General features: G+C 39.4%; 2 protein-coding genes across 5 annotated transcripts; one reads left to right on the forward strand and one right to left on the reverse strand.

Annotated features, from left to right (window-relative positions):
* Positions 1-4,410: 4,410 nt before the first annotated feature.
* LOC126263734 (N(6)-adenine-specific methyltransferase METTL4) lies at positions 4,411-111,333 on the forward strand. Of its 3 annotated transcripts, XM_049960905.1 has the most exons (6): positions 4,411-4,784; positions 21,701-22,077; positions 22,181-22,355; positions 22,542-22,719; positions 80,787-80,946; positions 111,224-111,333. In XM_049960905.1, coding segments are annotated over exons 1-6 (1,170 nt in total). In that variant the 5' UTR covers positions 4,411-4,505; the 3' UTR covers positions 111,225-111,333. The 3 variants fall into 3 exon arrangements, with proteins under 3 accessions (XP_049816862.1, XP_049816860.1, XP_049816863.1); XM_049960903.1 differs by lacking the exon at positions 111,224-111,333 and having other exon boundaries at positions 80,787-81,163; XM_049960906.1 differs by lacking the exons at positions 80,787-80,946; positions 111,224-111,333 and adding an exon at positions 31,016-36,066.
* Positions 81,333-118,983, reverse strand: LOC126263735 (UDP-glucose 4-epimerase-like). 2 transcript variants are annotated; one of them, XM_049960907.1, is made up of 8 exons: positions 118,854-118,983; positions 113,631-113,881; positions 111,415-111,528; positions 96,820-96,996; positions 95,974-96,154; positions 94,166-94,254; positions 88,312-88,504; positions 81,333-82,078 (listed from the first exon to the last, which is right to left on the reverse strand). In XM_049960907.1, the coding sequence occupies exons 2-8, from the start codon at positions 113,871-113,873 to the stop codon at positions 81,957-81,959; spliced, it is 1,119 nt and encodes a 372-aa protein (XP_049816864.1). In that variant the 5' UTR covers positions 113,874-113,881; positions 118,854-118,983; the 3' UTR covers positions 81,333-81,956. The 2 variants fall into 2 exon arrangements, with proteins under 2 accessions (XP_049816864.1, XP_049816865.1); XM_049960908.1 differs by lacking the exon at positions 88,312-88,504 and adding an exon at positions 88,540-88,732.
* Between the last annotated feature and the right edge of the window lie 25,196 nt (positions 118,984-144,179).

Consider the following 144,179-nt stretch of genomic DNA (forward strand, 5'->3'; position numbering starts at 1 on the left):
CAACGCATAATTGTTTTTGTGAGGTGAGTTAAAAGTGATTGTTTGCTTGGGGAATGTACTCAGCTTTCCTGAGGGAGCTCTATAAACAGTTACACAATATTTATTTAGGATACTGAAGGCAGAGGAATTTAATATTATACACTGTATTAGTGCAGAATTTTTCAAGTGAGTGTAAATAATAGTTGTCTGGTCCTGAAAGAATGTACTTTATTACAGTGCATTTTTCACAAATATACCTTGTTTTATCATGTATATCGCAATATTATTTACATCCCGCACTCGTACGTTTTCACTGGCTATTGATAAGTCTTATGCAATTACATTACCGGTAAAAAAAAATTATGAACTATAGTTTCTGCTATATCGCGATTGATAAAGTTACTTATTTTAACCATTTGGCAAAGTACTCTCCTCTTTGCGTGGTATCATTTGCCAAGATCTCGTTTCGTTATCTCCAGCGGTTTACGAGATATGACAGGCGTTATGAATATTTCATTCCCGCGCGTTGCGATCGGAAGTGAAGTTGCTGCAGACGCTCAATTTTTTCGAGATTGGAAGCAGATATTGATCCAAAGTTTTACGAAAATTTCAAAACCTCATCTGTATTTCATACTCAGCAATAGAGTGTGTAATATGCATCAAACACAAATTCATTGCGACCCCTATTTTTGATGGCAACGTTCTCAAATTTGATACTCATCTGTGAAATACCACAATAGTTATGACCATTATCGAAATGATTGGCACTTCATCATGAAGCTGCCATATAAAGCTAAAAGTATTTCAGAAATTAATTATTTTTTACGGAATAGGTTCTGTAAAACCGTTTGACAAAGATTTGCAGGCCGTGCGTCTCGATTCTTTAAGCGCAGCGCCAAGCCAACCCTGGCCCGCTTTGCGTGACGTCACAAGAGCGCGCCGCGGCCTTCTCTTTAGGTGGTGGTGGTTGTATCCCCTGCTGCACTAGACCCGACTTAAGTCAGGGAATTTAAAATCACGACTCAGAAACAAACTGGGTCCAGCGGAATGTTCGATATGTCCCGTCGGCTTTGGCCACTGACGTAGGGTAATGGCTGCTGTCAAGTCACCTTTTCGTGCATTTATTCACAGTTTTCTTGTTAATTGACGAAACAAACTAATATGAAAGCAGAAAAACTGGATGTGGTAACAGATTGATCTGTAACTTAGCCCATATTATTTCTCAAAATGTATTGAAGTTTTCCATCAGAACAGCGTAAATAGTTTTTCATGTGTACGATATTATTTCACACTGCGCTTGTTTCGCAATTGCAGTGCGAAATTCTATATCCTTGTAGCTTCTTTCTGTTGCCAGGCAGCCGCTAGTGTAGAGAGATTGCTCTCCTCGTACAAGTATCTTTTCCGTAACACACGAGGGTATATGAGTGTCAGAATATAATTGTTTCCAAACCCATTCGCAAATAATTACGCCAGTCGACGGGTTCACCCTGCAACTCGCGAAGTAAATTTATGTGTGAAAACAGCCTTCGCATAAGCAGTCACTGTCTAGACCACTTTGATAGGTCTTTCTGTTTGCATTTTTTTTCAACACAAATTGCAAACACAGACCATAATAGAATTTTCTCCAATACGGATTTCTGGATAAATGAAATTAACTTCGATGTTGCGAGAAATTTGACGGTGAATTTCTTTCCTAGACCGGCAGATGGCGGGCGAGCCAAAGAATAGTGTCGTGTGAATACACCACATTTACGTGCACAGAATTTTTCGCAGACAGTTAGTGATGGGCTAAACTGCGATTTTCCGATATCAGTGATTTCTGTGAATGCTACTTTTCAGTATCTGTTATTCTTAACTGCGATTTGTCGCAGTTAAGAGTCGCAGTTAAGGAACATAGGTCGTGTATCCCTCCGCCACTGCTATTTCTGCGATTTCTGCTACTTCCGCGATTTCTGCTACTTCTGTGACTTCTGCTACTTCTGCGATTTCTGCTACTTCTGCGATTTCTGTGACTTCTGCTACTTCTGCGATTTCTGTGACTCCTGCTACTTCTGCGATTTCTGTGACTCCTGCTACTTCTGCGATTTCTGTGACTCCTGCGATTTCTGCGACTTACTACTGTATGAAAAAGTTACATCTGTCAACACGGAAAATTGCATCGCAACAAACCTGTCATTGGCAAGTATGTTCTACGTGTTTTCTTCCGTTGGCGTTAATTTTGTATTAAAGAAACAACTGTGAAAATATTAATAGTGTAATTAATATGTAAGTAGCCGTACAGTACCGTAATAGTTCGTATTTAGAAAATGAATTCTAACATATTGTTATGTTCACAGGTACCTGAACTACATTTCAGTCACTCAGTAAAGTGATAACTGAAAATATCATTGTCAACAGATCTGAAGAAATTGCCACTGCATCTTTAGACCGTTTTCGTCAGACGAGAGGTTAGTTTCTAAGCGTTTCGATGGACTTAATTACTTCAGTGAGATCGTTCTTGCAAATGTGATATTCATTATAGCAAATATTAGCAATCTACTCTGTCAATTATACTTCTAGTAATTAATGACAGCAAAAATTGTTTAATAATCCTTGTGTTTTTGCAGACACAGTTCTGACTCTGATTACTGGTTGCTGTACGCATCTATCCACATCAAGGCTGTTGGGAGGGACTCGTGAAGATTCAAGACAGCTCTTAGAGGATTTGCAGTTTAAAAGTGAAACAATTGTGAAATAAGTGTGTGAATGATTAAGCTGTGTTTTATCGAAGTTGTTGTGCGATTTTAAAGGAATAATAAATGTCAAATACAGTGAGTGAATAATAAAAATCTCATTTTCCACATGTTTAAGTCGTCCTATACCCATAATTTTCCGCCACTTACTTATTGGTAAACACTTGTTGGAGAGCGACATGCCCCCCCCCCCCCGACCCCTTTCTCCACAATCTTGGTGTGACACTGACCTGTAACATATCCCGAAGTCTACAATATGGAGGCTGTTGATATGAAAGTGGGAAGTACAGATCTTCCAGTTAAATCAGGAATAGCTTAAGTGCATTACTTGAAAGTAACACAGGAAAAGCTTACTTATGTAGGTAGTAGTAGTGTCGGCAAAAAGTTCTTGTGTGTGAAGTTGCCATGTAGAACACCAGGTGTAAAACTTTTCTCCCGAGTCTTGAACTGTGTCGTAACAAAAGTGAGGCATTCATATGACTGTTTTCATTTCTCTACACTTATACAGATGTCTGAGTTCTGCTGTGTTAACATTGCAAAGTCCTGTAGGCATGTGGAGTATTAACCAAAACTGTCATATTGGAAGCAGAATCAAACACATTTGTTACGTTACTTGATATTTTCAGGAGAAAACGGCAATGTTGCTTCTTATTAATATAATACATTCAGAGTCACAGCAGTATTTGACCAACCATAACTGATGCTGAATGTGCATGTCGTCATATAATATGAAAGGCTTATTTCAATAGTGGTACAAGTCCATTACCTCCACTTTTCTGTCTATAATGCTTCTGAAATTAGTGATCCAAACAAACATAAATAAAGGTTCATCTCTAGCAAGAAGCCATATGCTTGAATATTTCTGGTATCTCAACTGCAGATTTTTCAGCGCTCATTTAACTTTAAGACTCTATATCTCAAAATTAACAAAAATGGACTTGTACCACTATTGAAATAAGCCCTTCATATGCACACACAGCACATCGATCTCGTGAGGCACAAGGCTCTCATAACGAAGTACGTACGTCGGTCAACAGATGACACTAGGAAAAGTATGTTAACTGCGCTTTTTAGTTGCTACTTGCAACTCTTAGTTGCGATTTGTCACAGAAATCGCAGTTTGACTCGGTAGCGAATAGCGTAGTATGAACTGTGCTCAACAGATGGCAGTGCTAACTGCGCTTTTTAGTTGCTACTTGCGACTCTTAGTTGCGACTTGTCACGGAAATCGCAGTTAGACTCCATAGCGTACCGCAGAGATGGGCGTAGTACGAACTTTGACCCACAGATGGCACTGTTAACCGCGCTTTTTAGCTGCTACTTGCGACTCTTAGTTGCGACTTGTCACGGAAATCGCAGTTAGACTCCATAGCGTACTGCAGAGATGGACGTAGTACGAACTTCGGCCAACAGATGCCACTGTTAACCGCGCTTTTTAGTTGCTACTTGCGACTCTTAGTTGCGACTTGTCACTGAAATCGCAGGAAGCAGTGCAAAATTCGACCAATAGATGGCTCACGTCTTTGAATGTGAAATACTACTTGCGACTGCTAACTGTGACTGAAATCGCAGTTAGATTTTGTAAAGTTGCTACTGTGATATCTGTGACTTCTCAGTCACTGCGATTTCTAACAGATACGCGATTTCCTGCCCACCACTACAGACAGTGGTTCATGTCTTTGACGTGTACACGTCAGGAATGCGTATGCCGGTAGTTTTGAATGTTGTCAATAGTAAACAATTATTTTTAGTGTGTTTATTTTCGTGTCGTAATTGGAATAAAAATACGTTAAAATGAGTGTTGTGTTTCAAGACAATATCGGTTGGGTTTTATCTCACGACATGTTCGTGAAAAGTATTTATAGTGAAGTCCATGACAATAACGTTACGTGTAGGTTAGAGTTCGACCCAGCGCTGTTTAAGATTGAAACTCCATTTATAAATAAAGCACCTATCGACTCAGACAATTCGTTGGCTTCAGATAATTCCGGTAATTTGTGGTTTTCACCCAAGAAGAAAAGAAGAACTAACAGAAACGGCGCCGAAAGTACGAATAGCAGTGCAGAGCAAGTAGTGAGTATCTTTGTGAAATTTTAAGAGATTGAGGAAGCTAATATAAATAATTGTATGTAGATTTTTTCAATTACTACGCAGATAATTCGACATCAATAACCCATATCATTATTTTGACTTTTCTTATGGCTTTTATATTATTAAAAATTGTAGTTACACTACATTTTTCAGACTTATTTTTAACAATGTTTTAGATGCTACTATTTCACATCACAAACAAAAAACAGTTTTGCACGATGTGGAGGCAAAATTTGTGGTATGTAGTCCTACATAAAAGTAATAGGCTTCTATATAAAGCCAAACATTCAGCTTTACCACAAAGAACTCCGTGGCAAAATAAAATGAGCATGGCAAAAGACAGCTTATCAACTTAGCTTTGTAAGTCTCTGTCTAATATTCAAATTTTTCAGTTGTGCTGATTTGAAATCAGTGTCTGTACAATAGTTAAAGAGTACATGTGAGGGTGCGCATGCACAGTGCTGTGCTGGAAGTTGATGGACACCATGTATTCTGCTGAATACTTGACTCATTTTCTGCTATTGCAGGCTGTCCTTGACAATGGGATTTGCAAAACACAGAGTGTGAAGGGTCATTCCATGTCAAATCACCCAGGCCTTGACACCAACCATGTCAGATTTTGATGAAACTTGATACAATTACTTCTTTTATCATCCTGAAAGCACTTGTAAAATGTTTTTGCTCTATCTCTTATAGTTTTTCTTATATAAATTTTTAAAGTTTTTAGATTTGGCGTTGTTTCAGCAGTCGGAAACTGTAACTTAAACGTGTCCTCACAACTAAAAAAATTTGTATATTAAAGAATACTCAAGATATCAGTACGAAATTTTGGAATAAGTTTTTGTATTATATCTAAATGTTTAAAAAAAATTACCATAAAGATATATTAAATTCTTCCAAATGAAAAAAAATTTTCAAGATTTTTATTTTTTTTTAGCTAACGGATGTTTAGTTTTACAAAAACTGCAATATCTAGAGTCTCAGACCTGATAGAAAGCTCAAATTTGTTTTAAAATACTCTTAATTGTATAGGCTATTAGATAAAAGAAAAATTATGTTGGCTTTTTAACCTGTTTAATAGTTATCTAATTTTTAAAATAATATTAATTATATTTTAAAAATAAAAAATACCAAGTGACTTAGACACCGAAAATAAGTTTTTGTCTTCTTGGAGTAACAATGTACACTTGGATTTTGTATTGTTACTCCTGTGTTTTGAAGTAAACAATTATTACAGTGTTAAATAGTGCTTGGATAGTATTTTATTAAGTTTATTCGAACTCTCATTAAGTACTGTTACTTAGTTTACAGAGATTCTTTTCCAATATCCTATAAAAGTAACCAGAACAGTAATCAGACCAAAAGTGAAATCAGTATGTCAGATATTCAAACCTGTAGTGTAGGGTTATTTAAAAAATCTGACTGTTTCCAAACAACCTACACACCTTCATAAAAATTACAACCGGTATCAGAATTGAGTGAGGAAGAAAAAGATTTGATCCACTTACGATCTGGAATTAATCTGTGTGAATTTAAGAATATATGTTCACACCACAGCTACTACTTTTTAAATGTTTTTTAAAAGTATCAAACAACATGTGTAGACCCACTAAAAAAACACGAAAAGCCCATCAAAAAATCGTTGAGAAGTGTAGGCTTGGATCTTTCTAAACAATTACTGACAAAAAATATTAGCATAAAACCTGGACAAAAGCTTTGCTCAACATGCCGTAACTTTTGTGAGGAAAAATTAAGAGTTGAAGTCAATGAAAGTGAAACAGATGATGAAGTCATGGTTGAATTAGAATCATTGGAATCCAGAAATGAATCCCTCGTACAAACAAACATTGCTCTTGATTATTTAGGTTTAACACCGATAAAGCTTCATGGCTTGTCAGAACAAAGTAAAGGGTCTTATTTTAAAAGGAAGGTTAGCAGTATTGAAAAGACTGCAAAAAAGGCGGTTTCAAAAGCATTAAAATATGATGCACCAAGTTCTGATGATGACGAAGAAGATAAAAGTGTGGTTGAGAAAGCAAAGGATTTTGATGTAATGATTTCTCTTATGAAAGAGAAGATTTCATCTGTTGGGAGGTCTAGAAAAATCCAGATTCTGACCTTGGCTCCAGATTCTTGGACTCGAAATAAAGTGATGAAAGAATTTAATGTGAGTACATGGTGCGACAAGCTAGAAAGCTAAAATCTGAAAAGGGTATTTTGGAAACTCCTGGTCCAAAAAAAGGTAAAACTCTTTCTGAAAATACAGTAAGACTTGTAACAGATTTTTATGAAAAGGATGAAAGTTCCAGAGTGCTACCTGGAACAAAAGACAAAGTAAGTGTTCAAAAAAATGTGTACATGCAAAAAAGACTCATTTTGTGTAACTTGAGAGAACTCTATTATTCTTTCAAATGGGAGAATCCCGAGGTAGAAGTAGGATTTTCAAAATTTTGTTTCTTGAGACCTAAATGGTGTATCCTTGCTGGTGCTGCAGGCACACACACTGTATGTGTATGCAGTATCCACCAGAATGTTAAACTATTACTGGATGCTGTGAAAATTGAAGAATCTTATAAAGACCTAATTAAGATGCTTGTGTGCAACACGGAAAACCAAAACTGCATGCTACATCATTGCGACAGCTGTCCTGCAAATACTGCACTAACTGAGTACTTAACTGAAAAACTAAGTGAAGATTATGATTTAGAAGAAGAAATTGTAATCAGTCAGTGGGTTAACACAGACAGAGCAGAAATGATCAAACAGTCTATCAGTGTTGAAGACTACATTTCTTTATTGGTTAGGTCATTGGAAAAGCTCACCCCACACTCGTTTATAGCAAAATCCCAATCAGCAGCCTTTAAAAGATTGAAAGAAGACCCACCACCCAAAACAGCAATTATTGTGATGGATTTCAGTGAAAATTATTCCTTTGTTATACAAAGTGAGATCCAAAGTTACCACTGGAATAGAGGTGGTTGTACTCTACACCCAGTTGTAGTTTTTCTAAGAAATGAGGAAAACAATGTTTTTGTTTCCAACCACTGTTTTATTAGTGATGACCAAGAACATGACACTGGTTTTGTTAACTTTGTACAAAAAGAAATTACAAAGTGGCTGTCATTACATCATACTGACATTGACTCAGTTCACTACTTTACATATGGTTGTGCTGGGCAGTACAAAAATAGAAACAGTTTTAAAAATTTGACTGAACACTTGAGAGACTTTAATTTGAAGGCCCAACACTCTTTTTTTGCAACAAGTCATGGGAAGTCAATTTGTGATGGCCTAGGAGGAACTATTAAAAGAATTTTAAGGAAAGCCAGTCTACAGCTTTCAGACAAAGAACAAATAATGACAGCAATCGATGTGTATAAGTTTTGTGAAAAAAATATTGAGAACATTCATTTTCACTTTATTGACAAAAAAGAAGCTGATTTGCTACGGTTAAAACTAGAAAAACGTTTTTCAGCAACCCGAACCGTTCCTGGAACTAGAAGTTTTCATAACTTCAAACCACTTCCAACAAACAACCTTGAAATTAGGACTACAGATAGTGTAAAACCCTCCTTAGTCTTTTCTTTCCATTCTTCTTCTGATTGGGTTCGTGTTGAACCATCCATAAATTGCTATGTGGCTGCAAATTATGATGGTAACTGGTACTTTGGACTGGTAAAAACAATATTCAATGATGAAGAAGATGCAGAAATTCTATTTCTACATCCTTCAGGACCCGCTGCATCATTTTATTGGCCTGAAAGAGAAGATTCCTGCATAGTGCCTTTGGAGCACATAGTCTGTGTAGTAGACGCACCTCAATCAAGCGGCACTGGGAGAATGTATTACTTCAAAAAAGACTGTATCAAAAGAACTGAAAGCTCTTGGATGAAGTGGAAAAACAGTTTGAATCAGCATTAATGTTTATTAAAAAGACAAAATTACTCAAAAAATTCAAGGTTTCAAGCAATCAGTTGGGTTATACATAAGTGTCATAAGTAAACTATCTTCGTACATAATTCTAATGTAATCTACTATAATTAATAAATATGTTAAAAAGCCATCATTATTTTTGTCTTATCAAGTAGCCTATATGTTTAAGAGTAAATTAAAACAAATTTGAGCATTCTATCAGGTCTGAGACTCTAGATATTGCAATTCTTATAAAACAAAACATCCGTTAAAAAAAAAGAAAAAAATACATATATATATATTTTTTTTCATAGAAAATATTAATATATTTTAATAGCATCATTTTTATCTTCAAATACGTATAATAAATAAACTTGCTGGAAAAATTCATGATGTTATCTAAAAGAGTTTTTAAGATAAGCAAATTTAAAGTTTTGAATACAAATTAAATTGACCATTTCCGAAGGTTCAGAAAACACAAAACATAAAAACTTTAAAAATTTATATAAAAAAACTGTAAGAGATATAGCAAAAAAAAAAAAATTGCAGGTGTTGTCAGGATGGTATTAGAACCATTTGAGCCAAATTTCATGAAAATCTAAGGAGGTGGGTGTAAAATTTATTTTTTATTGGGTGATTTGATATGGAATGACCCTGAAGGAATAAATGAATTCTCATAGGCTACTTCTGCCCTAAGAATTATTTTTTATTATTTTTATTTTATTGTACCATTATACACTCATATATCCAAACATATACGTGTGCCCACTTCCAGGACATGGGAAGGCATGCTAACCACGGATTGAATGTGCCTTGTGGCTTAAAGATGGGACCAGCATTCCAGCCAGCCAGGACTTGGTTATTAGGTGGTTTTCCTTGTCCATCTAGATAAATGCCAAGGTGGTTCCCAAGTTACAACTCAGTTATGCGATGGACAAATGCTTTGAAAAACAATTCTACATTTGACCATACAGTGATACCAGGCTCAAACAAAAGGGGTAGTTACATGGATTTCTCCGGGGGAGGGAGCTGGCTATCAATAGCTTTAAAATGCCATTGTGTGTAATGAGCCCAATGTTGTAATAGCCCGTATATGGGCATGATACCGTTCTCCATGAAATTGGAGCTGTACTACTGTACTAGTCCTGGCCTAGCATTGGCTAGATGAAAGGCATCAGAAAGGGAGGCATGCACTGTTGTTCTAAGATGTTATGTTGCAGAAGACAATTAAGTGAAAATAAACCAAGTAAACAATCTTTTATGTTTTTGTCAGGGATATTAATCGTGTGAAGCAGCAACACGCAGTTTCTGCACTAGATAGTAAACGTGTCACTTCCTAAAGTTTTGTTTCGCCTACAGTTCAAAAAATTAAAGATGTCCTCCCTTCCTGTTTATTATATCATTTTGTGACAATAAAACTTTCGTTCTGTAAGAGAGTGTGTCAGAAATTGTGCGGACAGCATTTTGTTGCAATTAAGTGATATGAGTCTTCAGAACATACATTGCAGTATGACCATTAACCTGACTGTATTACAGAGGCAGTAGTAGAATGTAAGTATTGTAAGGCTGATAGAAAGAACTTACAGATGAACCAAATATTGTGTTTGTAAAATTCTACATTTCTAGATCTGTATCATGGCATTACAGAAGCGTCCGTTTTCAACCGTCTGCTTTGCACACGTTGTCCTCGATATGGCGGGACAACGGCAGAAAATTCGGGCTTTAGAGTGGGGACAAGCTAAATGTACAATAATAAAAAAACACTGCACCATCCTAAGACAAATAATATCTAAAAAAAGAATTGCATTACAGCATATTGCTACACCAATGAAATCACAGGAATCGGACATTTTCCTTGACCTATATAGCTCAACTGCAACTATCTATACCAAAAGCCAACACCTACAACTCTGAAATGTGGAACCAAAATACCAACAGCTCAAAAACCTAAATACCCCCTATTCACTACATGAATTAAAATGCCACTGACCTGCCATAAATATACAACAGACGAAACATCACTCAAAAAATACCATGCCATAGTGATGTCACACACAATATGACCAATACGTCACAGGTCAAAGCAGACAGGTGCAATCACACGCTTCTGTTGATAATAATAATGGAAATGGAAGCAATGTGTGTTTTATTTCAAATATGCCCCACTAAGCAACAAAGCCAGGAGGAAATGGCTGGAGTTTAACTTTTGTTTCCTTCTCATTGTGATCTGTCTTTTGCTTGCCTTTCATGTAACCATACACCACTGTCCCTCCCTTTACATACTCATCACTTGTCATGCTGTTTCAAAGGGGGGGGGGGGGGGGAACTGGCATTGTAAAAGTTTAATTTAAAATTTTAGTTATCTTTGCTGTAGGTCTGCATGCCTATTCCAGAAAGAAGAATAGGCCTATTTGTTGCATAGATAGATTGCTACAACCATGCTGTAAAAGACACTGTAACAAAACTCGTTGAGAAAACTGAATGGCAATTATTGCACCCACAATAAAGGCAAGAAGCTTGTGACAATTTCAGTTGTCACATGCTGACAAAATAGCTACTAGAAAATTCTAGAAAGTTCTGATCTTATTTAAAGTCAAAGAATGGATCAGACTGTCCAGTAAATCTTTTGTGTATCAATACTGTGAAGAAAATGCAGTGAACTGACAGGAAACCAAACTATTATGTTCCACATTTAACCCTAGGACGCATGGTGCCGAAAACACACATGAATGCATATGCAGGGCCTCCAAGGCCCTGCCCAAATTTAAAATTTTCCTCTTTTCATATAATCATTCTTTGAAATTAAATTTATTTCTGTCAAATTGATTGTCATATTGAAAGATTCCTAAGATACAGTAACAGGATCTGGTGGGCCTGATTAACATTTTATTAATTTTTTTAAAAAACTCTAAGAGTGAATTTTTATTAGTTACATCCATTTACATACAACATATACAATTAATTTTATTAATTCACTTATAAGTTGCACTTTACATTTTCTAATATTTATTACAACCAATTTCTTCAGTTAAAACATACTCATTATTCACAATATTATGAATATAGGCAATATTTTGACAAAAAGTTACTATTCATTGTTCACATAAAATTGCATTTTTCTTACTTTTCAACATGTGACAAACAAGAAGCACACAGAACGCCACTATGTTCCTTACAAATGTTGGTTTTACACTTAATGCATGTCGTAGCACTTTTCCTGTGTTTATTATATGGACAATAATTGCATCTTCTTCTTTTTCCTGAAACAGGTAGTTGGTTTGGCAATATGACATCTTTTTGAACTCCACATCTCGGCATGGCATCAACGATTTTCTTTGGAAGATTAGGGATCCGAATACGAAGTTCTATTAGTGGTCTTACCATTTCCTCTGCTAAGTCTCTTAGAAACAAACGCCTTTTATCACTTCTTCCACTGTGGTGTCAGATGTTGGGCAGAAAATAAAATTTCACTGTTCATTGCTGCAACGTTCATCATATTCATCCATAATGCAAATGGCCATCTTCTTGTTTGTCTCTTGCAAGTGTAATAACGAATTTCCTGATCCATTTTATCTACTCCACCCTTCATAGAGTTATAGAACTTTATTATATCTGGTTTCTTTTTTGCATCAGTTTCATCAATGTTTCTGTCAAGATGCATTCTGCTAGTGAGAACTACAGACTTTTTCTTTTTAGGAACATAACTCACCATTGTAATGTCACCTCTAAATGCAAACAAAGAGGAATGAATCGCTCTTGAGGCAGATGGTTTCATCTCATTAGGAATATCTGGTTTATTTTGTTTGATTGTTCCCACCACTAGAATTTGCTTCTGAAGCATCTCTTCTGCCAGCTGCACACTAGTAAAGAAGTTGTCAACAGTAATACTTTTTGATGATCCTTCAATGCTTTTAGCAAGATCTTTCGACACATTCAGTCCAAGATTTTTCTGAATAGGTTCATGCGGCTTCCTTCCCGTGCAAACAATTCCATCTACAGCATATGCAGATGTAGCATCACATAACCAAAATATTTTTATGCCATACTTGGCTGGTTTAGAGGGCATATACTGGGTGAAGCTGTATCTTCCACGGAATGGGACTAGCTATTCGTCAACTGTGAGCGAATCATTGGGAATCACTCTATTTCTACACTTGTCAAGAAATAGTTCCTGATGTGTTGGCAGAAGAGCCAACACCGTGTTGCCAGAGGAGGCCGAAATGCACGCGTTTAAGCTCACGCAGACTGGCGTGAGATCTGGAACAGTTAAAGGAGTTGAGTCGAGTAAATAAAGTACGGAGCTCGTGGAATACTTAACTTTAATCCATAATTGGAGAACATCGCTCTTGTTGATACATGAATTACAATCTCAATATAAACTGGTAATGGCACCTTGCTAGGTCGTAGCAAATGACGTAGCTGAAGGCTATGCTAACTATCGTCTTGGCAAATAAGAGCATAGTTTGTCAGTATAGCATCGCTAGCAAAGTCGTCTGTACAACTGGGGTGAGTGCTAGGACATCTCTCTAGACCTGCCGTGTGGCGGCGCTCGGTCTGCAATCACTGACAGTGGCGACACGCGGGTCCGACGTATACTACCGGACCGTGGCCGATTTAAAGGCTACCACCTAGCAAGTGTGGTGTCTGGCGGTGACACCACAGTTCCCATACATAGCGAACAGCTGCAAGTTTGTCATCTGCAGATCGAGCTTCACAGGTACGCCTGTCATCAAATCTAATCATGCTCCTTATATCCTCGAATCTATTTACTAACATGGTGGCTTTATATGTAGGATTTGCCTTTTCATCCAAGAATAATTCTCTAATAGGGACATCCCAACTCTTGTCAACACCAGAAAGCAGTAAAAGGCCAAGAAAACCCTCCATTTCAGCAAGCGAAACGTTTTTCCACGTTTTACCATGTAAAGCAGCCACTCTTCTGCCTTCAATATTTGTGTAGTTGATGATTTCCTCTAGTATTTCCTTCAAGATGAAATAGTCCCAGGAATCCTTAAGTTTACAGGTTTTCAAACCACGGGCTGGACCAGGTGCATTATTGGCGATATTATGGACAGGCATACGAAAAGTTGCAGGAGGATCTAATTTCCAAATCGTTCCATTCCGACTAATGTATGTGTGGTCTTCTATACCTTTTTGTGGTGGTTCTTCATTTTCAGACTCTGATGAAGTAATATTATCGGAAGGACTGTCATCTCGCCTCAATATTCACATCTTCAGGTTCATTGGCAGATTCTTCACTACTTGCATCTTCAAAAATATTTCCTTCCTCGCAAGAATCATCTTCTTCAAACCACTGAGCCACAACACTTTCAAAATTAGCTGCATTTGCGCGTACTGACTGTCTTGCTTTGCGTGTCGAAGCCATAGCAAAAGGCGTGTCTCTCGAACAGCAGCTTGTGCAGCACTAAACGAGTCATACTCGTAACAATATGGGCCTTGCCGCAACAAACAAACTACAGTAACAATGAGGCTGACAAGAGCAGCACAGGATAACAATACTACGCAATAATAAAACATTCGATAGCAAAAAGATCAATAATACACCGACATCGCCAATATGTGAAAGTAGTGTGTATTATTTTTTAGTTATACTATTACTACAACAGCTGCTGCTGCTGTTGGCACTCCTGTTGCTGGAAATAACACTACAATTATTGTTGAATTAATAACTGCTCCCAAACAAATGTTGAAGGCAATATAGGTTAAAGAACATCTGAACAACTTCTGAAGCCCTGCTTATGCATTCACGGTGTATGGGTAAACATATTGAATTATACAAAAAACTTAAAAAGGTATCTCGTTCAGACTTGATAGGAGGAATGTCACAGTGTTAGTGAAGGAGTACTGGAAAGCAGTTTGAAATCAAACAAAAAATTAAAGAATTTTTTAAAAAATGAAGACATACAAGGGCCTCGGAGGCCCTGTATATGCATCCTAGGGTTAAATATATATTCACATCTGAAGATTCTACCATACCAACAGTTGATCACTTAAACAACAACAAATGAGAGACATAGATAAAAGCATCTATTGTACTGTAAAGACAGTTAAGGTGAAGTCAAAGAGAACAAGGGTCTAGGCCCTAATGGAATCTGTTAGTGTGGCAGAATGAATGGGAAAAGGGTGCAGTTAATTATGGTTTACAAAAATGGTGAAATAACAGATGCACAGAATTACAAACCGAGGTCATTAATATCTACCTGTGGTAGGAACCTAGAATGTATTGTAAGCCTCAACATTATAATGTTCCTGGAAGAAAATATACTTATGTGAAATAATTAGCCTGAGTTGAGGAAAATCACAGTTCACTTTAAATACATACAATTTCTTGCAGATAGTTGATGCAGATTTCTGGAAGACATTAAACACTGGATCTCATTGTTGGCTAATAATTAATGTACCCACAATCTAAAAAAATAATAATGCGGTTCGGCAAACCTAACTCGAGAATCATTGTTTGCATAGACTTTAATGATTATTTTCTGTCAAAAAGGCTGACTGAGAGCACCTAAAGTTGCTGATGCCCAACTTTGGGTTATTTCCACAGCAAAATTCCCTACAAGAATTGATAGACACAATGCAACAGATATTGGTAAGTTGTTTTTAGACTCAACAACCTGCAATAACTTAGTTGTAAAACCAATATTCAAGGGTTTATCCAACCATAATAATAATAATAATAATAATAATAATAATAATAATAATAATTGTTGTCACTCAACGGTTTGGTGCTGTTCTTTCAATTGGACACCATTTTGGTGACTTGCATGACCCTAATCTACCCTAGTTACCCAACTGACAGACCAAGTGAGGTTGTGCAATGTTTAGCACACTAGACTTACATTTGGCATGATGGCAGTTCAAATCTGTCTCCAGGTGTCGAGATTTCCCTAAATCATTTAGGACAAATTCTGGGATGGCTCCTTTTGAAAGAGCACAGCCAATTTCATTTCCAACCCTTCCTTAATCCAAGCTTCTGCTCCATCTCTAATGACCTTCCAACCAAGGGAGGGTGGCCTATAGTTCAATGTGGAATATGAATGGTGTGTAATTCCTGGCAACTCCTCACATCATGGAGAGGTGAAGGCTAGGTTAAAGGCAGACTGAAAATTTCTGTGGCCCAACCATGGTTCAGTCCCACGACCTCTCACTTTCCAGGCAAGCTAGACCACCAGGCCTGACATCCAACTGTGATGGTCAAATGTTAACAATACAATATACTGACCATTGAGGTACAAATAAAAGAAATATGTTGTCACAGGATCATGAACAATAATGTCTCAGTCATAATGATTACAGTGAAAATATGCGAAGAACACAGAGGAGAAAGAGTAGGCAGTGCTGGCAGAAAAGTTTAGCCTAACTTTTTCTTTAACATATTCCTACAATATTTTGTTTCTTGTTTTTACCTAAAACACAAGCAATCAAAAATAAGGGTAAAATTAAACAGAAGCAAGGATAAGGATAAGAGATTGATAACTCCTGGGATTAAAAAATCTTGTGCTGGGAAGAGAGATCTATACCTCATTCACAGAACAAGCTTAGTCAAGATTTGAAACTCTGTTACCATGAGTTCTGTAAAATCCTCCAGTCTGATGTTAACAAATGAAAATTCATGTGTTGTGCTCAGAAAAGTAAAGTGCCTAAAGCATGAGGCAAAAATTTTTTGAAACATTATTGTACAATAAACAAACAAAAGTAGGGACCCAATGAAATTAGTCCCCAGCAAATAGCTCTGGGAAGAATGGTGACACTTTCAAACCATTGTCCACAAAATTCAATGATTACTTCATTAAGTGGCAGCAAACATTGCACCCAGTAATAAAATCCAAATACGGATGCATTAGATTTACTTGTGCAGATGCTACATCACCAAAAGACATTAGTTTCAAACGTACAGTCCCTGAGGAGATTTACAAAATTCATCAAATCATTAAATTCTGCTGGCCATGATGATGTTTCTGGCAGAATATTAAAAACATGTTCTGACTTCATAAGATTTCTCCTAAGCTATCTTTGTTATCAACCAGTGAACTAGGGCGTATTTCCCGCCAGATTTAGTTCTGTTGTAGTATTGCCCTGACCTACAAAGTTGGAGACAAGCAAACAGCCTTAGAAGTACAGACCTGTATCACTCCTTCCATTCTATTCATTTCAGAAAGACAGATACTAATTCCCTTAACTGAGCAGAATTTATTAACTGCTTCTTAGTTTGGCTTTCGTAAAAAATTATCCACAGAGAAGGCAATACAACATCTCACAAATGATTATCCTGTTGAGCTATTCTGTGTTCACAAAATTATATTCTACAAACTAAAATGTTCTGGCATTAATTGCATCGCTCTTACATGGATGGTTTCAGATCTGCTTGATAAAAAGCAGAGGGGTCTCATTAACAGACCTTGTTGCAGGCATGAAACTAACCTCAGAGTGGGGGAACATAATATGAGGAGTTCCAAAAGGATTAGAACTGGGCCCATTCTTGTGTCTTATCTCCATAAATGATTTTTCAATAACTTTAAAGGGTAGTTCAAAGTCTAATTTCTGCTGCTGCAAACATAATCATGCTAGTCAAGGGCCCAAACTCAACCATAGCTGACAGCCAATAGTTTAAGTCTTAATCTCAAAAGGTTCACTTGACACCATTCCAAACTAGCAATAAGGACATACACCATGTGATCAAAAGTATCGGACAGTTGACTGAAAATGACTTACTATTTTGTGTCACATCAGTAATGCTGGAATTCAATATGGTGTTGGCCCACCCATAGCCTTGATGACAGCTTCCACTCTCACAGGCGCTGGAAGGTGCTGGAAGGTTTCTTGGGGAATGGTAGCCCATTCTTCATGGAGTGCTGCACTGAGGAGAGGTATCGATGTCAGTCAGTGAGGCCTGGCATGAAGTCGGCATTCTAAAACATCCCAAATGTGTTCTATAGGATTCAGGTCAGGACTCTGTGCAGGCCAGTCCATTACAGGGATGTTATTGTCATGTAACCACTCCGCCCCAGGCTGTGCTTTATGAACAGGTGCTCAATTGTTTTGAAAGATGCAATTGCCATACCTGAATTGCTCTTCAACAGTGGGAAGTAAGAAGGTGCTTAAAACATCAATGTAAGCCTGTGCTGTGATAGTGCCACGCAAAACAACAAGGGGTGCAAGCCCCCTTCATGAAAAACACGGCCACACCATAACACCATCGCCTCCAAATTTTACTGTTGGCACTAGACACACTGGGAGATGATGTTCACCAGGCATTTGCCATACCCACACCCTGCTGTCAGATCACCACATTGTGTACCATGATACGTCACTCCACACAGCGTTTTTCCACTGTTCAGTCGTCCAGTGTTTACGTTCCTTATACCAAGCGAGGCGTCGTTTGGCATTTACTGGTGTGGTGTGTGGCTTATGAGCAGCCGCTCGACCATGAAATCCAAGTTTTCTCACCTCCCGCCTAACTGTCATAGTGCTTGTAGTAGATCCTGAAGCAGTTCGGAATTCCTATGGGGTGGTCTGGATAGATGTCTGCCTATTACACATTATGACCCTCTTCAACTGTCGGCGATCTGTGTCATTTGACAGATGAGGTCGGCCTGTTTGCTCTTGTGCTGTATATGTCCCTTCATGTTTCCACTTCACTGTCACATCAGAAACAGTGGGCCTAGGGATGTTTAGTGGTGTGGAAATCTCGCATGCAGACATATGACACAAGTGACACCCAATCACCTGACCATGTTCGAAGTCGTTGAGTTCTGCAGAGCGTCGCATTCTGCTCTCTCATGTGTAATGACTGTTGAGGTCGCTGATATGGAGTACGTGTCAGTAGGTGGCAGCACAATGCACCTAATATGGAAAATGTATGTTTTTGTGGGTGTCCGGATACTTTTGATCACATAGTGTATTAACACCATAAGTAGACATTGATGGCCATATAATAAATGAAAAAGTCTGTAAAATTCATTGGCGTTGAGTTAAAACAAATTGAAATGGGGTCAACAGAAAGCTAAACTAATGAAGAAGCTCTGTCCATTGTTTTATGCTCTCAGAAGCAACTGTCATTTTGACACTCACTTTACAATATATTTGCTCCACACACATGAACAAAAATAAGTTTCAGCATAACTATGTTTTACACAGTTAACTAATCAACACCCAAAAATAATTCTGATGTAGACTCAGTCTCCCTGCGTAGGGTTCAGAATGGAGACTGGTAGGGAGATATTCAACAAGCTCTTGCCTAACACAAGGGAAGAAATAGGGACTCCCTGCCATTTAAAAGAAATGAAAAACATGCCCCATTAGCTATTCTTTCCACAAATTATTAAGAATACTGAGACTCAGGGACTGAAAAGTTCTGTTAGATGCATGACAAGTAGCAGGTGTCACTAAAGCTTCATGACAAGTAGTAATGTACTGTAAATAGGACTCTGTATTTTCAAATGAAGGTACATTTTTCTTTGAGAATTATCATCGTAACAAAGTAAATGTTGCGCTACTAAAAGCAGATAAAAAGCAGCTTCGTAATATAACTGAAGAGACAGCAGCTTTTTTCAAAGTAGCAGATATTTTTTTAATTTACTCAATTTTTAACCAAAAAGTATTTTATTGTTATTAAAGCTGTAGAAGTCGGTGGTGAATGACTTCTGTGGTGGGTAATAGAGCTGGGCTTCTAGTGGTCAGGAAGGCCTGCTGTTCACCACCCTAGGCAAGGTTCCAAGAGTGTGGTGAGTAGGTACCTGGTGGATGCTCGACGTGCCATCATATAAACAGCATTTACATATAGTACTTTCTTCTTTGCCACAATATATTGATGATGGTGCTAGATGGTGGTCAGTGAGCCCAAGGTTAGGCTGCTTGGTCAGTTGGATTAGCAGGCAGCCCCTTGACACAGCCAAAGAGCAACATCACCCACGGCAGCGAGCGTTTCAGTAATGTCGTACAGACTCAGGTCCTGATGCAGGGTAGGTATGTGGCAGCTAGAGTAAGCAGCAGCACTGACTGGTACAAATACACAGTTCATTGTGGGACACATCAGAGTGTGCTGAATCAAACTGTGGACTGCAGTGCTGACACAGTGGTGACATGTGCCTGGACAGTTATCAGCAGACGGCAGCAAGGTTTGTCCATACAGGGCAACGAACGACTACAGAGTTTTCCCACATAGGTGGTGGCAGACAGCATGTGGTCCCTGCACAAGCCATAGACACCCAGAGTAGGTGGCCTGTGGTGGATGGAAGTTAACCAGCAGGCAGCCTGCTGTTTGGAAAGTACCAGGTCAGCAGCATTCAGACTTAGTGCCCACAGCTGGTGCAGACAGTATCAGTCAGAAGCAGCTTGTTGACCCATTTCTGGTTGTAGACTTCCCCTTGCAGGTGGCTGCTGGCAGTGACTGATGATGCCTGCCTAGGATGAGTAGTATTTATACGCACTCAGTCCACTGTTGTTTCTGAAATGGTAGGGCCTCTCTCCCATAAGTCATAACAGATGTTGATGTGGCATTTTCACCTTTTAGGACTGGTTTCTGTGGCCTCGGCATAATCCACTTACAGCATCTTCCGCAAAAACATCTAACCGACTGCTGTACTGTGATTTCTTGCATCAGCCTGATATGAGGTCTCGTGCTAAGCCTGTCATAGAATTCTTCTGCTGGGAGAGGTGGAGCTGTGGCACAATATGGTATAGGGAGTAATTTTCTATCATTGCCTTTGGTTTTTTGATACTGTATATTGTGATGTGTACCACATCCACTAATGTTCTCTTCCTCAATGGGACATGCAGAACATGATGAATGAATGAGTGAGCAACAGTCTCAGTTTTCTTGATGTGCCTGTTGACAACTCGGCATCTCAGTTATTCAGTGAGTTACCTTTTGTCCTTAAATTATTCCACCAAGGACTTTCCATTTAAATGGTTTATCAGATGTGGTCAGTAACATCATCAGATTATTGCCTAACAGTGTTGTTGTCTGCAGTAAAGTTGGGTCATTGGACAGTCATGGGAAATGCAGTGCAACTTTTACAGAATTTCCACTTGATGCAGTGAGTGGTAAGTCTCTTTGAATGTGCATAAATGAAAGATAATGCTCATAACAGAGAAAGAGAACTTGGTAGCATCGAATTACAAGGTTAATGATAAAATTTTGAGATCCCATAAGATCGATTAATTATTTATAGTCAATATTAAGAAGTGATATGATATGAAATAAGATAAACACTTTCAGTCAGTTGTGTGGAAGGCAAATGAAAGACTTGGATTTGTTGGATTGTTACTAGGAAACTGCAGCATTTTAATCCCACTGCTCCAGAATTTGCAGCCTTTACAATGTAGACATTGCAACAGACATTGAACAAATTTAGAGAGACACAGTGCCAGGATCACAACTGCTCAGTATTATCCACATGAAAGAGTAACAGAACTGATAGGGAACTGAAATGGGTATTTGTGCAAGAAAGATGAGCTTGTTCTTTCATATCAGTATAGGTTACATTTAGAGAACTGTTGTTCAAGGAAGACAGTTCAGTAAGTCTGCTGCCTCCCTCACATACTTCATGCAGGTATCATGAGATTAGGGAGTGTACCAAGGCACTTAGCCATTTGTCCTGTTTCAATACACAAATGGAACTGGGCAATAATTCAGAGGAATTATTGTGAGGTGGAGGGAAGAGTGGAATTTGAGATAGTATGAGCCATAAAGTAGCTTATAAATATCACACAGAATAAGTAATATACAGAATATGAAGTTGCAGGGTGCACCATAAATTTGTGCATAGGTGTTCATTGACTAATTCCACATTGTTAAATTTAATTTTAATTGCCATCATCCAACTGTTGTGTACCCATTTATATGATTATGTTTTCTCGAGTGTATTTCTTGCAGCCTGTAACATGAAGTGTAAATAAACTTTAAGATACAATATTTGACATGCAGGGCACTTTTGATTTCTATCAATTCACGTTTTCAGGTTAATCTTGTGGCAAATAAATCATCAGTTTTACTTAACAATGCAAAGAAACAGGGTGTGTTCAATTGTGAGCCATCATCATCAGATACCTTGAGAAGAAACGAAGATGCTAGAAACCTATCAGTTATATTTTACAAAGAAAACTCTGATGAACAAAATAAGACATTTCATGGAGTCAACAATCAGGAATTTCCCATAATAGTGTCATATGGAGAGAAAAAGTATGTTTTCCCACCAAGGTGTATGTTCTTTAATAATGATATAAGCAACTTGAACCAGAAATTGGATGTCCTTGGAAAGTTCGATCTGCTGCTCTTGGATCCACCTTGGTGGAATAAATATATACGAAGGAAGAAACAAAAGTCTCGTGAATCAAGGTAAGTTATGGATAATGAGAATAAGAAATTATGTTTTCACAGATGAGATAATTCTGTTAGTTTGGTCCCTGTATGATACTTTTACTTCCTTTGTTGTCTTCAGTTACAGTATGATGTATGATGAGGACCTGTTAAAATTGCCAGTTGCATCCTTAATAGCTCCTGGTGCACTTGTTGCAGTATGGTGCACAAATTCTGAAACACACATAAATACGATGAAAAATAAAATATTTCCTTCTTGGGGAATTGAGTGTGTCAGCAAATGGTACTGGCTGAAGGTACGGTTTCTCCATAATGCTTCACATCTGGGAGATTGGGGTTTTAAGTCTAGGTGCTCAGTGCATACATATAAATTGCTGTGTTTACAAGTACGTTATGTTGTTTTTGCCAGACATTTGCTATCATCATCTGTGGAAGAAACTTTCATGTGAAAGTAGTGAAACCTATAATTTATTTTCTCTTAGGTCACTCGGAGTGGTATACCAGTTTGCAATTTCTCTGAACCTCCTAACAAGCAGCCATTTGAGCAAATACTCTTTGCACATCAACTGTGTACACAAAGAAGTTTTCCATTACCAGAAGATGGAAAAATAGTTATTAGCGTCCCAAGTGCTATTCATTCACACAAACCTCCTCTGACAGGTAAGATTAGTTAATTACATTGGCTTTTTCATATGTACAAGATGCATGGGATAATTTAAGATGTTTGAAAAGAAAAAGGATATGTCTTAAAATTGAAATACATTGCACAGCGCTATCGTTGGCTCTCTCGTCAATCACTAGATATCCTCAGAGAAACACAGTGCTTCAAAATATGAGTAGTTAATTCCATTTATACTAGCACTGCTGTACTGCACACCCTATATAAGTGACATTTGACTTAAAATTTGATAACACCTGAGTAATGAACTTAGTGAGGGTGCGTGTGAGGCAGTCGCATTTAATGAAACAAAAGCTCAGAAGCGCTGAGGGGGCAGTCTGCAGATGGCACACATCTGTGATCTGAACTCACGAAATTGTATTAATTTAAAAAAATAAATAAATGAAATAAAAGTGGTAAGTCGATGTCTGCCCCCACTCAGGAGTCATTGCAGGAATCAGTGGATATCGATATTCATACTGTTTTATCATCATATTTGCCATTGTGTGCAGGCCAGAGCAGACTTTTCATTGAAGGGTGAATGATGGATAAGCCATTATTCCTACAAGTCGACATGGGGGCTGCAGTGTCCTGACTTAACTAATTGATGTACACAAGGCTACAGACCCTAATATTGGCAGGCGTCAAGCATCGATTAATAAGCTCCTATTCTTGGAAAATTCACAGCCAGCACAGCTTAAAGTCGATTGTCCATTCCATCACATAATTGGTGGTTAACAATGTGAGTACTGAAAATTTGTTTGCAATTTTTTTTTATTGTGCATGTGGTGCATCTTGTGTCAGACCAAGTGCCTTATCACGAATTGGATTCTTTGTGTTCTGAGTTTTCGGATGTTTGCCCCAGGTTTAGGTTGTAAAAACAATTTCATGGCTCATGTCACCCTTAAACACTGCATGCCCTTGCTTTTTTGGGCAATGGCGGTGCCAGTAGCTTTATGTGAGCAGGTTGAGGCAGGGCTGGATCACTTAATGTCACTGAGAGTGATTACACCGATTACCTCAAGATCACTTAGTGATCATAAAGAAGCCGTCCAGTGTGCTTCTACTCCGTTTCGAATTCAAGGCAGTAATAGACACGTATCCCATGCCTCACCAGAAGGAGGTGCTCACAAAGTTGCCCAGGGTCTATTCTTTTTGAAAATCGACTTGGTCAAACCCTTCCATGATGCATGAGTCTTGAAAACAGTTGCTTGTAATTAATACATGTTTCAGCATTTGTCAGTATCAGTGACTAATGCTTAGGATTGGGGTGCACCTGCCATCTTACAGCATTTCTGAGAACAGGTTGTGATGGTTGTCCCTCATTGTATTAACTATCTTGATGATATCTTCTTAACAGATGCTAACATGGAGGATCGCCTATGTAGCCTCCATTCTTTGTTTGCTTTTCTGTAGGCCATGGGCTATAATGTAATCATGATACGTCTCACTTTTTCCAGGCCTCCATTGTTTGTTTGGGTCATGAAACTACACAGCAGGCATGTCTCATAGAACAACATGTTGACACCCTTCTGGCTTCATGCTGTCTGTCTAATCTATAAGAACGTCAGGCATTCCTTGGCTAATTGGTGTTGTATCACAACATTATTCCCAGTGTGGCTCCAATTGCCCACCCCTTGCTTCTGTTGCTTTGGAAAAGTGCTCCTTTCATTGTTCTGCAGCCTGTGAGCATGCTTTTGTGCAGCTTAAGGATAGTCTTTGCTCCATGCTGTGTCTTGCCACATTCCAACCCAGCAAGCATCTGGTCCTGACCACAGACGCATCCCATTACAGGGTGGAGTTGGTCGTGGCCTATCGTCATTCAGATGGCTCCGACAACCTGGTGCTTTTGTGTCAAAAACACTCAATGTGACTCAGCAACATTATTCTCAGGTGGAAAAAGAAGCTCTTCCTATTGTGTAAGCTTTAAAAAAATTAATGTTCTATTATGTAGTACAAAATTTCATTTAATTACTGGCCATAAGCTCTTGGTGTTCCTGTTTACCCAATCCCTGTCCTGTCCGGACAAAGTCGCTCATCATCTTCAGCATTGGGCTCTGTTTGTGTCCTGGTACAATTATGAGCTCCATTTTCACCTCACATCACAACATGTGAACACAGATCCTCTTTGCCATTTCCCCATGAGCCCTGACCCCTCATTCAACCAGGAGGAATTGGTTTGTTTTCAGCTGGATATGAAGATGAGGCACATGACAGATGGCTTCCCCATCACCATTTCATGTATCGCCTTTGCTGTGGCAGCAGATCCAGTGCTCCAGCAGGCTATACACATAATAGAACATGGATGATCTGACCGTCAGTTGGGCCAGGCATCGGACCTACTTCAGAATTTTTATGCATTGCGCCATTGCCTTTCCCTCTCAGACGGTGTTATCCTCCCATCAACGGAAGGGTTTACTTCCACATCGTGTTTCCAGTGGCTCTGCAATGGGTGGTTCTCAGCTTATATCAGGTTCACTGGGGAATCTCTCACACAAAACTATTGACATGCCACCACGAGTTTTGGTCAAGCATCGATCAGGAGGTGGGACACCAAGTCATGGACTGCCGCAAGTATCCGGGACAGCAGCATGCACTGTTTTCTCACCATAGCTGGCCCCTACACAGCCATGGGAAAGAGAGCACAATGATTTTGATGTCCATTTGTAGACGCTTTCTTTTTATTGGCAATTGATGGTTCTCCTTATTTTTCTTATGTTGTTCATCATCCATCTGTGACAACAGATGTGACTATCAAGGCCCTCTTGAAGATACTCTCCATAGAAGGCTTGCCTTTCATCCTGGCTGTGAGCTAGGGTTACTCAGTTTGTGGCATAACTTTTCAAGGACTTTTGTACACACAATGACACTTGCCATGTCATGCCACTTACCTTCCATCCACAATCAATTAGTGAGGCAAAATGCCTTGTACGGATATTTACTATGCAGATGTGCAAGTACATATAAGATTTCCCAGCATAGGAAACCCTTACATTTTTGTAAGCTCTTAACAGAATTGTGCCAATTGGGGCAAAGGATCCCACCACCAAGATTCTGCACAGCCATTAGGCATGGACACTACTTAACCTCTTGGTGCCAGTTTTGTCGACATTTGCAGCCGACACATCAGTCTGGGCCAGCGCGTTTGGACAGTGCCCTCACTGGATTCTGGCCATCATACGCAGCCAGCATAGTTGCCGCACCTTCATAGTTTGCAGCACAGGAAACAGTTGCACCCAAGGATGATTACAGGACCCCCTCCTTGGGCTGTGGGGCCCATGTCTCATTCTTTGGTGCCCCTGGCCACTCCAGAGGATGCACAGGCCTGGTCGCGCCAGTCTCCCCCGGTGGTAGGGGCTTCATCAGCACCAGTGGCGGGTTTGCTTCTTGCAGCTGGTGCCAGCACCTCTCACTGTGCTGAGCAGGTGCTGCTGCCACCAGAAGCAAGATCTCCATTGCCAGATCCTCTCCTCTCCAGTCCACTATCATTGCTTCCTGTCTCAACCCTCCTCATCATGGACTCATAGGTCCAGATAGCACCTGCCACCCTGTTGCTGATTCTGTTCACCATCGCCCTGGGGTGCATGGGTGGTGAGGGTACCCTCATCCCACTCACTTCCACACACCAGTCCAGGTGTATCGGGAAATTCTCATGTATTTGACTGCCGCCACTGATACTGTCGCTGATGCCAAGCTCAACTCTTTAGTCATGGCATTGAGGATGGTGAGGGCTGGTCCCCCCACCCTTCCCCTCCCCTCCCCCCATGCAAGGGCATGTCCAAAAGAACAGACACCACTTATATACTTAAGGCAATGACGGCCAATGATCCCTTTAGTGCAGGTGCACACTGAGTTGAAACTCTTACAGGAATTGATGAGATGCCACGAATAACAAGGCTAATGAGCAGGGGCACTAAATCGGTAGTGTGTGGTATAAGTTGAAAATTTGGGTCTGATGGAAGGTGAGCTAGGGTAATCTGTGCAGTTGCGGTGACCGTGTCCGGATGGCATGCATACTTATAAGCAGGAGACCCAGGTTCATATCCCAGTCCAGTAGGACTACTGGCATCATACAATTTAATGGGGAGAAAGATTATTTGTAACTATGCAAATGTAAAAGGATGCAGAAACATTAATATGATTATTGAAAATCACACTTAATTGCTTTAACATGTAGAAATTGTTTACCAAAAACCTTTGAACACAGTTGTGCGGAAAAGTAGTAGTTATGGTAGTGAAGACAAGTATTCCATTTGTGAGGTGCTACCAGAAGTTGACAATACTGTTATTGCTTCTCTGAGAGTAAGAGAAATCCACTATTCTTACTCTTTGTAAGCAACAGTTGATTTAAAGTTCAAGAAGGTGCCTCTAAAGTTGTTACATGAGCAGGTGCATGTTGTCAAATTTACAACATGGACATCTTTAAATAAAAGCAGGCCCAGTGCAATGGCTTAAGGTTAAGGCATTGATAAGGCACAAAAACAGCTGCTTTTGTACTTTTTATAACAGTGACCATGCTAGATGGTTAAAATGGGGGTACATCAGGGCTATCCTTCCCTTCTTCACAAGGTAGGGTAGGTCCGCAAGAGGGAAACAAGGACAAATTAAAAATTTTGCCAAAGAAATAAAAGTACTTCACTATAAGGCGAATGGTCAAAGTCATTCCCGTGAAATCTTCATAATGAAGTTGACACTGTCCTGAGATGTTATCTTACCTCACTTCATAAGTCTTCAATGTTGTTCACTGAAGTTTTAAACTTAGTGAAACATTTTACATATTTAGTACTGAGTCATGGGAATTAGTGGTCACAGTCAACATTGAGCAATCCAAACATGTAAGTAATGACAGTTGTGTGGAGCGTATTCAGATATTCCTTTCAGTGGTTGGATCAGCAATATCACACAAAAATTCCTTTACTGCACAGGACCACATGCGACCAGTAGCAGGGCATGGCTGTGTGATAGCTTGCATTATCTGACACATTCTGTTTGTGTGGCACCAGTCAAGCCACACTTAGCATGATGAAGGCACACAGCTGAGCAAAATCCACATGTTTTGGACTATTGTGTATATGTGGTTGACAGTGCATTCATACTCTTATGAAGCAAAATATACCAGGCCCCATCCAATTTTCATCTGACCTTACACATTTTCCCAGCAACAGAATACACAGTGCAAACTGCATTTGTACCACTTTGTCATAGCCATTCACAAAGTGAAATTGCTGCACTCCTTAATAGTACTTAGCTTTATTAACACATTTTCCTTTGCCAAGACAAGCTGTGGTATATTAACAGCTGGATTCAATTATTTCAGCTATGGATTACAGCAATTACTGTATTAGGCCTATTTTAAAATTTGAAAATGACTGTTGTTTGCTCACAGATCCAACCTAGAACTAGCACCATTTCTAGCAGTGACTTTTCCGAGTCCACAGAATCAGCAACACAAGTCCATTCCTTGCTGTGTCTTAATTACTCACAACCACAGTGTGGCATGTGCTGTTATTGAACTAACAGTGCAGTGCAGGCACTTACTACACACTGACCAAGGGATAAGCGAAAGCACTCAATAATAATAATAAATTGTTGTGTTGTTTGAGATTTAAGCTGCAGTCCGTTGTTTGCTTCACTGTGCTGAAAGCTGTAAATCTACTAGCTACAACAAATGTATATGGTGTTTAATAGCAAAAATGCAGTGCACAGCAAAGACAAAAAAATTTGCTAGAAAGTGTAATTATCATGTCCATTCGTCCAGAACAAGTGTATCCATTTACGATAGCAAATATAAAACATCTTATTTGCTTGGAGTCAGTTGATGATGCCACATGTAATTCACGCTGTACTTTAAGATGCCAATAAAATGTGGACGTGTTGATGTCTGTGATAGTTTAATTTGAGCCATTATGGCTAACTATAAAACTTACATCAGTTCTGACTTCTAGTGCATAAATTATCAGTTGTGTAATTTAGGTCTAGACTTGCAGAGGGAAGTAATCACTGAACTATGCCACATGAGTAAGCACTTGGAAATTTTGAATCATCAAAATCAACTGATAGTGTGAACTGTGATTGTAATGCAGGCAAGGAGGAAAAGGAATTTTAACTGAATGAAATCTTGGGGTGAATGAAACTGTGTCCCAGTCTGCGTATCTGCCATCGATCTGCACATCTCTTTCATCTGAGCTCTCCTATTGCAGCTCATCTGTTCTTCAATCATTACTAATCTTTCTTGTTACCATATTAAATGAGGTTAAACAGTTTACACTATGAGTACATGATTAAACTAAGTCAAAACTTCAGCATAGTGAATACCAATTAAGATGTAATAAATTCTTTGTCCAGTTTGTATTTACTGCTCTCTACCATACCATTTTTCTCTGTCAGCCCACATTTTAAATGCCTACTAGCATGTAAAATGCGGAAGGTCTAACAGTAGGGTGATGAAATATGAAGTAATACTACATCACCTCACAAGGTTGGTCTGAATAGAGTAGTTGATAGACAATCGGCTAAGAACACCAAGCATCCGTGGCTAGTTATGGGAACAGAGACTTTTATTTTTCACTAATGTACTTTTTTGTGTAGCAGCAGTCAGGTTAACACACGTGGCTAAGGCTGGTATGACACTATAATATTTCTTTGTCAAAGTTGATGTGTCAAATGTTTGTGTCAAAGAAATTTGATGGTGTAATAGGGAACTTTGCCAAATTTTGCCTATCATCAAGTAAATATGATCAAATCTAGAGCTTCACCATACATTGTCTTCTGTTTACTGCAATGTGAAATGTTACCACTTGGAGCACTAGCATCGGTGCAGCTGTGCAGTAGTGTGTTTGTAAACATGGCTGCAGAATTTAGTTGGTTTGTGCCATCAACTAAAATATTAATAGAAATGTATGAAGCTGATAAGGTGCTTTACAACATGAGGTTTCCTGAGTACAAAAACGGCTTAAGAAGACTGGAGAGCTGCAAAAAAATTGCAGAGATCATTAGTCATGAGATATGACCAGGGTGTACCAGGCTGCATAAAAATGAAATTTAATGGCCTCTGCTCAAGTTAATCTCACGAGAAGGCAAAAGTACGTATCAACACATGTATTTAATTTTATTTATGCAAGTAATTTTTGCATGACACACAAATGTTTTACATAATTTTGTTCACTAAAGATACTTGAAGCACACATAATGTTTACATAACATACAAGTAGTTTACATTATTATTATTATTGCAGATGCTTAAAAGCAAATGTAGAGCCAGTGCACAGACTGTTTATAGTCCACAAGTGTACTGGTCCCACTTGCTGAAGTTCCTGGACCAGGCCACAGTAGTAGATGAAAGTGTCTCTAATTTAGAGGACATGAAAAGTGGCAGTGAAATGGAACACCCACGTTTGAAGAAATTTTTGAGGGAGGTGCATTTGTTTACATTTTACATTATGAAATGTGATTGTCTTGTCAAGGCACTGTCCCAGCACCATTTTAAAATGTTTTAAAGTCTTTTCTAACTGCTCTCTCATGTACTGGATGTGCAACAGCAGCTTGGCAAACTGTTGGTTCCATTTTCTGTGGGTCCTCAGTGCTCTCTGACTAAAGATAAGTGCAGTTTCCTACTACTGTAGACACTGTTTCCTGACGAGTCTACATGTGTTTTCTTCTCTTGGTTAACAAGTTATGCAATATGCAGGCAGCTAGTGTAATTGTAGTAACTGTTTCTGGAGGTAGATTAATGGCATAAAGAAAAATCCTGAAACTACTGGCAAGAATGCCAAACCTGCTTTTCACAAGTCTTCTTCTTCGTGACAACCTGTAATTGGAAACTTTTTCGTCCTTAGTGATTCCCTTCAAGGGATACGGCTTCATGATGATGTAACTCAGAGGAAAAGCATCTTCTGCCAGCACAACCATTGAAGTTGTGTTCCCTAGCTTTTGGCCTTCAGGAATGTTCAGAATAAATGGTCAATGAGACATTCCTGTAGTCTGCTTTTTGAAAACACTCCAGCATCACCAAAATGCCCATTAGTTCCTACATCAACATACAAGAATTTGTAGGTAGCATCTACCATGACAAATAAAATTATACTGTAAAAAAGGATTTATAATTGAAAAAGTGAGAGCCACTAGCTTGTGAACATTTGCTTTCCACCCATTGTTCCTGTAGTGTTATAACAGTTCCACTTTTCCTCTAAATCATATGCAATTTGCTCCCACTCTTCATTGCTTGTGGGTATCCGTAAATAAAATTTATGTATGTGTAAGATAATGTGTAACTAATGGTTTCCATTTCTTTATTCATAGCATGAAGCAGAGGCACAGTATTCATCACAAGAAGAGACTGATGTCACCTGCAGTGAGCCACAGCCCCAGCAGCATGAACGGCCTCCCACAAAGAGAAGAAAAGTGACAACAGACATTCTTTTGGAGGCCACCAAAATGTTGAAGCCTGTGACTGATATGAGCAAAAACCAGTCCCAGCCTGCCCGGTCCCCCTGCAGGTCCGGGGGTAAGAACAGGCCAGAGGTATTCCTGACTGTCGTAAGAGGCGACTAAAAGGAGTCTCATACATTTCGGCCTTTACGTGATGGTCCCCTTTAGGGTTTGACCTCCATTTTTCCAAAGACCAAGCCAATTGGGGAAGGGCGCCTTACATGGTGCATTGTATCCATCGTGCATTGAGATCTTTAGCCCACTTTCTTGTCGAGGCATTGCAGTCGCGCTCATCCTCCATCTCTTGGGCAAAGACACCTTCCTGGTTGAATTTTCCTCTACCCACTGTGCAGTGTCATTTTCTGCGCCAACGATGACCAAGGAATTCTTAGTACCTCATATCCAGCATGGTAGCCAGTCTGTTGTGGTGGGGCCGCCATGTACCCTGTTGGTTGTAGCCCCCAGACTACACAGGGATCGCCCTGCTGATGGCCTGCATCGTTAACTCCCCACGTATGCCAAGGAGTAGATGCCCATCACCCTGGGGCATTGGGAGTCCTGGCAATGGACATCGTGCCAGGTGGCCTTTGCTGCAGCTGGGTGGTGACCGTGGGGATGGCCCCTGGTCAGAGTTGGTGTCATCAGGGCAGATGACACCATGAAGTGTAGTATGTCATCTTTTGCTGGTGGTCTGATGCCAGCAGTCTCTAAGTGGGCAAAGTCTAAGTCAGTGAAGTCTCAGTTTTTTGTGGAGCATTTAGAGGACAAGTTTGGGGAAGTGGAGGGATTGTCCAAAATGCGATCGTGAGCAAAACAGTGTCCTCTGCCCAGTTCAGGGCACCACTCGCCTATGACAAGCTGGAGCATGTTTCTGTTTCCATCACACCCCATAAGGGCTTAAATGTGGTCCAGGGTATTTTACAGGGATCTTCTTTTGCAGTCTGATGACAAGCTGCGCGCCAACTTAGAGTGACGAGGTGTTCATTTCGTCCGGCGCTTACATAGGGGTCCAAAGGATAATCGGGTTGCCACTGGTGACTTCATCTTGGCGTTCAAGGGTGACGCATAACCCGAGAAGGTCAAGGTGATGATATACCGGTGTGGTGTCAAGCCATATATCCCTCCCCCGATGCAGCGCTTCAAGTGCTGGAAGTTTGGGCATATGTCTTCACGTTGTACTTCCAGCATCACCTGTCAAGATTGTGGATGTCCTTCGCATCCCAATGCTCCATGAGCCTCGCCGCCTATCTGTTCAACTGCAGAGAGCACCATTTCCCTTGCTTGCCAGACTGCAGGATTTTACAGAAAGAAAGGAAAATCATGGAATACAAGATGCTGGACCAACTGACCTTCACTGAGGCTAAGATGAAATTTGAATGCCTACATCCTGTGCGTATGACATCCTCTCACGCCGCCGCTATGGCAACAGTTCTAGCCCCATCAGTTCCGCCAATTCCAGCTTGTTCTCAGAACCGTAAGACTACACCTGCCCCCTTGATGGTGGGGGCACTTCCCTACCTGTTGCTCCCGCACCACCTACCTCGGGAACACTGCCACCCCAACCATTGGGGCCATCAGTCCCCACTTCTCAGCCGGAGAAGCATCAGTCTTCTTCGCCTTCTCTCACTAGGAAGAGGTCCCTTGAGTCACTCCTTTCCCAGGTTCCTACCAGTGGCAAAGCAGACACCCACCAGTGGCTTAAGCACCCACAGGTAGCTGGTCATAGGGCTTCACGGTCCTCCTCAGTCCTTGAGACTGAATCAGTGGAGCCCTCCCTGCCACTGGAGAGCCCACGATGACTTGTGTGGTTGTGACCACTTTCCCATCTTCCTGTCACTCCCCTGACATCATCCCCACAGACGCCTACCCAGATGGGCTTTAAACAAGCCGGAATGGGAAGCTTTCACCTCTGTCATCACCATTGAATCTTCCTCATATGGTAACATTGATGTGATGGTTGAGCGAGTCACCAGGATGATCATTTCTGTGGCGGAAAATGTGATCCCTTGTTCCTTAGGGTGCCTCCGGCGAAAGACAGTACTTTGGTGGTCACCTGAAATTGCTGAGGCCGTTAAGGAGTATAGGCAGGCTCTGCAGCAACGTAAGCAGCACCCTTCCCTGGAGCACCTAATAGCTTTTAAATGGCTCTGTGCCTGCGTTCACCAACTTATAAAAAGATGGAAACAGGAGTGGTGGGAGAGGTATGTCTCGACCATTGGGTGCCGTATGTCACCTTCCCAAGTCTGGGTAAAGATCAAATGTGTTTTTGTGTACCAGACCACAACAGGTGTCCCTGGCATTAACATACATGGTGTGTTATCTACCGACTCAAACGCGATTGCAGCACTATGCTCGAGCCTTTGCGTCAGAGAATTACGCCCCCCCCCTTCCCCCCCCCCCCCAGCCTTTCACATGGTCAAATGGCAGATGGAAGAGAAGGACCTCTTGTTCACTACATGCCGCAGTGAACCCTGTAACACTCCATTTACTGAGAGGGAGCTCCTCAGCACCCTTGCACATTACCCCAACATAGCCCCTGGGCCAGATTGTATCCACACTCAGATGATTAAACATGTCTCGTCCCACTACAAGTGACATCTTGTCATCTTCGACCGGATGTGGTACAATGGCGTCTTTCCATCACAATGGCAGGAGAGCACCGCCGTTCCTGTGCTTAAACCCGGTAAAAACCCGCTTGATGAGGATAGCTATTGGCCCATCAGCCTCACCAACATACTTTGTAAGCTACTAGAACCTATGGTGAGTTGGCGGCTATGTTGGGTCCTGTAGTCACGTGGCCTACTGGCTCCATGCGAGGGTGGTTTCTGCCAGGGTCACTCTACCACTGATAATCTCATGTCCCTTGAGTCTGCCATACGAACATCCTTTTCCGGATGCCAACATCTGGTTGAATCTTTTTTGATTTACAAAAAGCTTACAACACAACCTGGCGACATCGTATCCTTGCCACATTATATGAGTGGGGTCTCCGGGGCCCACTCCCAATTTTTATCCAAAATTTCCTGTCGCTCCGTACTTTCCCTGTCCCAGTTGGTGCCTCCCACATTTCCCCCCATATCCAGGAGAATGGGGTCCCACAGGGCTCTGTATTGAGTGTATCTCTATTTCTATTGGACATTAATGGTTTAGCAGCACTGTAGGGCTGCCTGTCTCACCTTCTCTGTATGCAGACGACTTCTGCATTTCGTACTGCTTCTCCAGTACTGGTGTTGCTGAGCGGCACCTACAGATAGCCATCCACAAGGCCCAGTCATGGGCTCTAGCCCACAACTTCCAGTTTTCAACTGCAAAGTCGTGTGTCATGTACTTCTGTCGGTGTTGTACTATTCATCTGGAACCAGAACTTTACCTTAATAACAATGCACTCACTGTAGTGGAGACATCAATTCCTAGGGCTGGTTTTTGATGCCCAATTGACTTGGCTTCCTCACCTTCATCAGCTTAAGTGGAAGTGTTGGCGGCACCTCAATGCCCTCTGCTGAGTAACACCAGCTGGGCTGCAGATCGCCCTACGCTGCTGCGGCTCTACAGTGCCTTTTTCAATCCCGCCTTGACTATGGGAGTCTGGTTTATGATTGGGCGACACCCTCAGCATTGCATTTACTCAACCCAGTGCACCACTGTGGCATTTGACTAGCGACGAGAGCTTTTAGGATGAGCTCAGTGACCAGCGTACTGGTGGAGGCTGGAGTCCCTCCATTGCAGATCAGACGTGCACAACTCCTCACCAGTTATGTTGCACGCATTCATAGTTCTCCTGAGCATCCGAATTACCGTCTCCTTTTCCCACCCACGGCGGTTCATCTCCCGCATATGCGGCCTAGGTCAGAGCTTACGATCACAGTTCATACTCGATACCTCCTGTGTGAACTAGAGTCCTTGCCTTTACCACCTCCCCTCCAGGTCCATCCGCATACACCCCCATGGTGTATAACTAGGCCGCAGCTTCGTTTCAACCTTTCGCATGGCCCCGCAGGACTCAGTTACCGTATTTACTCGAATCTAAGCCGCACTTTATTTCCGGTTTTTGTAATCCAAAAACCCGCCTGCGGCTTAGAATCGAGTGCAAAGCAAGCGGAAGTTCTGAAAAATGTTGATAGGTGCCGCCACAACTAACTTCTGCCGTCGAATATATGTAGCGCTACACAAGCATGCTTTGTGGGCACAAAGATAAATACTGACGCCAAAACCTCTGCATCAGTAAATAAATTAAAAAAAAAGGTAGAAGACGAGCTTTTTTTTTCTCCGCCCTGAGTTTCGACCACTGCGTTTTCATACATTATCCAATGAAGTAAATACAAATTCTGTATTGTTCATCTTCGAATGTAGCAGAATTTCAATGTACTATGAAAATCCGACTGGCAAGACTGTTAGGGATGTTTGTCAATATGGCCAACTCTACGTTCAGAGTTTTTTCCTACCTGTGAGAAGAGATGGTTGCTAATAGGAACCTGATGAAATGTGAATCACATGCAGTATTCTCTTCACCATAAGAATAATACGAATATAAACATTTTGCCATGTATTCTTTCGTGTTTGCTGCTATCTCATTTAAATCCTGTCTGCGTAATAAACCACGAAACTAGAGTGAGACAACAGCAAACGCGGAAGAATATACGTATCGTGTCATGTTTATATTCGTATTATTCTTATGCCTAATAGTGGTACAGTCAGAAATGAAGCACGGCAACTGACTAGATTTTAAATGTAAGATGACTAATTTCTGTGCAGAATTTGACGTACTAAAGAAGCGGCCGCAAAGAATTTCAAACGGTGAAAAATTTTTGCAAAACTCTCGTTCAGAACATGTTCTATCATACGCATGTTCTATCATACGCATTTGGTTCTTTTTGATCATTATCAAAGAAAGCAGCAGTGTAAGTAACAACAAATAGCAGTCTCTTGCCATTGTTTCGCTAATGAGACAATTTCTCTTTTTTTTTTTTTTTAAGCGGCGGTAGCGCGCACAAAAGCAAGTCATGCCGCGGGCGGCGACAGGCCGTAAACACGCACTATCAAAATGCGACAAACAATGCATTACACAGTACAGTAAAGCATTTTCAGCTTAGAGTGACGTAAACACCTATAACAAAGAAAACGGCACTTACCAGATCAAAGCAAAATAAGCAATCGATTCAAACCAGACGAAGCACGTGAAAAAGGAAGGGTACCCGTATAAATACGGACGGAGCGCCTGACGCATAGCAATGGTTACCTGGCAAAGCTTAACTGCTAAGCTTACGACTCGAACCAAACTACTGTAGCTGTATCGTCTTTCATTCGACCTAAATTGTGTCTCATATTACAATGGACCAACTTTGTTTCGATTTGGAGGTGCGACCTAAAACTTTTCTCTCCCCTTGAATTTCAAGTCTCAAATTTCAGGTGCGGCTTAGATTCGAGTGCGGCTTAGATTCGAGTAAATACGGTACTCCCGCGCGTCTCCGTTGTCACTTCCTCTCAATTCTTGACATGTTCCTGGACTCTGAAGTGGTTTACACTGACGGCTCGATGACTGATGGTCACGTTGGCTTCGCCTACGTCCACAGAGGCCATATTGAACAGCATTCCTTGCCCGATGGCTGCAGTGTATTCACCACAGATCTTGTGGCCATATGTTGTGCGCTTGAGTACATCCGCTCATGATCTGGCGAGTCATTTCTTCTCTGTACTGACTTCCTGAGCAGTTTACAAGCTATCGACCAAAGCTACCCTTGCCATCCTTTGGTAGTGACCATCCAGGAGTTCATCTATGCCCTGGAACGATCCAGTCGTTCCGTGGTGTTTGTGTGGACCCCAGGACGTGTCGAAATTCCAGGTAATGAACTTGCCGACAGGCTGGCCAAACAGGCTACCTGGAAACTGTTTCTGGAGATCAGCATCTCTGAAACTGACCTGCATTCAATATTATGGTGGAAGGCTTTTTGGCTTTGGGAGACGGAATGGCTTAACTTTGGTATGCACAACAAACTGTGTGCCATTAAGGAGACTATGAATGTGCGCAAGTCCTCTATGCGGACCTCTCGCCGGGAGTCTGTGGTTCTATGCCGGCTCCAAATTGGTCACACTTGGTTGCCCCATGGCTATCTCCTGCTCCCTGAGGACCCCCCTCAGTGTCAGTGCAGCGCCTAGTTGACAGTGGTCCACATTCTATTGTGCTGTCCTGCTTTCTTTGCCCTGCGACAAAATCTTCGGTTACCGGACTTGTCATAAATTTTAGCAGACAACACCTCATTGGCTGATTTAGTTTTACGTTTTATATGAGAGAGTGGGTTTTATTGTTCTACCTAAGTTTTAGCACCTCTGTGTTCTCTAGCCTAGTGCTTTTAGGCAGGAGGTTTTAATGTGTCACAGAGTGGCTGGCTTATCCTTTTTATTCTCGTGATCAGCCAGCCACAGTCATCTGCTGTCTTGTTTTAATCCCTTCAACCTGTTTCTTGCATCTCTGTGGTTTTCTAGTACTATTCTGTCCATCGTAGTGTTTGTTATCCTTTTGTCGTTCTTGTGGTTTTTCCTTTTTCTTGGTATTGTGCTGCATGTCTCCTTTGTTTTCTTCTTTCCCTTGTGGAATTGTTTTAATGGGAACAAGGGCCCGATGACCAAGCAGTTTGGCCCCTTCCCTATCCTTTTGGAACCAACCAACCAACCAGCCTGCGCGGAAAGATTGGTACAGTGCCTTTGCCAACCATATCGCTGCTGAGCTGTGGAAGATGGAAAATGTGGGTGGTAAAGTATTTGCAGCGGACATTATGCATGGATTAAATCGTTTTCTGATGGAAAGTTGGGATAAGCTGCAGCTGACAATACCACAGTCATAGCCACACCCATCCCCCTCTGGATACATCCAGGCAATTTTCCAGCTAGCTTGTATATAGGAGGAGGAGGACGCTATAATGTATATAAATTTTCTGAGCTCTTCAGTCTTCTTAATCTAGTTTTGTACTCAGGATGCCTCATGTTGTAAAGCACCTCATCAGCTTCATACATTTATTAATTTTGTAGTTGTTGGGACACAAAATGTATTTATTACTTTGTTCAGCAATAAAATAGTTCTTAATGCACATAAAGAGTCTTGAACATTTATTTACCTTCAGATATTAGTTCTTTAGTGCTTTATAAATTGCTTCACATGTTTCTGGGATTATTTTAGTTAATGTGGACTGTGGTATCAAAGTGCTGTTCTGTAAGCCAGAGTAACTCTCTCCTGTAGCAAGAAATCAGACACAGTTCTTGAGTGAGTATTGTGTTTTGTGATATGAGGAGACACTTTACTGAGCTCACACTGAAATGTATTCTCATCTGTTCTTAAGTAATTTATGTACAACTTGACGCCCTCCACTTGCAGGTCACATAACAAATTTTGTTGAGTGCTTTTATCATCTTGTTGTAAAACCCATGGCTTCACCCAGGTACGTTTCCTTTTATTCCCCTGCTTCTCTTCCAAATGCACACAGTGCATTTGTGGTACAGACAACTCTAGAATATTTTTCTCACCAAGAACCAAGTGAGCACCACATGATACAGATATTGTACTTGCTTCAACTCAGCTGGCAGCATAAAAACGATTCTTGCTCTATAGCAGGTATATCATTGTAATCAAATATTGTCATAGCAGGTGAATCATGATAAGATGCATGTGTCACCAGCAAAACAGACGTCACAGTGGCCAACCAGGAACAAGGACTAAATGTTTTTTAAGGTAAATAGAAGTGGCAGCAGCAAGGAAACAAGGGCAATGCTCTATTCGAAATTTGTTTAGCAGTAAACTGTGAATTTCATTACTTAACTACATAAAACTTATATGTTAGTAAAGCAGAGCTCAAATAACATTGCCGTGCCAATCTGTGATTCATTGGGTACCAAGTGAAATTTACAGTTTATTCTTTTCATGACAGTACAGTTGAGAAGAATTGCAGCGTTACTTTACTGATAAGGATCAGCCAGTTCTAAGGGACGGTTCTGACCCGCTGAGTTGCAGAATATTGAAATGTCTTGTATTTGGGATTTTTACTGCATTGGCACTGATAATTCTACATTTGGTCTGTTCGTGAAGCTGTAATGTGAACTGAAATTGTGTGGTTCATTCAAGGCTTTTTTTAAAAAAAAAGAAAAGAAAAAAAAAAAGAAAGAAGGGGGTGTAAGTGCATTTATGTTGTTTTGGAACTGTGTTTCACCAATGATGAGAAGTGCAATTTCCAAGGAGATATTGACAAGAGTATATGTAGTAATGATTTGTCACCAGTTTGTTTGCTCAAGCCACACTATGGACAAAATTTGTCAAATTTGATTTTTAAACACTTTCTTGTTACTTTTGTGTTTCTCCTGGGATGACTGCAGTGGTCATTTGGTTGGTTTCCTTTTTGGAGCAGTTGGCAGAGAAATAGTTGGGGAGCACAGAATGATGATGTCTGGAATCTGTTGCGTATTACTTAGGGAATCTTGCTCTTCATCAAGCTCCCATCAGATAAGCTACTACTTCCACAGAAATCGCTACATGGCACTTTGTTCTGCTCATGTTTCACTGTTCCTGTTGCGACCAGGAGCTGTCACTTGTTCCCATTTTTTCTGCAGCTGTCCTGAACTGAGATTAAAATGCACACCCCCACACCACATGCAGCTGCAGCGCAATCAGAGAATCAACGCCTCAGCAGACCAAAACTGTGCATGCTGCAGTCTACTGACACAACCAGAGAAATGTCGAGTCAGTATGAATCCTCTCGGTATCAGTGAAGGCTGAGAGAACTGATGAGTCAGGAGAGACCGTCCAGCTATCAACCAGGCTCACACACATGTTGCTGACCACCAGCTTCGTATCTCTGTGTACTTAGCCAGCTCTCCGAGAAGTTTCAGGAGTCACAATGTGTGTAATCACTGCAAAATGCTGAACTCGTGAAGGCAAGCATAAGATGAAACAAGAGCATGTAGAGTTAGAAATCTTACATTTGCAGATCATGCAACAGAAAAGCGCTGTCCATAATGCGTAGTTGCTGTCTTGGCGACAGTAGTACAGTGTCCTTGTAATGGGAGTTCCTACTGCTTGCCTTTGCAGAACCTGTGCCACAAAGGCTGTACGCTATGATGTCCATGCCACATGTGCTGTGACTTCTCTTTGTCCTGACCAATACTGTCAAGCTTGCTTGGATGTAGGTGTTTTCATTTGTCTTTTGGGGCTGCATGTCTGTGTATTATTTGAGTTGAATTGAACTGTATCTCAGTAATGATGAAGCGATGTGAGATGAGTGCCTGTGGAAAGGACTCTGGGGCACGAGGCAAGTGCTCACATCTAGACCAAATGGGTAAGCAATGTGGGCTGAATCTCTCTCTCTCTCTCTCTCTCTCTCTCTCTCTCTCTCTCTCTCTCTCTCTCTCTCTCTCTCTCTCTCTGTATGTGTGTGTGTGGGGGGGGGGGGTGCCTTGATGTGGTAATGTGGTAGAATGCTATGTCAGGAGGTCTCCTCATGTCCCATTCATCTACATGACTACTCTACAGTTCACACTTAAGTGCCTGCCAGAGGGTTCTTCGAACAACGTTCAGATTATTTCTCTACCATTACATCCTCTAAGAGCACATGGAAAAAATGAACACTTAAATCTTTCTGTGTGAGCTCTGATTTATTTTATTACAATGATCATTCCTTGCTGTGTAGGTTGTTGACAGTAAAATTTTTTCACATTCGAGGAGAAGGTTGGTCACTAAAATTTTCTGAAAAGATCTCATTGCAATAAAGAAACAATCATTTGTTTTGATGATGGCCACCCCAACTCACTCACTGTAACCATGACACCCTCACCCCTATTTCATGATAATACAAAAGGAATCACCTTCTTTGAACATTTTTCAATGTCCTCTGTCAATCCTATGTTGTAAGGATCCCTTGCCTCACAGCAGTAATCTAGCAGAGGATGAACAAGTGTAGTGTGGGTAGTCTCTTTTAGTAGACCTGTTACATCTCCTAAGTGTTCTGTAAATAAAATACAGTCCTTGGTTTGCCTTCCCCACAACATTATCTATGTGATCATTCCAATTTAAGTTGTTTGTAGATATAATTCCTAAATATCTAATCAAATTGTGACACCCTTTAAATTTGTGTGATTTATGATCCAGCTGAACTTTAACGGATTTTGTTCATATTCGTGGGGACGTCTGCACACTTTCCATTAATCAGAGATAATTACCACTTTTTCACACCATACAGATATCTTATCCATATCATTTTGAAATTGGTTTTAATATTCCAATGACTATTAGGTGGTGAATGGCAGCATCATCTGCAAACTATCTAAGAGGGCTGCTCAGATTGTCTCCTAAATCATGTATATAGATCAGGTACAGCAAAGAGCCTATAACACTTCCTTCCTTATGCCAGATATCACTTCTATTTTACTCGATGATTTTTCATCAGTTATTACATGCTGTGGTCTTCCTGAGAGTAAATCATTAATGCACTCGCACAACTGAAGTGATACTCAGCAGACACGCAAACTGATTAGAAGTCTCTTGTGCGGAATGGTGTCAGAAGCTTTCTGGAGATCTAGAAACATGGAATCAAAGCTGTCATGCTTTTTGCATTATTGTTATAATGTTGCTGGATGGACAACTGCCTTACCACCAGCTGTCAGAAACATGGTTGCAGGGCTCCCACCACCGTCACCACCACCACCACCACCACCACCACCACCAGTCTTTCCATTATTGCTGGCGGGCAACTGTCCACCTATGGTGCCAGGAACATGATTATTATGGCTCCCTCTGCCTCCTACTTCACCACCATCTGTGGAATTCCACTGTGTGGAGCCACCGCCACGTGTGCCATCATCACCTGTGGAATTGCCCACTGTAGTTGATGATGGTGATGACAGTGACAGGATTGTAATAATCAGTGAAGTCATTACAATTTCTGATCATGATACAGAATAAAATGTTAGAAAATATTGTCAAGACATACATGAAGCTGTGCATGGAAATTTAAAACCTAGAGCAGGCCTCGTCTGTGTAAAAATTTGCTTCTGCGATGAGGGGGTGCAATATTCTATCCATATGGACACATTAATACTTGTGTGAAATGTGCACCCTTCATTTCTTCATGTGTTAGTTGGGAGCCAGTAGCATCTATAGTTGGAGTAATTTTTTGTGTCATTAAGATAGTATCAGCAAATAGCTTTTTTCCTTTGCAGCAAGTAAACTCCACAGTTTACAATTTTAATATGTATCTGTTGCAAAGCACAAGAATGTCTTTTTTTTAAATTCATATATACAAATACAATCAATTTGAATTCGAATAACTTGATGATTCATGTGGTTCCTGCTGGGAATGGCATTGCCCGCACTGTCTAGCACTTCGCCTTTTTGATGGAAAAGTCAATTACATGTGCAACTGCTCAAGAAAGCACTTCACAAGTTTTTTGAAGGATAATTATACTTATTGCCATTGTTACTGCATAATATGTAATCTTTGAAAGAACTAAAATAAATATAAAAAGCTAATCTTGAAACTTTGTTTTTAGCGTATGTCACCCTTTAAGATATAAAACATACATGTGCCAGAAAAATTTTAAATAGTGGGATAAATGGCTGGTCTTGTGGGCCTGAAATTTTTGTAAGTGGCTGGTCCTCGGTGTTAAGTTTCAAATGAGAGTCTAACACTTCATGATTTAAGAAATTCATCACACATTGTCAAATGTAATGTAATTCATTTTGCATAAGAGGCATTTACTTTGCAGGTAACACTTCTCAAATCACCATTACAACTGTAAACAGTGGCAATGTCACACAAATCGAAACAGGGCCCACAAGAAAGACGTGTTGAAAGCAGTTTGTTGTTATGAAGAATTGTATAGTCTTTGACACATTTTGCAGCAGCAGACGTTTGTGTGTGCACTGTGTTTTGTTGTTGTAAATGGCACATTTTCTTTGCAACTAAAGTTTTATTTTGGTGTTATTCTCTTTTTGTTTTATTTCTGCAGTAGTGGACTAAAGTAAAATTCTTTGTCTGGGTATCAGTTCTTACCAATTTAAATTACAGTAATGTAACTGAAAACTAAAACAATGAAAAATTTCTAGAATTATAAAAAATTTCCAGGTTTTCCCCTGATTTTTCCTGGATGAAAAAAATTCCTGGGTTTTTTCCCAGTTGCCCTGGGGCATATAGACCCTGAAGTTTACAGCTCATCAGGTTAAAAGATAATCAGTGGGCTTAATTTAAAGTTATATGTTCAATGCCCTGTAATACATTGCACAAGCTAAAATACAGCCCCACTGTGAATGCTGTTCTCGAACATGGGATGAGTTGGCTGGTATTCATAAGCAGCTGGAAATCTGTGAAACAATTGGCAGCTGCTGTGAATCGGTGTGTTGGAAGAGCTCCTGAGAGTGTATCTGTGATAACGGTACCAGAGGTACCCTAAGTACTATCCTCTCCTGTGTATCCTATCTCCTCTGCAGTAAGTACATGATCTGTCATTACTCATCCACTTGACTGCGAGTGACGCTTCAACGGTAGATTTAGACATCCAGTACAGGGTGGACAGGTACCAGGGTGTTGTACCAACCTCCCTGACCAACAAGGTTGTGGTGCTGTCTTTGACTGAAACTGAGCCAGTGGGATTCACTTCATCTATTTAGGGGAAGCCTGTTCTGTCCAGTTGCAAATGCAAATGGGTAGGGGTCTATTACTCATCTGCAGTTCAAACATGCAGTGATGGTACAGGAAAGGTACACCAGGTGCACTCATTTTGTATGCCTGGGGCGTTCATTCAACGTGTTGAAGAGGGTATTCCAGGAGCCATTGAGGGAACAGGGTGCAAGAACTGCAGATTGTGGCGCACATTGAAACAAATGATGCCTGTTGTCTGGGCTCCAAGGTCATATTTGTGACCTTCCAGTGACTGTGAGGGAAGGTTGAGAAGACCAGCCTTGTGCATGGACTTGCAGCGAAGCTTACAGTTGGCAGCATTGCCCCCAGAACTGATTGTGGACCTTTGGTTCTGAGTTGAGTGGAACCATAGACTTTCAAGGTTATGGGACAAGTTAGACTGTGACTTCCTGGACTTGCGCCATAGAGTTGAGATCTGTAGGGTCCTCCTATAGGGGGAGATGTGCGTCAAGCGTCAGAGGCTGTTACTCAGGTAGCAAACTGTGTGTGTGTGGCGCACACACTGGTTTTTTAGATTAGACGGCTCTCCATCCAATCTTGATTATGGTAGATTTAGGAAACCCAGAAGTATCAATGTGAGACTGAAAGAAATACTTCCAACAGGTGTGAATATTAAAATATTTCCAAAACATTCGCAACAAAGTGCCAGAGTTTGAAGCACTCCAGAAAAGCAGTGAAGCTCACATGATACTAGGTACAGAAAGCTGGTTGAAACCTGAAATCGACAGTAGTGATATTTCTGAGGAAAATTTTAAGTGCATATTGGAAGGATGGGCAAATGGGAAATGGAGGTGGTAGTAACGGTCGCAGTAGACAAGAAACTCAAATCGACCAAGATAGAAACCGAAGCTGCATGTGAGACTGTTAGGGCAAGACTCAGTATCAGGGGTGGACACAAAAGGACAATGGGATCCTTCTATTCCCCATGAGACTCATCTCCTGATGTAACTGAAAACTTTAGAGAAAACCTCTGTTCACCTGTACATAAGTTCCCCCGTCATACTGTAATCATCAGTGTAGACTTTTTAATCATCCAACAATTAATTTGCAAAATTACAGTTTTGTTAGTGATGGGTGTGATAAGGCATCCCATGAAACATTGTGTCTGGAAATAAAATTTGACAAATTTTGTCCATAGTGTTGCTTGAACAAACGAACAGTGGTGACGAGTCATTACTAGATTTAATCTTGTCGATATCTTCTCGGATATTGCACTTCTCATCATTGGCGAAACACAGTTCCAGTGCAACAGAAATGCACTTACAGAACTTTTTTTTTAAAACCTTGTATGAACCACCCAATTTCACTTCATATTACAGCTTTACGAGACAGACCAGATGCTGAAATTATCAGTGCCAATGCAGTAAAAATCCCAAATACAAGACTTATGGATGTTCTGCAACTCAGAGGATCAGAAATGTCCCATAGACCTGGGTGGTTCTTGTCGGTAAAGTAACAGTGCAGTTCTTCTCAACTGTACTGTCAAGAAAAGAATAAACTGTAAATTGCATTTAGTACTGAATGACTTACAGATTGGCGAGGTAGTGTTATTTGAACTTGCTTTACTAACATCTAAGTCTGTATGTAGTTAAGTAATGAAATTCACGGTTTAATGCTAAGCAAATTTCAGGTATAGCATTGCCCTCATTTCCTTGCTGGTGCCATTTCTACTTACCTTATAAAAGACATTTTATTCTTGTTTCTGGTTGGCCACTGTGACGTCTGTTTTGCTGGTGACACAGGCATCTTATCATGATTCACCTGCTATGACAATATTTGATTACAATGCTATGCCTGCTATAGAGCAAGAATCATTTTTATGCTGCCAGCTGAGTTGCAGCAAGTACAATATCAATATCATGTGGTGCTCACTTGGTTTTTGGTGAGAAAACAATTCTAGAGCCTATTAATCTTAACTTCAAGTACTGTTGTGCACTTAAAATATGGTGTTCATAGATGAAGTTATATGGTAGATGACTAGCATGGCCATTTCATTGGAGATTGTGATTGTTACAGATGTATAAAGTCTTCATAATGTGTGAGAATTTCTTAAACTTCTAGAAGTGGCACAGAACTCCTAAATGAGCCACAAGGAACAACCGCTGAGGCTAGCTGGTCGGACAGTTACACTGATTCACCTACCTGGTTAGCCGTATGTGTTAACATGACTGCTCCTTACAAAAAAAAAGAACATCAGTGGAAAATAAAAAGTTCTGTTCCCATAACCAGCCACGGATGCTTGGTGTTCTTAGCTGGTCATCTACCAGCTATACTATTCAGAGCAACCTTGCGAGGTGACACAGTATTGCTTCATATTTCATCATCCTGCTGTCAGCCTGTCCACAGTTTATATTCTAGTAGACATTTAGAATGTGGACTGACTGATAAAAATGGTATGGTAGGGAGCAGCAAATACAAACTGGACAAAGAATTTATTACATCTTAGTGTGGTATTCACTATGCTGCAGTTTTGACTTAGTTTAATCATGTATTCATAGTGTAAATTGTTTAACCTCATTTAATATTGTAAAAAGACAGATTATTAATGATTGAAGAACAGGTGAGCTGCAATAGGAGAGCTCAGGTGAAAGAAATGTGCAGATGGATGGCAGCAATGCAGGTTGGGACACAGTTTCATTCACCGCAAGATTTGATTCAGTTAATAGGATAATTTCTTTTCCCCCTTGTCTGTATTACAATTACAGTTCACACTATCAGTTGATTTTGATGATGTGACATTCCCAAGTGCTTACTCTCATGGCATAGTTCAGTGATCACTTGCCTCTGGGCGACTTCATGTAAATTACACAGTTGATAATTTATGCACTAGGACTCAGAATTGATATTAGTTGAACAGTTAGCCATAATGGTCCAAATTAAAGTATCACATACATCAACAGGACCATATTTTCTCCACATCTTAGAAGTACAATGTGTATTATACATGCAGCCGTCAACCAACTCTGTGCGAATAAGATATTTTATATTTGCTATCGTAAATGGATAGACTTGTTCTGGACGAAAGGCACATGATAATTACACTTTCTAGCAAGTTGTTTTCTCTTTGCTATATACTGTGTTTTTGATAGTATATATTTGTCATAGCTAGTAAGTTTACTGCTTCCAACACAGTAAAGCAAAAAATGTACTGCAGCTCAAATCTCAAGCAATAGAGCAATTTCTTATTCTTGAGTGCTTTAGCTTTCCCCTTGTCAGTGTGTAGTAAGTGCTTGCAATGCACTGCTTTTTCAGTAATACCACACACCACACTAGGGCCGTGAGTAATTAGAACATAGCAAGGAATGAACTTACTGTGTTGCTGATTCTGTGGACTCAGAAAAGTCATTGCATAGTTGTGAGAATACCACAGTCATTTTTTAATTTTAAAATAATACAACTGCTATAATGCAAAACTTAAATAATTGAAATCAGCTATTAATATACCACAGCTTTTCTTAGTAATGGAAAATGTGTTACAGCTAAGTATTGTTAAGAAATGCAACAATTTCACTTCGTGAATGGCTATGTCATAGGGAGACAAATGCAGTCTGTGCTGTGTACCCTGTTGCTTGGAAAGTGTTTAAGGTCAGATGAAAGTTGGATGGGGGTTGGTATCTTTTACGTCATATGAATATGAATGCGCTGTCAACCAGAGTACTTCACCTCCGGTCTTATATTAAAATAATTGATGGTTGTAACATCAGCAAAAAAATGATTACTCAAACCTCCATTGTTGCTTATAATTATTATATCAACTTATTGTTAGGTGCATGTGAAAAACCTCTGTACTTTACAATACACTGGAAATATTTAATTTTGTTAACAATCATCCTACTAGTTAGCGAATTTTTGTAGTACTAATCTAAGTATTTAAAAGTTTTTATTGACCAACACGGATGTAAGACGGTTATATCGCAACAGAACTTGTCTCATATTTTATGACGTTTATCTTTCCCTAGGCAAAGTCTGGCTTCCGACTGTACCTTATTTCACAGAAATTTTGTTAAAAAATCAACAGTTGTAATTTATTACTTCACAGACCAAACACAAACCTGTGTAATCTGCAAGACCATATGAATCATTCAGTAAAAGCCTTACAGTTTGGGAAATCTGTCTAAATTCCAGTCAAATTGAATTCTTCAACATCCTTCACAATTTTGTAGTAGAAATTCATCTTACTTCGGACGGAAATGTCATGAATAAAATTAAGGGACATGGGAAAATTTCAAACACTATTTCCCTGCTCTGTCTAGTAATAACAATTGGATTCGCAGTCTCTTGTAAAAGACAATAATTTTGGAATCCACATGAAGTGTAAATTGGAAGAAGCAGTTACTCGAAACTTCCGGTGACTAAGTTACAGAAAATAAATATTAGTCACCGATAAGTTTCTCACTACGCTTAAAGGCAGAGTTTCCAATGCTATCAGATAAAGTGGTAACAAGTTTATTATCTGTCTCATCTACATATCAGTGTGTCAGTGTGAAAAAGCTTTTTCTTCTTACATGTGTATAAAAAATAAATCCAGACACAAACTTCACAGCAAAAGTAATTGAAAACTCTCTTTATTTTCTGTGGTTCCTGATTTCAGAGTTATCTCACATGCAAAGCAAATGCATACTGCTTAATGAATTCCGAGGAAGGGTTGAGCCAGTCTGTTTCATAATGAAAACTCTGATTAACAGAGAGGTGTGAAATACTTTAATATTGCATACCAGAACTATCTATTGTGCAAAATCTTCATCAGCCCATTTGATGTGGTACAGGTGGAATGTAAAGCATTATAAAAGGATAAGGGCTATTAAACCATTTGCTTTGAATTAAATTACTTCTATGTTACAGTAAGTTCTTTTTTGTGTCACATCAATCATTTTACATTACGTGTTATTTTTTCTTGTAAGGATCCTAGCACATCACACCTTTGCGATTCTCAAAGGAGTGCAGACAATTCAGAAAGCAATTCTGCATTCCGCATGTGTGTGGCAGTCCCTGTTGCACAGAGCCTTGTTGACACCCGGGCTCGGCCGGGTATCTGATGAGCCGTAGGTGTCGACGGCGCATCGCGGCTTGTGCACTCAGTTGCCAGTACAGTTGAAGTCGACTGCCTGTGGTGCAGGAAAGAGGAAGGACCAGTCAGCTGCAGCTGGGTTCGGGCGGGTAAATGTGCTGTGATGCATGGCTCTGCCGTCAATCACGTATACATGACAGTCGAAAACATGGACATTTTGCTCAGCTGTGTGCCTTCATCATGCTAAGTGTGCCTTGACCAGTTGCCACACAAACAGAATGTGTCAGATAATGCAAGCTGTTGCTTAGCCACATCCTGCTACTGGTCGCATGTAGTCCTGTGTGGTAAAGGAATTTTCACATGATATTGCTGATCCAACCACTGTTTGTTTCTATCAATATTAATCCATTACCGAGTTGGCGTGGGACAAGATTCGCTAAAGCTGTAGGCTACGCTGTAAAGAGAGTTATACTGGAAGGAGTATTTGAATAAACTCCACACTCCTGTTATTACTTACATGTTATTTGATGTTAACAACTGCCTGTTGATTTTACCACTTTGCTTGCATTTCACTGGATTGCTCAGTGTTGGCTGTGACCACTAATTCCCATACAATAACTATAATTAACCTCAAAATGTTTTAGGAAACTAGTAATTTTTACCACAGGTTTTTGTGTTGCCTTAATAGAAACCTCATTCCAGTATTTGCTTCAATTCTGTTCAGTTCTCATAGGGAATTAGCAACTTCAGGATAAAAATTCCTGAATTTTTCCCTGTTAAAAATACACTTTTTGCCTAGATGTACATTTTCATTTACACTCTGCAAACCACCGTGAGATGCATGGTAGAGGCTACATCCCATTGTACCAGTTATTAGGGTTTCTTCCTGATCCATTCACATATAGAGAATGGGAAAAATGATTGACTAAATGCCTCTGGGCATGCAGTAATTATAGCCTACGCAATTATTATAGTAATTATTCTAATCTTATCCTCATGATCCCTACATGACCGATACGTAGAGGGTTGTAGTACTTATACAGCATGTAAATTTTAAGTTGTCAAATCAGAATAACTCGAAAAATAAGCTTCACACAAAAAAAGTGTAGAATCCAAAGTTGATTATTTTCAAGGGGGACATCTGATAGTGCTAAAATTAGCTTGGCACGCCAGCCCCCTTGGGTGTGGGGCGGGAAGCAACTTTAATATTTCAAATGGGAACCCACATTTTTTATTGCAGAATCAGATTCTACATAAAAACCTATGTACATTTTGTCTTAAACATTTGTGTTGATTCTTCGTAGTTGGCTCTGTAATTCAAGAAAATCCATGTTCTCATTTTTTGTGGAAAATTGTTACAGATATGTAAAAAATATGTATTTACTTCGTAAATTTTGATTCACTAAAACTAAAACTCTCCTTCTCTCCCCATAGGGTGGGGTTTGAGAGAGAGAAATTAGAGTTTTAAAGATTTTGACCCAAATTTTAATTTTTTCTGCAGATTCGGATAAGTTTTGTTTGTTTTGTGGTCATGAGGCCACACAACTTTTAATTATCAAACAAATTCATTTACTTGCAAATATTTGCAAATAATCAACAATAAAATGAAACCAATCGTTATTTTTCAGGACCACCAAATCTTAAATGGGAATATGTTCATCTTTAGTTAGCGACTGGGTTAGTCTTTTCCTCAGTTGGTCTTTTACTTTGTTTACTCTGTGAGTCAATGTGTCCACTCGTTAGTAAGTATGATGTTTGGTTAGTTATTTAGCTAGTCAGATGATTTGTTTGATAATTAAAAGTTGTATGGTCTCATGACTACGAAACAGATAGGAACCCCACTCATGATGGAAATATATTGGATCTAATGGCAACAAAAAGACTTAGAGAGAGAGAGAGAGAGAGAGAGAGAGAGGAGGGAGGGAGGGAGCGCGCGTGTGTGTGTGTGTGTGTGTGTGTGTGTGTTCAGTAAACTAAATAAAATAGTCAGTAGGGTCATACCTCCATAAGGGACTTGAAGCTTTCAGCACAAGTCCGGAGTATGAAGAGGAACTATGGCTCAAGTTTAAAATAATAGTTGACTATGCATTGGATAGACATGTGCCCAGTAGAACAGTTCGTAATAGGAGAGAACCTCCATGGTATACAGTCACTGTAAAGAAACTTCTAATGAAACAAATATTACTCCATAATACATGTAAGACAAAGTGTAGGGGTATAGATGGAGACATGTGTGATGTCTTCAATGACTGCTGCAGCATAATATTGTTAAATTATATTTCACAAATCCCAAAGGAATTCTGGTCATATGTAAAAGCTGTTAGTTGCACCAACGTTAGTGTCCAGTCCCTAGCAAATGCGACAGGAAATGACATTGAGGGTAGCAAAGCAAAAGCTGAAGTACTTAACTCCATTTTCAAATGTTCCTTTACAAAGGAAAAGCCAAGACAGCTGCCCCAATTCAATCCTTGTACCACTAAAAAGATGAATGAAATAAGTATTAGTGTCAATGGTGTTGAGAAACAGCTGACATCTTTAAAGTTGAACAAAGCTCCAAGCCTGGTGGAATCCCTAACAGATTCTATAATGAATTTGTGAATGAATTAGCCCTTCTTCTAACTGTAATGTATTGTAGATCCCTTGAACAAAAATTTGTACTGAGTTCTTAGAAAAAAGCACAGGTCACACCTGTCTACTAAAAGGGTGGTAGAAATGATCCACAAAACTACCTTCCAATATCCTTGACATCAATTTTTTGTAGAGTCTTAGAACATATTCTGAGCTCAAACATAATGTATCTTGAACAGAATGACTACCACAATGCCAACCACCATGGATTTCAAAAGCAGCAATCATGTGACAACACAAGTCACACTTTTCTCGGATGACTTCCTGAAATCCTTAGATTGATGCAATCAGGTAGATGCAGTATTTCTTGATTTCCGAAAAGCATTTCACTCAGTACCACACCCACGCTTATTGTCAAAAGTACAATCATATGGAGTATCAAGTGAAATTTGTCACTGGATTGAGGACCTTTTGGTAGGGAGGACACAGCATGTTATTTGCATGGAGAGACATCGTCAGATGTAGAAGTAACTTTGGATGTACCCCAGGGAAGTGTGTTGGGACCCATGGTGTTCGTGTTGTATATTAATGAACTGGCAGAGAATATTAATAGTAAAATCAGGCTTTTTGCAGATGATGGAGTTATCTGCAATGAAGTACTCTCTGACAGAAGCTGCATAAATATGCGGTCAGATCGTGATATTTCAAAGTGATACATAGATTGGCAACTTGTTTTGAATGTTCAGGAATGTAAAAATTGTGCACTTAAAAAAAAAAACCATAATATCCTGTGACTATAGTATCAGTGAGTCACTATCAGAATAAGTCAACTCTCACAAATCCCTGAGTGTAACACCTTGTAGGGATACGAAATGGAATGATCACATAGGTTCAGTCTTGGGTAATGCAGGAGGTAGACTTTGTTTATCCAATAATACTGTGTAAGTGCACTCAATCTACAAGGGAGATTGCTTACAAATTACTCATGCAACCGGTTATAGAATTTTGCTCAAGTGCACTGGACCCCTACCAGATAAGACTAACGTGGGATACTGAATGTATACAGAGAAGGGCACCACGAATGGTCACAGGTTTGCTTAATCTGTAGAGGGTGTCGCAGAGATACTGAAGGAACTGAATTGAAAGACTCTTGAAGACAGACATAAACTATCCCGAGAAAGTCTATTAACGAACTTTCAAGAACTGACTTTAAATGATTACTGTAGGAATATATTACAACCCCCTATGTTTCGCTCACATAGGGATCATGAGGATAAGATTAAAATAATTACTGCACACACACAGGCATTCTGTCAAACATTCTTCTCACACTCCATATCTGAATGGAACAGAAAGAAACCCTAATAAGTGGTACAATGGGACGTACCCTCTGTCATGTACGTGACAGTGGTTTGCAGAATGTAGATCTAGAGGAAAAGTATATTTTTAACAGGGAAAAACCCGGGAATATTTTTTTTCTTGTACACGTATACGCCCTGAAGTTGCTAATTCCCTATAAGAATTGAAGTAAATACCAAAACTAGATTTCTATTAAGGCAACACAAAAACTTGTGGTAAAAATTACTAGTTTCCTAAAACGTTTTGTGGTTAATTATAGGCCTAGTTATTAGCAAACTCAAAAACAGAGATAATTTATGATAAATGTAGATAATATATAGGGCAGGGAAAACTATATGTAACACAGTATGATAGTTAGAATATCTGTTACAGTAACTAATTCACAAACACTGATGTACTACAGACTACTCGTAGATTATGCAAAGGACAATGTTAGCTTCCAAAAATTCTCAAAACACACATTTATTTGCACTGTTGCTATAACTTACCAAACGAGAAAGCACTGGTATGTTGATAGACACAATAAAAAACATGTTATACCAGTACTTTCTCATTTGGTAAGTTACAGCATCTTTTTATATATATATATATTTGTGTCTATCAACATACCAGCACTCTCTCGTTTGGTAAGTTGCAGCATCGGAATGTTTCCCTCTATTATATTCATTTATCTGCACTTATATATAATGAAATTCAGGGGTGATGTAGTCTTTGGCAACAACTGTGAATCACAAAAGCTGATTTGCTACAAAATGGGTTATGTATCTAAAACACTTGTACTGGTAAGATTTGTAAACATCTGAAAATTCTCAAAGATAAACTATTTCTCACGTAATGAAATTAGAGATTAGTTGTTTTGAACAAAATTTTAAACGATCACAATCAAGTTTAAGCCTGCAATTGATGATAACAGTATGAGTGTATCATGTCACTCCTGAATGTTCAAAATTTCACAATTTATTACAATAAAAACAAGTATTGATACAATAAATGAAAGATTGTGCAAGAGTGATGTGAACAGTAAAATATGCAAATCTAGAACTTGAAATCAACAAACGAATCTTTTACATGCTGTCTCACGCAAAGGGTAATTTCCGAGTCAGCTTTTATATATAAATAAATGTGCAAATTGCACGGATTTTTTAATTAGCTGTTTCTGTACACACTCTACACTCATGTGCCGAACAAGGACAGTGCAGTGTGAGTTTATCTCAGTGAAAATTGCTAAAATTACCTTGAAGAAAACAGTCTATTGACACACAGTCAACATGGGTTTAGAAAACATCGTTCCTGTGAAACACAACTAGCTCTTTATTCACATGAAGTGTTGAGTGCTATTGACAAGGGATTTCAGATCGATTCCGTATTTCTGGATATCCGGAAGGCTTTTGATACTGTACCACACAAGCGGCTCGTAGTGAAATTGCGTGCTTATGGAATATCGTCTCAGTTATGTGACTGGATTTGTGATTTCCTGTCAGAGAGGTCACAGTTCATAATAATTGATGGAAAGTCATCGAGTAAAACAGAAGTGACTTCTGGCGTTCCCCAAGGTAGTGTTATAGGCCCTTTGCTGTTCCTTATCTATATAAATGATTTTGGAGACAATCTGAGCAGCCGTCTTTGGTTTTTTGCAAATGATGCTGTCGTTTATCGACTAATAAAGTCTTCAGAAGATCAAAACAAACTGCAAAACGATTTAGAAAAGATATCTGAATGGTGCGAAAAGTGGCAGTTGACCCTAAATAACGAAAAGTGTGAGGTCATCCACATGAGTGCTAAAAGGAACTCGTTAAACTTCGGTTACACGATAAATCAGTCTAATCTAAAAGCCGTAAATTCAGCTAATTACCTAGGTATTACAATTACAAACAACTTAAATTGGAAGGAACACACAGAAAAATGTTGTGGGGAAGGCTAACCAAAGACTGCGTTTTATTGGCAGGACACTTAGAAAATGTAACATACCTACTAAGGAGACTGCGTACACTATGCTTGTCCATCCTCTTTTAGAATACTGCTGCATGGTGTGGGATCCTTACCAGATAGGACTGACGGAGTACATCGAAAAAGTTCAAAGAAAGGCAGCATGTTTTGTATTATCTCGAAATATGGGAGAGAGTGTCGCAAAAATGATACAGGATTTGGGCTGAAAATCATTAAAAGAAAGGCGTTTTTCATTGCGACAGAATCTTCTCACGAAATTCCAATCACCAACTTTCTCCCCCGAATGCGAAAATATTTTGTTGACACTGGCCTACATAGGGAGGAACGATCACCTCGATAAAATAAGGGAAATCAGAGCTCGTAAGGAAAGAAATAGGTGTTCATTCTTTCTGCCCGCTATACGACATTGGAATAATAGAGAATTGTGAAGGTGGTTCAATGAACCCACAGCTAGGCACTTGAATGTGATTTGCAGAGAATCCATGTAGATGTAGATGTGCAGCATCAACAAAGTACATCTTCTGCCTGTCGGAATTTGTGACTGTCTGAAACGTACACAACATCATTTGGACTATGGGGACAGACCTGATTTGAAAATTCACATTAGCAAACAATATTTACCTCACCACCACTGTATGCTCCTATTGTGACATAAACTGGTAAACTTTGTAAAGTGCTGTAGCTACAGCCATCCACGGGACTTCATGATGTGTTATACATAGAATGACATGGTTTGAGAGCACTATGTCAGCAGTATCGGCTTGTTGTTGATCAGTTAATGCAGCTGCAGCTACACCTTCATGGTACAATCAAATCAGTTACAGCTCATGAGTGAAACTCACAAGTGACGAACACAACCACTAGTGCTCCAAGAATTTCACATTTAACTTGGTGGTCACTGGTTCATTTTTGTTAACACACGTTTTCAGCCAGAGCCCAGGGAATGAGAGACACCCCTCGTCATCAATATTATAGACGTCACATTCTGGCCACAAGTCTTTAACCCACTTCACCTCTTCCAAGCCCTCCTCAAAGAGACATGACTGGCTGAAATTACTGAGCGTATGCAATTCCTCATTGTCTCAAATAGCATACCAGCTAAGTCCATACTATGCTGGCAGTGATTCTCCGTTAATTGTTTCGCAGAATTTACATCTTACTCATAGTAGGGCATTGTCATCTCCAGAATAAAATCACCAGAAGCAATCACGCTACTTTGAATGTCACCCAGCATCTGAAATACGAGCTCCTTTGTGTCAAATCAATTTTCTGTGATGTGGAATCCTTGGCAATCATAGGACAAATGTACATGACTGCTTGCAACTTCAAGTTTCATACTAACACTGATGCTGTTGCTATCGACGCTCAGACTAAGACTGATGTGATTTATAGCTGGAAAACTGGGTACATCTAGATTCTATGCGGGAGTGGACCAAACACCTCTCACTTCCTAATGATTTATAAAAACCACCACCTGTGAATTGGTGGTATTGGAAGAAATACTGCATGCATAACCTAACCTATTGGGTATAGCCTGTCCACCTCTCTCATACTGCCTCAAAATTCGAGCAACAGATCAGGGGCTGTAACAATAACAACAAAACCTAAGTATAAACATGATGTTATTGGTTTAAACATTAGTTACTGCCCTTATGATACCTGACTCTATTAACAACAAAAAATATTGACAAAATACTTCTCCAGTCTGACTAATTCTGTTACTGCTGTTGCATATAGCCACTCACAGACACCCAATTATAGTACGTTCCACTGACTGTATTCGAGCACCTAATTCAGTAATGTATCTCCTACACTTTTATGCTGTGATTCCACCAGTTCTGCTAACTTTGGATCAGAAGCCCCTTAGGCTGCAGATGTTTGCTACTGCTGCTACGATGGTCAAGGCAAAACTATGTTGTTGAACACATCCAAATCGTGGTCCAACAGTTCCAACAGTATTGGGTGGGACTCTGTTCGGTTGCAAGTGTTTGCTGCTGACCTGATAGCTAAAATAATAGTGGGTCGCAGAATATCCACTTGTCTTAGTCTAGTAGTTCTTCTAGCATAGCTATCTTTTCCACAGGCTTACAGGTGGACTCCTGGTAGCGTTTCATACTGGACAACAAGTGATGATGCTCTCATAATCAATTTGTTATAGAACAGATGCTTGAATGGTGGTAAACTGATCTTGCATGCAGCTGGCTGCCGAGGAGGGGCTCAGTGTCTGTATTCCCAATATGGACATGATACATGTGGCCACATGCAATTCCCAGGATGACCTTAGAGTTAAGGAAGTAGTGATGCTGATGTGCACGAAATATAACAAATGCAGTTACCTGAGCATAGAATAATTCCTAGAATGACCTTGAAGATAAGAAAGTGCTGATGCTGGTGTCAGTGAATTCCTGGCCACTACTCCCATTGTCTTCAGAGACGTAGAGTGCTTCATTGTCATGACAATGGCTCCGGTTCAGTGTTTGTGTCACTATTGAAATACCATCCCACAGAATTCATGTTGACGCCTTCTCCTTGGTGACGATCTGGTTCATCTTCAGAAAAGTCTTCTAAATTTGTTTGGGCTTAGGAATGTCATAATCAAAGAACTTTGCACATCTTGATATGTGAATTCTGTGATCTCTTAATACCCACACACAATAGGCTTCTGAACACTCAGAATAGCCTAAAAACGTCCCATCTTTGCCTTTAGGATTGAATTTTCCTTTGGCATTTTATCCAGGATGACAACCTTTTGACCAAATGTATGAAGACGACATAGGTCAGCCACTTCTCATATGGAGTTCTATCAGACAGTCCATTGTTAGGTAACAAAGCTGTATTGATGTCTCCAGCCCAAGGTGATGGTGGAAGTTCTGACTCAAGCCATTTTGACCAATGAATGGTTCTTTTGTTCGCCAACACCATTCTGCTGCGGTGTATATGGAACTGTTAGAAGTTACTATATTCCTGCTGTTCTGGGGATGGAGTCCATTCTTTTATTGCAGTACTCCTTACCATTGCTGTCAGAAAGGATTTAATTTTATGTCCAGTCTGATTTCCAACTAGGTTCTTTAATTCAACAAATTTGTTGAGAACTTCTCCTTCACATCAAAGGAAATAGACGTGACAGCACCTGCTTTAGTCATCTATAAAGGTCACAAAAAGGGGGATGTTTGTCTCATTGGTCCACAGACATCAGAATTGATTAACTTTAGAAGTACGTTTGAGTTGATTTAGCACATCTAAAATTGTCTTAACTATCTGGAAAACTGTACAGCAGCATAGTGACAACAGATCACCGTTTGTGTTGACATTCATTACTTGTAACTCATCCAAGCGTTAAAGAATTCAGTAAGATGATGAGTCACATCATCAGTAGGTTGCATTTTGTGAAGTGTGAGGTGTCTGAGCAGCATTGATTTGCAAGTAAGTCCTTTGGATGCATAGTCTGATTAGAGTTTAAGCTTTATCTGAAATGCAGTTATTTACTTGATTCACCTCGGTGGGATTGTTAGATAAAATGAAGCCTGCTTTTGCTTTTGAGTCAGCCTCTAGCCATTATTTTCGTTTGCAGCTTCTGCAGCAGCAAGCACTTCACCTTCACCATTCACCGTATGTCGCGGAGTGTCTCCAGATACATATCCCAAAGTGTCATTTTTGATGGGTAGTGCGTCAGTTTGTATCTTCCACGTGTTTGTAAATATTGTGTGACAGCATTTCTAGTTGAACTCAGTGTGATGCAGTCATATGTGCCATGTTGGATGTATTAATGAACTTATTAATATCTGCACTTTTAAGCTTATGAATTTAAGTTTTTATGTAATTGAAAAGTGTCATTTTTGCTGATCGTATAACCTGTTGGGATGTAGTTTGACAATACAGGCATGACACGTGATTACAGAACAACTTTGTTTGCAAGTCACTGCACAGACAATAACACAGAACTACTAACAGTTGAATTGAAAACATGCCCATAGCAACATCTATAGACACCAAAGGTATTATATGGCAGTAAAATTTGAATCTCAACAGTACCAAAAGGAAAATTCACTTCAGAAAACTAAAAAATTATAGAGCTGCAGAATGGCTGCCCATTCTTACCTTCAGAAAGCAGTTAGACACTATATTTGCACCCAGGGGATCACACAATACTCACTGGCCACCATGTCACCCCTGCCATACAGTGTCATGCAGATGTGATATGGAGGGGCATGGGGTCAGCATATCACTCTCTCAGCCGTTGTTGGCTTTTCGAGCCTTGGAGCTGTTACTTCTCAGTCACATAGCTCTTCAATTGGCGTTACGAGCATGAGGCTGAATGAACCCCATTCCAGTCCCCCCACCCACCCTTACCCCTCCCTTCAAGGAAAAAAAAAAAAAATCCCTGACAGTACCAGGAATTGAACCTCCTCATGGCAGTCAGCCATGCTGACCACTTAGTCATGGCAAACACTTATAAAATTGGGATGGGAATTTTTTTTTAAAGCAACTATTCCTAGCTTTTAGAGCTACTAGTTACTACCTCAGGGGGAAAATAGGGATGTGTTGAGCAATGTTAGAAAGGGGATCACTTGACGCAGACCCCAATATGAGAGGGACTCACCCATTGTGAAGACAAGGAGAACAAAAGGTGAAGAGGAGAAGTTAGATAAAGTAAAAAGTCAAGAATAGTATACTGGCAAGCACTCTGCCAGCTTCAGTCCTAAGCTGAGTTGTGACGTAGCAAGTAGATTCTTCCCATCATTAATGTTTTTCTTCTCCTATAAAGAACCAATTTTTCTCTCTCATTTTTATCTTACTTTCAGTACAATTATCTGTTGACATGTAACACATATATAAGAATCTCAAGATCCTATTGGACTGAGTCTCACTTTAAATATATTAGGCCTAATCAAATTCTTATATTGATTGTTCTGATTCCATTTCTGTAGTTAGTTTTTATTAGGGTATTGGTAATTAAAAGTTACAGACGATTGTTAGCACTGCACACCGGCCAAAGTGGCCGAGCGGTTCTAGGCGCTACAGTCTGGAACCGCGCAACTGCTACGGTCGCAGGTTCGAATCCTGCCTCGGGCATGGGTGTGTGTGATGTCCTTAGGTTGGTTAGGTTTAAGTAGTTCTAAGTTCTAGGGGACTGATGACCTCAGAAGTTAAGTCCCATAGTGCTCAGAGCCATTTGAACCATTTGTTAGCACTGCAGTTCACCACATGCAAAAGCCTATGAGCTAACACTTGAATTTGAGAAAGATGACCTATACCTTTGAAAGTTAAGTATTTTGACTTTCCTGTAAAATATTTTAAATTATGTAAAACTAAATATCTCTAGCAAGAATTAAACTTCAAGTTCTGAGTTAGTCCCATTTTCCATTGTGGATTTTGTAATAATCACTGGTAGGTTCTGAACTTTGACTATATACTTTTGTTAACTTAATTTTTTATACAGTAGGCATACAGCATTAATTAATCAACATAATAATTAATAATTTCATGTAATTTGTTCTGATTTGCAATATGGTGGCCTTTTTTGTAAACCAGGAAGTCCACAGTGTGTAAGGATAATAGTTCCATGTATTTTCGTAAATTTCTGACTGCCATCTTTTTTTTTCCTATCCAGATAACGTTGGACTTGTAGTTCACCAAAAATAGTAAAACATAACCTAGCCAAATTTTAAAGCCTTATGTAATTTTCAAAATAGCAGTTTGTTCTTAAGCTCATCTACAAGTAATTGGATACCACTCAAAATTGGCAGTCCACCGTTTCAGGGCTAACAAGTAACATGTACGTTGGGCGTGCTTTAGGTATGGACTCACGTAACGATCACATACATTCTTTATGCAAAAATACATGCACCGAGAACTGCAAAATTCAAGAACTCTCACGTGTAAGTACTTTTAGTGACTTCTGTATTCTAAAGTAATGACTAAACTGTGCAACACAATTAAAGCATCACTTTTTCAAAACCCTTTAATTGTCTCCCATTGTGATGCAGATGCTTGAAATTTGGCTCTAGGGTGCCTACAATCCTCCTCTGTAATGGTGCAAAAGTGTGACATCCTGTGACGTCACCCTTGGGCTCAATGACACTTCAAATGCAAGATGTCAATATACGTGAAAAAAAGCCAAGCTCTGAAGTTCATGTGACACATAAAGTGGGTTAATGATGACACATTGGCATCACATCAAATTTCACCACATTTCTGCCCAGTACCACTGGGGAAGTGTCACATGATGGGAGAGTTGGCACACACCCTCCCCACCGTACCTACATTTTACTCTTTCTTTTGCCATCATGTGATGGAAGTAAGAACAGCAAGCCCGGCATTGAAATCGGACTGTTCTTCTATGAGTTGCCAAGGAAAACATTTCAGACTCGCAACCACTGAGAATCGACATGAAAAGGACTCAGGTGTTAGCGTACAGATTGTCAATGAAACCACTCCTTTTCTTGGAGCAATGATTCCCACATATTTTCTGGTCAATAATGACAGTTCACAGTGCAATGAGCAACAGGACGATGTTCTTAACAACCTTTGACACTCCTGAAATCCCCTTCTCTAAGGATGTTGTGGGGCTACGTCCTCACTGAAAGTGATTGCACCCCTTTGGAACGCAGCGCAACTGCAGTTTTTGCTTTGGTGCACAGGTTGGAACCACGAGGGATTATTCAAAACTATTCAATGACACTTGAATGTGATCCAAAGCAACAAAGGGTGCTTATGAATTTTCTGCCCTCCAGTTTCAGACCCTCCTGTGGCATGATCAAGGTGGGGTGCAACATTGACATATGCGTGAATAAAATGGCAAAGGGTCCTTCTAAAGACCCCCAGTATGGCATTACCCTCGATGGCATCCCGTCATCTTAATTGAGAATTTTAAAAATGTACTGGAACATAGGCAATCTGTGAAATAGTGCTACGCATCTGCAAGCAGGAAACTCATTGACATTGCTCAGATTCCAGGTGCTTCCCTTCAGGTGTCTAGGACTGCTTCATAGGTTGTCCCTGTAAATGCTCATTTGTAAAATTCTCAATAAAAATACACATGAGCCACCAAAGGTGTTGTCAAACTAACTGGGGCAGAGGAGGGGGGGGGGTCAGTGGGAACCTTTGCCATTTTATTCATGTGTGTGTCAATGTTGCTTTATTGGGGTACTTTGTGTCTGTCTTTAGGTATCTGTCAGTTCAGTTTTTTCATCATCTCTTTCAAGCTTTCCCATGGGTCAAACAAACCTGTTACCATTCATACTACCCTTCTTTACATACATTCGGCATCCTCTGTTAGACCTATGTGTTACTGGTCCACCACATTCTAGCACTATTTTAGAATGGATTGTATGAGTGTTTTGTTAGCTATCTCGTTTGTAGACAGATAGCATTTCTCCAGTATTCTATGAATGAACCAAAGTCTGCCACTTGCCATACCTCTGATTGAGTCTGTATGATCATTCCATTTACATCCATACAAATTATTACACCAAGTTATTTGTGTGAGTTGATCGATTCCATTGTGGTTTATTGATATTAAATTCGTAGGATACTAGGTTGTTTTTTGCGATGCACAGTTTTACATATCTGAGCATTTAAAGCAAGTCACTAACGTTTACACCATCTTAAAATCTTATCAAAATCTGATTGAATATTTGTGGATCATGTTTCAGTTAGTATTTCATTATAAGTAACTGCATCATCTGCAAAAGTCTTTCATGGCACTCATGTAAAAAAACGCAATGTCATACAAAACTTCATGTGAAAGGAGGCATTCAGTTTAAGGCTATGCAAGGATCTTCATATTTCAGTAAATAGTGCCCCATATTCATCACACAGAGTGGAGTGGCACAATAGTTACCACACAGGTCTCACGTTTGGGAGGACAGTGCTTCAAGTCCACCTCCAGCCATCCAGCTTTAGGTTTTCCATGATTTTCCTAAATGACTCCAGGCAAATGCCGAGATGGCTCTGTTGAAGGGACATGGCGACTTGCTTTCCTGTCCTTGAAACAATCTGAGCTATTGCTCCCTCTCTAATGAACTTGACGTCAATGAGATTTTAAACCCTAATCTTCCATCCTTACTCATCACTTTATTATAATATTGCAAAAAAGAGGCTATATGTAGATGCTGAATTTCATTGCCTCACTTGTACGTTTGTAGAATTTCAAGCGGTACTGCTATAAATTTATTGTGAAACCTTCTCACTGTCAAATAATTTCCATGGCATTTCTGAGAACTTGCTGGGATTGGTTATAATCAGTGTGACTTTGGAAATGAGAAAATATAAGGGGATACAAGTTTAATTTGTTACTGAATGTTATCCATTCACCTGGATACCTGTTCCACCCTTCCATTAGTACAGCTTGTGTGAAATTGCAGACTGCAGTGCTATCTGGTGATGATTTGCCACAACAGCAGTGTAAAATGTCAAAGCGCTAGCATCCCTGCAGCAGGCATCCTGGTTGACACTCGTTGGAAAATGACAGTGGAGTAATGAAGCAACATCAAGTTTTGGGTCAAGTTAGGCACATCAGCTAATGAATTCATCGATTTCAGGCTGCATATTGAGAGGCAGGGTCCTGGTTGCTCCTCTATGACAAAACCCCAGCCCACAAAGTAAAGATGCTGCACGAGCATTTGGCCAGCAAATGGATCGCGGTCGTGGGTCACCCACCATATTCGCCAGATTTGGCCCCAGCCAACTACATGTTGTTCCCCAAATTGAAGTTGGCCATGAAAGGACGCTATTAAGAAGCATTTAAGAATATTCAAGAAAATTGTACTGCAGCATTAAATGCAACTCCAAAAAAGGACTACAGTGACTGTTTCAAAACATTTTTAAAATGATTTCAGCTGTGTATAGATTCAGGGGGAGACTATGTTGAATGAATACAATAATTTTGTGAACTTAATTATTTTTCATAGACACAGTCCTAACAGAACTGGGACACATTGTATGAAGTAATTACATTTTTCCCTGCAATCTGTTTCCTGGCCCAGTTTTTCCCTGTTCTCTTTCAGTAACTCTCATGGCACATTACTGCAGGCTTTTTAGCCAGCTCTCAGTTTTGAATGATTTTTGCATGGAAAGTCCATTTTTCATTGCCACAAATCGAAATTAATAATACACGTTGACCGTAAATGTTCTGATTTTGTTTTGAAAAGTCTATTTTTTTTGGAAGAAGTAGCCGATTGCAGACTATTTTATCCTTATGTTTATTTCTTTTGCCATTATCCAGTTGTCCCTAACTGCCGTAAATAAAAAAACACACAAAAAGTTTATATGATTTCATTGGTATTTTGAGCTGCAGTCTTCTCATAGCATTGATTATACTTTTTCAACCTGTATGTTGTTGAAGTTTCCCTGTTAAATGATGAAGATTATAAATTAGTAGCTTCCTATTGCAGAAACAATGTAGAGGAAAGAAGACTTGTTGGTATTTGTTAAATAATCACTAAGTAAAAACTACAGACACAAGAAGCTTTTGTACAAAAGCAGTCAATAGTGACTGAACATTAGCTACTGAATAAGGGATTAAACTGCACTGAGTATGTGCATATGAAGTCATATTGCCTAACAGCATAATTATTGTTACGCTTTACAGATACCTACTTAGAAATTTTCAGAAGTTCTTAGAAAAAAATTGAAACCCATCTATGTCTCTTGTCTGACCAAATGAGCAAATAATAATTTCTGGTGATAACAGCATTAATTTTTTTAAGAAGCCAGAGCAAAAATGTTGCTATAGAAATTTCACTTAACCCTTACAGTCTAGCCTCAGTTGTAAACTTTCACTCCAGATTTGTGCAGGGAAGTAGCACCTCAATTGAAAATATTTTTATATGATAGGGCATAGTCAACACAGTTAAACAATCAACTAGTTTTAATTCTTGTAACTTTGTTATCAGATTGTGATGATTAATTAGTCGCAGTAGACAACATGATAACTCTAAGGGCCTACTGTATAAATGTCGCTAACTGGAGGTCAGTCTTAGTTCAGAAAAAGAACCCAGTTCATGAATTCACTGTGTTTTACAAAACTAAACTTGGATCACATGAGAAAGGTTCAGTGTTGATCTGAATTAACACAAGACTTGCTGGGTAACACTGCAAAATCAGCAGATACAAATCATATGTGATTAATATACAGTATTTATTATTGAAAGTTTTGTGTTGTAACAGAGGAGGAAAATATGTAAAATAAACTACTCAAACTTATTCAGTAAACTTCTTCACAGCCAAAACACATTGCACTAGTCAATGGAAATAAACAGTATAATTCTCATCACTTAATGCTCTTGAACATAGCATGCTGCTCATCATAGTGGCCCAGAACACGAAGAAACCAGCTACAGGGTATTCAGGCAGTGTGCTTTCAGAACTTAGTATTGTCGACATTATTTTTTATAACCAATATTGTAGAAAATACATTGTTTGACAGCTGAAATAAAGAAACTATTGGTACAGGCAGTAGAAGAAGTACACATTTGCAGTGTCTGTCTGGATAGAGCTGTTGTCAACATGAAATTTAGTTTGACCACCACAGTCACCATAGTGATAAGAAGGTGGTATATCCTTGCCTTTCTCAGACCATCGAACAGACACTCATCCAGAAATATTGGGACCCACAATTTAATGTGATCTCCAAACTACAATGCAACTCAGGGTTTTGTTCATTAACAAATGTTGCCGGAAATTATATAAATGGTAACAGAAAACAAATAAATGAATAAAAAATGAAGATCTCACCTGAGACTGAACCACAGGCCTTTAAGACAACAGTCCACCATGTAACCACTGAGTCACTGAAACCACCACCTCTTAGTAACTGGATAATAAATATTGGTTTGCTAATTTACTTACATGTGCTTACCGTGTCTGTTTATCATTGTGTGTGCAGTTGTCATAGCAGTTTAAGTCCTTGTTCAATATCTAATGTTCAGTCACTATTGACTGCTATCTGTTCTCTGCAAGTAATTCTAATTTCCTTTTCTTACTCTGCTTCTAAGTATGTATGAAATGTTTTTCATCTCCAAGAATTGTTCTGAGATCTGTTATTATCTATACTTATTACATACATCACCAATAATTTCCTTGCCTTAAACTTACAGGTTGGAAAAATTATTTCATACTTACAATTTTTTATGTTAACAACAACTTCTTTATTATTTACTTATTTTCAGATTGTATTTGCAGAAAGCAAAATCCTTTGTTTTGTAATGTCAGTAGATTATGATTGTATGATTGAGGTTGACTGGAACCACATTTTTTCACTAACCAAATTTGATCCCAGTTCATAGTGATATAAACTGGACTAACAGATTTCTTACTTCAGCTTGATCCTAGTTAATTTTTTGTGCTAAGCTTAATATTGGCTGCTTTATATAGTCAACCCTAAATCACATTTTAACTTGGAAAACTGTTAGACACCTCTAGAAATAACCTGCAAAGCCTCAGCTGGAATGAGGCAGTGGGTGTAAATTTTCAGTTTAAAACATTTCTTGGCATTAAATTGATTTGAAGATTTCTATTTCTGGCATCATTTTGATAATTTAGGTTGTAACTCAGTGAATAGTAGAGGTGTTGAGTTGTTGACTGGCACATAGACAAGAAAGAAAAATTTGCTAACTTCTGAATGAACACAATAGCTGGACTGTAGTTCTTCAGATAGACTGGGGTGAGAGATTGCATCGGATGGTGTAGGTGACGGGAGAAAGTAAGTGGGTAGTGGTAGGGAGGGCTGGGGAAAGGTATCTGACAGCTCATAGGGAGGCAGTAGGTGTACATGAATGAGAGAGGGAGGGCAGCATGTGCACGGGATGGGAATGTAACACTTTTGCATCAGCACTGTTGAGTTTATGCAGTGCACAGTGATTATGATGTGAGAGGCTGTAAATTGGGAAGGGGCTAACAGAACAGTGGGAGGGGAGACAATTGGGAACAGAATGTGGGTGCAGAATGAGTGAAGTTAGGATTCTGAGGCAGGGTGGAGATGGGTGTGGGGCACAGGGTTGAGGCCTGGAGGATTATGGAATGAAAGATGTGTTGCATGGATAACTCCTATCTACATGATTCAAAAAAGCTGGCACTGGAGGTAAGGATCCAGATGGTACAGGTTTTGAAACAGCACTTGAAATCGAACATGTTACACTCAGCAGCTTGTTCTGCCACTGGGTTGTCAACTCTGTTTTTGGTCAGTTAGGTGGTGGCCATTCATTCATGTATGGGCATTTGGTTGGTGGCCATGCTCACATAAAATGCTGTGCGGAGGTATTGGCAGAGAAGGTGTATGACACAGCTGCTTTCACAGGTGGCCCTGCCTCTGATGGCATAAGATAAGCCTGTAATGGGACTGGAGTGATATATGCTGGGTCGAATTGGGCAGATCTTGCACCTGGATCCATCACAGAGATATGATCCATATGCAAGGCGTTGGGAGTGAGTGTAGCATAGGGATGGAATAGGATATTGCTGATATTGGATGGGCAGCAGACTACCAATTGTGGAAGGTTGATAACCTGATAGAATATTCTTTAGTGCTGGGAATGATGTTAGATAGAGTCCTGGCAAAGGATATGGTTAAGTTGTTCCAACCTAGGATGATATTGGGTGATGAGGGGATGTTTTTGCAACTGGTTCTAGAGGGTGGTGGGAGGATTAGAAGTGTGTGAGGATGTGATGCAGTTTATCTGTCTGCAGACTAGGTTTACGGCACAGAGCCAGCCTGTGGAGACATTGGTGAGGCCTTCAGCACACTGGGGAAGGTAATTCTCGTCACTGCAGATACAGCAACCATGATTGGCCAGACTGTATAGGGAGGTTTCTTGGTATGGTCTGTTGTATCTCCTCTCAATCTGCTCCACCAAGTCACCACTGCATGAACTCACTGGTGCCAGTGCGTGTGTGTTGCATTCCTATCCCATGCACCTGCTGCCTCTCCCTTCCGCACTTCTATCGCATACACTTGCTGCTTTCCTCCAACCCATCCTTCTTCAATGGGTGGACGGACGGACGGACGGACACACACACACACACACACACACACACACACACACACACACACACAAAAGGATTCATCTGAAACCTAACAACGTTTTCAATCTTGTTTATGTGCCTGTCGATGACTTATTACCTTACTATGTGGTGAGTTATTACCTTTACTCCTAAATTATTTACAAAAGAAATTAAATTATCATGTAACAGAAAGAGATAACTGTACAAAGTGGTCAGCATGAGAACAGATGTGCAACAACTTTCATATTATAGAAGGTCTTGTTCTTTATTGAGAAGAGTTACTAGAAACTCAGAAGGCTTACATGTTATGTCGGAGATTAATAAACCTGAAAATAAAATCAAAGAATACGAAGTGTTGTTAAAAAGGAAACAAGAAAGTCTATCACAGAACAAGATTATTTGGAAATTAAAGTTAATGACCAAATGGTCCATGACACTAAGGAATTAAAAACAATAACTGCCAGTGGGCATTGATTTATATCAATGGGACAAGTTGAAAATTTATGCCAGACAGGGATTCGACTGTGGGTCTCCAGTTTACTAGGCCAATGCACTGACAACTAAGCATCTGGACTCAGTGGTCACCACAACTGAATGGACTACCCTAGCACACCTCCTATCAGACCCAATTTCTCAGCTTATACCACACACTACTGATGTAGTTCTACTGCTCATTGGCCTCATTATTCATGACATCTCACCGATCCGTACCATACAGACACAGAGTGAACATTAATAAAACCATCAAACTGCAGGGGCAGATTCCTGACAAAAAATGGGGAAAAAAAGGTCCTATAAACATGTGTCCGGAAACGCATTATTGCCATGGTAAGTGGTGCTGACAAATGACAGTTCCTCTGATCACATGTCATGTGTTTCTTGTGTGTTGCAGGTCACATGATTGACACAGCATACTGTAAGCAGCAAAATAGTCTGGTATTCATGTTGGGAATAAATTGAGATGGTGTTTATGTACAGTCAAGCAGATGGAAACAGTCAAGATGCAGCTCAGCTATACCTAAACAAGCCCCGTCACAGACACCAACCATATCACACAACATTTTAAGCTCTTTTTGGGTGTTTGTGTGGTCATGGGTCCTTTCAGACAGGCAAACATTCAGGAAGGAGGTGGAGTGTGTGTACCCCAGATTATGGGACCGATTCTACAGGATATTCAGATGAATCCTAGTACAAGCTCTAGGCAAGTGGCCCATCAACACGGTGTAAACCAAAGTACAGTTATGTGTATCCTGCATGTCAGCTGCTACTATCCCCGTCACATGCAGTCCCATGGAGAGCACTTTGAACATCTGTTGAGACCTAGATGCTGTGCAGCTCCGTACAGTATTCCAGGGTGATTTGTTGTCATTGCATGCATGCCATTCATGTTCATAGGACTTTTTTCCTCCATTTTCAGTCAGGTTTCCATCCCTGAAGTTTGTCAGTTTTATTAATGTCCAGCCTGTACATTTAAGGTAATGGTGGCCAATTTACCTTTCAGTACAGAAGCACACCAAGCTTGAACTCTTACAGGAATTGGTGAGATGTCGTGAGTAATGAGGCTAATGAGCAGGTGCACTATGTCTTAATGTGCGATATAAGTTGAGAATTTGATTCTGACAGGAGACATGCTAGTGTAGTCTGTGTGGTTGTAGTGTCCACTGAGTCCAAATGGTGTAGTTGTAAGCACATCTGCCTAGTAAGTAGGAGCCCCAGGTACAAATCCCTGTCTGGCACAAATTTTTAACTTTTCCCATTAATATAAATCAGTGCTCACTGGCAGTCAATTTGTTTAATTCCTTTGTGTCCTGAACTATTTGGTCATTATCTCTAATTTCCAGATCATCTTATTCCCTGATAGACTTCCTTATTTCCTTTTCGACATCATCCCCCCCCCTTTTTTTTGGCTTATTAATCTCTGACATAACATGTAAACTTTCTGATTTTCTAATAACACTTCTCAATAAAGAGCAACCACCTTGTACAATATGAAAGCTGTTGCACATACATTCACACGTTGACCATTTTGTATAGTACTCTCTTTCTGTTACATGATATTTTAATGTCTTTTGTAAATAATTTAGGAGTAAAGGTAATAACTCACCAAATTATGAACATACATATCTTTGACAGTAACTTTCTAAGAAACTCTTTACAGTCAGCTTTAGTGAATAAGCATTGCAGTACATTTGTCAGTCAGTATAACAAGCTTTCAGTCAGTTCAAGAAAACTCGTAATTCTTTGAGGGAAATAATGAACTCCTGTAAAAGCAAAAATTACCATGACCTTGATAAATATTTCAATAAAAATATTAAAAACATGTTCAGATATAGCTACTGTAACTAGTAAAGCTGTCGTCAACCCAAATGTTGGTTTCATTACCTGCACTTTTGTGGGCTTAGTTCTGTTTGAGGTGGTAAGCAATTGCCTTTCTTGAACCTTTGAACTGACTGACCCAGCCACTTATTGGGGGGCTTACACTGTTACTCCAAACCATGGTGCAACCCACATTAACAAACATTGCCAGAGGTGAAAGAAGTGAAAAGTGATAGATAAAAATCACTTGTCTCATCAACTACTTTAATGCTTTCATTTTCCACTTTAGGTTTTCTCTTCCTTTCCTCTCCTTGTACCTACAGCTGTTCTGCTGCTTGCCTTAGTACTTTGTTAAATAAGTCATATATGTTTATATAATCTGCATTTTGAAAGACGCTGTTTAGCTGGTTAATTTAACGTGATATATGTGAAGACTAATACTGCTTCGACCACCTAGTTTATGAGAGTTAGTGAGATAGCTAAACTGTGAGTGTAACCACAACAGAGGAGTAACTGTGGAGAGGTCAGACAAACATGAAATTCCTGAAGAGGGGCAACAGCCTTTTCGGTAGATGCAGGGACAACAGTCTAGATGATTGATGAATTTTGACTTACAATGTTAGCCAACATAACCTTGATATGTTGGTACTGCTAACAGCTGAAGCAAGGAGAAACTACTCCGAGGCATGCAGCTCTTCTGTAGGTTTAAATAATGGCATTTTCTGGGGTAAAATTGTCTAGGGGTAATATAGTCACCCATTCATATCTCCGGGAGGAGATTGTGTAGGAGGATCTTGTTATCAGATACAACTAAACTGACATTCTAAAGGTTGGAGTGTGTAATGTCATGTCCATTAATCAGATGGCTTGGCTATAGAATTTAAAAAGGCTAATGGACAGGCTGAAATAAGATACAGTGGGAAGTAGTGAAGTATGGCTGCAAGAAAAACCAGACTTTCGCCAGATGAGTATAGGGCTGTAAATGCAAATTCAAATAGAGGTAATGCAGGAGTAGGATCAACAATGATAAAAAAGTAGCATAAGCTTCTATGAACAGTATAGTGAAAACATCAACATGTTGTTTGTTGTTGTGGTCTTCAGTCCTGAGACTGGTTTGATGCAGCCCTCCATCCTACCCTATCCTGTGCAATCTTCTTCATCTCCCAGTACTTACTGCAACCCACATCCTTCTGAATCTGCTTAGTGTATTCATCTCTTGGTCTCCCTCTACGATTTTTACCCTCCACACTGCCCTCCAATGCTAAATTTGTGATCCCTTGATGCCTCAGAACATGTCCTACTAACCGGTCCCTTCTTTTTCTCAAGTTGTGCCACATACTCCTCTTCTCCCCAATTCTGTTCACTACTTCATCATTAGTAATGTGATCTACCCATCTAATCTTCAGCATTCTTCTGTAGCACCACATATCGAAAGCTTCTATTCTCTTCTTGTCCAAACTATTTATCGTCCATGTTTCACTTCCATACATGGCTACACTCCATACAAATACTTTCAGAAACGACTTCCTGACACTTAAATCTATACTCGATGTTAACAAATTTCTCTTTTTCAGAAACGCTTTTCTTGGCATTGCCAGTCTACATTTTATATCTTCTCTACTTCGACCATCATCAGTTATTTTGCTCCCCAAATAGCAAAACTCCTTTACTACTTTAAGTGTCTCATTTCCTAATCTAATTCCCTCAGCATCACCCGACTTCATTCAACTACATTCCATTATCCTCATTTTGCTTTTGTTGATGTTCATCTTATATCCTCCTTTCAAGACACTGTCCATTCCGTTCAACTGCTCTTCCAAGTCCTTTGCTGTCTCTGATAGAATTACAATGTCATCGACGAACCTCAAAGTTTTTATTTCTTCTCCATGGATTTTAATACCTACTTCGAATTTTTCTTTTGTTTCCTTTACTGCTTGCTCAATATACAGATTGAATAATATCGGGGACAGGCTACAACCCTGTCTCACTCCCTTCCAAACCGCTGCTTCCCTTTCATACCCCTCAACTCTTATAACTGCCATCTGGCTTCTGTACAAATTGTAAATAGCCTTTCGCTCCCTGTATTTTACCCCTGCCACCTTTAGAATTTGAAAGAGAGTATTCCAGTCAACATTGTCAAAAGCTTTCTCTAAGTCTACAAATGCTAGAAACGTAGGTTTGCCTTTCCTTAATCTTTCTTCTAAGATAAGCCGTAGGGTCAGTATTGCCTCACATGTTCCAATATTTCTATGGAATCCAAACTGATCTTCCCCGAGGTCGGCTTCTACCAGTTTTTCCATTCGTCTGTAAAGAATTCGCGTTAGTATTTTGCAGCTGTGACTTATTAAACTGATAGTTCGGTAATTTTCACATCTGTCAACACCTGCTTTTTTTGGGATTGGAATTATTATATTCTTCTTGAAGTCTGATGGTATTTCGCCTGTTTCATACATCTTGCTCACCAGATGGTAGAGTTTTGTCGTGACTGGCTCTCCCAAGGCCATCAGTAGTTCTAATGGAATGTTGTCTACTCCCGGGGCCTTGTTTCGACTCAGGTCTTTCAGTGCTCTGTCAAACTCTACATGCAGTATCTTATCTCCCATTTCGTCTTCATCTATATCCTCTTCCATTTCCATAATATTGTCCTCAAGTACATCGCCCTTGTATAGACCCTCTATATACTCCTTCCACCTTTCTGCTTTCCCTTCTTTGCTTAGAACTGGGTTCCTATCTGAGCTCTTGATATTCATACAAGTGGCTCTCTTTTCTCCAAAGGTCTCTTTAATTTTCCTGTAGGCAGTATCTATCTTACCCCTAGTGAGATAAGCCTCTACATCCTTACATTTGTCCTCTAGCCATCCATGCTTAGCCATTTTGCACTTCCTGTCGATCTCATTTTTGAGACGTCTGTATTCCTTTTTGCCTGCTTCATTTACTGCATTTTTATATTTTCTCCTTTCGTCAATTAAGTTCAATATTTCTTCTGTTACCCAAGGATTTCTACTAGCCCTCGTCTTTTTACCTACTTGATCCTCTGCTGCCTTAACTACTTCATCCCTCAGAGCTACCCATTCTTCTTCTACTGTACTTCTTTCCCCCATTCCTGTCAATTGTTTCCTTATGCTCTCCCTGAAACACTGTACAACCTCTGGTTCTTTCAGTTTATCCAGGTCCCATCTTCTTAAATTCCCACCTTTTTGCTGTTTCTTCAGTTTTAATCTACATTTCATAACCAATAGATTGTGGTCAGAGTGCACATCTGCCCCTGGAAATGTCTTACAATTAACATAGCCAATGCAAACACAAAATCAACACAAGCCGCAGTAGTACAAGTTAACACTCCAGCTAGCTGCTACGATGATGAAGAAATTGAAAGAATATATGATGAGATAAAAGAAGTTATCCATATAGTTAAGGAAGATAAAAATTTAATTTTGATGGGGGAATGGAAATGAAGTCCCTTGCTTCTTGACAGAGCTTAGGGGAATGATGCGGGAGACCCGCCCCATCATACTAGAGAAGGTCCTAATGGAAATGGTTTGCCATTGCCTTTCTCCAACCATAATGGGGATGAATGATGATGATGATGATGATGATGAAGATGACACAACACCCAGTCATATCGGGGCAGGTGAAAACAACTGACCCTGCTGGGAATTAAACCCAGGACCCTGTGCTCAGGAAGCAAGAATGCTACCGCGATACCTCGAGTGGCGGACTTTGATGGGGGACTGGAACTAAATTGCAAGAAAAGAAAGGGAGGAAAAATAGTAGAACATTGACTGGGAGAAAGGAATAAAGGGCCAAGCACCTGGTAGAATTTTGCACAGAACATAATTTAATCATCACTAATACTTAATCAAAATATCCACGGGTGTACTGCCGGTCTACAGTGTCCAACGGGCACAATATTTCGGCGATCATACATGTCGCCATCATCAGGTGAACTGACGGACTGAGCTCCTCTGAACGTGCCGGCACGGAGATCCGTACACTATGGCTGCTCAGGGGGAACTGGATCCGGTCGCGGCGGCGGCCGATTTAAATACCCTCCGCCCGCGCCACGCTCACTCCGCCGTCCGCGCCCCGCGCCACGGTCGCGCGGTGGAACAGATTGCGACGGCGTCTGAGATGACGTCGGTGTGATGGCTCTGTCCGCCGTGGTCGTCACAACTATACATTTGCTCGATTTACTCTTGATTAACCCAATCGCTGGTTCCCAAGCCTTGCTAAGATTATAGCCACAGTCACGATTTATGAGGTCATCATTGGTGCGAATTTCGATGGCCTCTCTAACAACGCTGTCCCAGTATGGAGTATGAACGCACGAGGATTCTGGTACAGACGTCGAGATACTGGGACAGCGTTGTTGGAGAGGCCATCGAAATTCGCACCAATGACGACCTCATAAATCGTGACTGTGGCTATAATCTTAGCAAGGCTTGGGAACCAGCGATTGGGTTAATCAAGAGTAAATCGAGCAAATGTATAGTTGTGACGACCACGGCGGACAGAGCCATCACACCGACGTCATCTCAGACGCCGTCGCAATCTGTTCCACCGCGCGACCGTGGCGCGGGGCGCGGACGGCGGAGTGAGCGCGGCGCGGGCGGAGGGTATTTAAATCGGCCGCCGCCACGACCGGATCCAATTCCCCCTGAGCAGCCATAGTGTACGGATCTCCGTGCCGGCACGTTCAGAGGAGCTCAGTCCGTCAGTTCACCTGATGATGGCGACATGTATGATCGCCGAAATATTGTGCCCGTTGGACACTGTAGACCGGCAGTACACCCGTGGATATTTTGATTATCAAATACGCCGGGAGAAACTCAAGAATCACATCACTAATACTTGGTTTAAGAATTATGAAATAAGGTTGTATATGTGAAAAAGACTTGGGAGACACTGGATGGTGGTTTCACATTGATTGGATAATAGTAAGACAGAGACTTCGAAACCAGCTTTTGAACTACAAAACATTTCCAGAGGGTGGGATCTGAGCTTAATGTATTGGTTGTGAACTGCAATGTAATCTAAACAGATTGCAAAATGAGGAAATTGAGATGATGAGCCATGTAAAAATTGAAAGAATCAGAGGTAGTTAAGAGTTTGGGAATGAGAATTAGACAACAATTGATTGAAAAAGAGGAAAGGAATACAATAGGAGGCAAATAAGTACATTTGAAAGTTGAAATAGTGAAGGCAACAGAGGGTCAAGTAGGCAAAAAGACATAGAAGGCAAGTAAGTACATTTGAAAGTTGAAATAGTGAAGGCAACAGAGGATCAAGTAGACAAAAAGACAAAGTCCAGTAAAAATCCATGGATAGAGCATGAGATATTAAATCCATTTGACAAAAGGAGAAGGCATAAAATGCAGGAAATTAAGCAGGCAAAATGGACTATAGACATCTAAAAATGAGATTGTAAGGCAGGAATGATATACAAGAAATGCAAGGACATAGAAATATGCATAACTAGGGGAATGATATATACTATCTATAGGAAAATTACAGAAATCTTTGGAAAGAAGAGAAGCAACTTTATGAATTTCAAAAGCTCAGATGGCAAACCAGTACTAAGCAAAAAAGAAAAAGCTGAAAGGTGGAAGGAATATATAGAAGAGCTATACAAGGGAAACAAACTTGAAGACAGTGCTCTAGTAAGAGAAAATGAAGTAGATGATGATGAGATGGGAGATATGATGCTATGAGAAGAATTTGACAGAGCCCTGAAAGACATGGAATAGATGACATTTCCTCAGAATAATTGAGATCGTTGGGAGAGGCACCCGTGACAAAACTTTTCCACCTGGTGTGTAAGATGTTCGAGGCAGCTGAAATATCATTAGGCTTCAAGAAAACTGTAATAATCCCAATTCTAAAGATGGCAGGACTGACAGATGTGAATATCAAAGATTGAAACTGTGTGCCAGACCGAGACTCGAACTCAGTTCCTTTGCCTTTCGCGGGCAAGTGCTCTACCATCTGAGCTACCCAAGCACGACTCACGCACCGTCCTCATAGCCTTACTTCTGCCAGTATCTCGTCTCCTATCTTCCAGACCTTACAGAAGCTCTCCTGCGATGAGGTACTGGCAGAAGTAAGACTGTGAGGATGGGGCGTGAGTCGTGCTTGGGTAGCTCAAATGGTAGAGCACTTGCCCGCAAAAGGCAAAGGTCCCGAGTTCGAGTCTCAGTCTGGCACACAGTTTTAATCTGCCAGGAAGTTTCATATCAGCGCACACTCCGTTGCAGAGTGGAAATCTCATTCTGGATGTGAATATTGCCTACCATCAGTTTAATAAGGTATGCGTACAAAATACTGATACAAATTATTTACAGAAGACTGGAGAAACTGGTAAAAGCTAACCTCGGGGAAGATCAGTTTGGGTTTCAGAGAAATGAAGGAAGTTACAAGGCAATATTGACCTGACCTTTTGACGTATCTTAGAAGACAGATTGAAGAAATGCAGACCTATGTTTATATGCGTGTAGATTTAGAAAGCTTTTGATAGTGTTGACTGTAATGCCATTTGAAACTCTGAAGGTAACAGGCATGAAACACAGGGTGTGAAATGTTATTTTCAACCTGTACAGAAACCAGTCTGCTGTTATGAGTCAAAGGACATGGAATGGCGGTTGAGAAAGGAGCAGGGCAGGGTTGTAGCTTGTTCCCGTGTTACTCAGTCTGTAAACTGAGCTAGCAGGAAAAGAAATGGAGGACAAATTTTGGTGGGGAACTAATGTTCAAAGAGAAGAATTAAAACTTTGAGTTGTGCCAGTGATACTGTAATTCTGTCAGAGTCATCGAAGTACTTTGCAGAACATTTGAATGGAATGGGTAGTGTCTTGAAAAGGGGCTATAAAATGAACATCAATAAAATTAAAACAGTGGTGCAGGAATTTATTTAAATGAAACCAGGGGGTGCCAAAGTAATTGATTAGAAAATAAGATATTAATGGTAGTATACAAGTTTTGTTATTTAGGCAGCAAAATTGGTAACTGAATCAATACGAGAAAAAAAGAAATTTGTGGTACAACTTGACTAAAAGATGTGATCGGGGGACAGGATACTTAGGCAGATTCAAATGGATGTAGGTTGCAGTAGCTATTCGGAGATGAAGAGCCTAACACAGGACAGAGTAATGTGGAGAGCTGCATCAGACCAGTTTGCAGACTGAAGACTGCAATAACAACAACTAAACCCTTAATTTTCTTGTTCATTGATGCTTTTGATTTGTGACACTAATTTCACATGCCTCATACACAGCATTCTAAATTACTGTACATTTAATGCCATTGCTAGTCTCTTCACTTTGTGTTCTTGGGGGTTGCTTTAGACTCTCAACAACGAAACTTGTTGTTCCAAAAATCTTAAGACTCATTTCATTGGATTATCAAATGTAATCCAGTCTACTGCCTTTGATTCTTTTCCAACTGATTTTTAGTAATCTCATGCATCTGAATAAAGTGTATTTATCTCACTTTTCACCTTTAATGTGTAATTTTGTATATCATATGTAATGTGACTCTTGAATTGAAAAGTGGACAATGGCTGCTATCACAAAAAAAGTTTAGGATGTGATTTAAAAATATTTATTGATTGAGAAATTTACCAGTGAAGGCTATAGAATATATTCGTGATGGAATATTGTTGGGTTATGACCCTAGTGGTGGTGTCCTGAAGTAATATTTTGGCAAGTTTCCTACGCTTAGACTTCAGGAAAAGTTCTTGGAGTCCAAAGAAAGTAATGAATCATAGATTTTGGGGTACACTACTCATCTCCTTGGGCAGCATCAGAGAATTTAGTAACCCCACCAGTAATGGGGAACAATTTGTTACTCAGAGATAGTAATAAAACACACTCTCCAGGCAATATATGTTTGGCACTCATACTGCATGCAGGGCCATCCACTGCTAAGATAGCCAGGACTCTGAGCAGATACAATACACAGACTGTATTTCACCCAAGGTAAAAAAAAAAAAAAAAAAAAAAAAAAAAAAAAAAAAAAAAAAAAAAAAAAAAAATTAATGACTTACTGAAACCCTCAAAGACCTACAGGATTATAGACACTAGGTGTTTACAATATCAGATGTACGTAGCCATAATCACAACAACTGAATGAAACTATTCTTTGCAGTACTGTGTGGAGCATGTGAGAATCATTCCTTTGAGCCAGCCAGACAAGTCTATAGCAGCAAACAAAACCAGTGAAGGACACAGTTTTGCTTTGAACAGATGAAGATAATATATTCTTTGTAGAAATCAAACTTTTATTTTAGTAAAATACTTTTGAATTCTATATATTGTAAATGTTTGGTCACTATTCACTTCACTGTTTTCTCATTTCATCATAATGTACCTTGACATTGGATTCCAAGCTTCTGTGATGAAGTAGGTGGCAATAAGAGTAAATGATAGGTGTGCCAACTGGGAGAAGGAGTTCCAACTAAGATCTGCTAGAGTTTCTGCGTTATCGTATATTTGCCAAGACTGCTGGTCTTGCTGGTTGAGAATGATGTGGGCAGTGGACATTATGAATTGGAAGCCAACACTTCCAAATGATTCGTTTGGTCTTCCTGGTGATGTTCTCTCAGGAAAAGAGGAGTGTTGTCAAGAATCTACAAAAGAAGACTGTCTACAGGCTCCTGGAATTTTGCCTGAAGATGATGAGCAGGAAACTCGTTCAAATGCTGCTTCAAAAACACTATTCATTAGTTATCACCCAAGGAAGATTTAATCAATGAAATTTTCTGGTAAAGCATGCTTTCTCATAGATAAAATATATTGTCATAGTGGCTTGTACAGGTACATATGAGCCTTACATCCAATGGTGAACAATAACTGACTGATGGCTGGTCCCAGCCTGACCCAGCACTGGAATGCCTTTGTATGTGCTACTTGTTGCAGGCACATGAAATGCAAAAGCAGGCAACTTTTACTCATCTAAAAGTCTGTATGGATTTTTCACAGCTGGTACTCAGATGGTTAGACTTTGCACGAGGGATGATTATTTACAATTTTTAGCATGCACCACTTTTAATGTCAAACAAAGAAATCTCCCGTTTAAACCACATCACTGCTGTTTTATTTTTACTGTAGCATACATGAGTGAAAAGTAATTGGAAGTATTCTGAGATTCTGGAAATAATGATTGGAAGAGAAAAATGTTTGCTTTGGACCACCACATCTGAGAAAAATATTACTGGAGTAGGATATTTTTCCCAGATGACAGTCATCAGAAAAAGGATACTTGAGACTACACCCTCTTAAAGTTGTCAGAGATTGCAGTCGTGCACGTGTGTGTGCTAGTTAATTTACATGATACCAGATTCTTAATTTCAGGTACTTCAGTTATCAAAAAGGTATTTGTAAACTGTTCTGGTAAAGAGAGAAGTCCAAGCAGTACCTTTCTTTGAAACACTTCCATCAATGTTCTGTCAAATATGTCACTGTTTCAGCACTCAATTGAATGGAATTTTGTATTATTTAAACTTTTTGTTGGCTACATGGAAAGTAGCAATGTTTTTATAAAGTTGTTTATTAAATAATAATGTACCGTATGTAGGACTCAGCATTTATAAACTTAAAAATAGCATTGTAGTCAAGTAGATATTAAGCTACTAATAGCAGATAAACAGCAGCTATATAATAAAGCTGAGGAGGCAGCAGCTCTCTTACTAATTTACTTCATTAAATTTATATGGATTAGTGTGATTGGTATTAAGCAGCATAGATGCATTTTGTTGTTAATACTGTGTACACATTAGTTTCTATGATTTTTTGTCTCGTATTAACATATATCTTGACTTGTTCCACATCCCTGGAGGTTTTTCTTGATGGGATCTGTGGAACAGACCTTTGTTGCATTGCCAACATAAGCAGCTAGTTTCATTAGCTGCAATGAAGGCCCTCGCACCCTTGCTGAGAAGTACTCAAGAGAAAGCAAAACTACATGCCTGAAATGTATTTTACAAGTTGCTTTTGCTCAGTGAAATTTCTGTGTTAGCAAGCAAAGCTGGTGTTTGCTAGGATTTGTCTTTCTGTATTTTTATTTGCACATTATTTTAGTGCTCATTCTTGTGGTGATAAAATAGCATGATGGCTTCCGTTCTTTGGTACTAGAGTGACATTATTGTTTACCATGTAATGATAGTGCAACATTTTTGTTATAGAAAAAACACTAGAAAACTGCTCCTCTAGAAATGGTAATACTGTAAACCCTACCACAAATAGTCTACTAAAGCATTTTTATTTCTGATTGAACCATAGAAAAATACCTGATGCAGATTCCTGATCACTTATTTATCCAACTAAAAGTACCTTTATAGCAGAGTGCATACTTTGTAGAAGACTGATGATGTGTCATCAGCTTTCAAATGTTGACCGATTCTGAGGCTAATCAAGGTAAAGCATTTGAGTACTGTGACTGGGATGAGAATTCACGAACAGAAATATACATAATGATGGAACTGGAAAAGGTAAGGTGATGCTTTGTAGATAATTATGTTAAAACATGTAAAGTCCTTTTTTACTTTTATGCAGTATATATAAGTTTTGCGTTTTCAAGAGGAAAGTCATTATCTGGTGAACACTATTTCAAAATAAGAACTTAATTTTATGATTATTTCAAAACAAAAGTAGTGTGTGTAGGAAAATGGCTTCACTCAATAAATTCACACCGGTTTTGGATCAATGTATACAAAGGACTGTTATGTGCTTTCAAATAATCAAAAACATTCCTCTCATTTGTACTGTTGTTTCAGAAATACTGTCAGCATATCTGCCAAATAATGCCAAGTGTCTTGAGCTCTTTGCAAGATACTTGCTACCTGGATGGACTAGCTGGGGAAATGAAGTCCTGAAATTGCAGACTTTATCACTGTATCAGACACATGAAATCTCTCGGACAGGAGATAAAACATAGTAAGTAGTAAGTTTCAGCTTAAGGTTTTTGTCAAACCTCAAAATTGAAATTTGTCTTTTGGTTTGACAGTCAGATGTATCTGAGGGTTCAGCCTGGAGCAAAACAAATTGTTCTTATTCACTGCTTCTCAAAGATTTTTCCTTGCTGCTACAACCTCAGCACATTTCCTTTATTTTGCTATAAAAGATTAATAATGGACAAATATATGCTGTTCAGTTTGTGTAATGATGATTCTGTTAATTCAGTGTACTAAAATGTATTAATAAATAAAATATAAAGTGTAACACCTCTGCAGTTGTATACTATAAATAAATTATCAGTGCCTTTGCAGTAAAATGATTTACTACTGTGAGCTGTATGTAAAAATCATGCAACAAAGATCAAATAAGACTTAATTCCATTTTATTATTCATTTCTTGTGATTACATCCAAAGTTATCATGTAACTGTTCATGATAAAACTTGTTGAATAATAATGTGATTACATCCAGGTATCATTTCTAGTTCAAAATACATGAGTTTGTATCCCACAGTTCCTTGTAGTTGTATTTTGAAATTAAAACAGTACCAAATCACATTAATTGGCCCAAAGAAATTGAAATGAAATGAATATGTATTATGAATCAACAGTTACTGAGCATTCGAGATGGTGCATAAATGCTGTACCAATTAACAATCCAATATACATTTTTACATACTGTGGTTTTCTTCTGAGACTTAAAAATATAATACAGTTCCAATCTGTTTGTTTTCACATTAATAATGACAATGATAAAAGTAAGGCACTAATTGAATAATACTGGCAATTGTGATGTAAGAGAGGCTACAGTTACGTTACACATTAAAAATGTTTTAATGTGTAACATTTCCAGTGTTTAGTCGCCATGTGCATTGAAAAGGTGTATATTGACATTTTTGGAACTGCCACACCATGTAAAATGCACTATTATTTGTGTCTCATAGGATTCTCATGAAAATGACTATCACAGTGTCCATGGTCATTGAGGAGACTAATGCCCGTTCAGTTGTTTTCCATTCACTGCCAGAGTAGTTCCATTCAATTTTGCTGCAGTAGCTGTCTCACTGCGATATCCATTGGGGTTCATTGTCTGCCAACGCCAAAAATCTCTGCCTGAAAGTTGAATTAGTGGTTACTTCTCCAGAGTTTAGTTTTGACTACAAAATACACATTTCTAAATCAATTCATATGCTACAAGTCATAATTAAAAATTACAACTGACATCAATCTGCTTTTTTTTTATTTTTGTTGTTAATGCTAAAGGTTTCCACTTGTTTCTGGGATCAGCTAAGCTGTGGACCAGTATATCTGCAGCAGTCTATTTTCAGCAACACCTTTTGCATTATAAGCACTTTAAAGACTTTTTTTTATGAGTTGCATCCCCATTAAGTCATCAGTTCACATTTCTTCCTCCAGTTAGGTTGTTACTTAGTCTGTGTCATGTACTTGCCAACAAACAGTTGGAAAGAGAGTGTGTACAAGACATTTCCACTTGAGGTTATAGCTGTTCTAAATATTTTTGACAAATGGTGGACAGCTACCACAACATCATGTGTCTTAAAATCTCAAATTATGAATTGCCACAGATATTACACTGTATTCTGGTAAGATGTGATCCACACTTAGATGCCCCAAAAGTAGACCAAAGTGCTTAATTTCAAGGTACACAATGTATCTTAAGACTATGAAAACAACTGTAAACATTTAAACATCATGAAACACTATGGTTGTGAGAAACTGAAAATTCGGTCTCAGAAAACCTGTGCGGGATGAAGGAACTTGCAAGATTTTTTATAAAAGAAATGCCAGGAATTTTTTAAATGAATATAATCAACATTCTAAGAGTAACGGAGATCTTTCACCAAATAGCAGAACCATGGAGTCAACAACAAGCACACAAAAAAAGAAAGTGAGGTTTTGGAAGAACCGTGGTGTGTTTGCATGTGCCGTGCCCCCTCTCCCTCTCCCTCTTTGCGCGTGCACTCCCTCCTGTGCTGGCAGAACACACAATGCCAATATTGCAATTTGGCAGGTGAACCAGAGTGAGGGGTTGTGTCGGGTGGGGTGCATAAGGGGAGAAAGAGGCAAGAAGCAGGAGGAGGGTTTGGGGATGGGTAGCTAGTGGCTCAGAGGGAGGCAGTAGATGTGCAGGATAGGAATGCGCAAGGGAGAGGTGGGAAAGGCATAGGCTAGGCATGAACCAACTGTAGCATGGGACACGAAGGACGCACTGACATAGTACCTCACATGAAGGCAAACAAATGAAGTTGCACTGCTGCTTTACTCTTAAAGATCAAAAAGGATAAGCAAATTTCAGTGCAAGAAGGCACATCTGAATATCTCACAGTTATGCACAACCATTGTTTTATGTCCATGGATTGCATCACTGACACAATTAAATCCTTGTTTAACGAGACGTTCTCATGCCCACAGGCAAAAATCAGATCATTTATCATGGATGTGACTGCACCGTTTGCTACAGAACAAATAATGAAGGAACTGAAAGAAGCCCAGTCAATTTAAGTGATGGTAGATTCTTCCAGCCACACAGACATGAAGTTGGTTCCTTTAATGGTTGGATTTTACCATCCAGGTAAAGGCATCATAGTGGAAGTGTTGGAGATGGTGAACTTTGGTGTTGAAAGTGCAGAGCATTTGACGTCATATGTCTTAAAGCTATTACAAAAGTTTGATCTTTAGAAAAAGATTGTAGCAATTTCAGCTAACACAAATACCTGTTATGGAGGAAAGAAAAGGAAAGTTAAAAACCATCTTTATTCTAAGTTGCAGGAAAACAGTAAAAATAATTTAATAGTTAAAGGATATCTTGTGCTATTGTGCACAATACTGTCCAAACTGGCACAGAAAGCTGACCCATCGATATACAGTTCATAATTGGTAAAATCTATCAACATTTCCACATTTTAATGCATGCATTGAAAAACTAAAATCATTCTGTGAATTCGTTGAAGTAGAATACAAGGTACTATCAAGTAAAAGTCAGATCAGATGGTTATTTCTTCCAGTAGCTGCAGAAAGAGTCATCGATGTTTTTCAAGCATAAAATCCTACTTCCTGGAACTTGACAAGTGTCCTATCGCCCAGAAGAATTTTTTTCAAAAATCTGCTGTTCATCACCCATCAATTCCTTTCAGCCCAGTTAAGTAGTTTCTCCAACTGTTTTCTGTGCATAGAAGGAAGTAACTTTAACTGTAGTTGCTGACAAAATAAATATTTCCCTCAACAAATTAGCAGCCAGAAAACCCAAAAGATTTTTAACACCTGCAATACTACAGGTGTTAAATGAGTTGGAAAGTGAGAGACTAATGACATCTGATCAGTTTACCAGTAGCATTACAGCTTTCTGTGATACCTATGCTGGATACATTTGTTAATTACGTAAGCCATGTCTGGAACCTCTTCAGCCAATGTAGCAGATTGCCCAAAATAAAACCATTAGCTTGATTAGTGTTCAGGAATTGTATAGTTTTGTCGAATTTAGTGTCTTTAACTTCACTGCGGATGAGGGAGAATTGTTTGATGAGTACTGTTGTGTAAGTAAGTAATGTGAAGCTAAACTTCTAAACTGAAATATGAAATCAAACATTATTTTCAGTGAAAAATGGCAGGAAAGTTTTATCCAGTTTCAGTGGGCAAGTGAGCATAAAAGATGTTGGAAGCTTGGTTGAAATTTCACTTGCTGTTCCAGGTAATAAATGCATTGAAAAACTAAAATCATTCTGTGAGTTCATTGAAGTAGAATACAAGATACTATTAGGCAAAAGTAAAATCAGATGGTTCTCTCTTCCACCAGCTGCAGAAATACTGACCCTACAAATTATCTTAGAAGATAGATAGAGGAAAGGCAAACCTACATTTCTAGCATTTGTAGACTTGGAGAAAGCTTTTGACAATGTTGACTGGAATACAGTGCTGGTAGATCATAGGTTGACCATCCAGGCTGCGTGCAATGCCATAGGGATGTCTTGCAAGAGGTGTAGGGGGATTTTGTCCAACAAAAGTGGTGCTTGGGCAATTGGTTCCTCCCTCATGACAATGAGAGGTCACACACTGCATAGATTATGCAGGAGTTTTTGGGAAAAAATAAAATGACAGTTGCTCTTTATCTGCAATATTTACCGTACATGTGACTTTTTTATGCCCCAGAATGAAACTCAGATTAAAAAACAAGGTTTCACACAGTTGAGGAGATTCAAACAGAATCGCTAGTGGTACTTAGAAAGCTTACAAAAAATACATTCCAAGGAGCTTTCAGTTCATGGGAAAACTGCTGGGAGCTGTGTATACACCTCTACTTTTGAAGATAAAGGTGATAAATAATAAGCAGGTAAATTTTAATTTTATTTGTTGGTGTATTCCAGGAACTTTTGGGTAGCACCTTTTATATCCTATCTCATTCCTGGTCTAGGATGTGTATTGTCTTCTGTCTATTTCTTTTAAAACTATTCACACATTCTCCTTACAGCTCATTCTCTTTCATTGGGTGTAAAATCCCCACAATTGTGGGAGCTTCAGATTCATTTTTCTCTCAATGTGGAATTATGGATGTGGTACAAGTTTGTAAATTTCTATTTTGCTATTTTTATTATACTAGGATTGTATTTTGTACTCTTGTGCATTGATTTAGTGAAACATTTAATGGTTATTTTGAAAATGAGTGTGTAGAGAGATGCTGTTAGAGACTTAAGAATGCAGGCATGGTATATTTCTCAATAAATGGAAGTAAAGATAAAGTTGCTATATTTTACCAAACATTAAGGGAATTATACAGGCAGCGATAGGGCACTTTAAAATTTCATGTGATCATAGGCTATTAATATACTGTACTGTTTCTTGGAAGTGTAAATTAGGACAGTAAAACAATATCGACATTCTTTATTAAAGATATGTAAAATCTATCATGATGCCTCTCAAAGTTATTGTTATTCTGTCAGTATCATGCAACGTTATCGGACTATTTTTTTGTTAATTGGGTGATAGAACAATACAAATTAGAAAGAACTCATGAAAATTAAAAGTTAATTCTGCACTTACCAATGTTTCTGTTGTACATTGAGTATTATTTTACTAACTATAAAAGAAGTCATTGGAATTGTACAGGCATGCATAATAATTATTTGGAACACCTAACCATATGTTAGAAAACAAGCATTCAATCACTACGAGTATTCTCTAAAATGAAACCAGAATCATTAAGTTTCTGTTACTATAATGATTAAACATTCACCATTACACCAGTGTGCTTGTTATCTTGCATTTTCTGTCTGCGTAGGACGCATGATCCATTTTAAGAAATGAGTGTAACCTACTGTCAAATCTGCAGGATATGCGTGTACCATATTTACATGTTATTAGGTTACTGACATTCAGATGGATGAGTGATAAAAAAGAAAATTACACCAGCACTTGCATTCTACAGGTTTTAATAACTTCATCACACTGTCAATTCTTGCTGAATAAAATCTTTCGTTCACACAGTCAGGTGAATTGTCCCAATGACCAGGATGGATGCTGGTTTTAAGTATGTAATCACTTGCACAAAGGCAGTGAACTCTATCTCTTGGGCTGAGGGGATTGAGAACATTGGTTTGGTCTCAGAAATTCAGAATGTCACTTAGGATCCCAGTGATTGAGGGACATAATTGTGACCATTTTTTATTCTTGCTCTAGAAACTGCACCATGTTCCAGTCCACTTCTTTTAAGGTAATCGCACATGCTCTTGACAGCTCTTTCTCATGAGGTGAGCTTTTGATTTCTCTCTTTGTATTTTACCTATTTTTATTTTATGCTATTGCATTTTGTACCATTATTCAGTGATTTGACGTAAATACAATTTCATGCATACTATTTGAAAGTGAATATATAGAAAGGTACCATCAAAGATTTAAGATTGCAGGAAACGATGTAGTCTTCAATAAAATGTATTATATTTCATAATCATTTAGAGCAAATGCAGTACTCGTATTAATTGTGTTACAGTTGACACACAAGAAGTATTAAAATCTTCACCGTCCATTTATTTTTCCAAATTACACACTATCAGAATATTCCGTTAGCGCCTGAAGTATAGCAGTGATGGTTAATGTAGTTCCTAGAATTTTAATACAAAAGTAACTGCATTATTTTGTCTTAAAACATCTGTAAACCAGTCAGCGATTCATATTTTGCATAAACATCTAGCCTGCAATTTGCCTCCATGCAAAGTCTTTTCTGGCCACACAGGAACCGTCCAGTTAATCCTTCACCTTCAGTCTTTTAAATTACCCTGGAATTGTTTAGCAGCCTCAGTACAACCAGATCCTACCTTTCCAATAATGTATATCTCTTTTAAGCACAATCTTCAAACAGTCTTTAAACTAACTTTGCTGGTGTTGACACTTACACACTATTTTTATTTTTTGTTGCTTCAGTTTTTCCCTAATGGCCATGTCAGGAACTAGTGTAGGAATTTTGGTACAGTTTTCACTAATAGATAGACTGATTCATAAGGGAGGTTTGTGTATGTAATTTATCTCCTCTGCACCAGAAAAGTCATCCATTCATAGATATTTAGTGCTCCTTGTGCAAAGCTACGGCAAGTCACTAATACTATCTAAGTTGATGCCTGCACCTCACAGTAAGTCACAACATATCAATTTTAAGGCAGAACTGCTTTGCATTTGGTAGACGTATTTTGTCAGTAAGGCATAAATTCATCATCAATACCACTCTTACGTGCATTGTAAATCATATAATTGATTGTGAATGGGCTTTGCAAATTATTGTGCACTTGATTCATCATTTTTTTTACTATCAGTGTGGTATGTTTTAATTTGCCTTTAAGTCCTTTACCCCTGTGCAACTATTGACGGAATACATGTGAGTATAACACTTTATCTGGAGTTAACAACTGTTTGAAACAAATAAAAATCATTACATAGAGAACTATACATAATCAGTCTTACAATCAAAGGAGCATTCCTAATCATTACACACCTGGAAACCATCCCTAGCCCAAATTCAAAGCCATTTAATATAATTTTGTATATTCACTAAAAACCTCAGAGGTGAAATTTACCTCTTCGGCTGCTAACATATTTCTACAGTCTTGATTTGTTCCCCAGTATTTTTAAAAATTCTAAAAGGAGCTACTACTCTATTTCAGGAGTGGCACTGTACCTAATAGGAGAACTCATTAAAATATACCCTACTCCCAAGTAACACACATGCAGAAAGTATGGTAAATGCAGAATGAAATTTCAGAATTCTAACTGAAAGACTGTGAACATTAGTATACCATTACCACCTTCATTTTTGTAGAGCGTATTTGTGTCCTTTAACTTACACATCTGTTCCAAATTGTATTTTGTTTTCCAACCAAGCTCTTTTTCTGCCAGGTTTGCATTGGCGTACATGGAAACAATGTCACCAGTACGTCGTTCTCGGATCTCATATGGCACTACTGTTGAAGTGACTGCTTCAAATGTTTTGAGCAGCTGGAGCACTGAAACCCCTTGCCCTGTGCCCAAGTTGTAAGTCTGAAATAAAAAATACATTATGGCATAATACTTACACATCATTTTAACATCATATTTGGGCTGCCACTGCAGCTCTGTTACTGCCAGACTTCCATCACAGACCAGGCTGTCCACATCTCCAACTCTCCTTGGACCCAAAGCATATGGAATGTGTACGCCTGTCACTTCCTCAAATTCGTGTACAAGTTCTTTCACGGATAATCCCGTACCCAAACCAAGATTATAAACCTATATAAAAAGTTAGTATTAATCATAGTAGTAATGTACTCTACCAGCTCATGTGTTTGGGTGACATGTACAAGGAAAACAGTCCTGAGGCAATGTCATAAGTAAATTAATAGTAGTATTTAAATGGGTAAAAAGTGGCACTATCTCACACCATAACATAACATGATGGGAACGTGAAGGAGCTGCAAATTAGCTGAAGCAGTTATAAAATTTGAGATGCGATTTTCGCTGAATGCTGTTGTGTATAGTTTCAGCAAAGGCCGATGCTTTTTTGAGTTTTGTATTAAGGATGGGGACATAGCAGTGTGCTATCAGTCTCCTACTACAGTGTTAAGATGACAAATTTAATTGTTGCATTTAACATTAGGTAGGAGGGAAAAGATTAAAACTGGAAAAATCTTGGTAAAAAGAACCAACACCATTCACATTTCACTGTACTACATTCTGAAATGGTAGTTCTTCCATCAGCCTGTGAAATTTCACACTTTAAAATAGTTAATGCTCAGTGAGGCTCATTGGTAAAGTGCCAGACTACAAATTCAAATGCCTCGGTTTGACCCCTGGTTACTGCTAGGATTTTTATCTGTCACGTACCGCTTTTATCAGCTCTGGCATATCTGTTAATGTAAAAAATGCTGGGTTATGCCATGGCTCAGAATCCGTATTAAAGTGAAAGTCCCCGTTAACTGGCTGGGTCAGTCAGTTCAAAGGTGAAGGGAAGGCAACAGCATACCACCCCTTCAACAGAACCATGCCTAGTAGAGCCTTGTGGTGTGCAAAACAATCTTTGGATTGATGACTGCATTACGTTTTAGTTTTTTTATTGTGAGTTTGTCATTTTACAATATTTTTGCCACCTAATTGTTAAAACCAAGGCCAATCTATTATTACATGGAAGCTCAGATATCAATAAACACTGATAAAATATGCCATACTTAAAAACACTAAGTTATTTCAGGGCCAGCAATACTTCTCAGTTAGAAACAGGAGGGATGAAAATAATGACAAGAGGACAAAGCTAAGGATAAGGAACTCCTTGTTTCAGCCTGTACAGAGAGAGGAACAGGTACACTTTTCAAAATGATACTGTTGTTAAGAAAACTGTGACAATTGAATGTTACTTCTGTTCAAATTATTGGCCAGTGATGTGTCCCCACTTCCCTCTTTCATCCAGTTCATGCAAGCAGGAGACACAATAAGCCTACCCAGAACAATGTCAGTAAGAGAAACCACATGGTTTGCCATCTGCTCTACTATTCACACTTTTGCACTGTCGTGATTGAGGGACTGATGAGAGAAAACGAAAGGAGGATGTCAATGAGAACAATTCATGGATAAGGAAGAGAAGATGAGATTGGCAATGCTGTGTTTTCTTTTGTGTTTATTCTTTCAGTAAAATGTAGGTTATAAAAATTGTTAGCAACTGATAATTTTATGCCTGCACATAATGATGAAGTGAACTGGGTTGTAAACAAATAAAGAATTATGCTGAAGAATTTTGTTTATCACAGCTTGGAAAAGTTTACTGAAAAGTCTACTGGTCCACTTTGTAATGACAAATACATTATTAGTGAGTGATGTGCATAATGTAGAACTTAAGCATTTAAAACCTCAAGTTTACATCAACCTATCAGGGAGAAAAATTTTTTGCACTGGACATGTTATATTTAAGGTGGAAGTCTCATAATTATCATTGTGGAAAAACCAGTAATGATGTGAAAACATTATTATTATTTCTTTCTTTTCTCAGATGTTTTGTCTGGTCGAAAATGGAAAGTGACGCGAGCCTTGATCAAGCGTGACTTCCTTTTAACTGTACGGTATATGTTACATTGCATTTAGGAACTTTCGGGTAATTGAACAAGTATCAATAATTACAGATTTCTGTAGTTGTATACATAAGTTTGGATGTAGCTGTATTGCATTGATATACTGGTGATATTGTGTGGTATGACTCCTGTAGTTTATAGTATAATTGGTATAATGTCAACTTTATCCTGATGCCACATGTCCTTGACTTCCTCAGCCAGTTGGATGTATTTTTCAATTTTTTCTCCTGTTTTCTTTTGTATATTTGTTGTATTGTGTATGGATATTTCGATTAGTTGCGTTAATTTCTTCTTTTTATTGGTGAGTATGATGTCAGGTTTGTTATGTGGTGGTGTTTTATCTGTTATAATGGTTCTGTTCCAGTATAATTTGTATTCATCATTCTCCAGTACATTTTGTGGTGCATACTTGTATGTGGGAACTTGTTGTTTTATAAGTTTATGTTGTAAGGCAAGCTGTTGATGTATTATTTTTGCCACATTGTCATGTCTTCTGGGGTATTCTGTATTTGCTAGTATTTTACATCCGCTTGTGATGTGATCTACTGTTTCTATTTGTTGTTTGCAAAGTCTGCATTTATCTGTTGTGGTATTGGGATCTTTAATAATATGCTTGCTGTAATATCTGGTGTTTATTGTTTGATCCTGTATTGCAATCATGAATCCTTCCGTCTCACTGTATATATTGCCTTTTCTTAGCCATGTGTTGGATGCGTCTTGATCGATGTGTGGCTGTGTTAGATGATACGGGTGCTTGCCATGTAGTGTTTTCTTTTTCCAATTTACTTTCTTCGTATCTGTTGATGTTATGTGATCTAAAGGGTTGTAGAAGTGGTTATGAAATTGCAGTGGTGTAGCCGATGTATTTATATGAGTGATTGCTTTGTGTATTTTGCTAGTTTCTGCTCGTTCTATAAAAAATTTTCTTAAATTGTCTACCTGTCCATAATGTAGGTTTTTTATATCGATAAATCCCCTTCCTCCTTCCTTTCTGCTTAATGTGAATCTTTCTGTTGCTGAATGTATGTGATGTATTCTATATTTGTGGCATTGTGATCGTGTAAGTGTATTGAGTGCTTCTAGGTCTGTGTTACTCCATTTCACTACTCCAAATGAGTAGGTCAATATTGGTATAGCATAAGCATTTATAGCTTTCGTCTTGTTTCTTGCTGTCAATTCTGTTTTCAGTATTTTGGTTAGTCTTTGTCTATATTTTTCTTTTAGTTCTTCTTTAATATTTGTATTATCTATTCCTATTTTTTGTCTGTATCCTAGATATTTATAGGCATCTGTTTTTTCCATCGCTTCTATGCAGTCGCTGTGGTTATCCAATATGTAATCTTCTTGTTTAGTGTGTTTTCCCTTGACAATGCTATTTTTCTTACATTTGTCTGTTCCAAAAGCCATATTTATATCATTGCTGAATACTTCTGTTATCTTTAGTAATTGGTTGAGTTGTTGATTTGTTGCTGCCAGTAGTTTTAGATCATCCATGTATAGCAAATGCGTGATTTTGTGTGGGTAGGTTCCAGTAATATTGTACCCATAATTTGTATTATTTAGCATGTTGGATAGTGGGTTCAGAGCAAGGCAGAACCAGAAAGGACTTAATGAGTCTCCTTGGTATATTCCACGCTTAATCTGTAATGGCTGTGATGTGATATTATTTGAATTTGTTTGGATATTAAGTGTGGTTTTCCAATTTTTCATTACTATGTTTAGGAACTGTATCAATTTAGGATCTACTTTGTATATTTCCATTATTTGTAGTAACCATGAATGGGGTACACTATCAAAAGCTTTTTGGTAATCAATGTATGCGTAGTGTAGCGACCTTTGTTTAGTTTTAGCTTGATATGTCACCTCTGCATCTATTAGCAGTTGCTCTTTACATCCTCATGCTCCTTTGCAACAGCCTTTTTGTTCTTCATTTATAATTTTGTTGTGTGTTGTATGTGTCATTAATTTCTGTGTAATGACTGAAGTTAATATTTTGTATATTGTTGGTAGGCATGTTATGGGGCAATATTTAGCTGGGTTTGCTGTGTCTGCTTGATCTTTAGGTTTCAGATAAGTTATTCCATATGTAAGTGTATCAGGGAATGTGTATGGGTCTGCAATATAACTGTTAAATAATTTAGTGAGATGTGAATGTGTTGAGGTGAACTTCTTTAGCCAGAAATTCGCTATTTTATCTTTTCCAGGGGCTTTCCAATTGTGAGTAGAATTAATTGCTTGGGTGACTTCATGTTGCAAAATTATCACTTCAGGCATTTGTGGTATCATCTTGTATGTGTGTGTGTTTCTGCTTGTATCCACCATGCATGCCTGTTATGTTGTACCGGGTTTGACCATATGTTGCTCCAGAAGTGTTCCATGTCTGTTATGTTTGGTGGATTGTCTATTTTAATGTGTGTGTTATTTATTGTCTGGTAAAATTTCTTTTGGTTTGTGTTGAATGTTTGGTTTTGTTTCCTTCTACTTTCACTTTTTATGTATCTTCTAAGTCGTTTGGCCAATGCTTGTAATTTCTGCTTCTTTTCATCTAATTGCTCTAGCGCTTCTTGTTGTGAGATTTTACCTAACCTTTTTCGTTTTTTTCTGACATTTCATTTCTTATAAATTGTGTTAGCTGTCCAATGTCTTTTCTCAGTTTTTCTATTCTGGTCTGTAGCCTGTGTTGCCATACTGGTTTTGTGGGTTTCTTCTGTGTGTTGGTTGGTTCTGATCTCTGCCTAGTGTGTATGTTTAGTGTAGTGAGTGCTCCTGTATAAACCGGTAGTTGTAACTCTTTCATAGTTGTGTTTTCATTTATTTTGTTGTGTATGATTGTGTTGATAGTTTTTATTGTTGTTTCGACTTGTGGGTTATTTGGCGGTCTATGCAAGAATGGTCTAATGTCTGTATTTGTGTCTTTGTATTCTATATATGTCAGCTGAAATTTTTCTTCTACATCTGACATGTGTGTCACTTCGTGTTCTATTTGTGCTTGTTCTGGTAGCTGTCTTTAAGATTTCGTTTTCCTCTGATCGTTTAATTGATGCGTGTTGTTCTTTGTTTGTTTGCTCTGGGATGTTTGAATCCATTACTGTACTTTCTTCTTCTTCTTCTGATTGCACATTATTTTGTTCCAGTATTTGTTGTACTTGTTTGATGTTTTCTAATTCTGACTGGGGTATCCTGTTATTTTTGATTATTACACGGATCTGATCAGCTAGTCGTTGCTCTGTTAAAAATTTTAATTCTGGGTAGCTAGTAATAAATGTTGTGTATACTTGTGATCTGTATCCAGTTGTGTTGGTTCCTAGGTTTGTTGCCTGGTAATAGCAGAACATGAGGTGTCGATTAACTTCGTTTGACCATCTCATCCTCTGTCTTTGTTTTCCTTCTATTAATATTATTATTATTATTATTATTATTATTATTATTATCATCAATTTAATAAAAAATTTCCTCATTTCAATAATAAGTAGCTGTACCCTTTACTACTGAAAGAAAAACAATGAAAAGGTAACCTGGTTTTGAACATTCATTTGTATCCTATGCCAATTTGTTAAGTTCTCAGCAATGTAAGCATTATTGTGCATTTTGATGGTAATCTTACTTTTAACCTTAGATGTTCCTTGTTCAGTTTGTCCAGGGCTGCAACATGCCCAGATGCTAAGTCCATTACATGTATGTAATCTCGTACCCCTGAAACAAAGGTTTATTTTCAGTTCTAATTCTGGAAGTGATGGTTGTGATGAGAAGTAGGGAATAATACACAAATTTATTTTATTTATTTACTTTTATTATGAAGTCATAAGTGTTAAAATTAACATTAAAACTAATATGATATTAATTGATGACTAAGATGATGTGAGATACCAAATAAGTTGATCTTATACTGCAAGTTCAACTTTCAGTAGGAAAAATTAAGAAAACAGTGCAGATGGTTGCTAAAGTGACAGAAGGGAGAGAGAGATCTCTGTCTCTCTATATATAAAATTAATTGAGTACAGTTGACATGCATTGTTTTAACAATCACACATTGTCCATTAATCTTCAAAAAATTAGGTCAATAACTTACTTAGACTCATACCTGTTTTTACCAAGTTGTACAAATGGGAACTTGCTGTGACTTTTCTGACTACGAATTCACAACTGATGGTGACTACATGACTGACTGGCAGAGATTCACGGTAACTGAGGCATTAGCTATGACTTACTGAACATGACTAACTTGACAAGAACCAACTGTGGCATTCTCCACGATTCTTCTTTGAAGACTTATGTAGGAATTTTTATTAACTATTTTCAAAATTTTAAAATACAGAGTAATTATGTTTTAAATGCTGACATAAAAGAAATTACAGGCAATATTTATACACATTTGGAACTGAATGCTATTTTATTTTACTTATTGGCTGCATACTTTTTTCAGTCTTCAATCTTATTATTGAAATATTTCTTCAATTAACTTATTTTCTCAGTAATTGTATGCACTTAACAACAGACTATGAAACTGTACAGCCAGATTTCTTGAAGGATTTACACTCTTCCATTTGTAGAATATTGTATTGTTTCTGAAAACAATTTTGAATGGCAATATTTCTGAAGATGTGAAAGTTTGAAACAAGACAGTGTTCATTGCATACAAGAAAAAGCAGTGCTTCAAATCCTCCAACAGCAAATACATATTAGCAGGGTCAAAGTATTGAGTGCATGTGTTGTAATCTTATGAATATTTGTTTAAGTAAAAGTTCTGTATAAATATTTATAACACAGACATCTACCATATGGAAATTATACCGTAAGTAGAAATGGGAATTTGATTCAATTGAGAGTTCTGAGAAAAATAGCCAAACGCTCAAGGATCTTGTAAAGTACCTAATGACGTATTGTCACCACAAAAAAATAAAATTAAAAATATGGTTTATTCCTCTCTAAATGAAAACAGTACTTTTTACTTCCTGAAGATAATTTCTTTCCTGATTTCCTTTATATTTGTCCAGAGCTGCAGCCCAAATGTGTGCAATAATTTGCAACACTTATCAAATATGAAGGTGAGTCAGTGTTGATTTGGGGTCATAATTAGTTTGGCTACAGTCAAAAACCTAAAATTTACTGCAAGAGTAACATTCAGCATCATGTATTGATACACTGAAGGCAAATGTGTATGAGTGCAAAAGAAACTAGGTTTGAATCAGAGACAGCACTCTCCACCACACACCATATCTTGGTTTGCAAAGTATAGATGTAGATGAAAACAAATTTGTCTTCCAGCAAGGCACTCCAGTCTCTAGTTTATCAGTTATGTTAAAAATTTTTGTAACATCTTAGAATCCTGGACTAAAAACCATCTTACTGCAAATACAAGTGATGTGAAAACTGACTTATGTGCAAAAATTAAATTCTTGCCAATCATTATACCTGTTCCATCCACTGTGTCATAATCACCACCAAAAATGGTAAGGCTCTCTTTGTTGCCAATGGCAACTTGTGCCATATATGGCATCAAATTGGTAAATGCTTTTGTAGGATCTTCTCCAATTAATCCTGATGGATGTGCACCAACAGGATTGAAATATCGTAGTGATATTATATTCCAGTTCTGCAAAATTACATAATCATATATTTTGTTGTAGTTCAAATTTTTGTAATAGTTCAATATAAAATACAAAAAACGAATGTTCATGAACACAGTGAGAAATATACAGTGGGACAAGTGGCATTTCTAGAAAATACAAGTCTCATGAAAATGAAGGAGTGTGTCTAACCTATCACAGCCCAGTTTTTAAAGAAGATGGGTTAGGTTAGTGGTGTTTAACATCCCGTCGACAACGAGGTCATTAGAGACGGAGCGCAAGCTCGGGTTAGGGAAGGATGGGGAAGGAAATCGGCCGTGCCCTTTCAAAGGAACCATCCCGGCATTTGCCTGAAACGATTTAGGGAAATCACGGAAAACCTAAATCAGGATGGCCGGAGACGGGATTGAACCGTCGTCCTCCCGAATGCGAGTCCAGTGTGCTAACCACTGCGCCACCTCGCTCGGTACTTTTAAAGAAGACTTGATTAATTTGAAAAGTAATCTTAATTATGCATGGTGACTTGTTTACAGTTAATGATAAATTAATTTTACATTGCTTTTTAGCGCAATATTTCAAGGTTCATTGCATTTTGTTCTTAGTATTTAGTCTTCACTCCAGCTAATGACACAATAGATTCTGGTTTGTGATTATTGTTATATAAACTATGAAGTATTTCAGTCATTATTACCTTTTCTGCTGCACTTATATCCTTCAGCATTTCCTCTATGAAATATTTTGTCCGTCCATAAACATTTGTGACGTCACCTGTTGGGTGCTCTTCTGTTATTGGTAAATACTCTGGATTACCATACACAGTGCATGAACTTGAGAATACCAGTTGGTAACAGTTATTTTGTTTCATAACCTATAACATAAAATGTATGTTCACTTTTGTTTTAGTTGCTTACTGTGACAACCTTCTTACAAAGTGTATTTCACTCACCCTCTCAGCATTTATAATACATTAAAAACAACTAAATAAATCTATCTATCAAACCCATAAGGCTAAAGAAGCTCAAAACTTTTGACTTATAACAGAGACAATTGTAAGGTAGGAACTTTTTTAGGGTTTAACATCCACTTGATGTTAAGCACAAGCTGAGACTGGAGTAAGAAACTGGTAGTGTCCTTTTCAAAAGAACTATTCTGACCTTATCATAAGTGATTTAAAGACACAATCAAAAACCTAAATCTGGGAGGCCAGACAGTGATTTGAACATCTTGTCTTCTTGGATATGCATTGAGTTTCAACCACTGTGTCACCTCATTCAGTGTGATAACAACAGTGAAATAGCAGACTGTAATACAAGTAATACTTGAGTGGATATAATAGAGGGAAAATTCCACGTGGGAAAAATATATCTAAAAACAAAGATGATGTGATTTATCAAACGAAAGCACTGGCAGGTTGATAGAGACACAAACACAAACATACACACAAAATTCAAGCTTTCTCAACCAACGGTTGCTTCATCAGGAAAGAGGGAAGGAGAGGGAAAGAATGACTCCTTACACTCTCCCTTAAAACCCACATCCTTTCATCTTTCCCTCTCCTTCCCTCTTTCCTGATGAAGCAACTGCTGGTTGCGAAAGTTTGAATTTTGTGTGTATGTTTGTGTGTCTATCAACCTGCTAGTGCTTTCGTTTGGTAAGTCAAATCATCTTTGTTTTTAGATATAATACTTGTGTGGATTAGAGATGGGCAAAACATTCAGAGATTGTCCCACAACTGCTCACTCAGTAGAATGAACTCTATCTTTTCCATGACTCACTACTCAATCGAGAAACTCAGTAAAAGGAAATCACCTTGCCTCTTTAATTCAGTTATCATACCTCTAAGTTCATCTCATGTAGTCCTATTCTGAAAGATCATAGAAAGGGAAGTAATATTGCTTGTGTTATTCCCGTAGTAGTTTTGAGATTTAAATGTTCTCCATTTCATCTACTGCCAAAATTAAAAATTTTACAACAAAATCCTAAATATTTTTTATTGAGAGGGAAAAATTGAAAATGAAGACTGAGTCATGTTCTTTTTTCATACTTTTATTGCATATGAGGTACAACATATGAAATATAAGTATCTACAGTTGTCATTTACTATAAGCATGACATTATATGTATCCAAGAAGGAAAAATTAAACAATATTATGATATATGCAAGCTACACAGGTAAAGTGCTGTCTTTTGTGATTGCAGTGAAGTCTGATTAACACCAAACACATTTTGCTTTGTTCTAAAGCAATTTCAGTGGCCATATTTTTTTTCCCCCCCTTCCTCATGACATTATTCACATTCTTCTACACAGGTGTGATGGATTTCAACACACAGCATTTTCATTAACAATATATGCATGTTTTCATGTTGTGAAGAACCGCTGACATCTTGCAAACAAAGATAAAATAATTGTGGCTTATAAATAAAATTTGGTTTGTTTTACTTAAAGGGAGTCAGTTTCTTTTGTCAGTGCATATTTGTGCTGCTTTTGAAAAGATATACTCACAGGGCATTGACATAGCTGAAATCCATAATATTTTCATTGAGTACAGCAATTCTCTGCTTTCCCACCATTTTAAGGAATTGCTGTTTCTAGGCAAATATTCCTCAGCTAAATATTTGTGTACTTCAACATTAGTTGCAAGTCCCGAGTCACGACTTTTTTGGAGCTGAAACCACCCTCCAGACAGCTGTTTTATCTAGTTCAAAAATAGCTGCATGTCATGGGTCATGACTTCCGTGGAACTGAGACCACACTCCAGACAGCTGTTAATGTTTTATGGACAATTTCTAAGGGAAACAATCTGTCTGTATCTTTAAAGAAAACAGAAGTTATGGCTTTCATGGGCCAGGAGCCAGTTCCCAGAAAAACAATAATAAATGACCAGAAAATAGAAAGAGTAAACTTGTTCAGTGTCTCACTCATATTAGAAATGGAAATACAAAAGAAAGTAGAAAGATTTAATTATATTAACAGAACAATGTATAGAAACTTCAGAACCAAAGTAAGAAGGGAAACTACCTAAGTAAGAAGGGAAACTACCTAAGTAAGAAGGGAAACTACCTAAGTAAGAAGGGAAACTACCTAAGTAAGAAGGGAAACTACCTAAGTAAGAAGGGAAACTACCTAAGTAAGAAGGGAAACTACCTAAGTAAGAAGGGAAACTACCTAAGTAAGAAGGGAAACTACCTAAGTAAGAAGGGAAACTACCCAAGTTCTATAAAACAATGTCAAAACCAATTATGACATTTGGAGGTGAATTGTGGACTGTAACAAAAAGAAATAAACAAAGAATTGGAGACGTGATACCTAAGAGGAGTATCTGGGTACACACACAATCTGACAGGAGGGTGAATGCTGACAGAAGAACAGCGGGTGAAAAACTTATATGAGCAGATCGACGAATGTAGGGGCTATGTTACAAGAATTCAATGTGACAGAATACCTGAATCAATGATGAATTATTACTTAGTGGGCATAATGTCTTTAGAAAGACTGAGGAAAAGGTGGAAAGGTGAATAATTCCAATCAATAGGGCGTACCTCGCAAGTGTCTAATATAAGCAGACAAGAGATGAAGACATATTAAAAATGTTATGATTTTTTAAAGTAACTGATGTAATAAGTTTTGAAATGATGTGTAAAACCCTGGTCCAATGTAAGAGGTGTCCTAAACGTATTAATCTGATTGGGGTAAATAAATGAAGTGGACAGAAGGCATGACTGTTCCTCATTTTTGTGACAGTACCCAGACAGCATCTGTCCCACATGTTAGTAGTGGCTGAATCAGTAATATTCCAGGCTAACAACCTGATCTTATTCTGGGAACTCAAGGATGACCCAAGATTTCTTACTCTCTGCAATTAACACCTTAAAATCACGAAATCGAAAGTTTGCACAATGGGTGCACTACCCTAGGTGATAACTCTGGTGAGAAATCCACCATTACATGTTGTAATGCATTGGGACCTAGGTTTCTGGAGGGTTCCATCATCTGTGGTGATGAAGAGATGGACTATACTGAAAACCCTTCTAAGTTTAAGTTCAAGAAGTAGTACTATTTTGGAACATTAAATGTAAATTCTCTTCTGAAAATTGGGAAACAGGAGGAACTTGAATTATTTCTACAGAAGAACCATATACAAATTTTAGCAGTGCAGGAAACAAGATTCTGTGTCAGTTACATAATTGACACAGAATATTTCAGAATTTATAAAGGGAAATCAATCATAAGAATAATGGAAGACGTGGCAATATTTGGAATAGCATTTTACATAAGCAAAAGAATTGTAGTGTCACAGAATTTACATTGAAGTCAGAAAGAGTGTGCATGTTAGCAGTAAAGTGCAAAAATGAAAGATGTACTCCTATAAATTACCATTCACCTATAAATGATAACAGAAGAAATCTGGCAAAAGTCAATCAGTTTTGCCGTCTTTTAGAATAAAATCTCCAACATACCTAAAAAAATGTTAAAATGCTTTATGATGGCTTCAATGTGCAAGTTTGGAAGGAAAACAAATTTAATATTGTAGGTAAATATCCAGCACACTTAAGAACAAGTAGAAATGGTGAAATACTGATCAATATGAGTAAAATGTTACACTTGAAACTGATGCTCACACATTTTCGCAAACTACCAAGAAAAGCCAAAACTTCTATATCTCCAAATCCAAACCTAAGAGAATTTCAACTGGATCACATAGCCATATATAAAAGGGATATCATGGAAATTATGAATGTTAAAGTAATCAGAGAAATGGGGAATTTGACCACATCATTAAATCTCTTGCATTAAAATGCAATTTCTCTCTTCTAAACCAAATAATAAAACCAAGAAAATAATCAGATACAGCTCCACTATACCTAATATTACAAGAAAATATAGAAAAATTTAGAGAAGAAACTGAGACAAAAAACAAGGTGATTGACATGAACTCCAGGTATGAATTACTACAGCAGCAGAGAAAACTGCCCATGAAAACATGCTGGATCGAAGAGTGTGAAGAAGCTCTAGTACAAACAGCTCAAAAATTGAGGAAATGGAGATGAGGGGGGAAAAAAAACGCTTACAAGGGAACCTCCCCATCGCACCCCCCTCAGATTTAGTTATAAGCTGGCACAGTGGATAGGCCTTGAGAAACTGAACACAGATCAATCGAGAAAACAGGAAGAAGTTGTGTGGAACTATGGAAAAAAATAAGCAAAATATACAAACTGAGTTGTCCATGCGCAAGATAAGCAACATCAAGTATATTCTTGGCTTAGTAGCGCCGTGGTCCCGTGGTTAGCGTGAGCAGCTGCTGAACGAAAGGTCCTTGGTTCAAATCTTCCCTCGAGTGAGAAGTTTAATTTTCTATTTTGAGACAATTATCAAAGTTCAGGTACTCGCACATAATCAACTTCGCTCTCCAAAATTCCAGTTCATGTTCAGATTTGCTTGGACATATGCAGGATTTGACGGTCTACACGCGGAAGAATTTGAAAACGTTAAAAACATACGTTTTGACAGAGCACAGGGAAAACTGTGCGACTGTGAAACTGTTGCATTTATTTGTTGCAGTTTATGTGACAAACTCTTATATTTTCATCACTTTTTTGGAAGTGATTATGACATCCACAAGAAAACCTAAATCGGGCAAGGTAGAAGAATCTTTTCACCCATTCGCCAAGTGTACAAGTTAGGTGGGTCGACAACATATTCCTATCATGTGACGCACATGCCGTCACCAGTGTCGTATAGAATATACCAGAGGTGTTTTCCTGTGGAGGAACTTGTTGACCTATGACCTTGCGATCAAATGTTTTCGGTTCCCATTGGAGACGCACGTCCTTTCGTCTACTAATCGCACGGTTTTGCGATGCGGTCGCAGAATACGGACACTAAACTTATTACAGTGAACAGAGACGTCAATGAACGAATGGACAGTTCATAACTTTGCGAAAATAAAGAAGGTAAAATTTTCACTCATGGGAAGACATGAACCAAGGATCTTTCGTTCCGCAGCTGCTCACGCTAACCACGAGACCACGGCGCAATTGAGCCCACAACGTACTTAATGTTACGTATCTTGCGCATGGACTACTCAGTTTGTATATTTTGCTTATTTTTTTCATAGTTCCACACAACTTCTTCCTGTTTTCTCGATTGATCTGTGTTCAGTTTTTCAAGGCCTATCCACTGTGCCAACTTATAACTAAATCTGAGGGGGGTGCGATGGGGAGGTTCCCTTGTTAGAAGAATTCTGAAGACAAACAAAAAAAACATTAAAAATAGTCTGAAAAAAATCAAAAGAACCTTTGAAAAACTTCAGCTGATGGAAATACTAGAAAACTTTACCAAAAATAATAGCACTAGAAATTTTTACCAACTTTTAAACATGTACGTAAAGGGTATCAAGCACAAAGTATTTGGTTCAAAGATGATGAAAATGGCAAAAAAAGGATTAAATAACAAAGAAAATTGCAAAATACTGGCAAATTTTTCACAGGTCACTGTCCAGTTCCAACAATTAAATTGGAATTTCCAGCAATACCATAAAATCTTGAGTAAGATTTCCCACCAATAGAGTAAGATATTCATGAAGTCATCAAATCTCTCAGCAACAACAAAGCAAGTAGTGAAGAATCCATTACAGCAGAATTATTGAAATAGTCAGAACTAAAGATTATAAATGACCTTCAACTGCTTTTTGAGAACATTTGGAAAACTGAAAATATTCCACAAGGGTGAAAAATATCATTAATCCACCTGCTACATAAAAAGGGAGACAATCAAAAGTCAACAATTACAAAGGAGTGCCACCTCTGCCAGTTGCATACAAAACATATCAAAAATTTTCCTTGACAGAGTTATAGAAGCCTTAGACAAACAACTGGGAAAACATCAGGGAGTTTTTCGAAAAGGAAGATCTTGCACAGAGCAGATTTTTAAGTTAAAATCAATAATTCGCCACAGAATGTTAACCAGCAAACCTATAATAGTATCATTTATTGATTCCAAAAAAGCATTTGATTTGGTAGACAGAGAAACAGTAGATCAAATCATTAGAGAATTTGGTGTTAAAGCAAAATTAGCAAACATAATTCATGAAGACGATATCTAAAGTTAAAATTATAAAAGAACTGCCTCAGATATTTGAAATAAAAACCGAAGTTAGACAAAGGGATGGTTTGTCACCTTTACTTTTTAACTGCATTGTAGAGAAAAGCATAAGGATTTGGAATTTGGAGCTAAAGAATCACAAAATTGAACCAAAAAGTGTAGGAAGGAAAACAAATGGAATTAAGGTATGCTGCATGGCTTTTGCAGACAATTTTGCAATACTTTCATAAAATCTGACAGATGCACTTATTCAAATAAATCTTCTGGAAGAAACAGCAAATACAGCTGGTCTCAAAGATTCAGCTGAAAAAACAAAATTCATGACAAGTATAAAAAAATGCATAAAAATTCACAGAAACACAAATAGATAAAATAGTATGAGTAAGTAAATTCAGATATCTTGGGGAACTATACAACAGAATGGGCTAGAAAAATTTGCTATAGATGTAAGAGTTAACAAAATGGGGAGATGATGATGATGTTTGGTTTGTGGGGCACTCAACTGGGCAGTCATGAGTGCCCGTACAAAGTCCGAATTATTACACAGTCCTATCTAGCCATTGTCACGAATGATGATGATAAAATGATGAGGACAACACAAACACCCAGTCCCTGGGTGGAGAAAAATTCCCAAGCCAGCTGTGAATCGAACCCGGAACCCCATGATACAGGGGCAGCAACACTAGCCACTAGACCATGAGCTGCAAACCAAAATGGAGAGAGTATATGGTTTCACAAAGAATATTCACAAGAAGAGATGCAAAACTATAAAAACAAAACTAAAACACTATACCTCTGTGGTACAGTTGGAATATTTATATGGGTGTGAATGCCTAACAATGAAATATAAGATGGACTGAATAGAGGTACATGAATACAGAAAGTTAGAAAAATAATTGGGGCAATACAAACTACACATGGCTAGAAAATGAGGAGATCTACAATTGAATGAAAACAGGTTCACAAAATAAATGTTCCTGTATTTCTGGAAGAAGAGATCAACAATACCATGGATTACAGCAATCAATAACATGATTACAGAAACAAGCAAAGACTTAGAAAGAAACATCATCAAAGAATTGGAAATATCAGACAGACATTGTTTCAAGAATAAAATGCTAAATTTAGAAAGCTTTCAGTGCAGAATAAATAAGAAATCAGGAACAACATGGACAGAAAAAAAGAAAAGTCAACATGGGGAGAAGATGAAGTACTGGAAAAATAGAAAACAGGGAAAGAGGAGGAACTGAAGTTGTTATGTGATCGTAGTTGGTCAATATGAAAATATATATATTATATATGCAAAAATAATTTTGTAAATACATACTGTTGTTATGATAAATAATAATATCCAGTGAAGCCGAACCTGAATAGAGAGGTACTGAGTCAAGGAAGTGAGCTACAAGCTAAATCGGAGAGGGAGCTAAGAGACAGAGCAGGGTGTCTCCAGAATCGCTTTATAATCTACTCCGTGCAATCGGCCGGCGGTCAGGAACAGCCGCTGAGCTATAGGGTGGCGTCGATTTGCGATCTACTCTGCATAATTCCGGGTTGGAGACCATTACTCCTGAGGCTCGTATAATCACCATCGTCATCATCTGAATTTGATCATATATCAATGAATAAGAAGTAACACCTCATTCAGTGGTGTGTAAATGTTTATTAGGCTTCTGAAATGTGAGATTTTATTTTCAGATTGTATCGGAAGTACAGTGTGTAAATGATAACTGTTTACTACATATCACAGTAGTGTGGAGTACGTCTAGATGAACAATTTGATGTGGGACACTTGTGGGCTGTCACTTGAGGAAACTACCTGAAATTGGCCAAAAAGCTACCTAATTTAACACGTATGCATGTCTCATGAGATTTTAGTATTCTCTCAATTTCATCATTCAAAGTATTAGTCCTAGACAAAAAGTAAGTTGGACCTTTTTGTAAGAAATGTAATGTAATTTAATTTAATTTTGTACTGGGATATGTTTTGAGTTATTCAATAAAACGTACAAAAGTTATCTTCAAACCAATCCCAACACTCATCTTTCTCCAATCAGGATTTGTAGTATGTCATTCATGGCAGTCCCACCTACCACAGTACAAAAATGTGCAACTACACAAATTATTTTTCCATATTCTACCCTTTTTGGTCCTTACAGACTGGGCTATTATACCACAGGCATAGTCAGCTGTTTTATTCGCATTAATTAAAACTTTTCCATGAGAGCAATGAAAGAAAAGAGACTGTTGTAAACGCTTTGCAGAAACTAATTATGTTTCCAGTTCAGTCTAAACTTAATGCTTACAAGCACAGTAGTTTTGTAATAAGAAGGCCAGACAAACAGAACAATTAAATTGTTAATTTTATGCGGCAAAAATTCACAAAACTGTGCGGTGAATTTACACAGATGTCCGTTTCACAATTTGAAAGCACATGACTAAGCTGGTGCTGGAATAGCCTAGTAGGTGATGAGTAAATACGGTTGATTGTGGGAACTAATTTATGTAGTCGCACAGTTTTGTACAGTGGTAGGAGGTAGTGCCATCAACAACATACAAGAAATGCTGACTGGTGAGTGATGAGTGTAATGGTGTGTGCATGTTTCAAGGTAACTTTCATATGTTTTTGTTAAATAAATTGAAAAAATGTGGCATTTAACAAAAATGTATCCCAATACAAAATTAAACCACATTAAATTTCCTAATTTCCTACAGAAAAGGTCCTTTTCATTTTTTCTCTTTGACTAATAATTTACATGAACAGAGTGTCACCAGAAAGACTTCATATGAGAGGAGCTAATGCTCTCTCTCTCTCTCTCTCTCTCTCTCTCTTTCAGAATCATCAACTGCTCACTCCTTAAAAGAATGTGGCTCTTTGAATCATTTCAGGAGTTTATCGCCCATCTCTGGTTTGGATTTAAAAAATTCAATACTAATTACAAGTGTAAATTGTGTGTTTTAGAAATCATTATCATTAGAGTTCACAGAATGAAATATATCATTTGGAGTGATTGGATTTGGAAATCAAACAGTACATGGAAATTATACTGAATTAATATGTGGCAGCAATGCTTTCTTGGAAGCTTAACCCATCATTACTGAAGATCTGTAGGTTACTCCACATTATATAAAAATGCACCACTTTATTTGCAGAATATCTCTTATGAGGCTTGGTTTGTATCAGTAGCCATTACTAATCTTTTCTCAAACAAAGATCTATGGCAGCAATCTAAGGTTCTAATGAAAGCTCCAGTAGTACCCTACACCTCAGTTACTGAAAACATAAAATCCATACACTTTGGTTTAAGATACAAATACTTCAGAATTAAGGCCAGAAAAATGACCTATGTGTAGGACCAGCTTATCTGGAACTAGGGCTGACATATATGAAAGTCACTTGGAAGTTAAACTTGGTTCAAGAAAATTTTTTATTCCTGAAGTTACATGAATAAAGAAAATATGGAAGAAAAAAGGGGCACAATGAAATAGACAGCACAGTGATTAAAACAGTTCCCTTGTTACCAGCCACATTCAGGTTTCCTGTGCTTTCTTGAAACCGCATATGGCTAATGTGGAGATGGTTCTTTTTAAAAGAAGTCAGTTTCTAGAACAAATCAGTTTCTGTCCCAGTCAGAGCTTGTGCTCTGTTTGTAATGAACTTCTCATCAACAGGACATTAAACCCTAATCTTTGTACCTTCAAAATTATTCTACATCATCATCATTGACTGAAACCTTAACAAGCTAAACAGGGTGCTCTCAGGTTTTCATGTCAGTAGGGGCTAAACATTTTCTGCATAAATCTGCATGAGGGCATTGTTATCTGATCATTTTGTCCTTTTGGTTTCTAAAGTGCACTTTTAGTACCTGGTCAGTTTTATAACCATAAAAAAGCCATAAGCGTAATTAGAGCAAAATATGTTTTTACATTCCCAGATGTTATATTTTCTGCCATTTATGTTATTTTCTGTTGGTCCTATAGTAAGCCCAAGCCTCCCAAGCAATTCTTTTCCTGCCAGTAAAATTTTCATATGGATACATTTCCCAACCTTTGCTCTTTTGAACAGCTGCCACAAGCTTCAACATTAGTTTTTAAATTCATTTACATAGAAACGACATCTCTTTCCCCTCTCCCACAATCTGTAAAATAATGTTTAACATAAAACTGTACAGTTTGTTTCAGAATCAAAATCATTTTTGGGTCTATGAGAAATATAGGTGTATTCATACTGTCTTGTCACCTGGTTGTACTCTAAAATGCTGTAAAACATCAAAAACATCATTTTAATTTGTTTTTCCTGTTGAGGACAAATCATGTAATGCACAAAGTAACTCAAAAGAACCATCGATTTCAACTTAATGCAATTACTTTGTACTAATTTCACAAGATTCTCACTTACAAGTAGTCCTACGTTGTAACGTTAACAAAATTAGTTTATGTTTCAACTGCATCTTTAAGCCATTCAGAAACCCTATGCATTTTTGCAGATATGTGAAACTTTTTGAAATTGATGATTGGAGGGCTTGTGAATGTGCCACTACCATGCATTGAATATGAGCAACAAAGCACACACAACCTACGAAGTATGCCTTTAACTGCTTTTGAATAAACCAGCTAGTCAGTGGACATGAGAATGTCATTTACATCGTACTTAAAAGTAGAATATTTGTCAATGGATTCAATAAACTACTGTACTATCCCAAAACCATAGCACATTTAATAATGGGTGTATCGTCAAGTGCAATTTGGTGTCCATTTTATAGAGCATGATCTGCTACTGCTGATTTCTCTTGATACCATACACAGAAATACTGCTCATTTTCTACACAGTGGTCACATAGCGTCTGACATAGAACTATCCACACTGATACAGGATTTTATATACTCTACTCCTAGCATTCTAAGACCTACATGCCTTTCACGGACCTCATGAGGGGTCAGCTAATCTTTCCAGTGAGCGAGCCACAGAAGGACAAAAAAGCACGCTTCTTTGTGTCCTCCTTGGGGGACTTCTGCTCTGGTGTCATTAAAGAGAGGGCTTGTGAAATCTGTTGGTTGTTGTACCCATTTTCTGTAAGTATTTTTTGTATGTGGCTCATCTCTTTCAGCAGGTTGTCAGCATATGGAACAGGTTCCACACAAACCACTAAGGTCCTCAGAATAGAATATTTCTGTGATGGGTGTTGGTAGCTGGTAGGCTGCAGATATCTCATTAGAGAGGCATTCTTGCCCAAGTGTGTTACATATTTGCAGAAGTGAATATGAAATTGTTCAAATTAAGGCTGTTTTATAACCATTACTAAAGGAAAGCCACTCACCCTTGGATCGCATAAGATGACTTCTTGCTTCTACCAACAAGTATTGATAGGTTGCCACACACCACAAATGAACACCCCTTCAGCAAATAAAAAGAAATAACAATGTGCTACTTTGAATTAGCACCTGACAGTTGTTAATCATTATTTGAATCCTGAAAGAGTAAGCTTTTACAAGTATGTTTTGTCACGTAACTATTGCTTCACCAATAGCCAGTTGAGATTTATGAAGACATGTGCACCAAGTGACATGGGAACTGGGAGGATGACTAATTCCCTGGGAAGGCAACATTTCCAAGGCAGAGCTCTCACCATGAATATCCTCCTTAACAGGAGCATGTGCACATGTAGTGTTTCCTCACTCGCTCAAACAGCAACTTCATTTCCTGTTATAGCTTATCAATAATGTCCAGAGTTTGTGGACATGCAATCTTTCTTTCCTTATGCACTACACATTGTTCACAAGCACTAAAATCCAAAATATTCTAGCTGCAGAAGTATAAATTTGATTTTGCATTTTTGTCATATAGGTACTGTACTGTATTTAAGTTTTCAATGATGTCTTTTTAAGATTTTACTTCCTTTCTTAGATGTTTGTGTTTAACATTTATTTTTTTTAGATTTGTTTGTCAAACTAAAGGAAAACAGGAAAGTACATACTCCATTTGTATGAGCAAATGTTACAAATTTTTGTAACTGCAAGCATGTATTATCCAACAAAGATGTTACCTGTCTTTTGAGAACCCCTGCATGTTGATGGCTTACACTACAGTAGCACTAAGATGGTCACATGCAGAATGAGGTTTCTTATAGAAAAATATGGTGATTTTAATTTAATCAAACTCTTTGTAATTTCAGTTCCAACCTCCTTTAAGGTTTTACATTACTCTGGTTAATTTTATTACTCACTTTACAGATGCTTTAAATTGTTTTCACATAATTTTCTCAACATTTTCAGGTCACTTTAGTTCATAAAAGATTTGGGTACTTTTTCATATTCATGAGCTAAATGAAACCTCATTAGGGGCAGTTGCCCCCCCACTGCCCCTCCTCTCCCTCTCCCCCCCCCCCTCCCACCCCCTGCAGGTGCACTTGGAGCTATAATACTCTGTCATGGACTGTGTGAAACTATAAGTGATACAGTAAATAGTCTAGATAATCAGGAGACTGAGTAATAAGAAAAAAGTAATTGGTATATGACTCTCACCAGGTACACATGACACAGCTCAGCTGACATGTAGCATTTAAGTACATCATAGTTTGTTCTTACAGTGTTCTTACCTCCATGTACTGTATCTCCACCCCATTGCCTGCCTTCAGTGAGTTAGACTCTAGACAGCCATGCTGCAATTATTTCTTTATCCATCATCATACCATAACAACTATTTATTGCTATCTTTCATCAGCCAACTGATATTTTGACATCAGAGTCTCAACTTTCGCGTGCTCTTTTGAACATTTGTAAAAATGGTAATGCAAAGTCCTGGTGGAATTTAAGTAACTTAAAGAGTAAAGGTCACAACTCACTGAACAGCAGAGGTGCCAAGTTCTCAAAAGATACAAACAAGACAGAGAACTTTGCTAACTTTTGAACGAATCCTTTTTCAGAGCTGTAGATTACAACCCCCCCCCCCCCCACACACACACACACAAAATACATGGTCTGGGAAAATGACAGAACAGCCAATTATGTTCCCATGCTTGGAAGCGTGTTAATCATTGTGCCATTAGCTGTTATAGTACTCTTAACATACAGTTTAGTTTCTTGTGTGAAAGTAATTTAAAAATTTGTCCTGAAACTTTTAGTCTGCCAGAATGACTACTCACTCTAATGCTGCAGCAGATCCTTCATATCTACTGTGTGTTATTCTCTACCTTCAGCTGTTTTACTTTGATACCTGGGGCTCTCTGGCAGTTCAGGAGTAGTTGCTCTGCAGTAGGGTGAGCAACAATTGTAGGCACTGGAGAGACTTTGCCCGACTTGACTTTAAAGACATGTTGCCCAGTAATTAGCCACTGTTGTGCATTGACAGGCAGCTCACTAGCTTTGACACAGAGGCTAGAGATAGAGCTTGTCATCTAAGTATGGTAGTGCAGATCTCATTGCGGCACAAAATAAAGGGATCAGAACAGTGAAGTTGTTTAATATAAAAGTATCACTGTTAGCTGTTTGGCTTAATGTGAATAAAAATTTAAAAGTTAACTTCAGCACTGAGGAAAGCAGTACAGGATTTGGAAAAAAAAAGTGTGATTTATTGTGTCATAATAGTTCTTTCCAGAAAAACAATACAAATGCTACAGTCCCAAGAGCAGAATCAGTCAACTGTAGACTAGTGGTGCAATAGCTGTGTTATACTGATCGTTTTTGGTATCACAGATTGCAGGAAAGCAGGACGTGGGGGGCAGGGGGTCGGGAGAGGGCAGAGTGTCTAACCACAGTGTCTTTAACAGAAACACAGAATGATAAGAGAAACAAAAATGGCTTTGTGGCTTATCAGGCAAATGTTTGGCTATAAATACAGAGTGTTCGATCGTCAATGAGCCCTAGGACTTTCTGTCCCTTATTACTTCTTTAACCTCTTTAAACAATTTTGTATGTGTGAAAAATCTCAAGTTACACCATAGTTCAGAGCAAACATTAAATTGTAGGTTCCCTGATAAAGTGCTGGATTTTATTTCAGGATTGAGGACAACCTTCCTTTAGAAGGCTGAATGGGAAGGTCAGACATCCAAACATCAGACCAGAGTATTAGTAATATTCTTTAGGTAAGTCATAAGTCAAAGACAGGAGCCATAATTTCAAAATGTGTATCACATTTCAATTAATTAATATTTACAGGGAGCTACTTTTCAAAAATTGAAGAGAGCTTACCTCAAGTAGGTTGATAGTCCCAACAATGTTATTTTTGTAATACAGCAGTGGAACTTGCATTGATTCTCCAACTGCTTTCATTGATGCAAAATGAATAACACAGTCAATCTTGTGCTGCAAAGATAAATTTTAAGTCTTCATACATGAAAATTATTCAGCAACTTTATAAAATTTCAGTTTTCTATGCATCTACTACTAGTCTAACCTGCCACGAAACATGAAATTACGATTACGGTTGTGTATATACAGAAAAGAATAAACCAACATTAAACTTTAACTGTTACAGGTAAAAGAAATTTTGGTCTTCGAGGTTTTATATTAGCAATAAATTTTAACCACATGCAGAAAAGAGTGAAAAAGAGAAGATTGCAAATGTAATGGTAAATAACAAAAATTTTAGTTATCTAGTTTTATGCCTATATTTGTGACTCAGTTTGTGCAGATAGGCTGATTAAATCTACCTGTTCTGAATGTTTTGTGGATGTAATGTTACACATCCAACATACTGAGAATTTTTCTACAGATATTGCTATCACCAGAAAATTGTTTCCAAATGCATATCCCCAGTTACTGAAGTAAAGTTAGACACTTTTTAACTGATTCAAATTAAAAAGTAAAACAGTTTCTACTGAACAAAATAAAAGTTCAGAAATTGCCAGAGACAAATCAGTGTGTACACTAGAATGACAAGTATCAGTGCACAGTGTATATATGATACAAGTGCAGACTCAGTAAAAGTCTACATTAGGGCTAGTGTCATACTTAAGTGTTTAATGCAACAATGTTGTCAGCACTTGCTGTGAGGTATAATGTGTGTCACCTGCTGGGCCTGTGCAGCCAATGAGAGAATAGTGGACAAATGACTTGTTTCAAAGGAATATAGTCACATTTTCATTTCAGTATATCACTACCTTCAAACCTGTAACGCATTCTAAAGAAATAGCAAAATATTTTGCCAACTAAGATGATTAAGTTTTTTCATATGTAAATTTGTTGTATTCAAACGTAACCTAGGTCTCAGGTTAAGCTACAGATCAGTGTGTCATCATCACCCCAACCAGTTATTTTAGCTTTCACATTAGTTGGCTTCACCAGCCCAACCTACAATACATCAAGAAATATTCCATGCTGTAGAAAATAAATCATTAATTATATTTGATTATGCCCAAGTCATCATGCAGATCAACTGTTTACAGGATACCACCATAAAAGATGCTATAGAAATTGAAACAGGAAATAAATAAATAAACAGAAAATACCATCAGTAATAGTAGTGACCTGCAACCGAGTAAAGTAAAAGAGGATGCAGGGCTAAAATATTGCCACATGTGGTGGTAGATTTGGCGCCAGTGGCATGACAACCAGTAGTGTGGATCTATAATTATGGTGCCATGAATCACATAGCAGTCAGTCACAGGCCTACTACTTGACAATGACTGGGGAGTACTAGGGTGAAAAGTCATGGACTTTGATTATGTAACATAGCTGGAAAGCCAATTAGATTTTACTAACAGCATGAAGCTATCCATTTTTGCAAATGATCTAAGAAAACTTCACGGATGCAATCTGCTGAATATTCACTGTAGTATAAGAACACTAATAAAACTAGATTCACTAAATAACTCTCAATCTCTTGAAAACTTTCAAGTTATAAATGAGGTTCTGCTACTGTGGGAACTGACCTCTGCCATGTATTTCACAGTCAATTACAGATTCTGTCTTTTAACACTTATTATCAGAATATAATTTGGAAGCTTTGCTCTGCCATTAGATAATAACTGGTATGTTTACTTTGGCAGCAAAGTGTTTGCATTTATAACATTAATATCACAGAAGCAACCAGTGTAAACACAGTGTAAAAAAAGGTTAAGATTTGATTAATAACAATAAATTTTGTACATTGTCACTTTCTGTATAAGCCGCAACTATCAGTTGCAGCTTATAGTAGTACCAGAATCATTAATCTTACACAATAACATTCAAAGTAACACAAATTTACAGTGTGTTGCAGTTTGTGATAAAACAGACCAGTAGTTGACTTAGCAATAAATGCAAACAAGTAAATTCTGTATCATAGCTACAGACAGTAGTAAGTTGTTAGGTAAAGCTCCTTATCCACCACATAAATCACTTAAATCAACCATTTTTAACCCACAAGGAACAAAAGTTATACATGCTGACATAATTTTCGTAAAAAGGAGGCCAGTGATACTTACTTTACTAAATATCTCTTCTAGTTTTGACTTGTCCAAAAGATCACACTGATAGAATATCACTGGTTTCCCTGTTATTTGCTCTACTCTCTTCAGACTAGGTGCTTCTCCATGTTCTCCATTCACAGAATTTGCAAAATTATCAATGGCAATGACACTGTAGCCAGCCTCAAGTAGTTCTACAATACAGTGACTTCCAATGTAACCAGCACCTCCAGTTACAAACACAGTGTTAAAATTTGCCATTTTGTGATCTGAAAGGTAAATGTAAGATAAGAAAATTAAAACTGAAATGATATTAAACTGTTAAATTACTGCATAATGCTAATGAAAGGGCCTAGGAAACGTGCAAGACTTACTGAAATTACATTTAATATGTCTTTCAAAAGCACAGGCAGTTGCCAATGACTAGGCTTCCGTACACCCAACATTATCCCGGACAGTCCCAGTTTTTTTAGTGCTGTATATATAATGTTAGTGGGAATATAAATTTTGGAAATTGTGCAGTCTCAGTAACAATGAACATGTTTATTGCACCCTGTGTACAGGAGAATTTTCCGAAACTTCCAGGCAGATTAAAACTGTGTGCCAGACTGAGACTCAGACTCGAACTCGGGACCTTTGCCTTTCACGGGCAAGTGCTCTACCATCTGAGCTACCCAAGCACGGCTCATGCTCCGTACTCACAGCTTTACTTCTGCCAGTACCTCGTCTCCTATCTTTTTTCTGTTGCACATAAAGGAAAGGGTGGTATTAAAGAGCATGTGAAAACAGCTAAACACAGGAATGCTGTTAATGCTACAGCTTCCAAACAGAGATATTTTTAAAATTAAAGATGTGAATAACAGTCATTTGACTTGTGCTGCTAGATATATTACATTTTCATACCACAATGTTATACACAAATACAGTTCTGATAAAGAGTCATGTCTAGTGAAAAATACATACATAACAAAAACAATCAATTTTGGACAATATAATGAAACTGGATAGATAAAAAATCTACTCACCAAGCAGTGGCAGAACACACAAAGAAAAGAAGGTTGCCTAATTATAACCTTCTTTTACGTGTGTGTTCTGCCGCTGCTTTGTGAGTAGATTTCTTATCTGAAACATACAAATAAATGTATAAAGTTAATGTTTCAGCAATTTGTTTTAACTATGTCTTGAATTGGACCAAAATGAACATGGAAATATGTTCTGAAATGGACCCAAAAATATGATAAGCCAACTATTTACAAGATTTATATTACATAACATGATACTATCCCAGCTTTTGGAACTGTTAGTCCTTACTCAGGTAGGGGTGAGGGACATAGTGGGGAAGGTTAGAAAGAAAGGCCAATCACTCGGACATCAGGATTGATTTCTCAATTGAATTTTGCTTTGCTATAATACACAGCACGTTAATACAGCCAGCAATATCCTAACAGTGGAGCCAAGTACAGTTTTCATATAATTTTCCATTTAATTTAAGTGTGTGTTCCACTACTCTTATTCCTTCAGTGGGAGAGGGAGGGGGAGAGAGAGGGGGGGGAGAGAGAGGGGGGGAGAGAGAGGGGGGGAGAGAGAGGGGGGGAGAGAGGGGTGGAGGGGGAGGGGTTGCAACATGTGATGTCTGAGAAGATAAAAAAAGATGAAACCCAAAATGATCAGGGACGAAATATGGTGTGGATATGGTAGGAAATTAGAAAAAGAATAGTTTATAAAAAGGTGAGTCACAGGAAACAGTAGTTGTAAGGTGGATATAGAAATTCATGAAAACTGTTATAGCAGAGCAGAAGAAGATTGAAGATGCAGAGAACAGTAGGTTTAACTCATTGAAAACTAAATTGGATAAATTTCTAGAGGATGTACCCATGAGCCACATGATCATACTAGTGATGTGACAAATAAATGTCATGTTGCATAACTCCCATAATGAAAGGGAGCCTCCAGGGATGTAGACCAAGTCCAGAGCATCCACCAAACCAGAAGCATGCACTGCTCACTACATCTGTGAGGTATACCGACAACAAATTATGGCTTGTGTTAAATTGAAATATACTCATGTCCAGAAATAAAATAAACGCATTGTGCGATTAGAGATAGGACATTCATATTCACAGGACATGTAAATTAGTATGTTCTGCAGAAATAATTAGCATTTGAATCATGCCAGCCAATGGGTTCATGATTAACATCAATAATGCAGCACACCACCACCTACCTGCAGCTCTCGTTGTCGCTATAAACCTAAGGTAATGGATCAGTGTGACTTGAGAAGGCATGCAGGATGCCCCGCAGACATATAAGCAAACCAAACCATCAAATCAGTGGGTTTGAGAGAGAGCATATTATTGGCATGAAAGAATATGATGCATCCATCAAGGAAATTTCTGTTGTGTAGGACAAAGCATTTTGGCAGTGCAACAGGTGTGTGCAGAATGGTTCACGGTGGGCTGTAGACCACAATGATATGCATCAGGTTGCACCGGCTAGACCACTCCCCGAGAAGATCAACACCTCATCTGAATGGCACTGTAGGACAGATCTGTGTTCTCCTCGGCTGTGGTGCAACAGTTTAACACATCATACACTATCAGAGGTGACAGTCCATTGCCATTTATTATGGCATGGGTTACACGTGCATCATCCACTTCTCTGCCTACCTTTGACGAATGTGCACAAACAATGTCACTGGGGACAGGAATGGCATCGGGTAGTGTTTTCAGATGAATCCAGGTTTTGATTGTTTCAAAATGATGGCTACGTTTTGGTTCACTGCAGATAGGAAGAGCAGCATCACAGTGACTGCATTCACACAAGACATATAGCACCAACTCAAGGCCTCATGGTGCAGGTGCTATTGGGTACAGCCACAAATCACAGCTGGTGCATGTCCAGGGCACTGTGACCAGTGCTTCGTGAATGACATCCTGCAACCCGTAGCCACACCATTTCTGCACAACACCCCAGATACCATTTTTCAGTAACAAAATGCACGGCCACTTGTTACACAAACACATGCTTTCTTGGTGTCAGCCTTTTGCCATGGCCCACCTGATCATCAGACTTATCACCAGTTGAAAATGTGTGGGATATGGTGAAATGATGGTGGCACTGCTATGACCCAGTTCCAACCACCATACATGAACCAGGTGATTGCATTTTGGATGGTTATACCACAGGATGCCATTCACGCCTTATGCACATTGATACCACCATGCATGGAACAAGTTAAGGGCCCGTGGTGGACCCAGTGCCTACTAGACAACAGGACACGTACTGTACCTTGGTGACTGAAATGCTAACCATTTCTGCAGAACATACTAATGTTCATGTCCTGTGAATATGAATGTCCTGTCTCTAGTCATTCAAGGTGCTGTGTGTTTTTTTTTTTTTTTTTTTTGTTTTCCCCTGAACATGAGTGTATATTTTTGTGGACATAAAATGCTAGCCAATATTTTGGTGTCTGTTGTTATCAACTGCATTACTAAATGCTGGAGAGTAAGCCTTGTACACAAAATACTAATAATACAGCCCAGTGAGTTATCACATGAATACTTCCACCTGCAACTTCATTCTAAGCATTTATGTTGCTTTCCTAGTTTGTGAGACCATATCAGCTGTCTACATATTAGAAAAGTTGAGTTTCTAATAACTACACTCTGGCCACTGGTTGTTCTTAATTGGACTGAAGTAGTCCTTTATTTTGAATTCTCCACTACTACACAGTTTCAATTGTGTAGTTATTATGAAGTGAGTGTGGTATAATCCTTCAGATGGTTTTTGGATACTGCCAAAATGTTTGTTTACTCACACACTGCTGTAATGTTGTGGATTGGCAGGGCTTCCAAATTAACAAGACACCAAGTGATTCCTGAACAGCAGCGATGTAATACACCACTTACATGTTAAAGCATACTGAACCAGGGCTCGTATCCTGGATGCACTCTTGCATCTTTGATCAAAAACTTATTAAAATCTGTTGTATATCTCTGATCATGCTCACTATGTTACTGAGTAAAGGAAGGCAAGAAAGAAGATTATAATTTGTACATCTCTGATGGTAATGTTGCCAAACAATTTCTCTAGATGCTAGAAGTGAGAAATCACTAAGTATCACACTGTATATTGCAAAGGTCAGTTTTCGAGTAAAGATATAACTGCGCTTTGTGCTTAGTTGACACCTTCTAAATACACGTTAATTCGTTTTTACATCAATGAATGTTCGCTATCTTCTGTCACCAAGCAGTTTTCTTGCAGTACCAGAGGCCGTCTTCGTGCGAACGCGCTTAAAAGAAAATTGTCTCAGGTTGTTGTCTCCGCATGACATTGACCTTGCACTTGAACGTGGAGCAGGCGACCATATGATGCGCGCAGTTCAATGACCTTTATACTGAGAATGCGCAGAATCCTACGGTTTGCCGGAAACCTGTTCCCACGGCAGTATCTCGTACTGTACAAGCGGGTCGCCTCTGTATAGGATGCACAGAAGCCGTCTGCGTCTTCCGCTTACAATCTCACAAAAAGTTATTTCCCAGAAGTTGAGAATGTTTACCGCTATTACCTCTCTCACGATCGTGCTTACGGCTTCAAGACACCGTTGGTGGGCAGTGCACGGTCATGCGACGACAGTCATGTCTCAACTTTCTCACGGCACGTATACGGCCAAGGACTGCAGTACTTGACACCTATTTCATAATCTCACGCGTGCAAGGAATCGAGATGCGCATCGCTCGTCTGCGAAATCCTGTGCGAAGCTCTTCCGCACGCGCGTCGAAGTCGCTGGCGATAAAACAGTTTACACTAGACGTTGTTTTCAGTGGCTGCGCCGCTTCTCACGTTTTTCTCGACCGGACTACGCGGAACGGGCACGTGACGCAACTTTTGACAAATGCAGCACATGTGTTGCAGATTAAGCAACTGCAGGACCGGGAGCTTACAATCTCTTCACACTTCATCATTCGAAGGACACTCACAGCTACGAAGTACACTATGAACGAGGTAGCTAGAGGTAGCTTTTCCTTTTTATTTTCACTTGAAGTTTTCCTAAGGTTCAGTTAATTGTCGTGTGCAGCCAGAATGAAATTGGGCGGAGATTCCAACAAACGTATACAGTGACGATGCTCCCGTAATTCCTCATATGAATATTGTAACATAATGTCAGTTGCTGAAAGTGGAACAGATAGATTAATGCGTTTAAGCCAATGGATTTGTCGGACGAGTAGAGTGAACTCTTACCTGTAATGGGGCACGAGACGGCACTGCCTGCGACTGGAGGGGACTGGAGGATCTTCTTCACGCTCGCGCTAGGCGCGTCCTGGCAGCCTTCGCATCACACGCCCGTGTTGCCAAAGCTACTGCCCCCGCCACCACCTGTGACGCGGCGCGAGCTGTCAGTGGTGCGTGACGTCACAGCCCCCTCCAGGCTCCAGCAGCCGCCGCCGTTGTACAATTGCCGGAACTGTTGCTGTGCGTCCGTATTGCGTTGCTGAAATTGCGTGACTCACGGATTCGGACGTGGCAGGGTAACGGAAACACCGACACTGTTAGAACGGGGGAATTCATGGATCATAAATAAAACTGTGCAGCGTAAGCTGCGAAATTTGCGTGGACAGCTTCCAGACGGCTGGAGTCAGTAAGATGCAACTAAATAAACAGAAGTCCACCGAAGACAGTTGAAATGATCAGATAAAAGAATTCATAGCAAAGTAAACTACACTTTGTTTTTAAAGATTCCTATATTACACGGTGACCCAAAACTCCGTTAACATTTGAAAATGAACTAATTCACGGAATAATGTAGGTAGAGAGGTAGTGCCTGAAATCTATGTACTTTTAATAAAGACATTGGTGATGAGCAAATCACTGACCTAATTCGTTTGCTAAGAGTAGTGTTAAATATTTTGTTTACAGTGGCAAGCTATGCCATCAGCCTGACGGCCTGGCAATGGATGATCCACTGGCAGGCATCTTGGCAGATATTTTCATTAATTCGCCAGAATAAAACTCCTTCAGTGATTTTTCGGCTGCTGATCTCGGCATTTTGTCATATTCTCGGTACTTAGACAACATTTTGATCGTATACAGCTGTTCCCTGGAAGAAAGTGACATTTGTTTGAAATTTTTAATAGTCTTCAGGAAAAAAAATCAGCTTCACTGTGAACTAGAAAATAACGATCGTCAGCTCCATTACTTGGACCTTAGTATTGCTGTTGACGACAGACTTTCCTACGGTATTTTTCGAAGAGCCACTAATACACGTCAGATGTGCCCGCTAGTTCTGTACATCCTCAGTCCCTGACAAGCTTAATGAAGAGCTGACTTTAATAAAAACTGTTGCAGTTAATAACGCCTATGATTCTTCGTTAGTTGAAAAGACCTTCGAAGTTAATACTGACGCTAAAACGACCAATTTAGGCATAGGTGCTGTTTCTGACAATAACAAGTTTCTTCTATTCTATTTTTAAGCCCTATTTACCATAGAATTCGTCGTCTTCTAGTTAAAAAATGTAGATGCAAAGTTACCTTTTCCACTAACAGTAACTCGCAAAAAAATGTTATTCACAGTCTCAAGTCCACAGTTGCTCCTATACACAGTTCAGAAGTTAATAAAATCATTTATGATACGTGTCCCGTTTTTTCTATAGGACAAACTGGAAGATCTTTCAGTGTCAGTACAAGAAACATTTATTGGTAAAAAGAGGCACTAATGTACGTAATTCCACTTTTGCTGATCATCTGTTAGTTTTCGGTCACAAACCGAAAAGCGTTGAAGAAATTTCCATTTTGCGTAGGGAAAAGAAAGGTCACGGGCTCGACGTACTCGAAGAGCTGGAGATTTTCAAACGGAACTATGGCCTCATCCTCAATGAACAGTTACGTAAGAATAATTTTTTCAGTGTCTTTAATGCATTACTCGCGGAATTTTGATTCGTTTATTTTCTACTACGTTTTCCTGCCTCTAGTTCCGGGAAATCTTTTTCTTCGAATCTCATTGATGTGTACTACTTAATGCAGATATTTTTTGGATTGTCTAGTTCTTTGTGTACATATTATATAATATCCTGTGATTTACGTAATGATAATTTCTATAAAGCCTAATAGGTGGCTCTATTACACTTAATTTGATTGACTTTTTTGTAATTTCAAAAATACATTAAGCACTCTTCCTTTGTATTTTGTTTTTATAATTAACTGTATTTTAATTCAATTATTTCTGTTATAATGTCTCAAATGGGCACGTGTCACTGTCCGCACCCTATATGTGAAGCAACTTGTCTTCGTGGCAGCAATTTAAGCCACTGGGCCGACCAGTCTGATGACGTTTCTAGCAAGGCATACGTGCTAAAGGCCGCAAAGTGTTTAATTCTAATTTTTGACGTGAGCATATCTGCTGGAAACTTCGATCATTGTTTTCTCGCAATGTAACTTTCCGCAAGTAACTTTGTATCCCATGACAATTGTCATCTCGGTTAGTATTTTTGTCAGACTTCATTTTCTAGTGATTATTTTATAGGGTTTCTTAAAATTTCACTCTGATTAAAACATTCTTAGAGGTGATGGTTAGTGTTTATCGTCCCGTCGACAACGAGGTCATTAGAGACGGAGCTCATGCTCAGGTTAGGGAAGGATTGGGAAGGAAATCGGCCGTGCCCTTTCAAAGAACCATCCCGGCATTTGCCTGAAGCGATTTAGGGAAATCACGGAAAACCTAAATCAGGATGGCTGGAGACGGGATTGAACCGTCGTCCTCCCGAATGCGAGTCCAGTGTGCTAACCACTGCGCCACCTCGCTCGGTTTCTTAGAGGTGTCGAAACATCGTTCAATGTACCAAACAGTTATTTACAACTGATTGGCCGTGTGATTCCTATGCTGAAACTTATATACGGTTGCTGAGAGATAGCCATGTTTAAAACTGTGATGTGGGGTTTTATTGAAACCAGAAACGAGTGCAAAACGCGAACACATGGTTCTGGACAGCGGGGTGCTGCTTTTCAAACTGTCAGCGTGACGGGTGCGCGGTTCAGCCGTACGTCACACATTCGTATCATCCCTACACTGGCTGATAAACATATGCTGGAAAGTACGACTTTTATACAGGATGGCACTCCATCCATATTGCTACACGCGTGGAAGATCTCTCGCGCACATCGTTTGCTGAGGGTTGCGTTCCGAGCCGCCACTTCGTTATGCATAGCCCCCTCCACACCTCAATCCGTGTGATTATTGGTCACGGGGTTACCTGGAGTCGCAAGTCTACCGCGATTGTCCGACCGCATTTGGGATGTTAAAAGACAACATCCGACGGCAGTTTCTCACCAGACCTACGGATATGACTGTACAGTGCTGTTCAGAACATTGCCCCTCGACTACAGGTATTGCTGATGAAGGACGGCGAGTCGAGCATTTGTTATTAAGAACATCGTCTTTGCTAAAAATCGATTGTTATGCTTATTATTGCTTTTATATCATATGATGAGCCATCTGTTGGTTATTTTGTGCACGTTGTTTTGGTTTCAATAAAACCCCATGTTGCCGGCCTGGGTGGCCGAGCGGTTCTAGGCGCTACAGTCTCGAACCGCGCGACCGCTACGGTGACAGGTTCGAATCCTGCCTCGGGCATGGATGTGTGTGATGTCCTTAGGTTAGTTAGATTTAAGTAGTTCTAAGTTCTAGGGTACTGATGACCTCCGAAGTTAAATCCCGTAGTGCTCACAGCCATTTGAACCAAAACCCTATGTCATTTCAAGCATGTGTGTCAATTTTTACATTTCTATCTACATTACTGGGTCAAGTACTGAATTTTCAAATCTTCACCCACATCTACTTCTACGTGGATACTCTGCAAATGCAACTTAAGTGGCTGGCAGAGGGTTGATCGAACCACCTTCACGGTAATTCTCTATTATTCCACCGCTCGAACAGCGCGCGGAGAAAACGAATACCTATATCTTTCCGCGTGAGCTCTGATTTCCCTTATTTTATTATTATGGTCGCTTCTCCCTATGTACATCAGTGTCAACAAAATATTTTCGATTTCGGAGGAAGAAGTTGGTGATTGAAATTTCGTGATAAGCTCCCACCGCAACAAGAAAAGCCTTTGTTAAAACAAAGGTCCACCCCAAATTCTGTATCGTGTCCGTGACACTCTCTCCCCTGTTTGTCGATGATACAAAACATGCCGTTCTTCTTTGAACTTTCTCGATTCCGTTAACGGTATCTGGTAAGGAGCTCAGACCGCACAGCAGTAGTCCAAAAGAGGACGACAAGCGTAGTGCAGGCAGTCTCTTTAGTAGATCTGTTGCATTTTCTAAGTGCTCTGCCAATAAATCGCAGTCTTTGGTTCGCCTTTCCCACAACATTTTCTATGAGATCTTTCCAATTTAAGTTGTTCGTAATTGTAATTCCAAGCTATTTAGTTGAATTACTGATGGAGGGCGCCACGAACTTGTAAGTCATTTTCAGCCAGGTGTCCGAATACTTTTGATCACGTAGTATACGTATGTCCCTACATTACTCTACGAATTTCAGTTGCACTACTGTTAAATACTTGGATCTCACTCTTATCGTAAAATGCATGGGAATAACATTGCATGGGCATTGAAGTGGTTTTACAGATAGACGTCTACTTGCTATGGATATAAGGACATCTCTGAATCGCTTAAAGCATTACGGAGGGTCAGCCCCAGCTTAAGCCCATCCTGAAAACTGTTATCAAAATTAAGATCACGAAATCGGCATATCACGACTGGAATCGCGAGTGGAACAAGGCTGCACCAAAATAAAGAAAGCTACGCATTTCCCGCAGGCCGTGGTTCAATCATGTAAAACTTAGCAAATTCCCGGTGTCATCCATAATCCACGTGAGGCTGACATGCGAATGTTAGCCTGTACATTTCAATAGCTTGAAATTTCTGTGGAACACGTGATCAGGACCAAAATCACAATGTCAACTTGAACTATGCACAAAGCATAAGCAAGCACAAGACAGAAAATTGATTACAAGATGGATTACTTTACGTACGTCTGTCCCTGCAAATTTGAATTACACTATCATAAATACTTGGAAGAAGTATACAGATGTGAAAACACGTTACAGTTTTAGTGGACTAAAGATCTGTTAAGTTGTCTGATCATCTCAGACTAGAACAGACTGATATTACAATGTGTAATATTTAGTGCATCTTACACAGCAATATTCTTTTCCGTTTTGTGTCTACGAATAGTGTTGTTAAAATCTCTCTAAAAGAAAGTGGTAGATTTTATAATATAAATATACACTGATTAGCCAGAACATTTATGACCACCGACCTACTATCGACATAAAACTGACCACACAATAGCAGCGTCACCCGGCGACGAATGACTGCTGGTCAGACACACGCACGATGCATGTAGTATCGTAGAATGGGGAGGGCGTGCAATCTATGAGTTTGACCGAAGGTAGATTGTGATGGCCGGGAGGTTCGGCACGAGCATTTCGGAAACTTCGTCTCTTCTCGGGTGTTCGAGGAGTGCTGTAGTGAGTGTCTTCAACACGTGGCGAAACCAAGGTGAAGCCACGTCCAGATGTCGGACGTCAAAGACTGGGCAGACTGGTAGAACAGGAAAGGCGTCGAACTGTGGCGGAGTTAACATCAGACGTTAATGCTGGGCAGAGTAGAAGTGTGTCTGAACACACAGCGCACCGAACACTCCTAACGATGTGCCTCTACAGCCGACACCCATGCATATGCCAATGTTAACACCACGACATCGGTAAGTACGACTAAAATGAGCACGTGACCATCGGCACTGGACGTTTCAGTGGCAGAGCGTTGCATTGTCTGATGAATTCCGATACCTTCGTCATCACGCCGATGTGAGAGCGCGAATTCGTCGTCTTTCAGGGGAACAGCTCCTTGACAACTGTACTGCTGGATAGATACGAGCTGTCGGCGGCTCTATTACGCTCTAGGGAACATTCACTTGGGCATCCATGGGTCCAGTGGAGCTCGTGTAAGGCACGATGACGGCCAAGGAGTATCGTACACTGGTTGCAGACTACGTACACCCTTTCATGGCGATCAAGTTTCCCGACGGCAGTGGCATTTTTCACTAAGGTAATGCGCCCTGCCACAAGGCCAGAGGTGTGATGAACTGGTTCGGGGAACACAGTTGCATGTTCCAGTTGATGTACTGACCTCCCACCTCGCCAGATCTGAACCCGATCGAACATCTCTGGGATGTGACTGAACGTGGCGTCAGAGCTCATCGCCCCTCTTCCCGGAATTTCCGGTAATCACGTGACTTGTGTGAGTAGATATGGTGCCAGCTTCCTCCAGCGACCTACCAAGTTCTCATTGCTTCCATGCTATAACGCGTCGCCGCTGTTATCCTTGCCAAAGATGGACATACTGGCTATTAGGTATGTGGTCATAATGCTCTGGCTGATCAGTCTGTACTCTTATTCCACACACCAACTTGAGTAGTCGCTTGGTTGCCACTGCGCCCCAGTAATTTTACAAATTCCGCAGGAAAGTTATCATCTATACCTGCAAGGCTACCAATGCTCTGTTAAACACTCACTGTGTCGGCCGGGATGGCCGAGCGGTTCTAGGCGCTACAGTCTGGCACCGCGCGACCGCTACGGTCGCAGGTTCGAATCCTGCCTCGGGCATGGATGTGTGTGATGTCCTTAGGTTAGTTAGGTTTAAGTAGTTCTAAGTTCTAGGGGACTGATGACCTCAGATATTTAGTCCCATAGTGCTCAGAGCCATTTGGACACTCACTGTAATAATGGATCGCCCATTCACCTATATTTTCCAACTCGACTCCTATTTCTTCTTCTGTAGTGACAGTAGACAGTCCTTCCCACTCGTATAGGCCTTCAATGTACACTCTGCAACTGTTCGATTTCTCTCCTGCATTTAATAATGAAATTCCTATTGCATTCTTGATGTGACTTTCCTATACTTTTCTTTTAATTTATTCGCGTTTTTCCTGTTGGCATTCCATCCTGACTTCCCTGTACTTTCAATTTATTTCATTCCTAATTGATTTCTGTTGTTACATTTCTTTCTTTTCCTGTCATTGCTGTAGTTCCTTATTTCATCTATCAGTTGAAGTATTTCTTCTGTTACCCTATATTTACCGGTCCAGCTTCTGTGATTGCCATTTTAGAGATGTCCAGTCCTCTTCAACGAGACTGCTTGTAATCATTATCGAAGTGTCAACAGCCCTAGAGAACTTCAAACGCACCTCGTCTTTTCTTAGTACCACTGTATCCCACTTCTTTCCACATTGATATCTCTGTACGAATATCTTAAACTTCAGTCTACCCTTCATCAATACTCTACCCATTCCTCCGCCCTCAAATGGTTCAAATTGCTCTGAGCACTATGGGACTTAACATCTGAGGTCTTCAGTCCCCTAGAACTTAAAGAACTACTTAAACCTAACTAACCTAAGGACATCACACACATCGATGCCCGAGGAAGGATTCGAACGTGCGACCATAGCAGCCTCGCGGTTCCGAACTGAAGCGCCTAGAACCGCTCGGCCACCGCGGCCGGCCCGATCTAGCAAGATAATAATAATAATAATAATAATAATAATAATAATAAATACTCACCAATAAAAAGAAGAAATTAACACAACTAATCGAAATATCCATACCCAATACAACAAATATACAAAAGAAAACAGGAGAAAAAATTGAAAAATACATCCAACTGGCTGAGGAAGTCAAAGACATGTGGCATCAGGATAAAGTTGACATCATACCAATTATACTATCAACTACAGGAGTCATACCACACAATATCCACCAGTACATCAATGCAATACAGCTACATCCAAACATATATATACAACTACAGAAATCCGTAATTATTGATACATGTTCAATTACCCGAAAGTTCCTAAATGCAATATAACACATACCGTACAGTTAATAGGAAGTGACGCTTGATCAAGGTCCGCGTCACTTTCCATTCTCAACCAGACTTAACGTCTGAGAAAGTAAAGAAATAATAATAATAATAATGACAGACCAACGATAGATAATGTGAAAAGATTGTTAACGATTGTTTGAAGGTTGTTAACATAATTATAACGTAAGCTATGGTAAAGCGCAGCATCTCATAATGTTTTTTCGAAATTATATATTATAATTGTAGCCCTTGTAACATATATGTAACACTTGCAGGTCTGAAAATGGCAATGTAACTCCGCTGAAACTAGTAATCAGGGTATGTATCAGCTGCGATCTGGGCAATAAAACTTCTATTTTGGAATCTTTTGCACTTTGATGTAGAGATCGCTCTCCTTCTGACAATTTCAGGAAATTACAAAAATTTGACAATGCCACTAGTGATTTAGTTGGCATTAAAGCAAAGAAAATATATTTTGTCGTGCAGAACTTAGTATTTCGCTCTGTTTCAACACAGAAACTTATCACCACTATCTTACAGCATTCAAGGGACCTTTATTAGTTACTTTTTGTTTTCCTAAAACAAAAATTTTGGCACGTATCCTTTCCGTAAAAATTGTCACGTTTTACTCTTCCACGGTCTTCTCGACATGGACGGAGGTAGTTGTACTAAATCTCTTGGTTCCAATAAGTTTCGTTGAGGCGCTTCCATTTATTGTAAGACAAATACCGAAACTGTTAATCAGCTTCCATAATATTCTCAACTGGGAAACCCCTTTCCGAAACACCAGATCGCAAGATAGCTGCTTGGCGAGAAACCTGTTCTACAATGTTTGGGAAGAGGAATGAAAGATAAAAGGACTCATTTTTTAGCAGCAGTATGGAACGAAGCACGGCGAGCAAAAGAAGAATGGTACAAGGAACAATGCTCTGAAATTGAGAGTTATGAAACAAGACATGATAGTTTCAACTTACACAAAAAAGTTAAAGATTTAGCTGGACTTAATAAAAAGAAAAGTACAAGTTTATTGTTAGATAAAAATGACAAAATAATTCCTGATGTTAAAGGTAAACTGGACAGGTGGACAGAATATGTCAAAGAACTATTTGAAGACACAAGAAAAGATCAAAAATTTTATGATAACATGATTGGAGAACGAGGACCAAGCATATCGAAAGAAGAAATATTACATGTTATCAACAAATCGAAGACAGGAAAAGCCCCTGGACCGGATAAGATACCAAATGACATCCTGAAACTCATAGGAATAGACCATATAGATATATTTGTACAATTGTTTAATGATATTTATAATTCGGGAATTATTCCTAGGGATTGGTTGACATCTACCTTTGTTACATTACCCAAAAAGGCTAATGCCAAAACTTGGTAATGACCACCGTACAATAAGCTTAATGAGTCACACCTTAAAGATATTTCTAAAAGTTATACACCAACGAATATACAAAAAAAGTAGAAGAAGGTATAAGTGAAACACAATTCGGTTTTAGAAGTTCCCTCGGTACAAGAGAAGCATTGTTTGCTTTTAACATATTAGCGCAACGATGTATGGAGGTTAACCAGCCACTATATGTGTGCTTTCTGGATTATAATAAAGCATTTGACAAAGTTCGTCATGATCATCTCATAGAATTGTTAGAAAAGAAAACACTTGATAAGAAAGACATCCGCATTATATACAACCTCTACTACAATCAAACCGCAACCGTGAAGGTAGAAAATGAATTATCGAATGATATAGAAATAAAGAGGGGTGTGAGACAAGGTTGCGTTCTCTCACCCTTATTGTTTAATATGTATTCAGAAGACATAATCCAGGCAGCTCTATCAGATGAAATAGCTGGCATTAAAGTGAATGGGCTAAACATTAACAATGTTAGGTTTGCTGATGACACTGTACTACTAGCTGGAAACCTCAAAGATCTACAATTACTTCTTGACAAAGTCGCAGAAAAAAGTGAAGAATTTGGCTTGACTCTTAACGTAAGCAAGACTAAGTTCATGGTGATATCTAAAACACACCAACAAGAAGATCTTACAAGCAATAGGGAAAGAGTCGATCAAGTACGTAAATTTAAATATCTCGGAACAATTGTAAATGAGGAGATTGAAAGCTCAGAAGAAATTAAATCGAGAATAGGACAGGCCAGAAGTATCTTTAATAAGATGAAAAATGCATTCTGTTCGAGAGACATTTGTTTAAACACAAAAATGAGGTTGCTAAGATGCTATGTATTCTCAAAATTATTATACGGAATGGAAGCGTGGACATTGAAAAAGAAGGACATGAACAGTTTAGAAGCTTTTGAACTGTGGGCATATAGAAGAATACTTAGAATTAGTTGGGTGTCGAGGATTACTAATCAAGATGTCCTAAGAAGAATGGGAAAGGAAAAAGAATTAATTAAAACTATTAAAGTAAGGAAGCTACAATATTTAGGCCATGTTATTAGGGGAGTAAATTACAAAATATTGCGAATAATACTAGAAGGGAAAATTTGTGGGAAGCGAACGAGGGGTAGAAGACGGACATCCTGGATTGACAATCTAAAAAATTGGTACAACTGTTCAACGTCAGAACTCCTTAGATCGGCCAAATCAAGATCAGAAATTGCCATGATGACAGCCAACCTTCTTAGAGGAGACGGCACATGAAGAAGAAGATGGAACGAAGCGGGAGACACTAAACGCGCGGCGTTTCCGTCGTGTTTAATGGTAAATGGCTGCAAACAGCAGCTGACCTCATTCCGGGAGTGTGCAAGCAAATATTCTCCACTGCTTCACTACTCGATGACTATAAACACTTGAGTGCGTCTGCCGCCATGTCTTAAGCAGAATGTTCGTGAGCTAAGATATTTGTTTGTTATTCAGTTGAATTACTGCAGACTTAAGCCCCTGGTTTCTTGTAATAGAGAGCAAATTTACTACAAGAAAAAAAGTAGAACTCCTGCTCTGATGACCTCGACGACCATGGGAGATGAAGCCTTTCTTGCCGCGAACAGAAAATTGACACTGAAGGAAAAAAAAAAAAACTCTCACCTCCAAGAAGGAGTTGGGTGATGTAAACGAAAATTAAACTGCGTGTTTCCACGTCTGAAAGATGATGTCTATTAAAATTTCTCGCCAATCGCATAAGAGTGGCGCTAGTAGTAGCGCCACTATGAGGATGCAAACCAGGTTTGCTCTAATACACGCTGTATCGGTCGTGAGCGTGTTCATCAGTGTCTCTCCTTCAGTGCTGTTACGTTCACGTATGCAACTCTGTGCTTTCTTTTGTGTATAGTGCTGAACGTTTTTATACAACCAGTGCGTCCGTGAACGCCTTCCTTTATGTACCGGATGTCTCCTGTTTTTATCCTCCATGTAGGTTTGTTTTTATGTCTTCCTGTTTACTGTATGTTTTTCTATGGTCAAAGAGCAGCGTAGATAGCCCGCTGCCGGCCTACCTTTATGTAAAGGTTTGAATATAACAATAAAGAAAAAAAAAGTCGTTAGCGTTAGTTACCTTTGAGACTGGACGTGGAGTGTTAATGTTAGTCAAGAATGTCTTTAAGGTGACAAAGACGCCTTTGCCAACACCTCACTGAGTTTGAAAGAAGTTGTGTAATAGGGCTACGAGAAGCTAATACTGCAGAACGACTTGGCAGCTATGTAGCTACTCCACATGATTGTTTGCGGAGGCGATCACGAGACTGTACGGACGCAAGAAGACCGAGCTCCGGACGGTCACGTGGCGCTGCCGAGAGGGAAGATCATCGTGTTTAGCTTTCGGCTCTGGGCATCAAACTGCATCTGCAGCATCAATTTGAGCAGCGTCTGGCACAACATTGACCAACGAACTGTTACAAGTCGGTTACTTCAAGTACAGCTCCGAACCAGACACCATGTAGTGTGCATTCCACTGACCCCGAACCGCAGTCATTTGCGACATCAGTGGTGTCAAGCAAGAGCTCATTGGAGAGAAGGGTGGAGGTTTGTTGCGTTTTCTGATGAAAGCTGGTTATACCTCGGTGCCAGTGCTGGCCGTGTGTTGGTTAGGGGGAAGCCAGTTGAGGGCCTGCGACCAACTTGTCTGAGTGCTGGATACACTGGACGTAATCGTACTGTTGGAGTTATCATCTGTGGGTGTTACTTCGTATGACAGCAGGAGCACTCTCGTGGTTTCCCACACTTCCTGACTGCAAATTTGTACGTCAGTCTAGTAATTCGACTTGTACTGCCATTCATGGACAGCATTCAAATTGGTTCAAATGGCTCTGAGCACTATGCGACTTAGCTGCTGAGGTCATCAGTCGCCTAGAACTTAGAACTAATTAAACCTAACTAACCTAAGGACATCACACACATCCATGCCCGAGGCAGGATTCGAACCTGCGACCGTAGCGGTCACGCGGTTCCAGACTGAAGCGGACAGTATTCGAGAGGGTCTTTTCCAACAGGATAATGCTTGCCCACATACCGCTGTTGTAACCCAACATATTCTGCAGTGTCGACATGTTGCCTTGGCATGCTCTATCACCAGATCTGTCTTCGATCGAACACATATCGGACATCATCAGACGACACCTTCAGCATCATCCACAAACGGCAATAACTGTCCCTGTACTGACTGACCAACTGGAACAGGCATGGAAATCAATCCCACAAACGGACATCCGGCACCTGTGCAGCACAATGCATGCACGTTTACGTGCCTGCTTTCAACATTCTGGCGGTTACACCGGTTATAAATGTACCAAAATTTCACATTTGCAATGGCTTATTCACGCTTACATTAAACTGTGATCTTGCAATGTTAACAATGAATTATGTTGTTGTTGTTGTTGTTGTGGTCTTCACTCCGGAGACTCATTTGATGCAGCGCTACATGCTACTCTATCCTGTGCGAGCTTCTTCATCTCCTAGTACCTACTGCAACCTGCGTCCTTCTGAATCTGCTTAGCGTATTCATCTCTTGGTCTCTCTCTACGATTTTTACTCTCCACACTGCCCTCCAATACTAAATTGGTGATCCCTTGATGCCTCAGAACATATCCTATCAACTGATCCCTTCTTCTAGTCAAGTTGTGCCACAAATTTTTCTTCTCCCCAATTCTATTCAATACCTCCTCATTAGTTATGTGATCTACACATATAATCTTCAGCATTCTTCTGTAGCAACACATTTCAAAAGCTTTTATTCTCTTATTGTCCATGTTTCACTTCCATACATGGCTACACTCTATACAAATACTTTCAGAAAACCGGCCGGTGTGGCCGAGCGGTTCTAGGCGCTTCAGTCTGGAACCGCGCGACCGCTACGGTCGCAGGTTCGAATCCTTCCTCGGGCATGGATGTGTGTGATGTCATTATGTTAGTTAGGTTGAAGTAGTTCTAAGTTCTAGGGGACTGATGACCCCAGATGTTAAGTCCCATAGTGCTCAGAGACATTTGAACCATTTTGAACTTTTAGAAACGACTTCCTGACACTTAAATATGTACTCGATGTTAACAAATTTCTCTTCTTCAGCAACGCTTTCCTTGCCATTACGGGTCTACATTTTATATCCTCTCTATTTCTACCATCACCAGTTATTTTGCTCCCCAAATAGCAAAACTCCTTTACTACTTTAAGTGTCTCATTTCCTAATCTAATTCCCTCAGCATCACCCGAATTAATTCGACTGCATTCCATTATCCTCGTTTTGCTTTTGTTGATGTTCATCTTTTATCCTCCTTTCAAGACATTGTCCATTCCGTTAACTGCTCTTCCAAGTCCTTTGCTGTCTCTGACAGAATTACAATGTCATCGGCGAACCTCAAAGTTTTTATTTCTTCTCTATGGATTTTAATACCTACACCGAAATTCTCTTGTTTCCTTTACTGCTTGCTCAATACACAGATTGAATTACATCGGGGAGAGGCTATAACCCTGTCTCACTCTCTTCCCAACCACTGCTCCCCTTTCATGCCCCTCGACTCTTATAACGGCCATCTGATTTCTGTACAAATTGTAAATAGCCTTTCGCTCCCTGTGTTTTACCCCTGCCACATTCAGAATTTGAAAGAGAGTATTCCAGTCAACAATGTCATAAGCTTTCTCTAAGTCTACAAATGCTAGAAACGTAGATTTGCCTTTACTTAATCTGTCTTCTAAGATAAGTCGTAGGGTCAGTATTGCCTCACGTCTTCCAATATTTCTACGGAATGCAAACTAATCTTCCCCGAGGTCGGCTTCTACCGGTACTTCCATTCATCTGTAAAGAATTCGCGTTAGTATTTTGCAGCTGTGACTTATTAAACTGATAGTTCGGTAATTTTCACATCTGTCAACACCTGCTTTCTTTGGGATTGGAATTATTATATTCTTCTTGAAGTCTGAGGGTATTTCGCCTGTCTCATACATCTTGCTCGCCAGATGGTAGTGTTTTGTCAAGGCTAGCTCTCCCAAGGCTGTCAGTAATTCTAATGGAATGTTGTCTACTCCCGGGGCCTTGTTTCGACTTAGGTCTTTCAGGGCTCTGTCGAACTCTTCTCGCAGTATCATATCTCCCATTTCATATTCATCTACAGCTTCTTCCATTTACATAATATTGTCCTCAAGTACATCGCCCTTGTATGGACCCTCTACATACTCCTTCCACCTTTCTGCTTTCCCTTCTTTGCTTAAAACTGGGTTCCATCTGAGCTCTTTTCTCCAAAGGTCTCTTTAATTTTCCTGTAGGCAGTATCTATCTTACCCCCTAGTGATATGCACCTCTACATCTTTACATTTGTCCTCTAGCCATCCCTGCTTAGCCATTTTGCACTTCCTGTTGGTCTCATTTTTGAGACGTTTATATTCCTTTTTGCCTGATTCATTTACTGCATTTTTATGTTTTCTCCTTTCATCAGTTCAAGTCAATATATCTTCTGTTACTCAAGGATTTCTACTAGCCCTCGTCTTTTTACCTACTTGATCCTCTGCTGCCTTCACTATTTCATCCCTCAAAGCTACCCATTAGCCGGCCGTGGTGGCTGAGCGGTTCTAGACGCTACAGTCTGAAACCGCGCGACCGCAATGGTCGCAGGTTCGAATCCTGCCTCGGACATGGATGTGTGTGATGTCCTTAGGTTAGTTAGCTTTAAGTAGTTCTAAGTTCTAGGGGACTGATGACCTCAGAAGTTAAGTCCCACAATGCTCGAAAAGAAAAAAAAAAGAAAGCTACCCATTCTTCTTCTACTGTATTTCTTTCCCCCATTCCTGTCAATCGCTCCCTTATGCTCTCCCTGAAACTCTCTGCAACCTCTGGTTCTGTCAGTTTATCCAGGTCCCATCTCCTTAAATTCCCACCTTTTTGCAGTTTCTTCAGTTTTAATCTACAGTTGATAACCAATAGATTGTGGTCAGAGTCCACATCTGCCCCTGGAAATGTCTTACAATTTAAAACCTGGTTCCTAAATCTCTGTCTTACCATTATATAATCTGTTTGATACCATCTAGTATCTCCAGGATTCTTCCATGTAAACAACCTTCTTTCATGATTCTTGAACCAAGTGTTAGCTATGATTAAGTTATTCTCTGTGCAAAATTCTATCAGATGGCTTCCTCTTTCATTTCTTACCCCCAATCCACATTCACCTACTACGTTTCCTTCTCTTCCTTTTCCTACTATCGACTTCCAGTCACCCATGACTATTAAATTTTCGTCTCTCTTCACTATCTGAGTAATTTCTTTTATCTCATACATTTCATCAATCCCTTCGTCATCTGCAGAGCTAGTTGGCATATAAACTTGTACTACTGTGGTAGGCGTGGGCTTCGTGTCTATCTTGGCCACAGTAATGCGTTCACAATGCTGTTTGTAGCAGCTTACCCGCACTCCTATTTTTTCTTCGTTATTAAACCTACCCCCCCATGAACCATGGACCTTGCCGTTGGTGGGGAGGCTTGCGTGCCTCAGCGATACAGATAGCCGTACCGTAGGTACAACCACAACGGAGGGGTATCTGTTGAGAGGCCAGACAAACGTGTGGTTCCTGAAGAGGGGCAGCAGCCTTTTCAGTAGTTGCAAGGGCAACAGTCTGGATGATTGACTGATCTGGCCTTGTAACAATAACCAAAACGGCCTTGCTGTGCTGGTACTGCGAACGGCTGAAAGCAAGGGGAAACTACGGCCGTAATTTTTCCCGAGGGCATGCAGCTTTACTGTATGATTAAATGATGATGGCTTCCTCTTGGGTAAAATATTCCGGAGGTAAAATAGTCCCCCATTCGGATCTCCGGGCGGGGACTACTCAAGAGGATGTCGTTATCAGGAGAAAGAAAACTGGCATTCTACGGATCGGAGCGTGGAATGTCAGATCCCTTAATCGGGCAGGTAGGTTAGAAAATTTAAAAAGGGAAATGGATAGGTTAAAGTTAGATATAGTGGGAATTAGTGAAGTTCGTTGGCAGGAGGAACAAGACTTCTGGTCAGGTGACTACAGGGTTATCAACACAAAGTCAAATAGGGGTAATGCAGGAGTAGGTTTAATAATGAATAGGAAAATAGGAATGCGGGTAAGCTACTACAAACAGCATAGTGAACGCATTATTGTGGCCAAGATAGATACGAAGCCCACGCCTACTACAGTAGTACAAGTTTATATGCCAACTAGCTCTGCAGATGACGAAGAAATTGAAGAAATGTATGATGAAATAAAAGAAATTATTCAGATAGTGAAGGGAGACGAAAATTTAATAGTCATGGGTGACTGGAATTCGAGTGTAGGAAAAGGGAGAGAAGGAAACGTAGTAGGTGAATATGGATTGGGGCTAAGAAACGAAAGAGGAAGCCGTCTGGTAGAATTTTGCACAGAGCACAACTTAATCATAGCTAACACTTGGTTTAAGAATCATGATAGAAGGTTGTATACATGGAAGAACCCTGGAGATAGTAAAAGGTATCAGATAGATTATATAATGGTAAGACAGAGATTTAGGAACCAGGTTTTAAATTGTAAGACATTTCCAGGGGCAGATGTGGACTCTGACCACAATCTATTAGTTACGACCTGTAGATTAAAACTGAAGAAACTGCAAAAAGGTGGGAATGTAAGGAGATGGGACCTGGATATACTGAAAGAACCAGAGGTTGTACAGAGTTTCAGGGAGAGCATAAGGGAACAATTGACAGGAATGGGGGAAAGAAATACAGTAGAAGAGGAATGGGTAGCTTTGAGGGATGAAGTAGTGAAGGCAGCAGAGGATCAAATAGGTAAAAAGACGAAGGCTAGTAGAAATCCTTGGGTAACAGAAGAAATATTGAATTTAATTGATGAAAGGAGAAAATATAAAAATGCAGTAAATGAAGCAGGCAAAAAGGAATACAAACGTCTCAAAAATGAGATCGACAGGAAGTGCAAAATGGCTAAGCAGGGATGGCTAGAGGACAAATGTAAGGATGTAGAGGCTTTTCTCACTAGGGGTAAGATAGATACTGCCTACAGGAAAATTAAAGAGACCTTTGGAGATAAGAGAACCACTTGTATGAACATCAAGAGCTCAGATGGAAACCCAGTTCTAAGCAAAGAAGGGAAAGCATAAAGGTGGAAGGAGTATGTAGAGGGTCTATACAAGGGCGATGTACTTGAGGAAAATATTATGGAAATGGAAGAGGATGTAGTTGAAGATGAAATGGGAGATACGATACTGCGTGAAGAGTTTGACAGAGCACTGAAATACCTGAGTCGAAACAAGGCCCCCGGAATAGACAACATTCCATTGGAACTACTGACGGCCTTGGGAGAGCCAGTCCTGACAAAACTCTACCATCTGGTGAGCAAGATGTATGAAACAGGTGAAATACCCTCAGACTTCAAGAAGAATATAATAATTCCAATCCCAAAGTAAGCAGGTGTTGACAGATGTGAAAATTACCGGGCAATCAGTTTAATAAGTCACAGCTGCAAAATACTAACACGAATTCTTTACAGACGAATGGAAAAACTAGTAGAAGCCGGCCTCGGGGAAGATCAGTTAGGATTCCGTAGAAATACTGGAACACGTGAGGCAATACTGACCTTACGACTTACCTTAGAAGAAAGATTAAGGAAAGGCAAACCTACGTTTCTAGCATTTGTAGACTTAGAGAAAGCTTTTGACAATGTTGACTGGAATACTCTCTTTCAAATTCTAAAGGTGGCAGGGGTAAAATACAAGGAGCGAAAGGCTATTTACAATTTGTACAGAAACCAGATGGCAGTTATAAGAGTCGAGGGACATGAAAGGGAAGCAGCGGTTGGGAAGGGAGTAAGACAGGGTTGTAGCCTCTCTCCGATGTTATTCAATCTGTATATTGAGCAAGCAGTAAAGGAAACAAAAGAAAAATTCGGAGTAGGTATTAAAATCCATGGAGAAGAAATAAAAACTTTGAGGTTCGCCGATGACATTGCAATTCTGTCAGAGACAGCAAAGTACTTGGAAGAGCAGTTGAACGGAATGGATGGTGTCTTGAAGGGAGGATATAAGATGAACATCAACAAAAGCAAAACGAGGATAATGGAATGTAGTCGAATTAAGTCGGGTGATGTTGAGGGTATTAGATTAGGAAATGAGACACTTAAAGTAGTAAAGGAGTTTTGCTATTTGGGGAGCAAAATAACCGATGATGGTCGAAGTAGAGAGGATATAAAATGTAGACTGGCAATGGCAAGGAAAGGGTATCTGAAGAAGAGAAATTTGTTAACATCGAGTATAGATTTAAGTGTCAGGAAGTCATTTCTGAAAGTATTTGTATGGAGTGTAGCCATGTATGGAAGTGAAACATGGACGGTAAATAGTTTGGACACGAAGAGAATAGAAGCTTTCGAAATGTGGTGCTACAGAAGAATGCTGAAGATTAGATGGGTAGATCACATAACTAATGAGGAAGTACTGAATAGGATTGGGGAGAAGAGGAGTTTGTGGCACAACTTGACCAGAAGAAGGGATCAGTTGGTAGGACATGTTCTGAGGCATCAAGGGATCACCAATTTAGTATTGGAGGGCATCGTGGAGGGTAAAAATCGTAGGGGGAGACCAAGAGATGAATACACTAAGCAGATTCAGAAAGATGTAGGTTGCAGTAGGTACTGGGAGATGAAGAAGCTTGCACAGGATAGAGTAGCATGGAGAGCTGCATCAAACCAGTCTCAGGACTGAAGACCACAACAACAACATTAAACCTACTCCAGCATTACCTCTATTTGATTTTGTATTTGTAACCCTGTATTCACCTGACCAGATGTCTTTTTCCTCCTGCCACCGAACTTCACTAATTCCCTATATATCTAACTTTAACCTACCCATTTCCCTTTTTAAATTTTCTAACCTACCTGCCCGATTAAGGGATCCGACATTCCACGCTCCGATCCGTAGAACGCCAGTTTTCTTTCTCCTGATAAGGACGTCCTCCTGAGTAGTCCCCGCCCGGAGATCGGAATGGGGGACTATTTTACCTCCGGAATATTTTACCCAAGAGGATGCCATTATCATTTAACCATACAGTAGAGCGGCATGCCCTCGGGAGAAATTACGGCTGTAGTTTCCCCTTGCTTTCAGCCGTTCGCAGTACGAGCACAGCAAGGCCGTTTTGGTTAGTGTTAAAGGCCAGATCAGTCAATCATCCAGGCTGTTGCCCCTGCAACTACTGAAAAGGCTGCTGCCCCTCTTCAGGAACCACATGTTCGTCTGGCCTCTCAACAGATACCCCTCCGTTGTGGTTGTGGTTGCATCTCCGGTACGGCTATCTGTATCGCTGAGGCTTGCAAGCCTCCTCACCAACAGCAAGCTTCATGGTTCATGGGGGAAGGGGGGGGGGGGGCGGCTTAAGTATGTTATCCAGACAAATGCATTAATGAAATTTAATTGCTTTAATTATTTTTTGATGTTGCGACATTTCTGTGTCAGCGTATTAGGTTCAGGAATGGAGGCTGGAAAAATGACCTCGTAGGCCTTTGTGAGAGCCGTTATGGGCCTGCAAAAAGCTCGCCGGTTTTGATATATCAAATTATGAGTTTCATTTTTCAAAATACATTACCAGAATACATAAACATGTTCATCGCACCTTCTCGTTTACGGCATGGAAAACGATGTGTGGCATACGTACTGCGCTGGCATGCATAAACTGTGTCCTTGAATATAGATATGACTGCCCGTCAAGACTCCACATGCATTTCGCCAAGAACGCGCCGAGCTTCCTTCTGTAACTCACGGTTTTTTCGGAGCTTATTGACATGCACCAGTGATTTCAGATAACCTCAAAGAAAAAATCGCAAGGGGTTAAGTCACATGACATTGGTGGCCATTGTTGGTCACCATTACGCAAGATGAGGAGTTGGGTAAACCGCTCATGGAGCAACTTAACTGTTTCGCGGAAGTGTGCGAGGGGGACCATCCCGCTGAAACGACAACTCTTGAGGGACCATTCCACTGAAATGAGGCTACAAAATATGTCCACCACTGCACGGTATCGGCTTCCATTAACTGTCATAGCTCGTCTGACCTAAAACCTACATGAACTGTCTCTCGCTGTGAACGCATTTCCCTCTCTTCGACCATCTATGGATTTTCAGACCCCCAGATACACCAGTTCTCTTTGTTCACAAATCCATTCAAATGGAAAAGCACCTTGTTATTAAATATGATGTTCCTCGAAAAACCGTCGTGTTCTCAGAAACCATTAAACAAAATATCGCCTTCCTCATGCTCGACTTCTTTCAGTTGTTGTTTTAATGGAATCCTGCAAGAATGGTAATGGAGACCCTATTGGAGAATTCACTGCACTGCCTATGCCCAGTTCTCGGGAACTATGAGAAACCAACTTCAGTGGACTAAAAGTCGCACTGTCACGAACCACCGCAATGTTTTGCACAGATCGGCCAGAACGCTGGGGCCCAGAACTCTTTTAACATTCGCTGGTGAATTTGCAACCTGTTGATTCATTCGGTGCATTGTTGCGCCGCAGAATCGTGCGAAGAGGTCTCACAGTTGCTCCATAACATTCTCCGTTATGATACAGCGTTTTCACTATCAACACATGCTGCACAATAGTAAACTGCTCCCTGGTTAGACACACAATGAAGAAATGCGAGAAATTCAAAATGAAGCAATAATCGGAATGTTTATGGAAACCAAAATGATACACAACAATGTGGTAACAAAAATATACAACACGATTCAAAACCGGAGCGCTGTTTGAAAGACAATTATCTGCACTACCTCTGCGCTATAAATACGTAGGCGCCTGAGGAATATTCGTATTTTCTGCACGGAAAGATGGATCGTTAAGTTTTCTAAGCAGTTTCTCGGGAGATTGCGGCCTCTTTCTTCATATTTTCACCACTCGAGCTCTATCAGCATTACTGGTACACTGTTTAGCTAGTCAAAGACGCCTGTGATCATACACGCTGCCCTTCTTCCTGTACGTTAGACGTCCCCTGCTAGTCCGATCTGATAGGAGTCCCAACATTTTTGCCAATATTGAGGTATGGTCCGTACAAGTGTTTTGCATCCCACCACTCTTGCAGACAGACTGCTGTTTCGCAATATCCTACAACAAACTTAAACCTGCAGTTTCCTTTACCTACTGCTAAGCGTACGCTATCAGGTCTAAGGTATCCAACCAGCTCTATGTAATGCGAAATTGACCATTATTATTGAGACGAGAGACGGACCCGCCACTATAAAAGATGGGGGAGGCGAGTGTTGTGTTGTCAGAACAGAAGCGGTTATAGCAGAAGGCACCGGTGATGAGAGCTCAGCCATTGGATGTCACCTCAGTAACAGATCCATCAGGGATATAAAAACTTGTATGAAATCAGCGGAACGAATCACTCTTGAATTCCAGAGTGCTCCCAGAAGTCCTTTTAGCACAATTATTGTCCATAGGGAGCTAAAAAAATGAGGTACTATGGGCGAGCAGCTTCTCATGAGAAGTTAGCACACCTACATCTACATCTACATCTACATGATTACTCTGCAATTCACATTTAAGTGCTTGGCAGAGGGTTCATCGAACCACAATCATACTATCTCTCTACTTTTCCACTCACGAACAGCGCGCGGGAAAAACGAACACCTAAACCTTTCTGTTCGAGCTCTGATTTTTTTAATTTTATTTTGATGATCATTCCTACCTATGTAGGTTGGGCTCAACAAAATATTTTCGCATTCGGAAGAGCAAGTTGGTGACTGAAATTTCGTGAATAGATCTCGCCGCGACGAAAAACGTCTTTGCTTTAATGACTTCCATCCCAACTCGCGTATCATATCTGCCACACTCTCGCCCCTATTACGTGATAACACAAAACGAGCTGCCCTTTTTTGCACCCTTTCGATGTCCTCCGTCACCTGGAAAGATAACGTCTATTTTGATCCGAGGACGACGTATGCCACCTGGGGGATAGTAGATCTACTAATAATGGTTTCAACATCGTTCGCCAACAGGTAGCCTAGTGTCATACCTACCAGGCGCCATTGTATCTAACCTCTGATAGGGAATACTCACAGCCAGAAGGCTCACTAAGGTGCTGATGTGCGAAGCAAGCAGGCTGCCATGCCAGGGAGATGCACTTGTGCTTCCTATAGCCAACTGAGCGAGTTTGAAAGGGGTTAAACTGTGGCTTTCCGAGGGGCGGGATGGTCCTTTCGGAGCATTGCCACACAAGTTGGACTTGCTGCTAAGACACTAGTATCAGTGGTCACGTGAACATTCTCACACCTGTAGAGGAGTTTCTGGACATCGACGCTGCACAGACGCCCGCCAGGATCGTCATATTGTAAGGGCAGAACAGGCAGATCATACGGTTACCACATCACAGATAAGAGGGCTTGTGAGCCCAGACGTGTCAAAACGAACTGTTGCGAACCAGTTATTAGCAGTGGGACTGCGGGCACGCACACCTATAGCCTGACTTCCTCTCACACCAAAGCATCGACGTGCACGACTCGACTGGTTCCGTCAGAAGATCACTTGCTCCGTGCGCTGGTGAGGTTTCGATCCGTTCTGGCAGATGGCAGAGCCGTAGTACAGCGTCAAAATGGCGTCTACGTACGACTCACATTACAAGCAGCGTGCTGTTATTGAAATCTTGTGTGCAGAAAAAGAAACCGTGGTGAACGTCCATACACGTTTGTGTGTAGTGTATGGCGATGCTGCAGTTGATAGGAGTACAGTATGGGCGATGGGTAAAGAAAGTTACAGCCGCAGGAAATGCAGCAATAGAGCTCCATGATCAGCCACGCTCCGGACGTCCTGTCACAGCCACTGCTGCAGACAGGCTGAATCGTGTGGATGCCATTATTAGTGCCGACCAGCGCATCACAACTCGACAATTGGGTCTACAGTTGTCGGTCAGCATTGAGAGTGCGTCTGCAATGATCGAGACTCTCGGACAATCAAAGGGGTGCTCACGATGGGTTCCACGAATGCTCAGAGCAGACCACAAGATTCAATGAAAGACCATTTCATCTGAATTGTTGGAGCGTTTTGAGACTGACGCAGAGGTCTTTCTGTCACGGATTCTCTACGGGGATCACACTTTGAAGATGAGGAGACCATCAGTCATGCAGTGAAAACATAGCTACGCCCACAGGACAAGGGCTTTTACCAGCAGGGAATGCATGCTCTTCCACAACGTTGGCGTACGAGTATAGAACGTGATGGAGACTGTGGAGAAAAATAGGACATGGACAAGACATGTTGATGTATATTGTCACCAAATTCTGACGCTTAACAATAAATATGTTCTGAGAAAAAAATGTGGGGCATTATTTATTGAACGACCCTCATATTGTTCCAACAGTTTAAGGCTCGCCCACACACTGCTCATATGGCTCTGAGCACTATGGGACTTAACATTTGAGGTCATCAGTCCCCTAGACTTAGAACTACTTAAACCTAGGACATCACACACATCCATGCCCGAGGCAGGATTCGAACCTGCGACCGTAGCAGCAGCGCGGTTTCGGACTGAAGCGCCTCGAACCACGCGGCCACAACGGCCGGCCCACACACTGCCACAGAAACTCAACGTGCTGTACAAGATGTGCAGCAATTTCCTGGGCCAGCACAATCTTTCGTCTAATGTACATGTGGAATGTGATGGCATGAAAAGAGACTCGTCAACCAACAACTCTCATAGAATTATGCGAACAGGTCGAGCGGATATGGCATAACGTACCCCACGACAGTATTCGCCATCTGTATGAACGGCTGGTTACCAGTCAGCGTCCGCATTGCCACCACATATTAAAATGGGTGTTTCAGCATGGATCGATGCCTGGTACCTCAGAACCGTTTGTGCTATTAATCTGTAATTGCAATCATTTCTTGTACTCGATATGCGCTGTTGCAATAATAAATCTTGACTGAACTGGAAACCTCTAAACAGGTGAACCAATTTTTTTTCTGGCAGTGTATCTGTGCAGTCAGTGCTAAGTGATGTTTGAGGTGGTGCAAAGACTGACGCTACTGTACTGTGGATGACTGGAAACAAGTGATTTGAAGTGATGAATCACGCTATGTTCTGTGGCAAGCAGATGAAAGGTTTTGGGTTTGGCAAACGTTACCTGGCATCATGTGGAGCACCAACAGTGAAATAGGGAGGAGGTGGTGCTACGGTATGGTAGTGGTTTTCGTGGTTAGGGTGTGGTTTCCTTATTGAGTTTCAGAAAACGCTAAGTGCGGAGGGATATTAACACATTTTTCAGCATTGTGTACTGTGTACGGTAGAGAACAGTTCCGAGACGATAGTTGCGTCAGTGTGACAATGCATTCTGTCATAAAGCAGCACGCGTGAGGCAATGGTTTGTGGACAATAACATTCCTGAAATGGATCATTCCGTCGAGAGTCCCAACCTAAACCGAATGGAACATCTCTGCGATGAGTTAGAACGTCGACTTTTCCCCATACCCCAGCTTCCTACATCACAGCCTTCTTTGGTTTCGGTTCTTGAAGGTGAATGGGCAGCCATTCTTTCTGACACCTCACTGAAAGCTGCTCAGCGGAGTTCAAGCCGTCATAAATGCGAAGAGTGGGCAAGCTCCATATTAATGTTCACTACGGGAGCCTGGCTAGTTTTGACCAGACAATGTGTGTGATCGTTCCTGTAGTCAAAAGATATTACGCCTGTAAGTTTCATGAAATTCACAACTTTGTATTTCTCTACATTAAGCATTAAAACCTTAAGAGCTTGATGTTTTGCCCAGATCTAAATGGATATTATGTACCTCATTTACGGGCAAGTTATCTATGCGAATCGGAAACAATCATTAACGAATAGAATCACTTTGATCCCTACGGACTAATTTCAAAGCCTGGCAACAGATGACCAAATATCTGTGTATTGTATTATATATTAGGTCTACAACTTTGCTTCCGCCGTTTTAAACAGCGATAGACACGTAAAGGTAATTTTTCAGCAGGTTAGTGCTCGACCCCATGTCGAAAAACCCGTCAAAATATACATGGAAACTTTGAAATGAGAAGTCCTATCCCTCCCGCCGTATTCTTCATACGTTGCTCTCACTGACTACCACCTTTCTCGATCAGTGGCATACAGTCTGGCTGACCAGCACTTCCGATCATATGAACAATTGCAAAATTGAATCGATTCATGGCTCCCCACAAAAGACGCCCAGATCT

Source organism: Schistocerca nitens, chromosome 6 (assembly GCF_023898315.1).
Source record: "Schistocerca nitens isolate TAMUIC-IGC-003100 chromosome 6, iqSchNite1.1, whole genome shotgun sequence".
NCBI lineage: Eukaryota > Metazoa > Arthropoda > Insecta > Orthoptera > Acrididae > Schistocerca > Schistocerca nitens.

Excerpts from the sequence above, each read along its gene's own strand:
- LOC126263734 (XM_049960905.1), top strand. The coding sequence starts at position 4,506 with ATGAGTGTTGTGTTTCAAGACAATATCGGTTGGGTTTTATCTCACGAC. Across the intron at positions 4,785-21,700 it reads ATAGCAGTGCAGAGCAAGTA|GTTAATCTTGTGGCAAATAA; the intron begins GTGAGTATCTTT and ends TCACGTTTTCAG. Across the intron at positions 22,356-22,541 it reads GCAAATGGTACTGGCTGAAG|GTCACTCGGAGTGGTATACC; the intron begins GTACGGTTTCTC and ends ATTTTCTCTTAG.
- LOC126263735 (XM_049960907.1), bottom strand. The coding sequence starts at position 113,873 with ATGGCAAATTTTAACACTGTGTTTGTAACTGGAGGTGCTGGTTACATT. Across the intron at positions 94,255-95,973 it reads TGACACAGTGGATGGAACAG|GGGTACGAGATTACATACAT; the intron begins GTATAATGATTG and ends CCTTTGTTTCAG. Across the intron at positions 88,505-94,165 it reads AGGAACATCTAAGGTTAAAA|ACTTACAACTTGGGCACAGG; the intron begins GTAAGATTACCA and ends TTTTTATTTCAG.